The following is a 127,414-nucleotide window of genomic DNA, read 5'->3' as shown; positions in this document are numbered from 1 at the left end:
GCAACCTTACGATCATGGGACGACCGCCCTACCGCTGCACCACGGCCGCCACATGCACACCTAGGGGCAATTTCAAGTCACCTATCAACCCCAGAAGGATGTTTTTGGACTGTGATAGCTAGCCGGAGTACAAAAAACTCCCGCATGCCCAGAAGTTTCCAGTTGGGGTTTTGACCAGTGCCTTTTGGTGAGAAGAGAGGTGATAAGGCTAACCGCTTCACCACTGTGCAACCCTTAAGTAATTTCAAAAGAAGAAAATGTGAAATTCAAATCAAATTCACACATTTTTCAGAGGATATAAATGTTTTCTTTGTTCTAATTGTTGTTTTGGGTTAGATAACTTATTTAAAAAGATTTAAAGAACAAAATGAAGTCAGCAAAACATGAGCAACCACTTTCTGTGGGAAAACCACTTTCTAAACCTGCTGTTGTCTCGTTGGGGCAGCTGGAATCTACCCTGCCACTGAGGGGTTACATATACCCTGGACACACTGAAACTGACAACCCCACACAAACACATTCACAGCTGAGGGGCAATTTCAAGTCACCAATCAGCCTTTGAAAAGCGTGTTTTCAGACTGCACGAGGAAGCCAGAGTGTCTGGAGAAAACCCCTCATGCAGGAGGAGGACATGCAAAGAAAGCTCCCACCTGGGATTCGAACCAGGATTTCTAAGGGTGCTAACACTACACCACTGTGCAATCCTCTCCAATATAAACTTTATTAAAAATCAAGAGGACATTTTTGCCTCTTTGTTGTATAATTTATTCCTTTTTTAGTCTTATTTCTGTATTTTTCCTAATTTAGAAAACTTCACACAAGGTTTTTTGTTTTCTCAGACCTTCAGGTGTTGGTTTGTGGACACAAGATCAGAAGTTTTCCTCTAAATAGGTTAAAGAGGAACTAAATATAAATCAGCAAACCTTTTATTAATAAGGAGAACAGAAAAAAATGAAGTCAAACAAAAGGGAAACACAGAGTGCTAGATATAAACAACAACAAGCAATGAAATAAGGTGAGAATCTGGCATAAAACAACAGAATCTGTGGTGAAATGTACAGATTGAAGGTATAAATCTCTTGAATTCAGGTTTAGATGATTACCAAATAAAACCAGGGGAACTCTTGACAGAGTTAGCCCCTCTATTCCTGAAATTATCTCCAATTTTTTTCTGTTAAGAGTGATGCTATTCCTGATTTAATTGGTACATTGTGAATTAGCAACTTTTATTTGTTACTGTCAACTGGTGCAGTTTCCATCTCTTGCATTTTAATATTCTCATAACTTTTGCACCCTGTATCTGACTGTTTTACATCTATTGCATTTCCTAACACGAAGCGACTTTGTCGTACTTTTATTTTAAATCTTAACAATTCCAATCTGATTGTTTTATTTGATATTGTTATCATGTTTTGTGACGTCAGCTGCTGACCCTCTGAAGGAGATTTTGATCTCAATGTTTTTTTTTACCTGGTTAAAAAAGCCGGTTAATAAAACCAAACCATAAAAACACATCTGAACATAAAGAACTTCTCAAACAGTTAAGAAATAAACTAAAAAAGCCGTGACATTGTTTAAGACATTAAAAACAGATTTAAATGCAACAGTCCACATCGAAAAGACAGTATGGTAAAACAGCTAGACGTCTGGATTCATAGGGTCTGATAATAAGGTGCAGTTTGTCTGTTTCTTATCTCCAGAACAGAGAAAGGAGACTTTGAATCCATAAAAAGGGTAAAAGATGAAACTAAAATCAAACTGAGTAAAAGTTTTAGATATCAGACAACAGATGTATTCCTAAAAAAACATGAGAGAAAAAAACCCAGGTTATCAACCCCTTAATTTAGTTTCAACAGCATCTTTTTGTCAAGATAATTGTCAAATTTGACCTAAAAAAATTACTAATTTATTAAACCTTAACTTAAAGTAGGAAGTGCAGCAATTTGGTATTTGAAAACAAAAGTAATACAGTTTCTTCCCTCTCTCGTGCCAAAAACATCTTCTGTTTTTATGCAAATTCTTGTGAAGATGAGTTGTTGTGGAACATTTGAAATTTCTCAGGTTTTAAACTCACTTCTGTGCTTTTTACATGTCTTTCCAAACTGTGGGCCTTTTGTGTTTCTCATCTTTCACCTTTAGAGATTATTATGTTTATTGCACATATTCTGGTTTTTTTTTTATTATCTTCGTCTCTTCTGTCAGAAAAACATCTAGATCAACCTTTAAATGAAGTTGAAGATGACTTGGATGACTGCAAATTTTCATTCATGTTTCCAGTTCGTGCAGATCTGAACACCTCCCATCTTTTTAATGCTCTGTTCCTATAAATTGCCCCACAGATGAACCAGTTTCTGGCTCTGGATTTGAAACGCAGTGGGATGTTATACTTGGAGATGATCCTTTCAAATTTCTCAGAAACTTCTGCCATGAATGAAAAGACAATATTTTTGCTCCTGCTCTTCTCTTCCCATGTGTTTGATGTCTTGAATTTTTTTCAAACCAACTTTCTTAGCTGACTTGCTGAAGGTCCAGTTGGGATTTTCAAAACTCTGAAGTGCTTTTTCACCGTTGTTTATTTTCTCGTCTCCTTTTTTTTGTCTCAGTGGGAACATCCTCAGCCAGCCGGTGTAGAGTTTTGATGATGGACCTTTAGTGTTGCAGCGGGAGTTCCAAGTCCAACTGAGAGTCTTTTTCTTGAGCCTTAGTCTGTAATTTTCCTTGCTTTTGAGTTTGCAGTCTTCTTTGAGGCACTAAGTAAGGAATTAAAAAGTTTTAGTTTTTTTTCTTACCTGAAGAACGTTGGCATTTTGGGGTTAAATTTTGCTTTTTTCCATGAACAAATTTTTAATAGTGGGAGAATTTGGAAATCCCACCCCAGTCATCACTGCTTGTACACATTATTATGTATTTAAACATATAGTAATTAGTGTTTTTTTTTTTTTAAATGTTAACTTGGTCTTACTAAAGGTCAAAGCTGCAGTTGACCTAAAAAAAAGCCCTGAGGGATTATATTGTTTCATCCGAAAAATTGTGCAGGGGTGTTGAATGAATATAGAATCAGCCAGAAGTAGTGCCACACTCATTCTCAGTCCAGAACTAGACGTGTGTGTCTGCTTTGCTTCTAGGAAAACTGGTTAAAGCACTGCTGTCCTTAAATACCCGATCCAAAGATCTGGCCTGATCAAAAGAGCACCTGCTGATGTTTCCTAGGAAAACTTCTCTTCTTCTTTACCTCCCCTCTCTTAGTTTACTGCACATCTCTGACCAGTATAAAGAACATGCAATCAGTGCAGGATCTTGTTGCGATGTTTCAGTAAAGCTAATAACTTTAAACTCCTAATATTAGTGCTCCAATCATGAGAATTACCAAATTTTCCAAATCGTACAATAACGACCACAAAAATAAACATCTGAAACCACATCTTTGTTTGCTAAAAAGCACAAGAGCCCCCTTAAAATCACTAAAATTGCACCAAATGTAAAGTGTTAAAGGGCCTGTATCATGTCAAATTATTTTGAGCTTTTAAATGTATTAAAATGTTCATTCCTCACAAGAAAACTACCCCAAAGCAGTCCAAAAACCTGCGCTCTAAGCACCAACCCATCCCAATCCACAAACACAAGTGAGTTCTCACATTGCAACGTCACAAAGTGAGGAACAGCCCCTTCCAGGAAGAGTCTGGGCTGCCAGGTCCGCCTCCAGGCTAACACACATGCCCATGTTATGAACCTTATGTCTAGGGGTGTGGGACATAACATAAATAAGAAGGAAATTACCCCAAATGCCAAAAAGTAAGCCCTCAAAATCCCCAAATTTAATAAAGCTGTCAAAACCAATGTCTGTACATATAATAGAAGGGTTTATTGTCCCAAATGTAAATATGACAATAAAAGTAGAAAACTAACTTCAGGGTGAACCCAGGCAAAAATAATAAACAAAACAGAACTAACTCAAATGTCAAAATCTCTATCTGACCTTCAATAAAACAAAAGAAAAATGAATGACAGAGTCTGACCTGTCTCCCTGAACCTTAACCAAAACGGGAGAAAACAGTCACAAACAAAATGGTAGTTCACCCCTACTGCTTTACAACAACAACAAAAAATATCATGATGAAAGTTTTACAAAGTTTGAGAATTGTTCACACAAAAGCTCACCAAAAAGCTAACACAGCCAAAGGCCTCACAAAAGCGCTTAAGTATTGTCAATGGGGGGAAGGCGAGCCAGAAGCTACAGTCAAAACCTTATTCCCCCATGGGGCAGTGGAGATGCCAGGTTTTTAAAGTCCCATCCTCCAATCCAAGACAGCCACAAGGCCTTAGTCCAGCAATCCAGGTCACCTGAAAAAAAAAAATAACAGAACCTACACACATACAAAAGAACGTTCACGCCCCTACACAACACTCAATATACAAAACAACAAATAATATTAAAAAACATACACAAATATGACAAGGGTCGCAACAGCCCTCTTTCTCTGCGGAGCTAGCGGTGATCGGCAAAACACTTGCATTTTAAAAGCACAATATATACACCCATCTTTGCAAAAGTTCTGAGGTTGTTTGTTTTCACGGGCAAAACGCAGACACGCTGCTGAGGCCGGTTCTAGGTTGACGTCATGAAATGGACGGGACCCACAAGGAGAGAAAAGGCAATGATCGAGTCGTCTTACTTCTGGATAGAAAAAATATGTGTAAAAATAACTAATAATTCATAAAACAATAATTGTTTAGTGTGCCCAAGGGTAATATATTATCATATATATGGATATAGTTCACTCTGAAAGCCCTCAGAAAAGCATGATATAGGCCCTTAAAATGGGGTTTCAAACTGAAATGGGCAACTTTAAAACGTCGGAGATGATGAAAACCAATGCACAAAAAACTGTGCTTAAAATATGGTTTCCAGATTTGTTAAGTACAAAAAAATGGAGGAAGTGTTTTTTCTGAGAAACCCAAAGGTCGACTGGCTGCAAAGACAATGCATTATTCATCCACAATTACAATCGTAGAAAAACAATGTTCATCAGTAGGCCTGATCATTCCCAGTCCAGTGCCAAGAGTCCCTGACTCTTTATGTCCGTTGCTCTACTCAGAAAGTATTTCATCACATTTGCATCTGGGAATGTGTCAGGTAATTTTTAAAGACAGAAATTCCCTTGCTCTTCTTGTTTTTTTTTTCCAGGTAGTAATATGGTAAGCATCCTCATCACATGAGAAGGAAACTGAGCTGCAATGAGGTTTTTTTCCACAACAGAGCCAATTAGTAGATGTAAAAACTGAACTGAAAGAAATTTCAACATAGCTAGAGCTACATTTGCTTTTACTTTGAAAGAAGAACATAAGGAAATGTAGATATAGTTAATAAAAAAAAAGGACCGGTAAGTAGGACTTTTTAAACAATAAAGAAGAGTTTTTTTCTATCAGTTTCTTTCTTAATGATGCTTCTAATCAGATTTGTGGTTCAGGTTTCTAGTTTTGACTGTAGAGAAAACAGTGCAGCCTTTCCAGCAACAGTTTTTGATTTACTAACTTTCTGCCCTCTTTAACATCTTGTTTTTTGGTTAATGTTCCTCTGCACCTGAAGTGCTCAATTCGTTTAGGTTGATCTAACTACAGTTTTTTCTCCAGTCAATAAACTATTGTGACAATCCCCTTCATAGGAAAATCTAATCTAAGTCTTCAATTAAAGGTTTCCGAAAGGTTTCAATGATGGATCCTCTGATGTTTTCTTGATTTATGCTACGGTTGGTAGGTTTATGGAAAACCTGGATTATACTGGTCACCTCTTACTCTTATTCTGGCCAAATAAAAGTAAAAAACACGAAAAACAAAACAACAACAAAAAATCTGGGTTCATCAGTGGTTGGCGCTTGACGGCCCTGGTTCAATTTCCAGCTGGGACCTTCCAGTGTGGAGTTTGCATGTTCTCCTCGTGCTTGTGTGAGTTTTTATCTGAGCGCTCTGGCTTCTTTCCACAGTCCAAAAACGTGCTTCATAGGTTAATTAGTGTCTTTAAATTGTCTCCCTAGGTGTTCGTGTGTGGCCCCACAACAGGCTGGTAACGTATTCAGGGTGTACCTTACCTTTGCTCAACAGTAGCTGGGTTGGCTCCAGCGGTCCCATGACCCTGAAAGTGGTTCAGAAGATGAATGAACGGATGAAAATAAAAACAAAGCTGGAGTATGACAAATTAAATTATCTTTACTCTCTGGTGTTATAATGCTGCAAAGTTCCTAAAAGCGTTACTTTTCAGAATAATCCAAACTGTTCTCTTATTGGCTTCTTCCTCTGACGCTGCTGGTGGTTTTGTTGTGGTTACTGTCTGGTCTTAACGCACATTAACTGCCAAAGGATTCTTGATTTTTGATTTGTTGTTTTAAATTATTCCTCCGTGGCCCCTGCTCTGAGAAGTTGTCAGACTAGTTCCCCCATCAGAAATCCTCCTTATCTTCCCAAACTAATAGACAGTTGTCCCCCACAGGTAAGATACTATTTTTAATACCCTCATTATTATTTATTTATTGGACTTTTCTTTAAAAAAAAAGTGCTGTTTATTTTTTGTTGTTGTTGTGATTAAAGAAAATGAATAAATGTTTGCTTTAGACCTTCCCCTCATCTCTGATTGGAACTAAATGTGGAATAAAAAGGAATTTTTTTGCGCGGTAATGAAGATTTGTGATCTGCAAACAGTAACATTGCTCAATCTCAGTGCAAGTTGAAACAAACTCATTTGCTCTTCTTCAATCAGACGAACAAATCCGGGCGAGGATGATAGCCGGCGGGGGGGGGGGGGGGGGGGGGGGGGGTCATACTGAAAGTTTACATAACCGTGCAAAATAACTGTGAAAAGGCTCGTATAGCAGGTGAAGGTCTGTGTGGACTTCAGCTACCGGCCACATCACAGGTGTCTGTCATCTTTGAGGTATTTATATGCGTGCAACAAAAAGAAGGAGCACACACGCATATCGGATGCAGCCACACACACGCAAATGTGACTTCCTTCACAAAACCCAGGCATGCCACTGAACACCTGACAGGTGCAGGCGTGGTCTGCTGCAAGACACGCTATCTTGACACGCTAACTCATTCTTAAATCTGAGCTACGTGCCTAAGGCAGAGTACTAAAACACCCAAGTTTACTTTCTGAAGCCTGTACCACCTCCAGGCCCTCTGGGCACACCCTCTTCCGATTGTCGGTCGACTTCTGTCACTCAGCTGGAATAGAGCTGATAAAGGCCTGAGAATTCGATTTTGTCTGATGGGTAGACTAGACTTTGTAGCAGAGTCAAACCCAAATCTTTGATCAGTTTCACCACCTGTAGATGTCTGACCAATGTCCATGTGCAATCAACTCTTCCACAAGCAATGATTCTTTAATCCATTACACAGAAGCGTTCTCAGCCTCTGAATTATTTGAAAGTTGTGATTCGTTTCCCTGCAAACTAATATTCTGGTCATGGGAAAGCATGTTAAAATAAAACCTGAAGAAACAGATTTATGGAAGACGGGATAACTGAATTATTTTAAATATTGTTAAAAAAAGGATGATTTGTTTATTTTTTACAAGGTGGTTTTGAATTTACACAACACTGCATCTGTCAAAAATGTTTCACAAGAAGATTGTTGTTTGCTCAATGGGAAAGCTGCACTTGACTGGAGTCGCTGTGACAGAAAGGAATTGGGGAAGAAGAAAAAATCTGAGTGGCGGATTAATGGCAACAGGTTGTGTAAACTCTCTTACCCTCGGGCCTTTGGTCTTAATACACCTTGGCTTCCTCTCCCATTTACAAGCTCTTTGCATGCACACAACGCAAAGTGAGAAATACCGGATGAGCAAGTTCACAGCCCTCCCGTGGGTGTGTGTGTGTGTTCTCTGGTGACTTTCTGCAGTTGGGTTGCAGAACTGCCTTGCGTGAGGACAACAGATTCATCTTCTTAAAGACCTTGTGATCTGCTTTGAGGCACCTCTACAGCATGCTTTTTTCATTTCACATTCTCCAAGGCGTGCACCTTCTTCTTTGAGGCAGTAAACGTGTTACAGTGTGCAGCTTCTTAGAATGGCCACTACTCGTAACATCATCAGACACAACTTGTCAGTGCCTGCTTTAGGGTTGGGTTTTTTTGATATTGTTGTTGTTTGGAAAGACTATACCCTGTTTGATAAAAGGAAAATAAAAGCTTATTACAAGGAACAAATTAGTCCAATACCTATTCCATTGAGTCATGAAGAAAGCTGTTCAGCTACAATGATTCTTTTTCACTACTTGGGCAATGAAGAAGAAATGCGTGTGAATAATTGTCTTTTTGAATTCAGAGGAACTTTTTCTCTAAGTGTCATTTTGATTTAAGTGTTTACGGCAGTTAAACTTTAAAAAGATGTAGTAAAACACAGAAAACAAGCTTAAATATTTGATTTTTAATCCAAATTTATTATCTACTCTGATGAAAATTGTATTTTATTTTATTTTTTTTTAACATATTCTTGTGGCATTTTTTTGAGCACATAAATAAAGCTTAATGTTGCCTTTCTGAGTATTTCTTTATTCAAAGCATTGTGAATCAGGAGTAGACAGAAAAATGCAGTTTATAAAAAAAAAATACCCGCTCCGCTCATTTCTGCTGCATTCAGTTGCAGACAAACACATCCATGTAAGTCTTCGTTTTCCTTGTCTGAGCTGGCATCTGCCTCAAAACTGAAAGGTAGTTTCCTCCAATATTGCTCGCCATTTTTGTTAGACCGGTAATACTTGGTGTGAGGGGCTGTAAGCCGGCAGGAGGGCATATCAGTGGATGGGTGACGGGAAGTGGAACAACTCAGAGGCAAATTTATAATGATTACAGCCGCTCTGCAGAAACTTTGTCCTAGAAAATGACAGTTTTTAAATTTTTTGTATAGGATAAAAACAGCATAATCATATTTAAAATACCAATGGGAATGCTTTTACAATAGAGAAAAAAAGATGATTGGAGTGGGACTTTAAAATAACAATAGTTGCCTGCTAAATGATGTGAAATAAACACAAGCACACAGCAGCAGTTGCTTTTCTTTTGTTTATTTTGTCATGTTCCCACTACTTAAAGCTGTTCCTAACATCCTTTGCCTCTATGTAATTGTCTGCAACAGACTGGCAACCCTGCCTTCACCCAACAGTAGCTGGGATAGGCTCCAGCAACCTTGTGACTCAAAAAGGGATTAAAATGAGTGCATGGATGTATGAGTGGATGTGGTTGTGAGGAGTTGAAATGCAAAAAGTTTCAATTACTCCGTGGCAGCAACATGAATTTCGGTAGTTACATGTGATGATAAAATCTGAGAAGGGCGGAAAGCAATTGACTGTGAAGAAAAACATTGTGTAATTTTTGCCACCAAAATAAGCAGCAGTGAACACATCCATTGATGTTCATGGACATATTTCAATGCTGTTCCTAAATTCATTATGGCTTATTGTATTTTATCCCATCGTACACCATATTTTATAACCTGAACAGACCTAAGAACTATGCTAACAACTTCCATTGACTTTCAGATGAAGGCAGAAGTATTCTTGTGGCATCACAATTTCATTAATTATGTTTGCTTTATCTAACTCTTAATTTAATTTTCATCCATTCATCTTCAGAACCCCCCCGTGTCCCATCTGGGGTCGTAGGGCTGCTGGGGCCAACCAAGCTACTGTTGGGCAACGGCAGGGTATACCCAGAATAGGTTGCCAATCTGTTGCAGGGGAACATATTCACACCTTGGGACAATTTAGAGGCACAAATTAAGCTATGAAGCATGTTTTTTGACAGTGGGAGGAAGCCAGAGTGCCCGGAGAAAAACCACGCATGCACAAGGAGAACACACAGAAAGGACCCAGCTGGGATTTGAACCAGGACCTACTTGCTGAGTGGCACCACCGTGCCCCCCCTTACTTTATTTTGAGTAAGTGAAACTTCTATGATAAGTAGTATGCAAAAACCTTTATCTCAGCTTTAGTACATCAATACGTGTTGTTCACCTTTAGGCACATCCCGTCAGGGGTCACTACAGCGAATTAGCTCTCACTCATTTGCACAGCTGGATTGGCGATTGGAGATTTTTATGCCATGATGCCCTTTCTGACACAACCCTGTATTTTTATCCAGGCTGGGGACCGGCCCAGGAAGACCCAGACTTGGGCCCCCTTGTGGCTACATAGTTAGGTGGTAGCGTGAAGGTATTACATTAATGCTGATCACTGCATAGGCCAAAGCATTAGTTATTTTGGTTTCTATTGAAAATAATGTGTCTGTCACTTATTAAGAAACTGCAAAACCTTCCTCAGGAGTTTCTCTTCAAAGGTTTTGTTATTCCTAAAAGATTTTACCACAAAAATCGCAGCTACAACTACAGCTCAGCTTTTCTGCTTTAAACTGTTTCTTGGCTATTGGAGTTTTTTAGTGCTTTACTCTGCTGGAAACTAAATTTCACACCAATCCAGTACTGAGTATTTGGGGTTTATTAAACAACAAATGCAAAAATCCAGTTTACTTTTCATCAGCTATGGTGGTTTGTGACTCTGAGCCATTTTAGTAGATTTAATCCCTATCCTGCTTCACTCATCATCCAATTTATCCAATCATCTCATACAAAGAGATTAAGGTGCTGCCTTTTAATTGGAAACATACATAAACAGATGCTACATTAAAAACTATGGTGCATGAACAACCTGTGTTGCCAGAACAAAGTGGTTTCAGCAGGGTCTCACAGGTGCCTCTTATCCGATTTCACAATCGTGTTTGGGTGCGTGTCATCTGCACTGGCTAATGTTTGGAAAAAAAGGTTGTTCTCATAGTCGCCACTCTGCGCAAATTCCCATCCTTGACAGCAACACAAAAGCTGCATTTACTTGAGCTCATTTTGTTCTTTAAGAAAATATTAATGTTGCTTTGATGACGTGTGGCTCTACTTTCTTATCCTTCAAGGGAACACATGCATGTTGCAGCGTGTCCTTTTAAGTGTTGCTCTAGTTTTTGCAGAGGCAGTTAATCTCCTGCATCTCCCTCACAATTGGCTTTTGTGTAAAGCTGGAAACGGTGGATATTTTTAGAACAAACCGCAGCTGGATAACTGTGATAGAACACTGATAAGTGTGGGGGCATGTGCTCCTTCTCAGCACACGTCTCTCTCTCTGTCAAAGCTGGTGCATGCAGAGACACTTCCACTGCTGTCGCTATCACGGACTCATGCACGCGAAGCTCAAAACCCCTTTGTATTGTTTTGTCATTCCAGATTGTGGCTTAACCATCTATGACTTTTGAAGTGGGCAGAAAAGAGCTTGAGAACTCGGTCTGACTTTGTCGCATGCAACTGTGCCACAACATGAGTTGATAGATTTAAAAAAAAAAAAAAGGACACCTGCTGCAGAAAGAGACCCTGCACAAACGTGACATGTTAAAACCATTGTTTTTTTTGCAAGTGCATACTTTCCTTTTTTTCTTTTTGTCATTCTCACACCATGAGTATCATGTGTGTGTTTAATATGGCAGGGAGTGGGGGAGAGTGGTTTCATTGCACAAAATCAACAAGCTGAAATTTGAAATCAACTAAATCACTGATCTCCTTCATTAATCCCACAGAATTGCATTTTGTCCCCTATAGTGCACTAACAAGGCAATAAAAAAAAAGGTTTGTTCAAATGAAAAGTCAAAAAAGAGCTGAAACATCAGCAATCTTAAAGACCCTCTGGGTAATATTTAAAAAATAAACAATTGCGTAATTGTGAACGTGTCCTTGTTCAAACGTATCTAAAGCCCAACCTGCCAAGTTCCCACATTGGATCCAATTACTTGTCTGATATTGCTGCACTGTAAACATAGACTTTTTTTTCAAACATCAAAGTATGGGAGTTTTTTTTTTGCGTCTGTTTTTGTTATTTCACAAACTGTCAAAGCAAATTTCATGCAATTAGGAGAAAGGATTCCAGAAGAGATGTTTGGATTAAGGTGTAGCTTTGACAAAGATTGTTGATGCTTTGATCTTTACTTATTAGATGCTGTTTAGAGACTTTTAATTTGAAATCCTTAATTTGATTGAGGATTTGCATCAGTGACACCTTTTTTTTATTGTTTTCATACTAAAAAACTAACTTCTCATCCTTATGGAGAGGTGCTGAGTTGCCCTTTTGGTAAAAACGTGACAAAGCTCACAAGACAGCCTACCTTTACTAAATGTTTCATGTGCAGGCAAAGGAGTTTTTTTTTTATTTACAGCTCACGGTGGAATCCAGGCGGCATCAACAGGCTATGTGTGTTTTATCCTTCTCCTTTGATAGGCTCATCCTGAAAGTGCAGTGGCACTTCCTCATCAGGAGCCATAAAACTTTCACTCACTGAACTGTAGCAGAGACAGGAAAAGAAAACCGAGGCTGCCATTGTAACACATCTTAATGATTTTGCCACCTTCTTTCTTTAGCACTTCCAGAACATATTAGTCATGAATATTAGGAGAAACTGCACGTAGTAATGTCCTCTCTGGTTTCCGTTGTAACCTATACATACTGGGTTTGTGTTTTTAGATGCATTTGTGAAAGGCTGAAGCTCTGTCATAAACACTGCAAACCTCTCATCTTTTTAACTTGCAGAACTGGTGAATATAATAAAATACTTTCCTTGCTTCAGCATGGAAAAGCATATTAGGATGCATTGAAACTGAATGCACTGCAACATGCTTTACTGCAAAGCACAGATCTCCAGCTTCAGCTAAGCTTTGTGGTATGAGGCAAAGTAACTGCTAATATAGATTATAAGATTTGCTTCAAAGTGGGGTTACCTCTTATATCACACAGGTCCTGGTTAAGAAATTGATTGGTGTCTTTCCGTGGGCAGTTCTGTTGGTCAATGAAGTTCCCACAACTCCTAATGTCTTTAACCAGTGGGTGTGTTTGTATAAAAAGTTCACAGGTTTTCTGGTAATGCCTTATTCACAACTGCCCCCACAGGTGGACACGGGCTGTTTGTGGGCAAAAAATGGTCAAGCCGTTACCGGGCACAGAGGTGGCCCACAGAAAAAGATCGTTGACCACTTAAACCTTGCTCCCGCAGAGCAGTTTGATCCGGCAAGCTTTTCTACCTTAGAGTTAAAAAAGGTTCTCACAGAAATCACATTCCCGTTTGTTACTTCAGCTTCAACAAAGGCAGCTAAACTCAAAGAGCTTTCCACAGTGAGCAATCTCTGTCCTTTCATATTAACTACAGCCACCTCTGTTTGCAGTCAAACATCCAGGTAACAACTATAATTTACAAAGTTCTAAAATCCTCTATTCATGTCATGCTCTGTTGCTGCTAAAGGTACCATCACACACAATTGATTGTATAAGAGAACTGGACTGAGTGAGGGCGATGTCACCCAGAGAAAATGCTATCTCCAGCAAAATGAAGTCAACATTTTCCAAGTCGGTCTCAGTCAAGGTTTCTATAGCTACTGTTGTCAATCAGGAGGAGTACGCTTGTTCGGAGTCCACAACCCTTCCACTGAAAGCAGATTCGGGAAAATCTGTCAATCGAGCATTTCGAATGTTTGAGGTAACACCACGTGCTTTCACTGAGTCATCTGCTTGATCAGTGTACAGTAAACCCTTGTTTTTCGCGGGGGTTACGTTCTAAAAAGAACCCGTGATAGGCAAAATCCGTGAAGTAGAAACCACTATTTTTTTAACAAGTATCATACATTAAAAACTCTATTATACATTGAAAAGAAAGAACAAACCATTTTACAGGCTCAAGCATTTGTTTCACAAATAAAAGTAGTTTAGAAAAGTTATTTTCAACAAATAAATTCTGTACTGTACTGTCAAATAATAATTTTAATCATCAATGTGAACAGAATGCTTCAAATCGCGGAGATAAGCCCCTCCACCGTGACCCGAGAAGAATTGAATTAAACGGGAGAAAATTTAAAATGATAATAAAAAAAATACAAAGTACAGTCGGACAAATAGTGACTCAGGTGTATATCACAGCTCTTGAGAGTGAGCCGCTGCATCCTGACTCCGCTCTGCAGTGTTTTCTTCTTCTAAAGCCTGCGGTGCAGGTGTGTTTGTTCGGGAGAAGAACATAATGATAGGCAGTTGTTGTCGCTCTTTTTTCTAAGGGTTTTAGAGAAACTCGAAATTGCAAGATGATGATATTAAATTGCAACGTTATTGACGCGCAGGTAGAGAAGAAGCAGAGTGACTTTTTAGCCAATCAGACGACGCAAATCCGTGAAGTAGCGAAACTGTGAAAAGTAAACCGTGTTATAGCGAGGGATCACTGTATTACGTGAATGAATGGCAATAGCTGTTTATTTCTCAATACAAGTCGATGGGATTTTGGCCTATTGCAGCCAGCAGGTCCTTCCTGTTTGGAAGGACGGGGGGAGGGATTGATTTGTCCAGGTCTCTCATACAGTAAATGGGTAACACACACAACTCATGGCTCCTCCACTCATGTGACTGATGGAAGAGTTCAACATGCTGTGGGCAGGGTGGTGTTTCATCACAAAACACTGGAGTAACTCCATGTATAACCAAAAATATCTAGAAATGACAATAAATGACAAATGTACTTTTATTTTTGTCATTTACTAAGTAGTAATCAATACTTTTATAGAGCAGTCAATGTCAAAATAGGTGATGTATGTGTATATCGATCACTACTTCAACTTACTAAGGGACAACAAACAAAGAACAACAACAATAAGTGCAGAGACTACATCTGATGATGACCTTCACATATGATTAAAATAAATTCAACTGTCCAGAGGAAGATGTGACTTTTTATGCAGCATTGTTACCAGCAGGAACCTGTTCGTCATTGTTCTTCTTTCAACACGTGTTAAAGCCAACTGGGGCAAACATCTCCCAAGCAGAACTGCTCTAAGAAAACATGCCTTCCAAATGACAGACACAGCTGGGTAGTGTCTTTGAGGCCGCTGCTGTCATTCACAAAAAGTTTTCATTCATCTACGGCTAGCAAGTGTTCAGAACCAAATATGAGCTCATTGTTGGGCATGCTGGCGCCCACTTGAACGAGGAGGCCTGGAGCACAAGTTTAAGTCAGTCCATCAATCATCTGATGAATATTGTGAGTTCTATGCTTTTGAGTGTTGTATTTCAGACACCGCAATGACAGGAGTGATTCTAAGTTCACTAAACTGGTCTCAGCAACCAGAGCAAACAGACCCTAAATAAATTATTACCAAGCAGTGTAATTGATGCTAATATTACAAAATTTTTGCCTGTGTGAATCACAGTTGCTTGAAAGTAAACCCATGAGTCATGCAGTGAGAACTGGAATGCAATGTGGCATAGCTGTAGATTTGCAAACCTGCAGAAATGGAGGTGTACTTTTAAGCAAAGACTCAGCAGAAACATCCTTTTTCTTGTGTAATGCCCTCTCCTTGCATGCTCCATGTGCACTGTTGGCAATTAGGGGGAACATTTCAAGAAATAACACATCTACTGTAAATCTATCAAGATGTCTCTTTATAGCTTTTTAACTAACAAGCTATTGTGCTGCACCAAACATAAACAGAGACAATGTTTCCAAAATGCAAAAACATTTTGAAATAAGTGCGAGGCAAAGCACAACTCATTGTAAAGTCATGCATCATGGCATGAAACTCATTGTCTGTACGATGCTGCACACTGTGGCTTAATGTCCTGATTGATAATTGGTTGATCCGACACACAATGCTTTGTGTCGCTGCGTCACGACAAAGGCCTGCAGTCATATTTAAATGCTGAATCATGTCCAAATGACAGTCACGCATGCTATCTTTCCAGTGGAGTCATCGAGACAGAAGATTTGACACGGAGATCAGAGATTTCAGGGAACGTAAAATGTTTGAGAAAACGTTTGGGAGAATTCTCCGTTCCATTTTTTAAATGCCGGTTGGAACAAGATGGAGAGTTACAAACTGGTTTGCTGTGATAATTTTGATTATCTAGGAGATTTTTGTCAGTTTTTGCCAGAGCAGACGATAGGATGAATATTATGTCTTTTTTTTTGTCTGCACTGTTGAGTCTGCTGATGATTTTCATCTATTACCTGATAATGTCATTTGAGTATTTCCTGTTACATAAGGGTTAGTGAAAACCAGCTGACACAAAAACCAGCCCACAAATGATGATTGAAATGAAAGTAAAAAGCTTTGTACAAGTACCAAAAACACATAAAAATGGAGATTTGTGGAAAAATAGTGTAAGCCAACATTACCTGAATCTTCCTCTTACAATCACTCATTAGGACTGGTTTTCGTTTTGTTGCTGTTGTTTTTCCTTTTCTAGTTTTTTTGGCGTATAGACAGTCTTAATTGCTCATAAATCACATTTAGTGGCTCAGAACTGGCATGAGATCACATCAAAATAACTTTGCACCTGACAGATAAGGCAATAGATGTCGGCAGATTTATTCAAACGCTTATTGATGTGGTTCTGCGGGGCGCATTGAGCGTCTTGTCGCCACATGAACATGACATCAGTAGCAAATCCTTGTAAGAAGAGATTTTTCTGCTGCAGCCAGGCTATATTATCAAAGAAGGATGCTGTTCAATCAACAAGACTTGCAGACTCAACAGACAAGAACGTTTCTGGACACATTGACAAGGGAAGGAGACTTTTTTCTACACGGGGAACTTAGAGCGAAGTGGATGACAACCTCCGCTGCCCTGCAGGGATCAAAATTTATTTAAGCCCAGTTACACCCACAGGCAACAAACATCTAGACTTTTCTTTCTGTCATTCTCACACAATCACGTCTAACCCTGACACGCATCTGCAATTTCACAGATACCTGCAGAAGCAACAATGCTCTCATACTTGCAGGTAGTGTCATTTATACATAATACAGGTGTGGCGGCAGTTTCTGTCGTGTCTCTTTAACAGTGCCGTATCATGATCGCCTGCTTTAATCTCCTGCTGTGCTGGTGTTGCGAGCTAACAAGTTGTTGGATTACTGCCCTCATTTATCACACATGCCACAACGGCGTGCAGCAACCAGAGCTGTTAACACGTATTTGGTTTTTTTCATCTGCCTCTTCCAGAATTGCACAACAGATATGTGTTTTCTGCTCAGGTTTTATTGCTGTGACAATAAAACTTAAATGTCATCACAGCACAATCCAAAACTTGCATGCAAACTCCCCTTGACCAGATGTTCCAGGCTTCCCTGTTGTATTTACCTGCTTGTCACTCATGCTGTTGCTTAAAAGAGCATGCCGAAACACAGAAGGGATCAGATGGTGTGCTTCACAATGCGCTGTGCCAAATGTACGAAAGAGCCAGTGGAGGTGTAGTTTACACTGATGTCCAGTGGCTAAGTCAGCACTATTAGCAGTGGTGTCATCATCCTGCCTCTGTTCTCCCACTGCGTGTAATGAATCCAGTGTGTCTGAGCAGCTGACATGCACAAATGATTAACTGGTGGCAGAGAGAACTGATTAAGGAGATAAAGCTTGGCACACCACGGTGTCAGCGCTCTAGACGTGTACCTGTATAACCAGAGCTTCCTCACGCGAGGAAGTCATTCATCTCTGACAATCACGCACGTTTCTTTGAACGCGAGTCTATAAATCTGCAGTAACTGCAAGTTCTTCTGTTTGACTCAGGAGGGGATCTAAAGAAGCAGAAAGGTTCAAGTGCAGGGAGCTAACCTGAAGTGCCACAAGCAACAGGTTCAGATCACTGTGTCAGTACTAGAACTTCAATGTGGGGGTTAAATTGAAAAAAATAATCGCTTCCTGAATAAACCAGAACATCCTACTGTTAACTGAACAAAGTACAATGTTCAAAGGTTACAGCTGCACGCTTCTGACAGATTTGTGACATAAGTTACAGAGCGTGACAGCATGCCACATAAAAAAAAAGATGAGGTGTGGAGGAGCACATCTTTGCACATTATGAGAAAACACGCAGATCTTTTGCAAAACGTAACATCTCCTAAAACCTGTGATCTGCGCTGCATGGAAAGCATCGGTGTCATAAAAGGACACTTTTTCCAAAATTATTGATCCTGTATCACCAAACATGGATGTCTAAATCTTATGTAGAACACAACTTAGCTTCTACCCTACTGCCATTAGACTCTTATACTTTTGAAAATTACTTATTCATCCACCTCTGTTTTTCTTTCTCTGTGCCATTTTGCACAAAATCTCTTTGCTCAGTTGTATTTATTGTGTTAATTGTTTTTATTTAAACTGCATCTACCTTACCAACCAGTTTTTGACCTGCCTATGGCAATGTCCGAATTCCCTCCCTACTTCCTTACAACTGAAAAAACTAGATATAGTGAGACTATCTAGTGCCGAAGCAATTTGGACACCACTTTTTTAATTTAACCTGCAAAAATAACGTCACACATTCCACAAAGCGCAAAACCTAATCAATGCAAGCATTTTACAACGACGAATTATGAATCCACTGTGATCTGATGTTGATGTTGGTTCTTCGCAGAGACTTTTCTAGTGCACTTGATTTTGGAATTGTAGATTCAGACAGCACTACAAAATGGTGAATGCACTGGTGAATGTCTCCATCCATTGTCTTGACTCCATCCATTAGCCGGTGTTGGGCAAAGGCGGGGAACACCCTGGACAAATCGCCAGCCTGTCGCAGGGCCACGCAATAACACACCCAGACACACTCTTATTCTTAAAATCATCAATCAACCTACGCAGCATGTCTTGTAGGAGGAAGCCGGACTGCCCAGAGAAAACCCACACATGCACTAGGAGAACATGCAAACCTCTCACAGAAAGCACCCAGCTGGAATTTGAACCGAGGCCTTCTCGCTGTTGGGTTAAAATGCTAATCACTGCTGCACACTTGCCTATGCTCCTTCAATGATTATCACGTCTGTTTTGTTGTAGCTGGAGCATCGTAATTTTGTTCGGAGACGCAAAGCCGAATGAAACTACAAGCTGAATCTGAAGAATCTTAAAGAAAACATAATAAAATGAATACAGTTTTTAAAAAATGTATATCATTGTTTGTTTGTTTTTGTTTTTTGGTCGGTTGCATTAAGCTGTCATATTTTTTAGACAGAAATGTATATAGACATTTGAAAATGCATGTGAGGACCAGATGTGTTGACAAGAGCAAGTTGTTGTCCAGCAGAAGTTTTGTGATTTCACTAAGCATCAAGATCCAGACATCAGTCTTTGAACGTGCATTTAAAAAAAAATCATGTGAAAGTTCTCCAGCTGGAATAGTAAAGATCCAAAAAAAAACAAAAAAAAGTTTGAACTAAAGTTTGCGTGCTGACTGGAAAAGAAACGACAGCTGATTGTTTTGATAGAAAAGAGTGACCGATACCTCCCTAACCTCTTTCTGTATACAACCTCCCGACCCTTGGCTCGGTCCGAGCAAACACAGTCTGCACGCAATGCACAATGATTAACTCACAGATCGTTTATGGAGACAGATGGGTGCCTCGTGAAGGTTAAAACTCGTCCGGATTTCTGCACACTGATTACACATCACGCATCTGCCGTCTTTACTTTTATTTCGTTTTTATTCCGTTAATAATCAATGTGCTTTTTTGACATTATAACATGGGCATATGATGCTGGTGGCTTTGCTAAAGATTTAAGAAATAAAAAATGTGTGAAAACAAATATGTTGGCTACATTATTTCAGGAAGTGTGTTGCCTTGAACACCAATTTTGATAAATTAATAAACACGTTAAATCCTAAATATGAATCTAGCTTCATAAGACAACAGATATCTCCACATCCTAATATTATTTATTTATGTGTGTTAACTTTTGTTATTAAAATGTATTGATGATGCATTATATTCACAGTGAATATTAATATATATCGTTTAACTTGGACTTGAGAATTTAAAAAATGACTGACTATAAATCGTGTTTATTGTTCACCAAAAAAAGTGTCAGAGTGAGATGTCTTTCGTCACATCGAGCTCTTTGGCTTTTCCCGTTGATATGCTGGTTTTGTGCGCTGCTCAAAGAATGAAGGTTGCCGTGGGGTGATGTATGTGCGTGCGTGAGTGTGTGTGCAGGGGGCATGAAAGGTTAATTCGTGTCATGCATGACTTGTTTTGCGTGCCAAGCTTATCCATATACAATTTTCATATAGGACTTAACACAAAGATCGCCTATTTATCCTACATAACGAAATTCTTCAGAAGAAGCCACCTAAATTGGCCTCATGAGATTATGCTAAGAAAGTTCCAGAACTTGTTTAAAAAAATAAAAGATATATTTTGGGGGTTTTGCAGACAAATAAATGATAAAGTTAAGTGCTACATCCACCTTATGGGAATTTTTTTTGTAATAAAATGGGGTAAATGGATAAATTGTTTAACAATGTAATGCAATCATTCGCTTTTTATTTTTCTTTATTTTGATTGAATTTGATTTGGATTATTTTATATTTTTAAAATAAGTACCTTGCGTTAAAATTAGTATTCTGATGCATGCAGCCTACTGATAAAAGTTATACCATATTAAAGTTATTTGTAAAACAGAGACTTCTTACCATACAATGATCAATTTTTATATATATATTTATAAATAGAGAGAGAGAGAGATAAATGATAAACGATTTGATGTGACTTTTTTGGGTGTATTAAAAATCTAAAGAAGAGATTGAAAACCTTTTTTTGTGTTTTCAAAAACCTTTTTTTTAGTAAATACCTGTAAATTTAGCAAAATCTGTTTCTGCCTTTTTTTCCCCGTCACTGCTTGACCTTGCCTTCTTGCTTTCGGTCGTGGCACTTTCGTGCTCCCCCTGCGAGGTGAGGTGACAGAAAGATAGACGGCCGAGATATTTCTGCACGCAACTATTGTTGCCGTCGCAGAGCCGAATGTACCAGCTTGCATAAGGACAGGGGAGGGAGGTGGATGTTAGGGAGGGGAAACCATTAGCTCACTTACTAATCTGGTGTTCACACTTGCTGAAGAAAGGAAGTTGATCCAGCAATTCACTCGTACACACGCACCCTCCTGCACACACGCAAGATCTTTGTGTGTATGCCATGTGCACTGACACTTGTGCACATGTAGGTTAAAGGAAACGTCACTTTAGCCCCCCTGCAGGATCTGTTTGAGTTGCGTGCGAAGGACCTATCATTACAGGCCCTTCAGCTGATACTCTGCGAGTGTTGTGACCCACTCTGACTGGTTATCTACTGATACTCTCCTCTTGTTTTGACCTTAAACATTAGCTTTGCTGCTTCTTTTACACTAATTGTTGGCTGCTCCAAACTCTCACTTTTGATGTACTCTGGTATCAATGAAAAGGTGTGAGAATACGCAGAACCACACATTTTTATGAACTTTATTTTAGTGTTATTTAATTATTACGTGTATTTTTAAGTTTTAGATATCAAACTTTGATTATAAAATTCATCCTGTTCATTTTGTTCAGAAGCCCATCATCATCTACTCCATTTTCAACAGCAAATGCCTTTTTCATTTTTCTACTTAATGGGAGGAAAATCTGTTCTTAACATAAGATTTTACTTCAAAAGCCTTCAAAGTGCCTCCAATAATTATTATATTTGATGTTTTGACTGACATAAAAAACATGATTTGGAGTGTAGCTTCGTAATACTGTTTTCTGAAATTCATACGTTCACTTTTCTTTTATGAGGTGGAAATTTGTCATCTTTATCTGTTCAATTGTTTGCTTCAGATTGCACCACTATTGTGTTGTGTTTTCTTTCACATTTTTTAAGTTGGGAAAATTCCCATGGATACTAACTTGAAAAAAACAAAGCACCAGTTCACCTAGGTGCACAGAAAATAAAAATTAACGTATTTAAAATAACATGTTCTGATTTAGACACAAGGAAATCAGAATGCTGTGCTTCACCACAGATTAACGAGGGGAAAAACAGTCCTGTAATCAGCTAGAAGTTGTAAATCATGGGCTTAATCACAATTACCTGCAAACAATAAAATACACCTTCATAAATTTGTTAGGTGAAGCTTCGGGGAGCAGGAGATTAAAGTAGAGGACATGGTTGGAAAGCAAGGCATTCCTTATCTGTTCTTCTGCACAATGAACATGCATAAGGTCACAGGCAACATTCATGTGAGGTGTCATGACCGGCTCCCAAATAATCCTATTACATTTGCTCAATAGGGCACACGCAAGGCCAAGCCACTGTTCAGCAACACTGGCCGAGTTGGAGCAATCACTCTCATAAGCAAACCTGTTGTTGCAGATGCATCACTGAAAGTTTTAGTTATGGTTGGCGTAATGCAATGTTTTCATATGGACTTCTTTTTGTCCATAACTCTGTTTGAAGCATTCTCATATATGGAGCAAGCTGTTCTCCAAGGTGAATAATCAGAAATCAGTGCATTTGCTTTTCACTTTATCACTTTTAAATGTTAACTTTTTAAAAGGGCCATGCTATTCTTAAGCCTTTTCATAGTAAATAATATCCAGGAATATGATGATATTACTTATTTTCCTGAGATCTTTTCCAACCCGGTTTAGGTACCATAACCGTTCGGCTTGCAACCACCGTTCGGGGTCCTCCGACTAGTGCTGACGTCACATTATGTGATTGGCTGTCCGTTGGTCCGATGACGTGTCAGATAGTGATTGGTCTGGAGAACTTACAATACCACCATAGAAGAAGATATTATGAAGTCCGTTGTAAACAAATTATCTTCTAAACGTGCTATTAATATTATTAGGATTATTATTAAGTGCATCCCTGCCGAACAGACTGCGGTCCGAACCGTTCTCCAGACCACACACTATAAGAAAGCACCTTGCCTACCTGCAAACACGAAGCTACGAGACTCCAGACTCCTAGCGGCTGGGTAGCTCAGTTGGTACGCTGAGAGGCTACCATGCAGGAATCCAGGGTTTGATTCCTGGGGCAATTACCATTACCATAATGGTGAGCAATTAACATCACCCAGTGAGAGCCCTTAGGCAAGACCCTTAACGCTACATAGCGCAGTTTGGCTGTTCACCGCTCCCCCAGGGGATGGGTTAAATGCGGAGAAGAATTTCCCCATTGTGGGATAAATTAATAAAGTGGATGAAAAGATTAGAGCCCGAGCAGATCTCGACACTAGGTAGTTTGTACAAGTGGGGTTACTGTAGTGTGACGTTATCCTCAGTCGAAAGGACCCTGAACGGTTACTGCAGGCCGAATGGTTGTGGTACCTACACCGGAAGTAAGACGACTCGATCTCTGAGGCTCCACCTATCGCTCCGTGTGGGGGGCCGCCCATTTCATGATGTCAACCTACGGTCGGCCTCGGCAGCGTGTCAGCGTCTTGCACACGAAAACAAGCAACATTCTAACTTTTGCAAAGATCGATGTGAATATTGTCTATATAAAAGGACGGCGTTTTAGCCGATCACAGCCAGCTGTGACACATTAAACACCTTTCGACCACAGAGAAATAAAAGAACCCCTTTAATTTGTTAAAGCGAAGGTGGTTAGACACTCAACACTTCAAAAGCACTTTTGAAGAAAGTGTGAAAAACATTTTCACGTGGCACTTTTTACTGTTTGATTTTCACATTTCAAAAGAAGGCTCCAAACATGAAACAGGGATTTTTCTTTTTTGGATAAACATCTTATAACTTTATGACTTCCAGGGAGGTGCCATTCATTCTGAGGCTAAATCATAAAAAACCTCCACAAAGGAAAAAAACTTTCTGACAGCACTGGTATGCAAGGCGAGACACTCACACAGGCAGGCAGAGGTACACACCTGCTCTTAAGGTGTGTGTGTGTACGGCAGCCGTTGCGTGAGAAGAGCCTAACAACCTTTACAGTCATTACACCTGCTTTTATGTCCAAGAATTCTTTAAGAGGTGCACGGCCGTGGGCAAAACCTTTCCCACATGTTTTTTGTTTTGCTGTGTGAAATGGACACAGGCAGACTCACACCTCAGGGCGAGTGTCCAGCTGCTGATAAGACCTGCTCCGGCTTTCCGTGTGCTAAAGCCTGCTTTGGATCTGCACAGTAGTACAACCGATCACTTTCTGTAAAGTCCCAATCCTTCTAATCTTTTAAAGAATTCAAAAACTACTTCAACAGAAAATGTCATGCCCCGAACCTCCAACTTCCAACTAGGTAGTTGTTAATATCCCAGTTCAGCCTCATTAGTTCTTTACATGTTCGTCTTTTTCACCGAAAACCAGCTGTTAGTCGGGTTTCATAATGTCAGAACTCAGGCTAGAAAATACAAACATATATGAACAAATGGAAACAACAAAGTGGAAGATTTGCGTCTTTTGTGTGTTATTTTCTTGGATGGTGCTCATCTTCTCTGCAGAGCCTGAGAGCTCAAAGCGAGGTTCCACTATGAGCAGAAAGTGACCTTAAAGAACCACTCCAATGAAAATCATGTTTTGGGTGTTTTTAACATGTTCTTGAGGCATTTTGTGTGATGATGGAAGACATATATAAAGAAAATTAAGCTTTAAATTGTGTTGTGTCTGAGTATTTGTTTATTCAAATCATTTGGAATTAGGAGCAGACAGGAACTGCAGTTGGAAAAAGCTTGTAGCTGTGATGTAGGTGCCACAGTCAGCGAGCCACAAGCTTAAATTCCGCTCCATTCCGATGCATCCACTTGCAGACAAATTGATCCGTGTGCATCCTTGTTTTCCTTGTCTGATCTGGCATCTGGCTCAAAACTTTACAGCTGGATAGCTCCAATATTACTCGCCATTTTCGTTGCACCGGTAATGTCAGGTTGGTGTGTGAGGGGCTGTAAGCTAGTGGGAGAGTGTGCAAACAAATGGATGTTGGGAAGCAAAGCAGGGCTAACTTTATGCCAACAGTCCTTCCCACAACTCAGAGGCAAAGTTCTTATGAACTCCTGCTGCTCTGCAGAAACTTTGTCCTAGAAAATGACACAGGTTTTTTTTTTTTTTACCTTTAATTTTTGGCTTAAAACGGCATAATTATATTAAAAAAAGACCACTCCAAACGGGTTTGAAATAGATCTAAAAATGATTGGAGTGGGACTTTACAGGCTTTTATACTGTAAAGTCATATACTAACACTTTAAGAAGGGTACTGTTTCAGAGTTATTGTAACATAACAATTGCTGTCATTTTGCAACAAAAAAATCACATAACATTGTGATTTGTGTGATTTAAACTGAAGTTTCAAGTAATTGTGTTATCCGAAACTGTCATTTTTTATTTAGAATAAAATGTCATCTCTAAAGAGGTGACACAGAAAAGTTCATAAGTGTTTTGACCTCTTGAACTTTTGTCCCATCAACCCCTTGTTGCCATCCTTGCCCAGTGACACAAAGATTGACACTTTTCCAGTTTCCGTGACTTATTGTATCCCGGTCCGGGCTCTCGTCTGTGTGGTCATTAAATCCGGCCTTCGAGAGTTGTATGACTACAATGAGTGGAGCCTGAGTGGCAGATTGCATGACTCCAAAGCCCCAAGATCCTCACATTCAAAGAATCTATAGCGCGCAAATATGTGCACCTCCGTGCAGGCTGTGGGTGGGGGGGTTGCCTCGCGTCTGACGCTCTTTGTTCTGCAGGTTTAAAGCCCTTGTGTCTTTTCCAGAGGCTGTTGCCTTCGCGTGACTTGACCAAGCAGATTTAGGATTGTCCAGAAGACCGAGACCCTCCCCTCAGACCGGCGGCTCCGCTTCTCACGCAACCTGCAGGCAACAGAGGTGCAGCGCCACGGCGCGCAGATCAGGAGTCCCTGAGGAGCCGACTCCATCCCAGAGGAGCGCCAGGGGCTGCACGAGACACCAACGCACACAGAAAAAAGGAAAAATTTAGAATAAAAAAGCTAGACATTATAATTGAATTGTCTTTTATTATAACCCAAATGGACATTAGCTTGATATTATTATATCATTCTTGTTATTATTACTTGTTACGTTTTTAACTTTGTTGAAAAACACATTTTTGATTTAAATCTTTCGAAATTACATACATTTTTGGATAAAGTTTTATACAAAGCATTTTCTTCAGATTGAATTAAAAGTAAAACTAAAGTGCCTGATGGAGTATGTGCGCCTCTCGTGGCGCCTGTTTCATTTTAATTCCAAATTGAGTTTTTTATTCTTTGAAAGCTGTTTCTTTTTGAGTCCTTCTGAATAATCGGATTATAAAAGTCAGATTTTATCCAGATTCACTCAGTTTCCGGCCTTTATCTGAATCAAATCACAATTCCTCACAAGTGACACAAGTGTTAATTTATTCTCAATCAAAACAGTTTATTATATTTTGAATCTTAAATGAAAAATCCAAATAATCAAAATCTGATTTAAAAAAAAGTTTCCAAACACATATATCTATAATTGTCAGACCCGCAGCTCGAACGCAAGCTTCACCTCAAGGAATCAAACCACAGACTGATGTTTTATAGCCATGGAACCACAGTGGCTGCTTTCCTGTGAAACTTGCCTGAGCGCGAGCTACTGAAGACGTTCAGAACAAGAGTAACGTAGTAAGATTTGATTTGAGTAACTCTTTGAGGCAAAATGCTCTCTTCAGATTATTCACTAAATTTCATACTTTTAACTTTATTTTTAAATAAATTTGTTTTGAAAGCCCAGAAACTCTAAAAACAGACTCAGTTGCAGCTTAAATTTGTATTGAAACAAAATGATTTAAAGCCAGGTTAAAAACTCAACGTTCAGTTTATTAATACTAAAGTATTTAGCCTATTCCACACGTTACTTTATTTACTTTTAGAGTAATTGTTATTTTTTTATTACTACTTGTTAAATGTTTTTGTAAAGTAACTTATGTTGTGTCCGTCTCTGTGTCCAAATGTGCATTTTGGTTAAGAAATAAACAGTAAAAGTAAACGTTTTGTTGTTCTAATCCCCGTAGGTTGTCAATAATCTCAATCTGTTAGGTGTATACTGAGATTAGCTCTGTTTAGAGGGTGGATGAAAGGAGGACAATGACAGCAGGATCTGCGCCGCTGCGCCGCTGCGCCTCACGTCCCTCTCCTCCTCCCCACGCAGCATCCTCCTCCTCAAAGGGGAGGTGAAACTTTGATCACCGCGCTCTCACGCAACTTGTCAATCTTTAACTCCACTGGAGCACGCACAGGTTAAAATAAAGTCACGCAGTGTGATCTAATTTTTTTTTCAGTAGCCCACAACTGGGGCGCACGTGCAGCTGTTGGCAAATTTCAGCCTGACCCCAGAACATTTTTAAATGCTAATGAATATGTATGTTATATCTCCGTGTCTGACACTGAAATAATGCTTCATTTGAATCTCATTTAACCTTGGATTTTTATGTGACAAAACTTTGCGCCGTTATCAATGAACAGATCAGACTGGGTTGATTGAGTCAGCAAATACTCTCTCGTGCGCGCATGCGTGCAAAAAAAAAGATGGATATGGAATAGACGTGATATTGATTCCACTAACATGCAAACTGCACACAAGTGGATATAACTTTCACATAATCGATCATTTTGGTCATACATTTTACTTTAAGCAACATAAAGGACGGCGTTGAAGAACAGAAGATCCGAGACTGTGATTGCGTAATGTTCTATTAGATAGTGTACACCGGTGCACGCACTTCTCCGCTCCACACTTCATTCACAACCACACGGAGGGGGGGAGGGAAAGGGAGGGGCGGTGATATCACCAGCCGCAGCCTATCAAGCTGCAGAGCGCACTATAAAGTAAGAGTCCACGCTCAGTTTTAAAGACATCAAGAGTGGTAATTCTAACTATCACTCAAGTCAGCAGGCTTACCCTTTTTGTTTAATTTTGGCAAGCTCCTCTGAGGTTTTCTTCTTTCCTTTCTCAACTAAGGTAAGCTTTACAGAAGCAAAAGCTAACAATTTCTCTGAGTTTAGATCAAATAATTATTTCTGCAAGGTTGAATTTGTAGAGGGATGTGGACAATGCAGATGTTGCTAAGTCAGAACTACGCTAGAGCCCCAATACACTGTTATCACTTTCTGTTCAAAGTGTTTTCAGTGATCTAATTTACCCGTGTTTTTTTTATTTTTTAGGTCAATTAGTCGAGCAAAAAAGGCTGTCATCATGGCATTAATGGTACTGCCATTCATCGGTCCTCTGTCAGTACTTGAGGGTTTGATTGCTCTGACTACAGTGTGTGTGGTCTATCTACTCCTCAAGCATTTTAACAAAGAGATCCCTGGAGGCCTTCGTCAGCTGCCGGGCCCCACACCACTCCCCATCATTGGGAATCTACTGGAGCTGGGTAGCAAACCCTACCTGAGCCTCACCGAAATGAGCAAGCGATTTGGAGATGTGTTTCAAATCCAGATCGGCATGCGTCCTGTCGTCGTTTTGAGTGGTAATGAAACGGTGAGACAGGCTCTCATCAAACAAGGAGATGACTTTTCTGGCAGGCCCGACTTGTATAGCTTCCAGTTTATCAATGACGGCAAGAGTTTGGCTTTCAGCACAGACCAAGCAGGGGTTTGGCGGGCTCGCAGAAAGTTGGCCTACAGTGCATTGCGCTCTTTCTCAAGCCTAGAGGGCAGCAATGCAGAATACTCATGCATGCTGGAGGAACACATCTGCAAAGAGACAGAGCACCTGGTCAAAGAGATAGAAAAAGTAATGAAGACAGAAGGCAAATTTGACCCCTATCGATACATTGTTGTGTCTGTGGCCAATGTTATCTGTGGCATGTGCTTTGGACGACGCTATGACCACCATGACCAGGAGCTGGTAGGCCTGGTAAACCTCAGTGAAGATTTTGTCCAAGTGACGGGCAGCGGCAACCCTGCAGACTTCATCCCTGCCCTGCGGTATCTACCCAGCAAAGCAATGAAAAAGTTTGTTGAAATCAACAACCGCTTCCAGTGTTTTGTTCAAAAGATCGTCAATGAGCATTATGCCACGTATGATAAGGTAAGAATAAATTCTGCTATTTATGAAAAATGATTCAATTCCTCTTGGCATCGTCAGATCTGTGCACGCTCACAAATATTAAGATTTCCTAATGATTTGCTTCCAGGACAACATCCGTGACATTACAGACTCCCTTATTGATCACTGTGAAGACAGGAAGCTAGATGAAAATTCCAACATCCAGATGTCGGATGAAAAAGTAGTCGGCATCGTCAATGATCTCTTTGGAGCAGGTATGTTGAATTTCTATTGAGTCATGGTTCATAAGTGAAGATATTTTTTGGGAACGGTCCGCTCACAGTTTTTTATTGTCTTATAGGTTTTGACACAATCTCTACTGCTCTGTCCTGGGCAGTGGGGTATTTGGTGGCCTACCCAGACATAGAAAAGAGACTTTTTGAAGAAATAAGTAAGTGCTCCTTTTTATCATATAAAACTTAAAGCAAAAACATACAAAACAGCAGTATAAAATTGATCAAGTTTGTGCAAAGATAGGTTATTTTTGGTTATTAAATGTGGGAATGCTAAATCCCAAATTACTAGGCAATCATCCGGATTCAATGGTTAATTTCTCGTCTCATTTGTAGAGGAAAACATCGGCCTGAATCGAAATCCTACCATATCTGACAGAAGCAACTTGCCTTTAACGGAGGCCTTTATCTTGGAGATCTTTCGCCATTCTTCATTTCTCCCTTTCACAATTCCACACTGGTGAGTTTGATCTATTTGACATGCAGCAAAGTGTAAAATACATATCTATTTTTTTAATTATTTAAATTATTGTCTCTTGACTCTTTTGTAAACTTTAGCACAACAAGGGACACATCTCTGAATGGTTACTATATTCCCAAAGACACGTGTGTCTTTATCAACCAGTGGCAAATAAACCATGACCCGTAAGTGATATTTTGAAGATTTTTTTTTTTTTACAGTGATTGATTTATTGGTTGAATGATTGACTTGAACTGGGGAAAAGGAATCGATTAAAAATACACTTTATTGTTTTATTTATTTAAATTCTTTTATCTACATTTCTCAGGAAACTGTGGCAGGATCCATCATCCTTTAACCCAGATCGTTTCCTGAGTGAAGATGGAAGTGAGGTTAATCGGCTAGACGGAGAGAAAGTGATGGTTTTTGGTCTGGGAAAGCGGCGTTGCATTGGGGAGGTCATAGCACGAAATGAAGTTTTCCTCTTTTTGGCGATCATGATTCAGAAATTGTGCTTTGAGGAGATGCCAGGAGAGCCTTTGGACTTGACCCCAGAGTACGGGCTCACAATGAAGCACAAGCGCTGCAACGTAAGAGCATCACTGAGGCTAAAGGATGGACACTGAAGCTGCTCATAATCCAGCATTTATGACTTTGAAGTCAGCACATGTTGACTGTGACACTTTAGGAAAAAGCCACCATAATCTGTGTCAGATTCGATGGCATTACAGGCATTGATGCAAAAAAAGTTGTAAAACATTGCTCAATGAAACTGGTAAGAAGTGTCTAGAAATGTGTCAATTCGTGTGGTTTGGGTCAATCAACAGTCTTGGGTCAATCAACTGATGCTTTGAAGGCACCCAAAAGGAGAAAAAAGAAACAGAACAACTCAAAGCAAAGCTTGTTCAGTTTGGGGACAAAACATACAAATTGCTATTAACAGCACTGCAGCCTATTGGCTATTTGTCTGTAAAGACTCTGAAGTAAACAGATATTACGAGTAAGCTAGTTTTTATCTTTTATTATGTTGTAGATATCAACACTGAAGCTACATTTTTATCCCAAAATGTGATTTTTGTTTTTTGTCTGTCAAGATCACTATTTTAAATGACTGGTTTGTGTATGATGTACTTGCTGTATTTTGCTTTTGAATACTTTTCTATACCAAAACATGATTTACCAGGGCATTTTAAATGGCAGTTGTATGTTTTAAAGGGCTATAAAATAAACTTGTCTAACGTGTCACTTATAGAGCTTTTATTATGTTTTTTTAACAACTGAAATAAAAGAAAATGCTGTAATGAAAATTAAATTGTGTGAGTGAGTTGAGCAAAAAAAAAAAAAAGTTGAGCAAAACACAAAACTTTTTTCTCTCCAACAAACTTTATTGCACATTATGCCATTTTGCAAAAAAATCACATTCAGGTATGCAATAAGAGCACAACAGCAATGAAACGCCGCCCCGTTGAGAACCAAACAAAACAGAACACGAGGGAAATAGAGGAAGTGACGTAGCGCATGGAACCAAGCACAAACAACAGCTTCAGGCCTAGCTTCTTTTGACTCTTGGTGGACAATTCTGTCGAAGGTAAATCGTTTTAATATTGGTTGGATGCAATCTGACTTAATTTTAGCTATTACAGATGCTAATATAAGATGTTTTTGATTATCATTTCAAATAAAGACACGTTTCTGCGCCATGTAAAAGCCTATCTAGCTTTAAGGTTGCTAACTGCTAGCCCTGAAGCTAACATTTTAGCCCAGTGATTTATCTTGAAAACAAATGTTGAATAGACGTTGCTATGTCAGTTATCTATACCTAAACGCCCCCCCCCCCATTTTTAAGAATACTTGTCCAGAAGAAATTTTTCTTCTTTTTTATTAGTCATATTATTATCTTAGATCTTTGGGCAAGACGTATTGTCTATTCAAAACATATAATATGCTGAAAAAAGTTGGTCAGCCTGTCAACGTTCATTTTCATTTTGCTCCATCCATCCATCCATCCATCCATCCATCCATCCATCCATCCATCCATCCATCCATCCATCCATCCATTCATTCATTCATTCATTCATTCATCCATCCATTCATTCATTCATTCATCCATTCATTCATTCATTCATTCTTTCATTCATTCTAATTAGCACGTTTCACATTATAAAAGCCACTATAAAAGGTTCTCTTCTTTGTCTTGATGAACCACAGGCTTATCACAAGCAGAATGGCCACGGACTGGTTGGGCAGCGTTGTGTCGATAAACTGTGGGGTGATGCTGGGAATATATCAAGGAGAAGTGTCATCTGTTGACCATGCCAGTCAGACCATTTCACTGAAACAGCCCTACCGTAATGGAGTGAGGTGTCCTGTTCCTGAGGTCACATTCAGGCAAGAAACAACAGGGATGCTGCTACACCTTCATTAATGTCTGCTTGTGAATGGTTTTCACTGTTTTTATTTTGGAAATGTCTGAGATGTTACAACAGGGTAAAATCACATTTGATTATTTTAGATGTGAGGATCAAAGTAAATCCACGTTTTATTGAATAAACGAACATTAATCTAGAACAACACTTACTAATAAATGATGTACTTTTTGTAATGAAATATAAACTATTCATTTGTATTAATTTTAAATTAATTTTAAGAAATGAAGGATCTGTCACACACTAAGATCACTTCTTCACCTTCATTAAATAATAATTGGAAGTGGTTTATTAGAATTGGTTTATTTCAAGCAATAAAAAAAGGAGCTAAAAACATATATACATATTTAATCTGATTAAGCTATTTAGTCATAAATTGACGTAAAAATAAATATCCAAATCAGTTCATAATGTCTTGAGCTTTGGCTGGAGAAGAATCTTACGCATAGAATACAAGACGTTAGGAAATTCTGGTTTATTTTTGTAAAAATTGTGGCCTAGCTGAACAAACGCAACCTCTTCTTTATTTTCTGCCTAAGTCTCATCTTTCAGCCTCCACAAAAACCTGATAAAAAAATAGAACCTAAATGCCTTGAGTAGATGTGCTGCATGTCCAGATTCTGCAGAGCAACATGCTGGACAGATTTAGTATTGTATCAAAGGAAAAGTTAGTAGGAGTAATGCCTTATGTTTTACTGTAAAACATTTAGAGTAAAATGTTAGTATTTATTGTTAGACTTTTAAAAATGGTTTTGAGTATTTCACTTCTTAGAAGTGCTCTGCTGCAAAAACAAAATAAAATTCAGAAAGTAATCTTAGATTGGAGATTTTGAGGTATGTCAAGTGGCTACTTGAAAGTAATAATCCAAGTTGGAAATGGCAACTGTTTAGGTACGAGGTCAACTCATTGATTGCATAAAATATAAATTCAAATCAATCTTTTCCATAAAAAAACAAGGTTTTTGAAAATGCAAAACATTTTTATCTGTAACTATTTGGTTCTTGAAATTATCCTATTAAATATTCACATATGTAAACTCTTGGTTTCAATTGAGTTTACTTGGTTTTGCTAAACAAATCTAGTGATCATCATCTAACTTGAATATATACTCATGAAGCCTTTAAACTAACGTGAGAGACCTTTGTGAAGTGGTGTAACTCAATTAATGACTATTCTTGGTAAATGTAGTTTTCGGTTCTTTTTGTAGTGCCATGGATATAAAGGAATTGAAGTTCTTAGACATCCAGAACACGGTCAACAAGACCAGCACCGAGCAGGGATGCACTCCAGAAACCAGCGTCATTTCATCCGGCCACCCCATGCCAAGTAACAAAGCAACTAATGCAACCAATGAGAGTTCTCGATCCAGCACAACTCAAATCACTATCCTACGCAGAGGTGAGTTAAACGGGATCTGGTGTTTACGTCTCACACAAATGATTTTTGTGATTAAAACCAAAGTAAGCATTGATGTCATAAGTTTAGCATTTGTGGTTAGCAGAAATATGGACTCAAATTGGTGTGTTTAGGTTAACCCTTGTGAGGCACTTTAGCATTGGGAGTTGGGTCATCTAGACCAGTGTTTTTCAACCAGTGTGCCGCGGCACACTAGTGTGCCGTGGGAGATGGTCAAGTGTGCCGTGGAGAAATTGCCCTCATTAATCATTCACTGATCTAAAAACATTTCCCATCTCCAGGATATCAGCTCTTTGTTCATCCAAACAGGCCCTGATAAAACACTGAGTAGTTAGGAATATGAAAGATCTTAAAATTACTTTTTTTTTGTGTTTATTTAATTCTATTAAAGACATTTTGATAAGGATTACGTTACCGCGATTTACCTGCAGCTATGACAGTTTGCGGAAAAGTCCCGTCCCTTTAACTGTCTCCACCAATCATTCTTGAAGGCTTAATCACATGTCATCAGTCTGACCAATCAGAAGTGCTTAAAGTCTTCACTTCCTTGTTCTTAATTCTGCTGATAAAGTCGCTCAGTTCTAACAAAAATACCGGCTAAAGCTCTTCTTTAGCGGTGTAGCTTTCCACAGAGTCCAGTGTCAGACCGTGAAACAAGTGGACAATACAATAAATCTCAGAGACGCCAGTCTTTCTGCAAGTTTTCGGCACTTTTCACACTACATCTCCCATGATGCATTGGCTTAAAGAGCCAGTGTCCCAGCGCACAATGAGTTGTCCTTGCGAAACGCCTTGAAACCCCAACAAACAAACAGTTTCTAAATTTTTCTAATTTAACTTTCATTTCATCTCTTAGAAAAAACAGCCGCAACTTCCTGCTTTTCCGGCCACAATTATCACAAAAATACACGTGAGATTGCGGGCGGGCGGGCGGGGGGGGGGGGGGGGGGGGGGGCTGTTGATCAATACAGACCATGAATTTCTGTTTTTTTTTTTTTTTTTTGGATGCTGGTGTGCCGCGGGATTTTTGTCAAGGTTAAAGTGTGCCGTGGCTCAAAAAAGGTTGAAAAACACTGATCTAGACCCACTAGACAGTGCGCTAAACCTTTTTTCTTCAATGATTTGTGATCTTCACTGGTGTCCATGGATTACATGAAATTTTTCCACCTTTGTCCACCTTTGTCATGGTAGGAATAACACGTCAATGTAAAGGTGGGGTCATCTAAGATAGCACAAGGGTTAAACTAGAAACTTTGTCTCTTTATTGGAACCGCCAGATAAAAGCTTGATGCACGTCTGTCAAGCATAAAACAAATGCAAATGCCTTTGATAAGAACGTTTATAAATTAGTTTGATCACTTCATAAACTTGGAAAATCCTCTTTAGTGGTTTTAATTTCCTGTGTGTTTGGTGTTTGCGGAGAGAGCCTTAGTTTTTGCTTTAAATCTTTACAAGCAATAAAAAGGGATAAAAGGCATACAAGAAAATGCAGAAAATTGTGGTCATAAAAATCTGTTTTATTAGTATTTGTAGCAATAAAGCTCAAGATGCAATAAAGGTGGGAAATTATTCTGTGACCATCATTTTTTGGGGGAGATTATTAGGTACGTAAGGCAGGTTTCTGTTCTTCAGGGGAACAGGGCTTTAAAAGGTGGAACTAGAGGATGTTTTGCTGCTCATTCAAGTAACTTTTTCAGTTCTTAAAGACCCACTCTGATTTTCTTTTTTTAATCGGGTTTTTGGTGTTTTTAACATGTTTGTGTGGCATTTTTCTGATGATGGAGGACATACATTCGGAAATTAGGCTCAAAATTGCACTTCTCAATATTTTTTATTTTAAATTGTGAATCAGGAGCAAAAAAAAAATGCAATTTTAAAAAAGGGCTTATTTGAAATGTGAAAAATAGGTCAGGCAGGCCACAAGCTCCATGGTCTGCTTCATTTCGACGCATCCTTTTGCAAATGATTTGATCCATGCATGTCTTTGTTTTCCTGAGCTCAAAACTGAACGACTGGGTAGTTCCTATTTTGCTAGCCTTATTTGTTGCACTAATAATGTTTGGTTGGGGTTGTGAGGGACCTTAAGCTAGTGGGAAGTTCTGTAAATAGAGAAGGGGTTGCTCCACGGCAACGACCCCCCCCACAACTCATAGGGGGAATTTCTGACGAACTACTGCTGCTCTGCTGAAATGATTTCCTAGAAACAAGTTTTTTTATTTTGGCTAAAATCACAATTACCCATCTACCTTCTTCTGCTCCTCCGGGTCGTGGGGGCTGCAGTCTAAGCATATATGCCCAGACTTCCCTCTCCCCTGCCACTTCTTCCAGCTCCTCTGGATAATACATGTATAGACCCAAGGCGTTTCCAGGCCAGTCGAGAGACATAGTCTCTCCAGCGTGTCCCGGGACTTCCCCGGGGCCACCGCCCAGTGGGACATGCAGAAGGCATCCGCACCAGCAGCGGCTCTACTCTGAGCTCTCTGGGTGACTGAGTTTCTCGCCCTATCTGAAACGTATTATAAATAGATATAATAATGAAATAATCCTAACTAAAAGACCTCTGGGAATGCTTTTAAAATGCCTCCAAAGATCATCAGAGTGGGTCTACAAATATTGATCTAGAAGACTTTTCGACGTAGAGGGTATTCAGCAAAGCGTCTTCTCAATCATCCTTCTAAAGTCCAGTTGTTCTAAGGAACTTATTCCTGCAGTCATGTGACCTGGATGACCAAGTCTTAACACACTGCTGCACCAAAAAATGTTCCCTTAATTTTTTTTTTTGTGTTTAGCATATTTTCGTTTAATAGTATTGGGTTGTTTCAACATTTTTTTGGGGAATATTTTAATTTTACAAAAGGACATAAAATTGCTCCCAGACTGACACTGGAAATGATGTTTGTGACCACTACCAACTTTTAGCTCCGTTCTAATCTATACAAACTCGTAAAGAAAAAAATCAAATGAAAGTGGGAAGTTTATACGCTCTCTTATCAGTAAGTTAAAATGATAAAACTTTAACTTCTTTGGAAAACGGTAATAATTAATAGAAAATCTAGATATCATACCTTGTCTGAGGAGAAATATTCTCATATGAACAAAAAATAACCAGTTTTTGAGCGACAAACTTTGTTCTTGCCAAAGGTTTTGACTTGTACCGGGGTCGTTTCTTTTTTATTTCTTCTAGTTAGGACAATGAAAGAATTTGCCTAATGTGTTTCTATATATTCTCACAGTTCCTCCACTAGTCCAAATAAATGAATGACAAATAACCGGAATGCAGTCCAACAGAGTGGCCTAGTCAAAACATACATCCATTGTGAAACTTCTTGTGTTATTGTTTATATTGCTGCTGCTTAGACAGTACAGTTTGAGGAACTTTGTGCTACTGCTCATCAAGAACGAGCAATTTAATTGTTCACATATTGGCATTCACGCATCTTGTCTAGAATTGTGCAGTAATGAAGTCATAGTTTGTGGCCAGTTTTTCATTTGCAGTTAGTAATTTTGAGTTTTGGTGTTTTTGGAGCAAACCTGGGAAAAAGTTTTTTTTTTTTGTGTCAATAACTATTTAACAAATTATAAATTACCACTTTATAATCATATTACCGTATTTTCCGGACTATAAGTCGCACCGGAGTATAAGTCGCACCAGCCCAAAAATGCATTATATAGTAGAAAAAAACACAGATAAGTCGCACTGGACTATAAGTCGTATTTTAACTTTCACAACCTTATATGACACAATCATAGCAGACTGTTTATCTAATAATTTCACAGTAATTTTTTCTCAAACTTATTTATTTATTCTTTTCATGAAGCATCATTGGCCAACTAATACTCTGTTTTCATCCTGTATTTGTAGAAACAGTTTTCATTTTTATTGCATTTCTGAATCTATGAAATCATTGGAAAATAGAATATTATGTTGTTAGCCTTCAAGATCTTACTGTAAAAAAAGTTTGCTGATTCTCTGAGTCACTTAACATACTCTTAACACTTGACATACCTCATACATCAAATTGACCCAGGAACATCATCTCTGTTCCTCACAAATGAACATAACAGGAGGGTTAACAATGTATTTATTTCAATTTAGTTCTAATATAAGTCGCTGCGGAGTATAAGTCGCACCCCTTGCCAAACTATGAAAAAAAGTGCGACTTATAGTCCGGAAAATACGGTATACCTGATTCTGAAATGATGCATTTTAAACATAATTCTAATGATTCTAAATATGCTAAAGTTCATGTTTCTATTCCGACTTGTGCACGTGGCTGCAAATATTCCAATTTTGTGGTTCAGGCTTCCTGATGAGATGAGTTTAAAAAAAGCATTTCCTGTCGTCTGTATCCAGTCAGCAGGAAACTCGCATGGACAGCTTTGTGGTCTCTGAGGGAATAAGGTAAAGTCATTTCAGTTTCACATTCAGGCTAGCAGAACAATAGAAATGGCAGAGGTCACAAAATTGCTAATGTTCCACAGGGTTGTTATCAAATGTACCCTCTGTTTATGGTGTTTTGGTATGATGAATATGTTTTAACTTTTTATGTTCAGTTTGGTTTTTCTTTTTAACTAATTTTATGAACTTTGGTATTGTGCTCTTTTAGGTCATCAATTTCCTTTATGGTGAGACACAAAAAAAAAAAAAAACTGACCAAACAGTCTTTTCCACTATGCAAAATTCCCATAGCGTGCTAAGCGCCTGTACCAAAGTTCCTCTTTACAAAATGTGTGTGACTAAGATCAATAAACATTCCCCTCCCTCTCTGGATCTGCTCCTAAAGAGAAGGCTAGCCAAGCCTGCTTTTCATGCCTTCATGCCCCCCTGTCCTCTCCCTCCGCCGTCTTGCCTTCACTCGTTCCTGGCCGGCACAGGAAACTGACCCCCCCCCGACAGGAAGCCATGTTGTCCCAGCGTGCTCAGAAGGCCAAAGTGATATCAATTGTGGAGGCAATGTTTACCTTTTGAGTTAGTATTTTAATCTTTAGCTCTCAGGCCAGTGGCCAGGGATCTAATGCCCAAATTGCACGGGACCATAGTGCTGAGCGACTTGGGCTGGGCCGGTCCTTTCACACGCAACGCCATGCTCCCAAGAAGCCCCCGGCCACAAAGAAGGGAAAGTGGGGTGAGCTGTTGCTTATACAAGATCACGGATTCCAGGAATGGTTTCAGAATATCAGCCATTGATCTTTATGGGAGAGCAGAATGGGAGTTTAGCTACCAACCGCTTTAGTGGATCATGCATGGGTCCACCGAAGCACAGGCAAATTCCATCTGACGGGCATAAACTGGCATTTTGGATGAGTAGCTGCAGACGGTGCACTCATATAAAGCGTTCCCACAACCAGCCTGTAACTTTGCTGCATGATCAAGTTGTATTATATCCAGACTAGACCTTTAAATACTTTTTTTTTTTTAAATCCTTATGTCAGAAAATATGAGCCCTTTAGCTGCAAATATGTTGAGCTTACTTTTAAGACGACTCCACAAACTTCTCAGCTTCTCAGCTCTCGCCACTTTTTTTGCTATGTTGTACATTTACATCAGCTTTGGTTCTAAATCAATTCATGTGTTCACAAAACAAAAAACATTCAATATTTTTCTCTGTTGTTAGCGTTGTTTCAGCCAGCTTACAGCAATTGCCACCTCCACCATCCGATGCTTTTCACAGCTTCTGCTTCTAACTCTTCAGCTGTTGTGGTTTTATATAAAGCTAATTTCACTATTTGTCTTTATTCTCCAGTCCTTACCATCACAGACATTTGTGATTTGTGGTGACAAGGTCTGTTTGAAGTTAAATCAGTGAAGCTCACAGTGTGTCTACAGTGCCTTTTATTCATTAGCCTGTTTGACTTGGAGCTCTGCCCAGTTCATTCAGATTTTTGATTCATAGCATGACACAACTTCCTTGTAAATAAAGACAGCTTTGACAAACCTATATCCTTGTTCACACAGTTGAATATGCCATCCTGTCACTTTTTCTCCGACATGTTGGACCAGTCTCACCGAGGCCATGCTTGCTGCACGTAACTGAATGCGTTTAGGATCATACCCGTAAGAGTCTGTTTTTCCATGATTTAAAGCAAAAGGGATGAGTTCACTGGAGGGCATTTGTAGAAATCCTCAGCGGGAGGCTGCTGGTTGTAAATAGGTGTTTGTTTTGTTTACGTTTCGAACTGGGACAGGTGAGTCTCAGTATCTTGCGTGACAGAGGCCTAAGTACATTAGCTGTCACAGTGACAGTAGCGTGCGACTGGGCCTCGAAACTTCTGTTTAGCGTGAGAGCTGTGGATGATTGGAGTTGAAGGCCAGGTTTTTCCAGTTTTTCTCTTTTTGTTCTTGGTTCATTTTGTTTTTGTGTTTTCCCCATGTATGTAAACTTTATCGACTGCTGCCCATTTGGCCATTGCTAGTTTTATTGTGTTTCCTCCACTGTTAAAAAACTGCAAAACCATCTTAAAAATGTCTTAAATTATTTTGTGCAGATATGAACTGTGATCCTCATTAATGTTTTGCATTAACCTCAGTTTGAGGAGCGCCGGAGGTGAACATTAGTTCCACAGCACACAGCTAACTTGCTTATTAAGAATGCAGCTACACATGCATGGTGGCTCACGCAAAACACATCTTTGCTTTCTCTGTAAATGTCCGATCAGTCTCAGATAAAAATGACGCAGACTGATCATAGCTATCCAGAACATGTGAACAGCAATAACACACATTTCTTACATACATTTTCATTATTTTAATTCCTCAAATGGCTTTGTTTGGTTATGCAAAGTAGTTTTCAAATAACTGTGATTTAAAGTGAACAAATTGGATCACTATTTAATAAAATTTAGTAATTTAAAATGATTTTTTTTTTGCCTGTAAAACGTCAAAAAATGTAAAACAAAATCAATCCATAGATCTAATTTAATTTAACTAATTTAAATAATAATTAAATTCAGCCCCAGTTCGATTGTTAACTCTGACTAGTTTCTTTTTCATAGGTTTATGATTAAATTTGTTAGATTTCATTTGCAAGGCTGTTTCCATTTAAAATTCTTTTAATGGTTTATAAATGTTTTTATGGTTTTGGGCCTTCCTGAGGTCCTCTGGCACTGGCCTCTTAGTTGTCCCTAAGGTGAGGACCAAGACCCACGGTGAGGCTTCGATCTGCCATTACGGTCCTCGCCTGTGGAACAGTCTGCCGGAGAACCTCAGGGCCGCAGAGACTGTAGAGGTTTTTAAGAAGAGGCTTAAGACCCACCTTTTTAGTCTGGCTTTTACATGACTTTGATTATTGCTTATGTCTTTTATTATTTATTTATTTATTAATTGATCTGTTTTCCTTTTTTTCTTTTTTCTTTAAGGACTATTATTATCTCTGTGTTTTTAATATGCTATTCTTTTTGTTGTTATTTTACTAATGATACTTTGGTTATGTTTTAATCAGCTTACCTATTTTATTTTTTAATTACTAACATTGTTATATCCTATTTTATTTTTTATCTTTTTCTATTTTTATTGTTGTTATTTTATGATAATTTCTAATCAGATGTTTTTTACTTCAGTGTTTCCTCTTGGGGATCCATTGTTCTGGGGCACCACCAGCTTGACCTGTAGGGGGTGCTGTGCTGCGGTGCCCGTTCTCGTTGGGCGGGCTGGGGTCCCGCTCTGTGGTCTAATAGCCATGGAGTGGACCCTAGGCTGGTCTGTGTTGGGCGGGCACGGTAGTAGTGACCCCTGTGGTCCGGCTGGGCCTTGGAATAAATGGATCCGCATGATATTGTTTCCTCACAGCAGAACCAAGCCAGACCTTCTTTAAGCTGCAGTTCTTTGTTTCTGTTCAGAGTTCTACTGGGGTAACTGGGTGGGTGGGGGGAGGAACCTGGTGAGGGAGGGGTCCCATCTTTGTGCGATTGTCCTGTGTTTTCTGTTTTTAATAATTTTCATTTTTTATGACTATTTTATCTGCTTTTACGTTGAGCGCTTTGTGTTTTTAACTGAAATGAAAGGCGCTATATAAATAAATAAAGTTTGAGTTTGGACTTTTTCGAACATGTACTGTATATTGACTTAATGAGGAGCAAGTAAACGCTCTGAACTCTGAGCCCCTTTTTATGGCCCATTTTGAGAAAAGTAAAGAAATGCAAATGAAAAGGACGGATATCAAGCGCTGCATGGCAAAGACGGCTGTTGATTATGTTTACTTACCGCAGAAACATACACTGATGGTTTGAGACTTTAATCGATATTTTATCACCAAATTGTTAATAATTGTAATTTAAAGAAGTTTTGGTGACATTGGATCTTAGAGTGGGTAATGTGAGCATTAAAATGAAAATATTGTTTGTTTTTTAATGTAAATTTCTGGTAAATAGGAGTCTGAAAATATCCACTTTAAGTCTAAATACTTGTGTTAGCTCTTATCAAACTGTCTTTCTCCAGCACAGACAGGTTCATCCAACAGCAGAGGGGCAACTCATAGCACGCAAAGGAGAAGCGGGGTTCGTAATGGATTTGCTGGAGGCTCCGTGAGGTCAAAGGATGACGAATGCTTTGGTGAAGGGACCGATGAAGGGCTGGACACCGACTTTGACTTTGAGGCAAACCTGGCTTTGTTTGACAAAGCAGCCGTTTTCTCCAAGATCGACGGGATCAGAGGCCACAAGGCACAGCATCACAGCACGCAGACTGAACAGAAGCCCCAGTCCTACCGGCATGATGAGAATATTCTGGAGAGGAAGCCTGTAATATACAGACAGATCACAGTGCCTCAGCACGGGGGAAAGGAGTACTGTACAGGTAAGATAAGGCTAGTTTTAAGAGTAGAAACACTGTGAAATGGGTTTGAATTAGATTATTTTCCAACCACCCCCATTGAAGCATTATGTTACGTAGCCAAAACACCAGTAAAATTTAGATTTTTTTTATTTCCCTCTGTCTTTTAAACCAACAAATCTGCTTTCTAATACCTTGCATTCCTTCCAGTATTGTAAAGTACCTTTATGTTAAAAAAAGTTTAAGTCCATCTGTCCATAACATTATCAATGAACACGCTGACTTTGTAATCGCAAAGTTTGCTTTAGACAGAGAGGGTTCTTTCACTGTGTACTTCTGGCCGGAGCTGACAAAACGGGTTATGGAATATCACTGTTTTCACAAGCTCAAATGGCAAGTACAGTTCCAGCTCTTGTCTAATAGCAAAATATATAAAAATTCTTTGCAGCTTATTCCCTCTCTGCTGCAAGGAATGTGCTGCAGTGTTTATTTTGTTTTAAAAAGTACATATTATCTTACTAAAAGATAGAAAATGCTACTCCCCCTTGCGTTTTTTTAAGTCTAGGAATGACCTTTGGATCACTCACTGCTATTATCTTTTATTGGTTACTGTTTATCAAAAGTGTGCCTTTTGACTTCCAACACCCCCTCGGTTATGCTAATAGATATGGTGCCCCAATCCCTTTCTTAAATTAACAAACTTTGGAAGTGTTATGTAACTAGTAATGCAGACACAGGATTACTCAAGCAGGTTGAATCAATGGTCATAAAGGTTAAGGTGTGAGTAAGGTGGCATGGTGTTTGTACCAGCTCACTGATCTGTGGCTGTTACATATCACCATGAAAGTTGGTAGGACGGTTTCTAATGATGGTTGAGCGCGTCGACGTTCATCTAGAAAGATGACCATTAGGATATGAAAGTTATATGAAAGGTAGTATATGAAAGTTTCAACACATCTGGGTAAAATTATGGCTTTTGTGATTAGTTTACAGAAAAATCAGCCAATTTCAGTGGACATTAAAGACTCACTCTGATCATCTTTTGATCCATTGTAACCCTTGTGCTATCCTAGGCACTTTAACGTTGGGAGTTGGGTCATCTAGACCCACTAGTCAGCGCGCTGAACCTTTTTTCTTCAATGATTTGTGATCTTCACTGGTGTCCATGGATTACATGAAATCTTTCCACCTTTATCCACCTTTGTCATGGTAGGGAGAACACCTCAAAGTAAGGGTGGGGTCATCTAAGGTAGCACAAGGGTTAAAAGCACTCACTTTTAATTATGACTATGCTGTTTTTAGCCAAAATTTAAAAAAAACCTGTGTTGGTTTCTTGGACACAGAGCGGCAGTAGGAGCGGCAGTAGGTCATCAGAAATTCGCCTCTGAGACCGTTGGCGTGGACCAACACTGCTTCCCTTTTCCCCCTTTACCCCGAAACAATTAACAGTGCAATAAAAGTGGTAAGCAATATCGAAGCTATGCAGCCGTGCAGTTTTGAGCCAGATTTCAGCTCAGATGAGGAAAATGATGACGTACATGAATCTAATTGTCTACAAGTGGATGCATCAGAATGGAGCGACTCAGGGAGCTCTGTGTCACAAATAAGCTTCTTTCCCACCGGCTTTTTTGCATCTGCTCTGATTCACAACGGTTTGAATAAAGACACACGTAGAAATGCAATTTTGAGCTCAATATTTGTCCTCCATCATGAGAAAGATGCCCCAATATCATGTTAAAAACACCACAAACACAGTTTTCATCTGAGAGTATTTAAAAAGCAATGAAGTCAAAAACAGCTTTTATTGTTTTAGTCAATGGAATATTTTCAGTTGGATTGTAAAGTAGATTTGATTGTCTTAAGCCTAGAAGTTACCTGCAAGTTTAAAATGTTACCGCCTTGATTGTCATTAAACAATAAACGGCTAGTGGAGTGATAAAAATACTTCCCCAAAGCCTGGCATTATTTAGGTCTAGTGCAGAAAAAAATAGGCTAAAATTTCTTATAGGACATCTTAAAGATCACATACATTGTCTTTTTAAAAAAAACTTTTCAAAAGAATTTTCTCTTTTTTCATTTTATTGCGCTTCAGCTTTCACACTTTCTTCTTAAATTTTTTCTCAGTTCCTCTTTTGTTGATTGGCCTTGCCCAAACTTTTTAACGTTTTACAATTACGTCATTCTCTCAGCAAATCAGAGTCGTCGAGACTTTGAGAATTTGATGTTTCCTGACTTTTTGTGACACACATTATGTTGTCACCGCAATCAAACAGAGAGAATAGTACATTTGCAGACAGGAATTTAAAGAAACCGACATTTGCCGCGCACAGCCTCTTTTCTTACCATGCAGTCAGAACTGCTTCCCAGGGCTGTCATCGTAATCCCCATCCGCTGCATCCTGTAATTAGCATGCCGCCGTACAACCTTACATAAACAGCACCTCTGAAACAGGAACAAACCGCACTGCTCTTAACCTAGAATCTCTGCCAGTAAACTGATAAATCAACAGCTTGAGAAAACAGAAAGAAAAACATTGCCCAGCTGGAGGTATGGTTGACATAGTTCACTGTCATGGGGATTTACCTTTTTTTTTTCTATAGGCCATTGTTTATTGTAAAGTCTGAGCAAGTTTAGTTTTGCTATTATCTATTTTTTGGGGGGGCGAAACTGCTCCGCAACTAATCCAGACTTCAACACATTTTCAGGCAAGTAAAGAAGAAGTGGTTTGTGCGGAATAAAAATCTTGTAGCTTCTTAAGGCATGCATCCACTAAGTTTTACGCATATTGCAAAAGGAAAATTGGTTGTATGTGAATAATATACTTGAAGAAATGAGAAAAGTTTCACAGATTTATCACAAATGAACCACCTTAAAACCACAGACGTATGAATAAACCATGCAAAGAACATGTAAAAATCTGGTCCCAAATGTGTGCGTCAATTATGTCATTTTAATGAGGTATGTGTGCCGTATAGGTGATGTAAAAGTTATACATTGGTGATAAATGGTGAAAAGTCCGATAGACATACGTAGAACGGTCGTATAAAGCCACAAATTTGCATATGCATCCTCCAAAAAATCGATCACAATTCTGTAATATTTATGTAACAATTGCATATAAAACTACGTAAAATTTGCATAAACTGCGCAATTCTCCACCGAGCAAAGATTCTAAACGTCTCAAAACTAAATTCACGTAAAGACCCGTCAGCCCAAACCCTAGAAAGACATTTAGGCACATCGGTAAATAATGAATGCAAGAAACACTTATGAATTACGTGTATCATGCATGTATCACAAACAACCGAAATTTCATAAGTGAAAAATGCGCAAAATGGATGTAGTGGCTTTGTGACAGAGCCTTTACTTATGGAGTTCCTCATTAGTTTAAGGCATGTTCTTAAACAGGAGCGTTATGAGACTTTCCCCCATTTTGAATATTTAGATAAACTATTCAAAACTAAATACAGCTATATCAACTTTAAGAAAGAAATGGATTTTCATCCAGTTTACTGCTAAAGACAAAATTATCAGTAAATTATTCATTGGTTTTCAAACATGCAAGTCTTTTTTTCAACTCACATTTTGTTTTTTACGTAAACAAAAATAAAATAAGCTACTAAAGCTGAAGATATTTAGGAAAGCTTTAGCATATACAATGTTCAGCTTGAACAACTTTGGCTCACTACAATGCAGCTTCTGCTCCCTGTCGCCCGGGCGATGAAAGAAGCCACGGCCTAGATGTGAGCTGTGGGACCAGTTTTGTTTTCGACACTATCAGTAGCACGCTAGGCGGAGTGCTGTAAAGCAGCCGGTGCATGCAGGTGCAACTCTCATTTCCTCTGATCTTGGCACTTCAGGCGGTCTCTTGCGTGACAGTAATCAGTTTAAGATGGATATGTGTTCCACTTTACTATTTTTCATTCATTAGCAGTCTTTGCGTGACATCAGTGAGAATTGTGGTAGAGGTGCAACAATAAGCTAGAAATCTAGCTGGGTTTTGCTTTAGTTTCTGCTAACGTGTCATTATCTCGTTAGCATAGTGTGTGCTCTTTTGCAAGGCTGAGTGTGTGCCTGTGACCGCGTTGCGTGTGTTTGGATTAAGGGTGTACACAACGCATCATGCATGCATCAGTGCAGCTGGCTTTCTTGTCGAGAGAGGTGTGAATTTGAGGACACCCGTTGAGGCTGCCAAGTTCTCATTTAGCAGGTCGGATATCTGTATGAGGCCATTAGGGATTAAACTCGGTCCCGGCTTGGCTGTAAGTGATGGACTGGCAAAAGTTATTACACTCTTGAAAACTTGCCTTGTAAGTTTGAACAGTCACAAAATGTTATAAAATGAATCATAAAAACCCAAAATACTCTTGACTGTCAGTCTTGCTAAATAAAGGAAATATTTAATGTTTTCCTTTTAAAGTGGGAAGATCCATGGAAATGCATTCTTCTCCTAGCTGATCTGTACTAAACAAAACAACAGAATATCCAATTTGTTTAAGATTACTTCATATTTGTGACCAACTTCTAAATGATTAACATATCTTGCAACCATTAATCCATTTTGACATCAATACCCCAATATCTTTATTGGTTTCTGAAAGATTTCTTTTTCCATCCTGCTTTTATTAAATACCTTTAACAAGGTTACATAACACATTGTCTCACAAATTTTTCTTTTTGTTTTTTAAAGTGTTCATTCTTTTTACAGACTTGACTCTCAAACCAGGGTTCTCCAGCCCTATTCCTCGTGATCTAGTGCCCTGCTTCAGTAATTATTGGTCCCCTTGATCAGGTGTATGAAGCAGAAACTGGACTTACTCAATCAATCCTGCTAATCAGTAATCACTGCAGCAGGGTTAGCTGTAAAACAAGCGGGGCAGCAGCTCACGATCAACAGGGATGAAGACGCCTCTTTAAATGAACATACAAAGAATTAGTTAAATGTTATCAGCACAACAGTGCTCACAGTTTTAATAAAGTTAAAGTTATGCTAAATGTATAAGTATATGATAGCTTGTTGCTGTTGAACAGCCCTTGGTTTAAATTAAACATGGTGTTTATTCGCCCACTGACATAGACAAAATGATCCCTTTGGGTATCAGAACTTCGTAATGAATAAAAATTGATGTTTATATACTTCCCAGTATTGGGAAAACTTGGTTGCTGCTTAAGAAGTATTGCAATACTTTCAGGAAAGCAAAACGCAAGAAAAACACTATTTAATATAGTTAATATTGTAATGGTAGTATACATTCTAATATATAGAGACAAATGTAGCATGACGTCAGATGCATTCATTCACAAATCCATTTTTTTTATTTGAGAGTCATTCAATCACTTCCATGGTTTAAAAAATCACCAGACTAAATAGGGTTCTCTCAGAATGTCAGTGAATACCAGTGTGTATTCATGATAGATCACCTGTGCAACAAGCTCAGTCTTATAGTGTCCCCATAAAATATTACATAGTTATCTGTCTGTAGTGTTCAGAGTTTGAAATGTTTGTAACTGACAGAGTGGATCAATGGATGCTGAGGTGCAGAGGTGATGACTGCAGCTCTCCAAACTTTATAAGACCTTTAGAATAGCTTAGGAACAGTGTAGTGTGTGTATCATTAAATGGGTTTCTTTGACTGGACAGCTGCATCCAACCCCTCCGTCCCAAAGTGCAATGCAAACCAGACTCCAGAGCGGTGGAGAAGCCTTCTTCTAGAGTAGGGAATTAGGTTTTCGCATCTGGAAATCTGGTGGATGAGTTTGGGTTGATCAGCGGCAAGGAGAACAAGACCTGCCTAATTGTATTGTGCCAAGTATGAAGTGTGGTGGAGGGGATATTATGGTGTGGGTTTGTTATTTTTGGGCTGGGTTTTCCCTGTAGTTCCATTAACGGAATGAATATGCTCCAGATTCCACGCTCCCAACTTTGGAACTGTTTTGGGATTACTGCACACAGGTTCACAAAGGTAGTTTGTGTGTTATTTAACATAAACATTGTCTTTTGTTACAAGGTGACTTCTACTCTTTGGTAATAAACAATTCCTGACAGAATATCTACCGGTATATAAGAGAAGTCCAAAGATTTGTAGGATGGACAGAAGCTTTTAAAATGTATTTTAAGTGAAATTAATTATATGAAAATAAAATTCAACTACTAGTATCAGTGAGACAAACTGACTAAAAATGTTTTTCAACAAACTGCAATTTGTACCCATAAAGTTTTGTGTTTGCACATTAGTATATTTCAGTTCTCACATCCTTTGCATGTTTCCTTCGTCAACCTCTTCTCAACCTCTCACCACAAGCTCTTAGTAGACACGCACAGGTGTTTATACGTGGATGATGTTTATCCTGCGGTGTGTTTTGACTCAGACCGCAGTCAGGGGTGGCTGATACACAGCAAACAGTTGGGAATCGATGGGAGGGCATGTGCGTGTGAGCTCAGGTCCGCGGGGAGCCGGCGTTTCCCCTGTAGTCAGTGCCTTGTATTTTTAGGGTTTTCTAAAAGCTGCTGATCTCACCTTTGTGTCTCAGAAAGTAAGGATTCGTGCCACCTGATCTGACAAATTATTTTAAGTCCCCCCCCCCCCACCCCCCACCCCCCAAAATTTGAAATCTAACAGTTTTAAGAAATAATCCTAATTTTGCTGCTAAATTTAGATTATTTGTTTTTTAAGAATGTTGGGTTTAAAAAAAAGAAACATATTTTTCTGTTTTTGTTAAGGATTTTAACAATTAATTTACATACCTTTGACTTTTTAATCACTTTTAGGTTGAGATTTTGAAAATAATTTCTGGGTATTATGTTAACTCAAGGTTCAGTGTGACATTTGATATTTCTTTTTCCTGAGGTATAGTTTTTCAAGGTGCATCGATGAATAGCAAAATACTCTAAATGAACAAAAATTGCTTTTCAAATCAAAATAGACTTTTTTCACCTAATACATTTACATTTTTTGAATATTATTCATAATTCTCAGATTATTAATTGTTTGGACTATTTTGTTGTCTTTTGCCACATATGTTTTATGCCTTGTCTTTTTGGATTTTCTACAGATTTACTGAAAAGCATCAAGTAATAGTAATAAGCAAATCAGAGTTACCTTATTATATTGTGTGGGTTCAGATGACAAAGTTTCATTACACATGTATTCATTTCCTAATCAGGATTTTGAAACTTTCCTAATCAGGATTTTCCTTCACGTTGATATTGTGCATTATGTTTTGCCTTTTCAGACTCGGGCCTAGTCGTTCCCAGCATTCCCTATGAGCTCCACAAGCGTCTGCTTGGGGCCGCGGAGCGTTGGGGCCTGACTGTTGAGCGCAGACTGGAGACCATTGGCGTCTGTTCCAGTCAGATGGCTTTGTCGTTGCTTGGAGGACCAAACAGGTGAGAAATACCATACTTGATAGAGTATGGTATTAGAGTTGTATTAAATAAATAATGGTAAAAATTTTGATTATCTTGTTTACTTATTTAAAACATCTAAAAATGATAGTTTCTATCTCAGTGGAAGGATTCCTCACAACACATTAATTCGATCTGGGGAGTATTGGTATCTAGCCGGAAAGCATGAGATCTCAATTGGTTTCATTGTTGATAAGTTGATCTTTTTTGAGCTTTCCATTTGATATTGTCCTTAAATTGTCAATGGAAAGTGCTGTTTCTGTTCTAAAGCTGACATCTCTGAAATATAAAAACCGTTTAATGTTATTTATCTTTGACACGTTGCTCAAGAAAAGTTTGCCCTAGAAGTCTATAACCACTTGTTTTTTTAGGATATTGTAGAAATGATGACACGTTGGTATCTAAAGGTTTGGAATTGTTACCAACACAGACACACAATTCCAGAAATTGCTCCAGATTCCTTCAATAGTCTTAGACTGGGTAGCTCTGCAGACGTGGAAATATGCTAATCCCTCCTAATCTCCTCTCGAGGAACATGGTTTATATACGTCATTTATTTTCTCACATAATTGTTGGATTTCTTTTTAGCCACCTTTTTCTCTTCCACAGGAGATTTTTTTTTTTTGCTAATGCTGATGAGCTGCTACACATCTTGACTTTAATAAAAAATATTACATTTTGAGGGAGTCAAACCACAGTTTTTCTGTTTTTCTGCTTGTTTTATGGGATTAACTTTAACTGAATGTTTTTGTTGTGTATGCCACTCCACAGTTATACAGTTTAACATCACCACCTGTAGCAGACGAACGTATTTTAAAAAAAAACGGCCGGATATTATTAAAATATGGCAAAAAACTTGATTACCAATCGAGGTTTTATAGATCTTCATTTTGCGTTACTTGTCCACTGATGGCAAAAAGGAGAAAGAAAAGACCTAATCACTTAGTTTTTTTGAAAAAGAAAGGTTTCTACATCTGTGAAAAGGTGAAAGAAGCCACGCTAACTCTCGCTTTTTGTAACCATGCTGTCTTTAATGAACCCTTCCTCGTTTTTCTTTATTTAATCTTATTTATTCACATGTTTTTTTTTAACAGTTACGGTACTCAAACACTGATGTGTATTTTCGTTTTTTCAAAGCCTCCTTTCTATTGGGGAGTATCTATAATGGTTCACTATGTTTAATCATTTAACTAATTCTAACTTGATGTGAACATTTACATTTTTCCTACGTTTTACAAAGTTTGAGGTTAGTATCTTGGCACACTGGTAAATTCAATGAGACGGTGCTGCTTGCAATCAAAATAACCACAACAGTCATTTATAAAGTAGGTTACTTCCCCTATTTATTAAAATGTTAAAAGTAATTTCATTGAAAAATGCCTAAACAAAAACATTAGCTTAACTTATCTAACTAAATATGTTAAAAGAGGCATTTAAATAGCATTTTAGAGAAACATAATGCCAACAGGTCATTTTCTGCAAACAAATATCTGTTTCTTATTTAGGGCTTGTAAGAAAACTCATTCACCCATTTTTCATTCAACCCCCAGACTGACTCCGAAAAACGTCCATCAGAGGCCAACGGTTGTCCTTCTGTGTGGCCCCCACATTCAAGGAGCCCAGGGAGTCAGTTGCGGTAGACATCTAGCCAACCATGAAGTGGAGGTTATTTTGTTCCTGCCAAACTTTGTGAAAATGCAGGAGTCGATCTCCAGCGAGGTCAGCCTCTACAGCAGAACAAGCGGTCTGCAGGTGTCCAGCATCAAAGGTGACATCATCTGTGTTTCAGTTCCTTTCTGCTTCAGCTTCACTTATTCAGAATCAGAGGTTCTAACTGTCAACAATTCTGCATGACTGTCTCCTGATGGACATTACGTCATCGATCTCTGTTGGTAAACACAGATAAAGGTTGCCCTCTAGTGGAATCTCCCCTGAATGAAATTCTACCTTGAATGTTCGAAGACGTTGACTTATAATTTCAAAATTTTACAACTTCTTCTTTGGAAAGTGTTACCTGTAAAAATGTGCAAGCTTTAAAGCCCGTTTTGTGTCTTTTGTGTCCCAGAACTCCCCGCGAGTCCGGTCGATTTGGTCATCCACTGTCTGGACAGCCACGAGAACCCACTGATGAGGGAACAGTCCTGGTACCAGTCAGCCGCTGACTGGGCCAACAGGAACCGGGCTCCAGTCCTCAGCATTGATCCCACCACCAACGAAGGGCCCCAGGCTGTGGAGGCAAAGTGGGCCCTGTCCCTCGGACTTCCTCTGCCTTTGGCAGAGAGGGAAAGCCGGCTCTACCTGTGCGATGTCGGCATTCCCAAACTGGTCTTCCAAGAAGTTGGAATCAGTTACCACTCGCCGTTTGGATGTAAATTTGTCATCCCTCTTCACCCAGCATAGTGAAGCAACATACGTGTGCAGGAGACTCTACATTTGTAACTGTTTTTTTTTTTTTTGTGAAGATTTTTGACAAAATGTATAGAACTGAAGGGTGCACAAGTTCCACAGTAATCCTCAGCAGTCGCCACTTGTTACTCTTGTCTTTTGAGAAGAAAACATTTCTCCATGTGTTTTGACAGGGGCTCATTGCTGATGTGAATATGTTTACAAAAAGCCGACCACTTAGCCTGTTTTACTTCTGACTCGTATCGTTGGACCAAGCAACAGCAGAACAGTTCCTGTTTTAGATTCCGGCTGGAGCCAGGTCCTGACCCAGCCTGAAGATGGCTTCGAGACTCCACTCTCCTTCCTCTTCCAATGCTGACTGTTGCAAAAACAACTCTTTTGATTCACCTCAGAAAGGTGCTATCTGTCCATAGCGGTTGTAGTGTTTGTAAAAATCATACAGTATTTATATTTGTATTTATTTTTGGAATATCTCTCAGGAATGCAACGTGAAAAAAAAAAGTTTTATTTACATGTGTTTTGAGTTTAAAATGAAACCAAATTTAGAACCAGAAAGCTTTGATGTTACTGTTGTTCAAGAGACAAAGCATCACTTTGTAGCATCATAAAGTTTAAAGGATTATTGATGTTTACAAGTTTTTATTTTTATTTTAGACACTTCATAAGGCGGCTCCTTGTTTAAAAACCACACGATTTCTGTGCTTTTTTTTATGTTTGGTCTTTGATCCAGTAAAATATGAATGTACTAGTCACTCATTATTCTTGAAATACACACAAATGGATGTATTTGTGACCAGAACTAATCTGCAGGCCATACAGATAGTATTTCAGAAGGCTGATTCACAACTGCTGGAGATTAAACACTAACTTCTGTTTTACCTGTTATGCTTATTTAACCTTTGTGTTATCTTAGATGACCCCACCATTACATTGTCGTGTTCTCCATACCAAGGTGGAAAGATTTCATGTAATCCATGGACACCAGTGAAGATCACAAATCATTGAAGAAAAAAGGTTCAGAGCACTGTCTAGTGGGTCTAGATGACCCAACTCCCAATGTTAAAGTGCCTAGGATAGCACAAGGGTTACACATGTAAGATTTCAATTTAAAATCTTTGCCGTTCCTTGGATGTGCTTAGCTTGGAATGGTAAACTAAAATGGGGCAAAAACCTATAAACCTTAAAACAAATATTTTTTAAAGTAAAAAAAAACAAAAAACGTTATATGTAATGCCAAAATTCAACATTTTAGCAGAAGCAGCATTAGTTGTGTTTTCAAGAAGGTATTTTGAGGTGAAGTTTGTAAAAGGCTCACCATTAATACTGTTATTTCAAATCAGGGGTGTCCAAACGGTTTGCAGAGGTCCACACTTGATGCGGTGAAAATGTGAGGGCCAACCAAAGGGCCAGAATTCTCTGAAATTTTAAAATAATATCAAATGCAAATGAACTACAACTTTGAAATTAACAACTTTTTGGGCATTCGGATACTTTTCATTTATTCATAGAAAAGAAATACATCAACATTGCTGTGAATTTCGCATTTGTTGAATAGGAATAAAATGAAAATTAAAAAATAAAATGTGGGGGGAAAAAAGTTTGCCAACATTAAATCTGGGTTCACGTGAAATGTTGCATATTATTTACTATTAAATGCTCATTGTAAACATCCAAATTTAAATAATGTGAAAAAACATACGTTTTTATCTATGTACAAACCACTTTTGTATCTCACTTAAAACATACTCCAATTTCCGCTTGTCCTGATGGCTCTTTCTGTCAACTTTACTTTTTTTTCTCCTTTGGGTTTACAGTCAACATTTTAGAAATGAGTTATAGTGTTACAGAAGGGTCCAGCAACAAAACTGTCACAGGTTTACAGTGGCTTACAGCAGAATTCAGACAATCACAATCAAGAAATCGTACACACATTTTTTTAGAGAGTGCTGGGCTTCCAGATATTGATTTTATGACAGGAGCCTGAGGGCTGCTGGAAATTTAAATGCGGGCCGCATGTGGCCCGCAGGCCGGACTTTGGACATGCCCGTTTTAAATGATTGTGATGATTTTTTTGGTTTTACTTTTGACTTCTGAGGAAAAATGTTTTGGGGAAAAAATTGTGGTTTAGTAAAAATGTTCTTAAATTTACCAATTTAGAACAATGTTTACACATTGACCTGAAATGAAAAAAAAGATGATAAAATAAGATTTGGATAGATTTTTGGTATATTAGTTCAGTTTTTACTCTACATCCATGATTAACTTGTCAGAACAAGTTTATTGCAAAATAAATTATTAATTATAGCAGATGTAGTTACTTTTTAACTCAAGTATTTCTTGTATGAATGCCTCTTATTGTTTACTTGAATAGAGATTGATTTGAGGTAGTGCTTCTTTTATAAAATCTAATGATACTTTATCCATCTTTGAAGTAGTATAATTTTGTATTTTTACTTAGATTTACTTATGTTTTTAATTGTCAGTAAAAGTTAGGCCTTATTATTATTATATTAGATATTATTGTTTTACTGGAACAAAAAAATCTTATCTGCATAATGCCACACTGTACTATATTAGTAATGACAATTAATTGGGATATAATTAATTATAGCTGTTCGTTTTATAAACTTTTTATTACAGCTTATTTTTTGGGACAAGAAAATTAGGTTTCCGCATATAATATATGATATCCCACATCAAACAGATAATTTGAGAAAATTCGATTTTTTTTTTTTTTATTAGATTCAGCGTTTAAAATGTAATAAATCAAAAAATAAGAAAATTTAAAGCTGAAACCTCTCAGGCCGCAGAACACCTGTGGACAGTCTCACCTGTTGGCCACGCGGCTGTGCTCGTACTCCGCTCAACCCGAGGGCTCGCGCGAGTCCTCCGCGCATGCGCATTGGGCTGACAAATCGGAGACCATTTCCTTCCAACAGAAGGCCTCGCAGACGAGCGCCACACACGCAAACATCCACACATATGCAGTCAGAGTGGAGACAACCGTCAACGCAGAGCCACGTTTGGGATCGTTCGGTATCGACGCTGCAAACCCCGGACGCCCCCCCGCTTCAGAACGCCTCAATATGGGTTTTTACCGCTAATTTGCAGCGAAACCTGGTCGACACCCGCGGCGGTATCTCTTTCTTTGGTGAGTTGTTGTGGCCGGAGCGTCTCCGGCTGTTGCTGTTAACATTTTAGCGGCCAGATGTCCGACAGAGCGCACTCTGGAATAACGGTTCGGGGCTTTACGTTCACGTCAGTTTGCCTTTTCACTGAAACCATGACAGGTCTTGTTCTATTCGATTGCTTCGGGACAGAGCGAACGTTAAATCTTATTGAGCTTTACCGTTAGCTGCTAGTAGTTAACACCACTGTGTCCATTATCGGACAATGTCTTGCATTTAGCTTAGGTTTGCCGGGTCGAAACCCCTTCCCCGCCTCTTTCACTACAGAGTTTGGGCTTATCAGTGAAATATATCTGACTTTGACATCTGCAAACAATACCAATGAGTTTGTGCCTGTTTTACATGGCGCAACGCCAGCAGCGAATTCCCGGCTGTGCACCAAATCACCAAGTCACCCCTTTAAAAAAAAGCCCTGATTCCATCGTCGGACACATCAATGCTGTGTTGCATTGTCTCGACCGTTTCCTTCCACCCCCCACCCCCCTCCCCGCGTGTTCTGTCCGCGCGGACCCACATCACAGGAACTATCCCCGTTCGAGTCAGAGCTGTGCTGCATTGTGTTGGGAGCAGACGGACGGTTCTGGAGGAAGGGGGTTGGGTCGGACGGTGGAGGTTTTTGGCGAATGTGACATTGGAACGGTAAACGGAGGCGCACGTCATGTGGGTTTGCATGAGCTGCGCGTTAACGGTTAACGGTTCCGGAAAGCGGGAAGAAGGATCCTGTCCGATAATGGATCTGTCACTTTAGGCTCTGCAGAGGAACGGGGATCAACCCCTACATTTGCATTGTTCTGCGTCTCTTTAGACTAATTGTGTCTTGAATTGAATCTATTATAATTACAAATGTGAGCTCTTATATGTTTGGTTTTTGGGGGCATACACGTGCAGAATGTTGATGATGACAGATGGTCACTTTATGTCATTTATGCAGGTTTATTCATAAAAATGAATAATATATCTGATATTTGCTATCACGACTGCTACATACAGACTGCAGAGATCACCAGGAAAGCAGTTTGACTCAAACATTGTTTTACATAAATGTGCCTTGAATTGGCTCTGTGTATGAAAGGTGGATACCTTTGCTTTGCATTTGGAATTCATTGTCAGTAGGTGATTCAAAAGTTGCACACAGTTCCTCATGAAAACACCAAAAAGGCATTTGCAGCTTTTGTGTTCAATGCTTCCAGGCAACAATCTGAAGTGCTGAAACGTACATACTTTGCAAGCCATGACAGGACAGACACGGCGCCATGTCAGTTTCCACATTATTGCCATGCAGTTGAGGGGACAGGGGTCCAAAAAGCTCAGCTTCTAAACCTGCTTTATCATCTGCAATCTTATCCTGGGGCTTTTTTTTTCAGTGGAAAACTATTAGTGAATAATGTCTGAACCTGTGTACGTTCATGGACTTGTTGGCTCCGACACCAAGAGTATTTTGTTACTTTTTTTTTAAACTCTTGATTGTCTGAGCAGGCTTAAAGTCCCACTCCGATCATCTTTTAAGCTCTTGTAAAAGCGTTCCCAGTTGTATTTTAGACTGATTATGCCGTTTTTAGCCAAAATAAAAAAAATCTTGTATTGTTTTCTAGGCCATAGTTTCTGCAGAGCAGCCGTTGTTCCTTATAAACTCACCTCTGAGCTGTTTGCGCAGAGTTAGCCTCCCATCATCCATCTGTTTACGTGCCCTCCTGCTAGCTTACGGTCCCTCATAATCCCACCCTAAAATTATCGGTGCAACAAAAATGGCGAGCAGTAATGAAGCTCTCCAGCCGTACCGTTTTGAGGCAGATGCCAGCTCAAAGCTGTGCACAGATCTATTTGTCTGCAGGTAGATGCGACAGACTGGAGCTTGTGGCTTGTCGTCGTAGCTTCTGCGTCCCACTTAAAATCTTTTTTCAAACTGCGTTTTTGTGTCTGCTCCTGATTCACGGTTTGAATAAAGAAATACTGAAAAAATGTCATTTTAAGCTTAATTTTCTTCATGAGAAAAATGCCACAAGAACATGTTTACAACCTCGTTTTCATTGGAGTGGGTCTTTAATTTCTGGGCACGTTTTTTGCCGTTCCTCTGCATTGGGTGGCAGTATTCCTTCTGGAGGTGCAGCTTTGAAGACAACTTGAGCCCATCTTACAAGAATAGCTGCCTCTTAGCTGTCCTCTAATTAGCGTCAAGTTTATTGGTAGAGTTGGGAGAACAGCGGTCTGGTTGATCCGTAAAGGCCTGTTCACACCGGGACGAATTTCGCCGGCGATTTTCGCCGACGTTTAACGCCTCGTGACTAAACAAAGGGCCCCAATGAGAGTGTGCACACCGACGCGAAAAAACGCCAGGCGTTAAAGCGTCAAAAAAAAAAAAACGCCTCGGGTTCGTTTTTTTTTTTTGACGCGTCGCGTCGAAATCTACTCGACCAATAAGAACGGCGCTTTTGCTCACGTGTCTGGAGCTTCTGAAGTTACAGTAAAACACAACTTGGGGGCGCTCAAACACAAAACTGCCTTGCTGAGCACACATACCAGCGAAGAAGATAGACGCCAAGTAGCGTCTACACAGCCGCGAAGCAATAATGACGGACATTCTAAAACATCCCCGAACCAAGCACCAGTTGGAGCTACTGGTGCTTGAAATATTCATGTTTTCTTTGTTTGATTCTGACAAGCGTGTAAATACTTGCTCTCTTCTTCTGAGTGAAAAGCGACTTTAAGAAGCGTAAAGTTGCGCAGCGCCACCTTGTGTACAGGAGTATTTCTGTTTTACATTAAGCGCCATCTAATGTCAGGGAATGAAATTGCATGTTCACTCCACTCATCGTCAGCGAAAATCGCCTGGGTGTGAACACAAAAAACGTGGCGAATAACGCCTGGCGAATAACGCCTGGCGAATATTCGTCCCGGTGTGTACGGGCCTTAAAGCTGCGTGAAGATTGAGCTGTGTTACCGTCTCGTGTTGAGCTTAGAGCCAGGCTTAAGGCCTGTTCACACCGGGACGAATTTCGCCGGCGATTTTCGCCGACGTTTAACGCCTCGTGACTAAACAAAGGGCACCAATGAGAGTGTGCACACCGACGCGAAAAAACGCCAGGCGTTAAAGCGTCAAAAAAAAAAAACGCCTCGGGTTCGTTTTTTTTTTTCGACGCGTCGCGTCGAAATCTACTCGACCAATGAAAACGGCGCTTTTGCTCACGTGTCTGGAGCTTCTGAAGTTACAGTAAAACACAACTTGGGGGCGCTCAAACACAAAACTGCCTTGCTGAGCACACATACCAGCGAAGAAGATAGACGCCAAGTAGCGTCTACACTGCCGCGAAGCAATAATGACGGACATTCTAAAATATCCCCGAACCAAGCACCAGTTGGAGCAACTGGTGCTTGAAATATTCATGTTTTCTTTGTTTGATTCTGACAAGCGCGTAAATACTTGCTCTCTTCTTCTGAGTGAAAAGCGACTTTAAGAAGCGTAAAGTTGCGCAGCGCCACCTTGTGTACAGGAGTATTTCTGTTTTACATTAAGCGCCATCTAATGTCAGGGAATGAAATTGCATGTTCACTCCACTCATCGTCAGCGAAAATCGCCTGGGTGTGAACACAAAAAACGTGACGAAAAACGCTGGCGAATAACGCCTGGCGAATATTCGTCCCGGTGTGTACGGGCCTTTATGCGCTCAGCAGGAAGTGATGGCTTCTCTGTCTGTACACTGACCATCTCATTGCACATTTGAAGCCTGTCCAGAGCCCTGCTGACCTCGACACAATGGCCATGTTTAGCTCACCCCCCCCACCCCCCGCCCCCCAAGCCCGCCGCCCTTCACATCTCGCCTGTCTGTCTTTTTTTAATCAGCGAGTGCAATAACAGTGGAAGGATTTGTGTATCTGTTGCACAGCTTAAAAGCGTACTAACACCCATGAGCATCAGGACCTCACAGCTGCCGTGAGATGCATCCTGCAAGGTAGGCCGTAAAGCACAGCATCGGCGTCTTCAGCTTTATTTATATTTGAGGATGTCTGCTCCTCGGCGGCCTGACACGGTGTCACTAGCTGTAGAATAAATATCTCATCAGAGCTGGGAGACTTTTACCCCGAGCATGCACAATGCAGGAAATCTGCAACAGCTGCAGGCGCACGCTGAGAACAGCATTGTTATTGTAGGCATAGCATGATGCAAATTCAGAAAACTGCCACGGTCCAGCAGCATCTGAAGAGAATTGGAAAATGAAACTAAGCTGCACCTGCACCCCACTTTTTTTTAGTACAAGGCTGTTTCGTAACGACTACTGTGCTACTGTTTGTACTGTCCAACTGCTGAGCAGACAGGAGCTGAAACCCTCTTGTGTTGGACCTATTTTACTGTTACAACAGGGGGTTCTAGATCTTCTAACACACTAGATGTGTATTTGAACAAGTCTTCTTTTGAAACTTAAGCTACATTTAATTTATTTTAATATTAATTGCATTCATATCCTTTTTTTCCTTGGACCGGATGGAAAAGAAGAAGAGGAAAGAAGGGAGGTGTGTTGGAGACGGGGGGTAAGGGCGACAAGATGCTTAAGGATTATCATCAATGTTGGTGTAAATGGCAGTCAAAAGGGGCGGGGCCTGTCCACACACACATACTCGAGTGTTACAAACATACCTGTTGGCTCCAAAAATCTTCACATAGTCATGTCAGCATGTACTTAAAAGCAACTACAGTTCACACGCACATATGCATACAAACCAACACACGTGACTTATTTCAATCTGTGCAAAGGTGAGCTGACACCTGTGCTCAGGTGGGTGTTTATGTTCTGCTGAGGTGGTGGAGGATGGAATGCAAAAAGAGGGAGAGTGCCCGGCCCTCCCCACACCAAGACCCCCGCCGAGCCGCAGCGGTAGATGCTTGTTTTCCTAGTGTCATAGTTTTTTGTTTCAGCTGTGAAGAAGTCATGTGACTTCTATTGTAGGCATCACACGTTTACTTTTAAGGGTGTCGGTATATTTTGTGCTCGACTGTCCTCTTATCTGATCGTAATAGTTGTTTTAGGCCAAGTACAGCCTTTTTCAAATATGCAAGTTTCTACAACATATCTAGTCTCATGGAAGTTTGCTTTTTGTTTTGGAAAAAAAAATATTGCACACAAAATATTAGATCTATCAAAACTGTGGTCCTCTTTTCAGCAACATCTTCCAGCTTAAGTGTCAAACTGTGGTCCACATCACGTCATAAAAACACCACAGTGGTGTTTTCCAGTCTGCATATTTTTTTTAAATGGAGTTGGTGAATTTTCTAAAAGTCCTGCTGAAAGACAGTTTAAAGTTCTGAAAGCTACTCAGCTGCATGTAATGCAGAGACGGATTGGCTTATTATTATTATTATTATTTTTATTATTTTTATCCTACTCTCCTACATCTATATCCTTTCTTCTCTTTGCCATCTGCTAAGATTTGAAACGGATTGATCCTTTTCTGCTCAGCAGAATGGGGGGGGGTTGTGGCATAAACCTTAAAAGTGAATTCAGCTCCAGCTGAGCAGTGGTTGGATACTTTCTCTGGGCTGAGGAGGCTATTCACGGCTGACGGCGGCCATGAAAGATGCAGGTCTAAAATGTATTTGTGATTCTCACCAGAATGATATTAATGCTGTTTTTTTTACTCGTCTATTAAAGATTTAACTTGGCATAATGACATCGTTTTTGTTCCATTTTAGCATTTTTGTCAAGGCCATATCACTCTTACTTGATTCCATTGCAATGTTCCATGAATTGATTCAACGTCGCTTCATTTTTCACGTTTTGTTTGGTTATAAACAAATGTCGATGGATAAACTTTACTATCAATTCAATGAATAGAAATTCATCTTTCAATATGGCTCAACAGTCAAATTAAAATAAATGCAACTATTTTAACTTTGCATTAATAAATGTACTGTTGACTATTATAAACCAACAGCAAAACAGTTTTCTGCTGCCGAAACATTAAAAATGGATGGAAGCAAAATTGGTTTCTGGATTTAATGGATGGATGTCGCATTCGTGAAAATATACATTTGAATCAATTCTACAGCTCTTTTTGAAATAGGTCTCTAAAATGGCAGACTATATATGCAATAAGACTCTTGTTATCCAGGAAAATATTTAATACAATTTTTAACACAGACAATTTTTATCCCCACAAGCCTAGAACCAGAACCATAGCGGACTTTTTCTTCTAGCTCAGTTTAGCTCATATTTTAATCTCCACAGCAAACCTACTCAAATCAGTAGCTGCCTGCTTAAATGTGTCAGCTCCATGACATCAGTCTGTCTTTTTGAATGATTGAGGCAAAGAAGTGTTTGGGAAGGGAAACAGTCGGACACTTCCTCTCTGGGGCATTCGTGCAGCAGCAGCTGTTCTTGTGGGCACAAATCTACGTTTGTGACTTGTGAGCGTCATTTTTGTTGATTTTAGGGAAATTTCTAAATTTTTCAGATTATGTGGTTATTGATTTTAATTTTTTTCCTACTCAATAAACCCATTACGAGTCTTGTCAGCACTGTTCTTCTACGAATTATCATATTTAAAACTTCTTTGAAAAGTCAAAGCATGCATCTGATCAGCTTGTTGGGGAAAAAGAACTGTTTTATGGATGAGAACTGCTTTCAAATATGGGGTGGAAAGCATCCTATTTTAAGGTTGGGAGGGGTTTTTTCTGCCATACCTTTGTAATTATTGCTCAAATATGTGCTTTTAAAAAAAACTTTTGTTCTTAGTTTGACACAAACTATATGTAAAACTGTATTTTCATAGTGGGCTATATGATCTAATGGATGTGCTGCTCTTAAATGTCCATACATGAAATCTCAGATTTTCTTTACATTTCTAAATACATATTGTAATCTAATCAGATTAATGGTTTAACTTTTCTTTTAGCTGGTAGGTGATGAGAAAAATGTATTTCTGATTTTGCCTAGGGAAAATATTGACTTCCAATGTGGCATCTTTTTACATTCAAACATTTATTTTCATGTTATTCTGACTGACCAAATAGAATTTGTGTTTGCTGAAGACGTTTCTTACACTAAATTATAAATGATTACAGTTTTCAGTTTTTTTTTTGTTGTTGCTACTATTAATAGAAATAACAGGCCAACAAATAACATTTATTATAGACCAAACATTTACTCCTCCAAAGAGGAAACTAAGAAAAAGTTTTCTTTGGTCCTTTTTTTTTTGGTCTTGAATTCTAACAAAAACTTGACAAAAGAATTCCTGGGTACTTCATTTGTGACATTGTTAGGCGTTTAAATACATTTTTCATAATGCCTTTACTTTTGCTAGGATTTTGTCCCGAATCAGGACCTTCGCCCCACCAAATCTGTGCATATAAAATGCCACAGTTTCACAGAATCATGCACTGAAAAAAAACAAACAAACAAACAAACACATGTTTGTTCTGGGCTTTTTGGAAATAAAAAAGTATTGCGTGAAGGTTTTTTTTGTGGTAAATCTTTCTAAATTTACCACTATCTCAATGGTAAGAACTGTCCCTACTTCCTGTTTGTCATCGTAAACACGCGTAAATTGACATTTTTAGACCGTTTGCAATGACTTGTAATCTAAAATCCACCAAAAAGATGCTGCCCCAGGTCCGGAGCCAACAGATGTTTGGTAAGCCGAGTGCCTTAAGGAACTAAAATAATGGGGTCAACTGAAGTTCTGAATTTGTCAATAAGGCCACGGATCAGTGAGGGGTTTGTTTCCACCCTTCAGTGGAGTATTATTTTCCAGCTTCTCCTCTTTCTGAAACTGTTGAAGCTGCTTGTGGGTCTAGAACACATGTTACTCCGGAAAGCAGGAAACGCGCTGTGATTAACTTGTGCTTCACGATTGTCGGTTCACCTGGAATCGCGCGTGTCACACGCTCACGGCGGGGAAGAGTCAAAGAAGGCATGCTGTCAGCATGAAGTTAAGCCATTTCCCTTCATTTATTAGAACTTTGATGTTTAGAAGCAAGTCCCACATTTTAACGATGACAACGTTTCATGCTGGAGTCTGAAACACAGCCTCATTTGTTATGCATTTTATTTAAAATATCCTTTCAAAACACCCAAGGACACTGTCCATATTCAAAAGGAAAACACAATAAAATCAGTTGAGAAAAATGTTGAAAACAATAAATAAATGGACATCCTAATAAAATCAGATAACAGATTAAGAAAACTATGATTTTGAATTGGCAAGTTTAAACGGACAGGTTTTTTTTAGTCTGGATTTGTCATTTTTCAGTGTCTTCAATGTAGTGCTGGCAGTTGAGTCATTCAAAAGACTTTAAGGATGCAAGAAATGTCCCTGTTTTCATTATGTGGCCTTCAGCTGCAAACCATTATGTACAACTAATTGTCTTGCAATTGTTGCCTGTATAAAAGCAGCATCTTTCATTTTTGTCTGTATATTTGCATCACGACTGTGTGGAGGGGACAGAGTATCACCGTTTTGAATAAACATGACGCGTTGTTTGCTCAGGCGTTTGTTGCTGTTGGAACCTCTCTTTGAATGCACACTTTACAGTGCATTTTATTATATATTTGCTTTTTATTGCAACATATTTCTAAATGAAATCGACTCCAATTAGTGTTTTTTTTTCTTTTTTTAAAGAAATCAGCCCCAAAAAGGTCATTTGTTTGTTTAGTATTTGGTTGCTCTGTTAATAAATGTCACATGTAAACTGTGAGGCTTTTGGACATGAAGAACTGTCATTGTTTCCTGCAGACAGAATTTGGACCTGATGCTTTTTTTTTTTACTTTTTTTTTTCAGCAAACATTAGTTCTCCATTATTCAATAAAGTCTTCTGTGTTGCCTTTTGTTTGCACCACAACTTTCAGTATTTTCCCATTGAATAGAGGAAAATCGATTAGTTGTCTGTATCATACATGTGCTATTCACACAGGAGAACACACACACTCAGACTATCAGCACAGCTGTTGCCTGTAATTAGGACCACTTGTGCATGAATAGCAGTTGCATTTGTGGTATGGTGGTTGAAAGTCTGGTTTTATCTGGAGTTAGACGAGTGCACTTGGTCCTTTTTCTGAATGTAAGTAACTGCCTCAAAGCAGCATTCTGCTGATTTACGTCTGACAAATTCTCCTTTGAACTAATTAGGTCACGTTTTTTTCTTCTCGCCTATGAAAAGAAACTAATGACCTAGTTAGTACTGTCTCCCGGGTTGTTCTATTGTGTCTGACTGGGATTATAATTCTGACGGAAGTTTTTAGAGAGTTGTTAATCCCCTTCACTGGATTGATGCGATTCTACCATCCACATGTTTGCTGGAGTGTGTGGCTTGAGTGATTCTGTGATCGACGTGAGCCTGAAAGCATGACAGAGCAGTAACGCATGGAAAAGGCCACTTCCCAAATAAACGGTTTGTTGTTTCCATTGTAAAATTCAGCTGCAGTCCCGCTGGGATTAAAAATCTTTGTCTTTGTGAGCGTGTGCAGACAAACACGTCTGCATGTGAAGACGTATGTCACACGTCTAAGGAGGTAACCCCCCCACCACCACCACTTTTCAATGGGGGCTTATCTAATGCAAGTCTGTGGTTGAGGATTAATAATTCAGAATGCTGCCATAGATGGGAAGAGCTTCTATTATTCATGGTTGATTTTGGAACTGACAGATGACTAGCAGAACCAGACTATCTTCAGTGCCTTTATGGCCCTGATTCCTTTTTCTGTTTCACACCCATCAGCATCTGAATCCTCTCCGCCGTTAACCTCCTCACCCGATCTTTGTCTTTTCCACTTTTGAGGATATTTTCTTTCTCTCACATCTCCAAATATGTGTCAGACAGCAAAGGAAATTTCCTTTTATCCGTTTCATTCTCTTTTTCTCATTGCAATTTCAGCTTGTTACCCCCTTTTTGCTTTTTAACTAAAATGCTATTTTTCCACCCTAGAAGAACAGATCACTCAATAAGTTGAGTTTTGGGAAAATGGTTAGAATTTCTGATGAGTGGTCGGCCGTGGTGCAGCGGTAGGGCGGTCGACCCATGATCATAAGATTGCAGGTTCGATTCCCGCCTTGCACGCCCATGAGTCGAAGTGTCCTTGGGCAAGACACTGAACCCCACCTTGCCTCTGGTGGTAGGCGGGCGCCTGTGTTTGGCAGCAGAGCCGCCACCAGTGTGTGAATGTGTGAGTGACTGGGTGAATGGGTCTGTGACTGTAAAGCGCTTTGTCCTTGTAGGAAGAAAGGCGCTATATAAGTATGCGCCATTTACCATATGTTTATTTTAATCTGCTCAAAGGATTTTTTCTTTCCATTGAAAATTGTATTTTTAACGCATTCTTGTGACACTGTTCTCATATTGATTCTATTGCATTTCTAAGTATTTATTTATTCAAATCGTGAATGAAGACACAAAAATGCAGTTTGAAAAACAGCTTACTTGTGACGTAGAAAATACACTGGGCGGCCACAAGCTCCCTGCGTCCACTTGTAGACGACAACATCCATGTACAGCTTCGTTTCCCTCACCCGAGCTGTACGTTATGGCTGGAAAGCCAACTTTTTACCACCGTTCATGTTAGTTGGAGGTGTGAGGGGCTGGAAGCTATTGCGGGAGAGAGTATGGCCGAATCTGAATTCTTCCCCTACGGCTTCTTCCTACCCCTAAATCTAGCTCTCCAAACGAAGAGTTATGGGAAAAATAGTGTCAACGAATTCGGACGTTACTCCCACTCCACTGTTAGCGTGGAGCTGCTAGCGCTCAGAAAATACATAACATCGGTTTTATAACTTTAAAAATGTTTTGCTATAACAAAAAGTCAGTACCTGCATTTAAATGTAAACTTCTGTGCTTCAGAGCACACCCACGTAAAGTAAAGCGTGGAACACGCCCTCAAAAAAGCTATTTTGGACAAACCAACTGCTCCAAATGCCCCTACAGTTGGAGGGGTTGGGAGTAGCCGTAGGGGAAGAATTTGGATTCGGCCGATAAACACAGAGCCCTCAATGACAGGGTGGGAAGAGGGGGCGGGGTTGCTCTTTGCCAGCGGTCTCGCTCACAACTCAGAGATGAATTTTTTTAATGAACTTTTGTCGCTCTACAATAACTGTCCCAGCAAACGACACTTTAAAAATAACATTTTAGCTAAAAACAGCATAACCATAATTAAAAGATTACTGGGAACGCTTTTAAAATGGATCAAAAGATGATCAGAGTGGGTCTTTAAACATGATTTACCATAACATATGTGTATCCGCTGTTTCTTTCCTGTCTACAAGGTTTGCCTTTATCTTGGTAACCAAAAGTTCTAAAAGTTTTTTTTTTTTTTTCATCTGGATTTCTCACCAACCAACTTTATAATTTGTGCTTTGAGGCATAATGGTCTTAACAACATTTACAATTTGTTCCTTGCCTGTAGCTTCTCTTTCTGAGTTTCTCCTCTTTCAGTCCCTTCCTTTTTTTGCTCACAGATTCAGATTTTTCTGCAAGCTGTCAGTGCTGCTGCTACTGAATGTAGCTGTTATTGAAGCGGTTTGGAGCTCCAGTTGCTGTTCATGTTGTCGTATTGTACCCAGCTCCCTGCTGGGAGTGTCTCTAATGAGATTTTTTGTGTTACCGCCTTTCAGCTTCGCCACCTTGTCGTCTTCTCGGTCCTGAATGGTGGAGTTGTTGTTAACCGCCATCAAAGGGAGGGGAAAAAGTAGCAACAGCAGGCGGTGTCCTGGCTTTTTCCTCAGGGTTTCTCTCGCCTCCTGGGATGGTTAAGCCATGAGTGTTTGGGTGTTAAGATTTTGCATTCATTTGTCTGTTGTTGAAAAATGCAACTGCAAGCAAGCAGCAGTATATTTTAACATAGTTTGTACTTTTTCTTTTAAAAGTAACATTTTTCTGTGGTTCAGTTCACCGTAAACATGACGACATTTTTGCATAATGATGTAAGAGATTGAAAGTCAAAAAGGTTCCAAGATTTTACTATCAAAAAATGAATAATAAGAAACAAAAGGAAGAGCCGTCTGGAAAATTTACTGCAATGTTGCAACCTGATTGGCTGACAGGGAAAGATGGTGATTGGATAATCAGTTCAATAGACTTGTTTCAGTTTTTAGATCCTCGGCCATATTTTTCAAATCTTGTTACACTTTGTATTTGGCCACAGCCTTAATTATATTTATTTTATTACTCAGTAATTATGAAAAAAGGGTGTAGCCACATCTCCTACATCACCCTCCCAATCGATTTGGGAGGTCCTTTTCAAGAACGAGGATTTCAGTTTTGTTCGTTTTAGCCTCCCCTCACCCTCACATCTGCCAAAAATAATTCTGCTGCAGTCTTAGATTACATTTAGCTCCTAAAACGGACGAGAAAAAATATTAGTATGTAAAGAAATGTATGTTTTCCTTTTAAACTTTATTGTATTTTTCTTCAATCTTTTTAAACATAATTGGCTATTGCTGATAGTAATTATGTATTATAAGAGTAAACATAAACAAACCTTAGTTAGCGTTTTCTTAAAGCTCTGCAGTGATCTGGGTTTGTTTGTAGGAATGCAGGAAATTCTTTGTTTTCCTTTAAAGGCTGTAGACACGCTTGGTAGACTTTGCATTATGGAATGTGGCCGCCATGTTGAAGCCAACTGAGACATAAACACCCAACATGGAGAAAAAAAACAGAGAAGACGTGGAAAAAAATGTATCTGTATATAAAAACACAGTGCATTGATAAGAGACCAAATATCATTTGAATCATTTTAAGTTTAGACCAGGACACTTCAGAGACTAAACCACTGATCCACTCCAGATCAACAACTTGCTGCCACTTTTGTTGTGTTTATGTTTTCCTCTAATTTAATAATCAATTATTTCTCTATTTTTTTATTCGCTCATTCTAATAAGTGGTTTAAATTCGTGTTTATGTTGTTGATCAGCATTTACAGTTGGCTAACTCATTCAAAGCTTAAAAAATGAATACCAGGTAGTTGCATATACTATGATAAATCTGAAACAATAATAATAAATGACCTGTATGTGTGTGTTGGTACGAAAGGCATGGAAGTTGTAATCTGCAGGCTCAAGTTCAGAGGAAACAAATGCACTTTTGACTAAATTGAAAACAAATCTAGAATTTTTCTAGACACTAAACATTTAGTCTCTTTGGTCTGCATTTAAACATTTAGCCTTTTAAAAATAATAGTTTTCACTCAGAGAAATTAAAACTGGAACTATAGTTCAAAGGAAAAACTGTAAAGGTGTGCACATTGAACCCCATTGACGATGAAATTGCACAAATTGGATTTGTGATAAGTTCGCCCAATGAAAACGCAACTAACTCGCATTTATGGAAAAAAAAGTTTTTTGCGCTTGGAGGAGGTGGTTTTTGAGGCGTATCCAAAGTGACATATTTTGCATAACTGCAATGGAAACCCTTTTTTTTTTTTTTTAAATAAACGAGTCACGTGACCGCAGATATCCAGTTTGTAGATGGAGATGGCAATGCGCTTCTTGGTAGGAACTGGCTGCCTTGGGCATTGCTGCTGCGGCCACTACAAAGCATCACACAGCTCTTCAAAAGTTGAGTGTCATGCCAAATTGTCGGATCCACAGCTCTTCTGTAAAATCACTTACCTTGATTTTCCAAAATTGCTTCATCCGTTGCCGTTCCCACGCGTAAGGAGCTCGGCCGCTTCACGGTCTGAATAAGACGCAGATGTCTCCTTTGATAGATGATGATGAGCGCTAGTGCCATGGCAAAAATTTTACAGTGTCTGCTGTAAATCAATGTATTGTTTACATCTGTCGCCATTTTTTCCAATGATTTATTTTGTGAGTTGGTCTGTGTTTATTTGCATTTATCATTTAATGGAAACAGTGTAATTTTAAAATGTGTTTTTTTTGGGACATTTCTATAATTTCAATAAAATTTTCTCCATTTGTAATGAAAACGCAGCTATTGATCCACTTTAAACTCAGACTGGGGAATTTATTTTAGTCCATAGTATGTTTAAAAAAGAATTTAACATGTGTTTGTTTCACAGTTGTGGTGTTAAACTGTACAATATTGTATACATGTGAATATCAGTACTTGGCAGTCTGTCAGATGGTAAAGTAAGTGCTTGATTTCATGGTGTGAAATGTGGCATATGCAGCTTTTTATGCATATCTACTAACATTCATTAATAAGGCCTCAAAACTGTTACCACTGTTTTGGAAAACTACTCTACTTAACAGCTCTTTAAAATAAACCTTTTTTCTTTGCTGCAGTCTTGAAAAAATGGAAATGAAGAGGAAGCTCCGGCCACAAACTGTTCCATATGCCACCTCGTTGGTTCTCTCAACTATGAAGAGTATTTTGCGTATCATAAAGGCATGAATGACTGTTGACTGACAGCTACACTGTTGCCTCCATCCTTGTTTATGCAGGACATTCAGAAGACGTGTAAAATATGCACACACACTCTCAATGTGTCCTGGAATAATGTCAAAGATATTTCTAAATGACTTTTTTGTTGTTTAAAAAGCTATAGCAGAGATTAGCAGAGACTTTCAGCATAAACCCCCACAACTTATCAGTTATTGTTGTCCAGTCTTGAGTGACACTTATGTTAGTGATAGTGTTTGATTTATTTGCAATTCAATCCAAACGGTGCACAAAGTGTACAAAGGTGCAACCAGTTCTAAATGCAACCAAAAGCAGTCATACTTGTTACCATGGATCTCTTTGTTTTATTCCGTAGCATATTAGAATCCCTTAATACAAATACTTACATTGCTTTACCCATCATCAAAAACCTCTGCACCTCCAAAGCAATACTTTTGTGATTTGTGAAGCTGAGCTCATTGACTTTTATGCCAATTTACTTTTACAGAATCATTTCGATAAAAATTAAAAAAAGCCAATTTTTTAGCGTTGCTTCTTTCATTAAGAATAAAGGACTATAATGCTTCAGAAGTTCTATTTATTTTTCAAACTTGGAAGCCAACCTGCAAAAATGTGTTCAACATTTGGGGCCAGCTCCATGCATTTTGATTTAAGAGCAATTTTTGCTTTTGAGGCTTTTCAGGAGTTCAGTGTAATAAAATTCTTTTTAGCTATTTGGCAACTGTCTAAAGCGGCTAATAAATGTGAGTCATATTTATTTTTCTTTATTTGAGCTTCAAAAAGTAATGCAGTTGTGGATATGACACCAAGTTTTTCTGACTTTAAATGGAAAAATCATTCAAAAAAACCCCCACAAATGTTCTCCAGATACATACAATTGGAAATACAATGATGAAAAGACTCCAGCCTCCCTCCGCCTGCATAACGAAGAGACATAAATAGCCAGGCCAGAATGGACCACAGCACACAGAGCTCAAACAATACGCAGTCATCATTATCCTTCCTCCCCCCTGCTTTCTCCAAACCAGCAGAGCTCAAAGGGGGTGGAGGGGGGGCAGGGTGGGTGGTTATTCTTTTACTCACTGCTTTAGTAGTTCGTCATCAGTGGCGAGCCATGGCCTGTCACTTGTTACGTCAGGAGGGTTGTCTCCTCTCTGCCCACATCTCTGTTCGTCTGCCTGCAGTGGGGGAGATTTCTCTCTTACACTCTTGTATTTTATGTTCGGCTGGATCAAGTCCAGCTTTGGATTACTAATGCACCACTATAATTATCTGTTTTAAGGAAAAGGAGACAATTAGTTTATCTTTTTGTCTGTTATACATTAAAATTATATTTTTGAATGTACTTTAAATAAGGGTTAATGGCCCACGAAGTGTGCATTATTACTTTTTAACGCACGCCGTGGCGCGTCGGACGGTTGCTTCCGCGAAGTGTTTTAAAAAGTAATAATGCACACTTCGAAGGCCATGAACCCTCTTATACCATGGTCACTTACAAAAGCAATAAATATTAACCCGTTTTTAGTCCCTCATTCTTGTTTTTTTTTCCCCGATTTGGGGGAATTGGGGGATTTTATTTTTTTTTTTACAAAAATTGGACTATTTGTTACGTCGCGCTGCGCCACGTAACAAGTATATGTGTATATGTATATGTATCTTTCCGATGGGTTGAATAAAGCATCAGTTCGGAGAGAAAGTTCACCTCTTACCGCTTGTTTTTGTCCACATGATGAAGCAAAAGGTTGTTTTAAAGAAGCTGGCGCAGTGATACAAACATTTAAGCTAGTTGACCGGAACTTCTATTTTCACTTTGCGGTTATCACTGTGGTTTATCACTTTTTAATGTACACCCAGCAGTCAATCAGAATCGAGTATTCATCCTGACCATGGTATAATTAGTTAGTAGTTGCTCAGATCAAAACAGGAAACTCAGAGGCTTGAAAAATACCCTTAGTCTATTTTGAGTTAACCTTACATATAGAGACTGTTGAATTTTATTTGCTGATCAATGAAACTTTCCCATTACCTGCGATGGTACATTTGAATTAAATTCTTTTTTTTTTCTTCATATGGATTAATTCAGTCAGGAAATCAGCTATTTTGATTGTGTTTTTTTTTTTTTTTTCACAAGAGTCAACCAACTGCCCTGTTGGTTGAATCTTTGTCATAATCATGTCAGTGAAAACTCTCATTAATCCAATGAGTTCCAAAGAAGGAAGGTTTAAAATAATTGAGAATGCCTCTAAGAGGAAGTTTTTTTTGATAAAAAAAATGGTACACAAAACGTTATTTTTAAACCCCCACCCACCACCACCACCACACACACTACTTCTCATAAAGTTATTGCCCATAAATATCTGGACCAATTATTAGAAAATGACTATCTCTCTCCACATGGAGCTCCAAATATGACTCCTACATACATTATTTTTCAGACCCAATTGAAAACTCATAGTCATATTTCCATTTCCCCCCTTTTTTTTTGACTTTTCTGCTGGACTGATGGTGTTTTTCCTTTAATTTTTAGGAACTCTTGGTTAAAAAAAAAAGTAAATTGATTACCGGTACATTGATTTATTCAACAATTCTAATTGTGCCTGATGCACATACGTAAAGAATTGAGCAATCTTTTGGAAAAAGTGTCTATACGTGCAGTTTTGTTAATCACATGTGACTATAAAGAAACATTTAGATTCCTTAATGTGAAAGCAGCTTTTTCACTGTAAAGCAGCCGGTGTTCTGCAGACTGAAAAAACAATTTTGCTTTGGCCTTTTTCACATTTGGTGATCACACAACAGTATTCCTATTAAAATATTTGTTTGCATCTTTCAGGTTTGAGCTGTGCTCCCTTATAAGAAAAGAGAGCCAGAGTATTTAATTTGAACCCCTTCACGCCATGCCGCTCATTTTCAACATGCCATTAGGACTCCACTTAGTTTAGCATCACTGTGAACAGAAAAAATAGTAACAAATGATTTTTTTTTTTTTTTATCTGGAAATGAAATCAAGCATGAAAGGGTTAAAGATCCTGCAGGCAGGAATGATTTCAAATCTTTAGATCTCCTTTAAATCTTATTTACATGAAAGTGTAATGTATCAGATGTAATTAAGTATGATACTACTCAAATAAAAAGCAAGAGGAAGACGAGTCGGCAGCCTATATTACCACCATGTGCTTTTGCATTGATTATTTATTTTTATTTTTTAAATCTTTTAACTATAGAGCATCGTCTGAATCTTACTATTGTAGCTTTTAATTAATGCATTTCATATATATTATTGAGATTTAGCATTTTAAACTGAAGTTTCTATGAACAACCATAGATGACAGACTGCATAACAGCTAACTGCTGAACAAATCACTTTTTTAAAAAGCATGGCGTTCCTTTACCAACTCATCTGGGAATTCAGGAGGAATGTTGTTTACAGCTGAATTTACATAATGTGTTTCTTTGTTGACCGTGGTGCCAGCTGAAGGTAAAATGAATCAATAAAATGAATATCCAGCAGACAATTCATGACACAAACACCCCATTTCAACCGACCCAAATCTGGGACAAGCTTAATTGTCTGACCAAATAAAAGTCGTCTTCCATCCTCAGACTGATACTCTGCTGTTACGCTGTAATCTGTGGATTGCCTTTGGATTTAGCAGAATCACATAATTGGAGTCTTTCTCACAGTAGTTTTCAGAAACCGCTAACAACAGTTCCTGTTCAATTCCAGCTGTCTCTGGTGATTCTATTTAAGCTTAGATTTATCCAGGAAAAGTAGACTGTGCTAAGCTAAACTTTCTCACAGTTGCTTGTGTTTAGTGTAAACGGCTTTAACTCTTAGATTTTGTGTGAACCAAAAACTAAGAATTGAACAAAACCTCTAATTTTCTGCTGTGGCTTTTTTAATATCTAAAACAAGTGAATTCAAAGTCCTTTGTTTTTTCATACATATAAACAGTGGGGATTAAGGCTTTTTTTAACCCTTTATTTATTTGATTTAAGAACCAGTATACTTTTAGTTTTTAGAGAAACTCTCATAGAGATTAGAATATCCTTTTATATGTTGTTATCCTGTTTTACACAAGATAACAACCAATGCTAATTCAACTGCCTTGAATGCTTTTACTTGTGAACAGAATGATGGACATTAGATTATTGGTAAATTTCTTCATGGCTCGGACCAGATAAATGGGCATGCTCTTTAATTTAATTGAAATAAAGTCTTTTTTTTTCTCTGTATGGACACCGCCATGTTGGAGCAAGACGTCGTCAATGAGCAGTAATTGGTCCGAGTCGGTCTGAGTCAATGTTTCTATGGCAACCACTCTCGCCTACCACTTCTAAGCGGGCTTCATGAACTCTATCGAACGTTGGACGGGGGGGCCAGAAGGCCCCATAAGTTTTTATTGAGGCATCTGATTGGACAGTTTATAGCTATAGGATTTTGGCTTCTTGGAACCAGGGCGTACTCAGTCCAGTTCTCATATACAGTCAATAGTTATACTCTAGTGCAGGGGTCCCCAAATCCAGGCCTCGAGGGCCAGTGTCCTACATGTTTTCTAACCAACCTGCCATTGAAGCTCCTTATTGGCTAAACACACCTGATCCAGTTAATCAGCAGCAAATAAGGCAGGGTTTCTGGAAAACTAGCAGGACACCGGCCCTTGAGGCCTGGATTTGGGGACCCCTGCTCTAGTGTTTCCCAACCGTATTCCTCAGTGCTCGCTGTCTGCATGTTTTTAACGTCACTTTGCTCAAACATGGCTGATTCAGCTCGCTCTCAACTTTTGAGGACCAGGGTTGGGGAAATGCTGCATTCTTCCTAAGGCAGCTATAAAAATATGGAAATTGTAAATCTTCCACGAGAGTCACTTTAAAACTTCAGTCCTTGGTGCTGATTGAGTTTTGAACCTGCGTGTCAGTTATGGCGCTTCCTTTGACTAACTGACTGAAACCATTACTCTCGTTTTCTCCATACCCTCTTGAGAAATTAAGATTGGTGACAAAAAAAGAACCATGTGCCCCCTGGGTTCACCAGAGCAGCCGGGCCTCGGATATATTTGGCTGTCAGTTTGCATATACATCTGCAATGGCCTGCAATTAGGCAGTTTCCTGTTACAGCTCAGGCTGTGGTAGAGCTGTGAAGCCCAGCCATGGATTCTGGCAGGGAGGGCAGCAGTTATTGTTGGATCCTTTGGAAGGAGATGCTTTATTTGCATGAATGCCAGATTACATTGTCTGAGTAACAACCGGTGAAGGTAATTCACTCCAACAATATTATATTGATCTTCAGAAAACGACACCAAACTAGGTTTTATTAAATCCTTCCAACAATATGTTAGAAAATCTGTTGACTTTTTTACTGTTTGAATTGGTTTCATAAAGTAATAATCAGATGGAAGTGACCAGAGAACCCGTGCTCACGTCGCTTTCTGAGTGCAACCCCCTCCTCCTTATAAAGCTCTGGAAAATATGTGTTGGCCACTTCCTCCTCTGCCTCCCTCTCCACCCTTCTTGTTTGAACTTCCTGTTCTGTGTTTGGGCTCTGAGGGAGACGCTGTGAATGGGGTTTACTGTCGGGGATCTTGCTCATTTACTGTCGCAATGCCTTGGTCTCTTTTTATTCTTTCAAAGAAAATTCTTTAGTGGTGAAACATGGGCAGAACGTTAGAAAACGTTACTTTTTCCAATCAGACAGATTCAAACATTAAAGTTTTTAAGCGAAATAAATGTCTGTAATTCTATTGAAAAATGTCAACATGTTAGTCAGACGGGAAGGAGCTCATTGCCGTTGTAAGACTGTTAACTTGTTTTTTCTTTTTCTGCCTTTTTTTTCTCCTATCCAGGTTTCCTTTTAAAGAGCCGTTAAATAAGTCTTTAAAGGTTGAAAAGAGCCAGATGACATCAAATAAATCAGCTTTGTCATTTACAGCCCTAGACATATTGCCATAATAAAACATGTTTTCAAAGTCTGTAACCCTACTAAAAAGCAGTGGCTGTAGGCTCATAAATCGGGTTCCTCAAACGATGTTCGTTTATTCATGTAGGTAAAGACGGATCATGTTTCGTCTGCGTACCTCAAATGGAGCCTTGCTGTTGTTTGCATTCCTCATGTCGATTATCCTTTTTTTGTGTGTTTCAGCTCTGATGGTACTAGCTGAACAGTGACCACTGCCTGCCCAAGGACTTCTGCTGCCAAATTCCCTCCATCATGTCTGGGATCCATGTAGGTGTTTCTTTTAATGGAACCATCCACAAATGTGCTGTTATTGGAGTCAATAAACCCATCTTTAATTAAACTAAAACATAATATTTAAACAAATCAAGATTAAAGGAAACCTTTTCATTATAATAGGAAAAATGTGCCCATACATTCAGAAAATAAAATTGGCTTGCAGGACTAGCAAAGCAGAATTTAGATACGTAGCTGTTTTAGGCTGTGATTTCAGAGGACAAGACAGAATTAAAAAAAAAGTATTTTGGTAAATCTTAAGATGAAGTAGATACTACTCTGATTTGCGGAAGTGTTCCCATTTTTCTTCCCTACTCCAGCAAACATGGATGTTATAATGCATCATGTCTCTTTGGCAGCAAAATGCAGTGTTTGCTGACAAATAAACATGTTGAAAAAGCAACTTATTACTATTATTTTATGTTCTAAAAATCTCAAAGATTAAATTTTTGTGACATTATTTCAGATTTGTCACTGATAATAAGTAGAATAATAATTAAATAGGCATATGTTGAAAGACAGTACAGAAAAGGATGGATTCCTTGAATTGAAATTGTCGGAAAACTGTAAGAATCTGTCTGTGACGTCAACGATTTCGCAATACTTTTCACTGAAAGATAAAAATACAAGTTGCTGTGGTTTGTTCTCCAAACTCTACATTTAAAGCAATTCTGACCGTGTAGAAATAAAAAAAAAACGGAAGAAATGTTTTATTTCCTGAGGTTCTTTCAAGCAGCAATCAGCCCTGTTCCCAAACCCCTAATCACTGTAACAGAGGCTACGTCAGATCCACTCCACTGCTGTGAATACACCAGCTGACTCACACACCTGCTGCTTTGTACTCTGACCCTGCCGTTTCACTTGATTGGTGTTATTTAAGCAAAATCTGGATTTTGATCACAATACGAAGCTGATTTAGACACGTTAGGTGTGTACACTCTGCTGACTGTCACATTACAAATGCCAGGAAAGATGCAATGAGGTCTGCATGTTAGTTTCTTCTCAAATTAAAATTTTCTTGACAAATTGTATTCATAATTTATAATTATGTTGGTCAAAGAAACCCCCCTTTTTTCTTCTCTTTATAATTTAGATATTTCTTTAGATTATATTTATACATTTTGGCTTTTTATTCAATTTTCCATTTGTATTTTTTGTATAATTTGTCAACATGTTTCAGGCCCCATGGACATCCGGCACAGAGTGTGTAGCCAAGTACAACTTCCAGACTGCCAACGAACAGGACCTGCCTTTCTGTAAAGGGGATGTTCTGACCATCATTGGAGTCACCAGGGTGAGGAAGAATGTTTTCTTTCTCGGAAATACTTTTCCTAGTTGTTGATAGTAATTTCACATAGTTAGAACTGCAACAAACAGTCGATGTTAGACTGACAAAAAGTATCATTGATTATGAATATATAATCTACTCTAATAAGTAATTTGTAAATATTTTTTTCCATATTAAGTAGATTCACCACCAAAGGTTTGCTACTGGAAGGTCCAGACAGCAGTACAGAAGATTGTTGCATAATAGAAGATCAAGTAACAGGAAATAATGCAGACACACAAAATTTGAGATGAACGGTTTTCTTTAAAAAACTGGTCTTCCCCCGGTTGTGCCCATCCGCCTGCTCTTCCCCACTCCCACCCTAACAAATGTTGCACATAGGGCTCCGGGAACTGGATGGGTGGGACACACTGGGGGCATTTCTCTCTGGGGTCGCATGGGCGCCCGCTCTCCAATCCCACTTTTACTCGCATATTAGACGCCCTGATTCATCTAAGGCCTTGTGGGGATGGTCTGGTGGAGGGGGGGTAACGGTGAAACATCCATGCTCATCTTTCACTGGTCCGCCCCACAATTTTAACTTCCACTTTAGACACTCCTCCTAACACAGTGTATCGATGGACAGAGATCTTCCGCTCATTTTCGTGTCAGAATTTCACCTTTGATGGAATATTTGTCGTCTCAGCAGATCTGGTATAATTGTTACATCTTAAAATGATAACTTATTCAAATCAGCGCTTGTATCCCCCACTTTCTCCACCTCTCTTCCTTTTATTCCCCCCCCCCCCCCCCCACACACACACACACATTCTTCCCATTTCCCTCCCCACACACACTAAATGTAACAAATAAATGAAAAATAATTTAAAAAAACAAAAAGGGGTTTATACAAATTTAGACTCTAGTTTTCTGAAGATGTATAACCTCTTTTTGTGATGGTAAAACCTGTCCAACACAAAAGGCCTTCAGCTCTAATCTTTTAATCAGTTGTTGGACAGAACAAGTTAAAAAAAATAATAAAAAAAAAGACAAAATTTCACAGAAAGCAAAGTTAGTAATGAGTAGACAGTCATTGATTTTTGCTGCAAAACATTCAATGTTGAAGTTTCAGTCCAGCACAAAGTGGGACATCTAGTGGCCAATTGAAGCCATAGCAACCTGATAGATTTTTCTATAAATAAATGCAAACTCATATTTAAAGTTCTGATTAGGAGTCTTCTTTGAGCCATTTTAGTTTTTAGTTTGCAAGTTTTTCACTGCATTAATGTTGCATTCATTTTATTATTAACATTTTATGCCTTTTATGTCTTAAACAATTTTACCCAAATAAAACGGTCCCTACCTTTCTGTCTTAAAATAAAAAAGAAATAAAAACTAAACTTAAGAGTTTTACAATTACCCTAATAAACAGCTAAAAATCTGCGATTAATTTACAGTTAGAGGGCCGATACCGTGCTATTCTTAAGCCTTTTATAGTAAACAATATCCATGTATATAATTATATATTACCTTTGGCACACAAAAGAAAATATTTTTATATTTAACATTAGTTCTTTTCCAACCTCAAAGTAAGATGACTCGATCTCTGAGGCACCGCCCATCTCTCTTTGTGGTGGCCGACCATTTCATGACGTTAACCTAAAGCCGACCTCCGCAGTGTGTCTGCGTTTCGCACACAAAAACAAACAACATCTCAACTTATGCCACAGTAACACATCTACCGTAATCTGTTAACGAACTTAAAACGGCATCGCCCGACTGTAACAATCGGGTCTACAAGAAAAAAAATTTGCAAGTTAAAATGTTTTTTTTCAGGCCAGCATTAAGTATCCAGAGTTTTTGGTTCCTGGCAGCTAATAGTTTTCTTATTTTATGAAGCAGATCAGAGAGAGAGATTCATATTCAAAACACACACAATAAAATAATAGTTCATAAAATAGCAGTTCATATCAGGCAGATTTGTTAAACAGCAGTACCGAACCGAAATGTACCGAACTATGAAATTATGAATAGAACCGAATTGAGATTTTAGCGTATTGTTAAAGCCCTATTAAATATTATGTATTTTATGCCTAAGTAAATTAAATTAGTTTACACTATTAATGGATCATGTTGTTTACTGAAAACAGGTCATTTTGACTTCTCTCTGTAATAAATAAATGCATGCAGACGCATAACAATGCTTCTTTAAATGGCTTTTTATTCGACTGAATGCGATGCTGTTGAATTTTTCAGTGAAAGTTGGTGAAGTTTACTACCAACAGCTAGATGTGAAAATATGAAAAAGTGCCTTTTCAGAATCTCTGTTATCAATCCCAGAAAAAGAGCTGAGCTGTCCTACGGTCTTTTCCTGACTCTTCACACATTCGACAGCCCTTAAAACAACGCAAACTTTTAGTTTTCTCCACCATGTGTGCGTCATTCGAAAGTCCTGACCGTGCTGCTTTTTCCGGCTACCCTAAAGTATGTTGGTGTGTTTGTGTTTTTCAAGTTTTTGTTGGGTTTCTTACTTTAAGGTTCGGTTTCACGGCACCATAACTTTTGTCCCGTTTCATTTCTTCCAGGATCCAAACTGGTACCGAGCGAGGAACACAACGGGCAGAGAGGGCACCATTCCAGCCAACTATGTCCAGAAAAGGGAAGGAGTCAAGTCGGGAGGAAAACTCAGTTTGATGCCGTGAGTACCAGAGTGCAAGCAAAGCAGAAACTGGGCGCTAAATGTTTGCATAATTATGTTACGGGGGAATTCAGTACAAAAGGAACAATCTCAAGCAGCAAACAAAATACAGCAAAATAACCATCGCAACTGTGGTCACGCATTTTTGCACACTGTGTGTGTGTAAAAACTATAAATGCAGCTTTTAAGCTGCTTGGAGTGGATGATGTGCATCAGTCTAAGTTGAACAACATGTCTATACAGGTATGCATGGCATCTCTGTTAGATTTGTCTCTGACAGTCATTTGCAATTCTATGTTTTACAATTTTTACAGCATATTGTTGTCAGGAAGAATTAAAACAGATTTTAGAAGCTACTGAATACTTTCACTCCTTATTTTCTCTTCTTGCAGTTTCTCCATAATAAAACTTCCTTCACCATCAGATTTTAAGAAAAGGGAAAACATGTAGCTGGGACCAACTGTCCGGTCTGGGCCCTGGGGTTGGACTCAGACACACTCTGCCAAAAAAAAGCTTTAATTGAACTCATTAACATTGTATTTTTGGGGTAATGGTCACTAGTGTGTCTCCTTTTTTCTGTGGTGGCCTTTTGATTGGTAGTTTTCGTTTGCCTTGCTTTTACTACTAACTAAGTTGAAACTCGAACCCTGCTGAAGGATGTTTTTGTAAATATGGTTATTCTTTTCATGTCTACTCTACTCTGCCGCGTTTTTAAAATGTTCAATATTTGCATTAGCCCGATAAAGCACAGTTGGGTTCAAGAAGCATGAAACGATCGAGTTCAGGTGTTGTTCCTCTAAATGTAGTTTTTCTTATTGATGGGTTTCTCATGACTTTGACATTTGGTGACGTTCTGCAGAGTTTCATGGCTTTCTTTCAGTCTGCTCCTTTTGAAATGACTGCATTTTGACAAGCCGCCCGTCTGAAATGCGGACTGGAGCCCACAGGGACATTTTGACTGCATGATGCGTCTCCTGATGCCTCAGAGAGAGCCTCTCCCTCCTCTCCAGGTTTGCATAAGGGGTTCAGCTGTGGTCTTGTGTCCTCATGTTTACATTGACTGGGCGACACTCTTTAGTCAGTCCCGTCTGCTGCCCCCATGTGGCAGATTTGCAGCCTGCAGAAAACCTCACCCTACAAAAAAAGATAGGGCATTCCTCCCTGCTGTCCCACTTCCTTCTTCCATGCTGTGCCGAAAATGTTGTTTTCCACATTTTTATCAGTCTTCTGTTAGAATGATGTCACTTCAGAAGACTGCACTTCATTGCTGAGGACAAAGCAGCGAGTATGCGTTCACTGAGCGTCTATGTGGCCACACTACTTGGCGCCTGCTCTCAGATTAGTGGGAGTTAAAGAGCTGCTGTCCATCGGAGAAGCTGCCTGTGCTGATCTAATCAACTCGACCCATATTAAGCCGCTTAGCCACAAGGGTCTGTGCTGTCTCAGGAGGCGAGGAGGAGGAGGAGGAGGATGTGACAGGGGTAGCCACAGGAAAAAATTGCGTAAATCAATTACAGCAGTTAATTATTGTCCATTGACCAGCCAGTGCCTATTGGAAGAAGCATGCATGAATGCTGTTTGGGGCTAATTTGACTCTTTGCATGAGGAGGGGCATCAGTCAATAGATGCCACACACTTTCCACTAGTGAGGTTACAAGGAGGAGGTTTTATGGGATTTAAGACAGAGAAAACAATGTCTTCTATGCTGCTTCCAGGGTTTTATTGGCTGATTTTGAGTCATATTTACGGATAGCAGGTATTGCTGTTAATTTGTAGCTCTGCTAAAACAAAAGTGTCCATTGGCTCAGAGCAGGAATTGTGGGTTAAAGTTTCAAAGTTTCTTCAGGATCGATTCATAGTGCAAAAACTAAATATTTCTCACTGGAGGCATAAGGGCAGTCCACCTCTGCCCCTCGTGACCTCAAGAATAGGTTGGCCGGGTCGTCCTTCTCCGGTCCAACTCTGAACAGTTTTGGGTTTTCCTGTTATTGCAGTGCCGGCGTGTCAGTTTCCGACCCTTCCCCTGACTTCTTTATGTGCGCCACTTGTGAGCTCAGTGTTTCCTGTTGTTTGGCTCCAGGTACATTCTTGCTGAGCCCACCAGCTCTCCACTGTCCACCCTTTTGTAACATGGAAATAAAAATCCAGGTGACATAAGTAAGAAAACGAAAGCCTTTGTGATGATCTGATTATGGATTTTGTATGTTGGATTTATCTTTACTCTCCTTTAAGGTGTTTTTCTCATGAGGAGGTTCAATGTCAGATGCTGTATTTCTTTTAGTGAAAGACCAACTCTGATGAAAATGTTTTTGTTGATTTTAACATGTTCTTGTGGCATTTTGAGAGGGAGAGAGACATTATTTTTATTTATTTATCCATTTTATCTTTTTTTATCAACTTAAACTAGATATTTTACGCGTTATTTTAATTTACCTAATTTCAGGGTTTTATTGTTTATTACCTTTATCATATGTTTACTTTTTCATTTTTGTTTCCGGTGCTTCCTCAGTTGGGACCACTCCCTCTGGGTCGGCTGCTGTTCAGCCACTGCGGCTCTGGATGGGAACCTGCACCCCCTCTTAGCTGTGGTGGAGCGGTCCCCGCCTGTGATGCTGCATTTGGCTGTATATGCAGCTGTTCACAGAGAGGGAGGTTCCAATGATTCCAATTTCCAACATCTTGTTTTCGTGCTCAGCCTATTTGTCATGTCTCATTGTCTCTCCCCATCAGTTAGGGGGTGGGATGTGTGAAAGGAGTGGGGGGGGGGGGGGGGGGGGGGGCTGTGTGTAGGTATGGAGAGGGGAGGCCCATACATAAATAAATAAATAAATAAATTATATATTATGCTTGTTTTGTTGCTTTTATATGAAAAGTGGTTTATAAACAAAGTTCGATTGATATAAAGTATTAAGCTCAAAATGGCATTTCTGAGTATTTCTTTATTCAAATCATTGTGAACCAGGAAGCATCTTTAGGATATTGGTGAAAAAAATGTTAAGCGGGCCACAAACTCTCTGCTCTGCTCTATTCAGATGTGTAAACTTGCAGACAAATGGATCCATGTACGTCTGTGTTTCCCTCGTCTGGGCTTACATCTGGCTCCAAACTGTACGGCTGGATTGCTCCAATGTTGCTCGCCATTTTTGTTCCCCCAGTATTGTTAGGTTGGGGGTGTGGGGGGCTGCCGCTCTGCAGAAACTCTGACCTGGAAAACGACAGGTTCTCTGATTTTTGGCTAAAAACGTCATCATAATCATAATTAAAAGACCACTGGGAACTCTTTTCCAATGGATCTAAAGATGATCAAAGGGAGTGTTTAACGTTAAATTCTGGCTCCGTCTCATTTCTGCTCTCCTGTTTCCTTCCAGTTGGTTTCATGGGAAGATAACTCGTGAGCAGGCGGAGCGGCTTCTCTACCCCCCAGAAACCGGGCTGTTCCTGGTGAGGGAGAGCACCAACTATCCGGGGGACTACACCCTGTGTGTCAGCTGCGACGGGAAGGTGGAGCACTACCGCATCATCTACCACAACGGCAAACTCACCATCGATGAGGAGGAATACTTTGAGAATCTCATGCAGCTGGTGGAGGTGAGGGACCACGCTCCAGTTTAGCTTTCACGTTACACGTTTGGTGCATCATTCAACACATCCTCATGTTCTAGATCAGGAGTGCCCAAATCCAGGCCTTGAGGGCCGGCTTCCTGCTAGTTTTCCAGAAACTCTGGATCAGGTGTGTTTAGCCAATCAGAAGCTTCAATGGCAGACTGGTTGGAAAGCATGTAGGAGACCCGCCCTCGAGGCCTGGATTTGGGCATCTCTGCTCTAGATGTTCGTTTTTGAGCTCCACCTTCTCCCTTACTCCAGATGTCCCTTTTTTCTGTTTTTTTGTTTGTTCTTATGTTACTAAATGTCAGTGAGAGGAAGAGATGCTTTTAACAGAAGGGCCATTTTAATTTTTTTTGTGGCAAACTAGGTTTTTAGCCCAGATTTTTTTAACCTTCAAAATCTGCTTGCAAAGAATAAAGTTCTACGTTTTTTCGACTTGAGAAAGACTCCTGAAGAAAAGGGGGAGATGTCTTCAACGATAAAAGATGAATCAAGTCCAGTTGAGTTTAATTTTTATTTTTCTACTGCTTCTGTTGAATCAACACGGATAAATGACAATCTACACAGATGTGTTTAAGTTGCAATTAGAAGTTATGGTCAAATGTTAAATCAATTCTGAGTTTAAAATAAATGCTTCAGTTATTTTAAAGAATTTTCTTTTTATAAGCTACTTTATCCACCAAAGGTTTTCAACTGTAAAAAGCCCCCCCCCCCCCCCCCCCCCCCCCATATAAATTAAAAAAAAATGGATTAAATTTATCAGGCCATCAAAAAAGAAAAAAAATAATCACAGTGAAACAACACAAACTGTGTAAAATTGCAGTCGCAGTAGTTTTAGAAAACACAAACATCTTTATTTTTGTTTAACATTTTTTAGATTGTAAATGGTGAAAAAATGCAAATAAAACCTAATTTTATGAAATCCCAGATTCCACAGACCTCTGATTGCACAGAATAAATACTTACTTCAATGCACCTAAAAACATTTGCATGCATGTCTGCATGGGAAGTCTTGTGAAAGCCTTTTCTCTTTAAAGATATTGCTTACATATAAAGAATAACAAGGTTTTTTTTAATATATCAATTGTAGGTTTGTGCCAATGCCAGTCAGGCTATTCTATCTATTGTATTGTTAAAAACTTGAACAATAGAATTACAAATTTATGACAATAGAGAGTTAATAAATAAATGTTCTTTAGACAGAAAAGACTAAAAGTTCTGGTGGAAAAATTAACAGTTACTTAAACTTGAACTAAGACTGCTTTGAGAAAAAAATATGATTACAATTCCTTCACAACAATTGCAAAAACTGATGACTGAACCCTGAATTTAATGTTATCACGGGTAAAATGTGTTGAAAAGTCTAGTTTTATTTGGAAATAAGTGATAAAAGATACTTGGTGTGAAGTTGTATTTTTGAATACTTGGAAATATATAAATATATGGTCTTGTTAACTTGGTTTGTGAAACACTGAATTAAAGAGAGGGCGCACCCTATTTTCTTTAATGACTGAACCATTCTGGGTTTTGGTTTTGTTTTGTCTTTTTCTTGTTTTTTTTTAAGGTAGAAGTCATCTCTGGAAAAATGTAGGTTTGGGGAGGAGTTTACCCCCGTTATCTACGCCATCCTAAGTAAAACGGATGAAATGTAACATTATATAACTCCAAGATTTCAAAGAAATTAAGTATTCACTGGACGCATCCCTAAAAATTCCTTCAAGTACGTGTTGAGAAGGCTGTGCGATCCTCCCAGCCCTCACTGTTATCTGCTGGCCGGTTCAGAGGAAGGACAGGGACAGACAGGAGGCACGGTGGCACAGAGACAGAGACCTTTCATCCTTTTAGATAAAGAGAGGAGCTCGATTGGCACCTATCGCGCTCTTAATTGGGGCTCATCGTTTTATCCCGCCATGTGTTGGAAGTGGACAAAGGGATGGTGCCAGCTGGCATAGGGACCATCTGCATACTGAGTGCCTTCTTGTTATCAGCCACCCACTATCTCTGCCTTTCCAGCTTTCTCTAATTCACACCCTCCAGGCTCGGTTCTTCCTCCACTTCCTTTATCCACCGCCCTCCCTGTCTCGGCGGTCCCTGGTGGTTTCAGAGCTTATTGCATTTTCTCCTCCCTGTTGTCGTCCATCTCAGTTTTCTCCTCTGCTCCGTCAGATTCCCCTATGAACGGCCGGTCGTAGGATTCCTCACATTCTCACCGACTCCTCAGCTCTGCCTCTCTGGGCTGCTTAGACTGATGCACGCGTGATGCTTCCTAACCGCTACGTTCACAGGGAAGACATCCTGTCAGAAAAGCAAAGAGGGCTGCAAGTGCTCTTCACAAGGGAGCCATAATATAATGAAGAGTATAGTCTAAAGTGTGTATTTTTCGATGTGATTACAGCCTGCCATCTTAACTATGTAGTTAGAGATCCTGATTTAACAGCTGTGAACAAAAAAAAACATTTTTGTGTGTTTAGGAGCAAAGAATTCTTGAGGAAACGTTGAACGAGCTTGTTTTAGGCCTTTCTGACATTTTTATGCCAAGGATGATGAACAGTTACCTCAGAAGTGTCTTAAAAGCTTTGAAAAATGTTTGTCCTCAGTGCTATGAGGTATTCTTAAAACGACAAACCTCTTTCTGTACGATGCTGCCCCCTGGTGGTTCAGTCAGCCTGTTGTGTAACCAAACCTGTGAATATTCAGTTAATTCTTTGGCTGTTTATGCTTTAAAAAAGTCTGTTTTTCTGTTTTCAGAGGGTTTATGGGTAGCCAGATTTCATGATGAATACAGACTGGTTTGTTTGATCTGTAGTGAATCTCACTCTTGCAGCTTCCTACCAGTCCTAATGGAAATGGATTCATGTCAGATTTTTTTTCTTGATTTTTCTGTTTGCTCGGTTTTTTTTGAAAATAAAGTATATGTAAAAGTAAAAAATATATATATATATATATATATATATATATATATATATATATATATATATATATATATCATTTACCCTGTAAAAGCCAGATACGTCAAAGAGTTTAGAGACGATACACATTTTTTGGAAGTAAGGCAGGAGATATAGATGGTAGTAATTATGAGCCGTTAGACGATTAGGTCATTTTTTTTAACATTAGTTTAAGATGCAAAAATATTGTCATGAGTGTTCAGAGGGGGAAAAAAAGCACCTTATTTATCCACAGGGCTCGACATAGCCATTTGTCCGCTGGCCCGGTCCTGTTTTTCGAGGAGTACGGACCACAAGACTTTACTTTTCACTTGTCCGCTCGGGCCACTAAAATATCTAACAATTAATACATTTTTCACCTTTTACAATAAAGTATATTTTGCGAAAACGTGTAGATTTACCTCGTCTTTATAATTCACTTTTTCTGCTAGTGCTGTGTTCAGACTTCAAGGGTTTCTATGGGAAACCTTTGATCACTCTTCTCCTCCTCTCCCGCCTGCGCGCGCGGCTGTCACTGCCGAGCACCACGCGGCACGCGCTCACTCATTTTTTTTTTCAAACTTTATTGAATGTAACAATTCAATACTAAACAATGTTTAACAGCAACAACGAAGGAACAAGCCAGTGGGTTATTATTACATTTTAGGCAGATATATTTAAACTGACACACATATCAGCGCGCCCCCTGGTGGTTTTTCACCGCGATGATCATAAATCCAACACCGTCACTGCAGAGAGACTGAAGCATGTCAGAGATGTGGAAGACATGGCAGGAATAGATAGGAATATGTTAGTAGTTATTAATTAGTAGTATGGACAGCAAGATATTTAATGAATGCATTGAAGATGAAACTGTATGCACTAAGCTTTAAGCTGAATGTCAAAGAATCAAAGGCAACTCAAAATACCTGAATCTCAGACTCAAATGCAGTATAAGGTCAAACTACTTAATTTTGTTTTTCTTTACAACACTGTAAGCAGTAAGTATTTCTAGTTAGCTGAATGATCTCAGTAATTTAATTGTATTTAATTTTTCAATTATTTAATTTAATTAGGTAACTAAAGTAACTAAAAAGTAAATGTAACTTTGCAACAGTAACAAAAAGCAGAACCTTAAGGCAGTCAGGGCAAAAAAGTCAATAAAACTTCTTAACTATTGATTAGGAACAAATGTGAAATAGCAGTGATTAGAAGCAGCATGAAAACTTCTGAACTAGTGTTACCTACTACACTGCAGTGCTCTTCAAAACATCTGAAACAGACTAGAGCAGATTTAAGTTTGATATGCTCTATTTTTAGTCATTGAAAAGTGTAGAAATAAGTGATGTCACCAGAATGCACCAAATTGTACCATATTAAAACTTTCCGGGGGGGCATGCCCCCGGACCCCCCTAAAGTTGCAAGCACCTGCGGAGCGGCGGGTCTCGCTGTGCGCGGTGTCGGGCCAGTAACTTTCAAAAACTACTGGCCCTGTGGGCCAGTGCAAATTTCTGGGCTATGTCAACCCCTGATCCACCATCTGAAATTCGATCCACACATGTTTAACATGGTGTAACTATTATATACAAATCATCAACAAATGTTGCATTCTTTCTATATAGCAAGTAGTTAGTTACAAAAAATTAATACCAATATATGTGTTAGTCTAACTATATAGTCGAGAAAATTAGCAAAACTTTTCCTAAAAGGGTTTTTGAAATCTTTAAGAAAAGTTTCTATGGTGGCAATGAGATGGGAGTCCCAGAAATGCATTTATCAAATATAATACTTATGGTTATATAAAGTTATACATCTTTAAGGGCCTATACCACGCAACATCAATTTTTTTTCAGGTTTTTAGTGTGTTATAGTGTTCATTTCTCCTGAAAAGAAGGCAGACTCTAGGTTAACGTAATGAAATGGGCGGCACCCAGAAGGAGAGAAAGGCGGAGCCTCAGAGATCGAGGCGCCTTACTTCCGGGTTGGAAAAAAGCTCAGGAAAATATGATATTTATTTAAAAGATGTGTTCTTTTGTGTGCCAAAGGTAATATATTCTCATATACATGGATAGACTTTACTATTAGAGTGTTAAGAATTGCATGGTACAGGCCCTTTAAAGGTTACAGTACATCTTTGTTATCCAACTGCTGTAAATAGTTTATTTAGTCAAGTAAAACAGTTTTGTGTCGTTAGTTCTGTCTTTGCTTCATGAATTCAAACATTAATGATGTTATTCAGATTAAAGAACAGCTAATCCTGCCCCCCCCCCTTTGAGGAAAACGCAGTGTTTCCTTCCAGCGTGGCCCCGCCTTCTTTTTTCCCCTTTTATATTGAAATGAAGCAGGGATTCTGCTGCTCCGCCAGACGGTCTTCTTCCTCCCCCAGCACAGATGCACGCTGATAAGAGTTAAAGCCGTCATGCTGCATTTCTTGATGTGCGTAGTCTCCTGGTATCAGATCTTAGAGCAGCCTTCTTCTCATTGCTCCCTTCATGTTCCTGTGTGGTGTTGCTTGGAAAAAACAACAATCTTGTGTTTGTTTTGCACATCAAAGCGTGTAAACAGATTCTCCTGTCCTAAAAAAAAATAACATGCATCCAATCCTGATCACTTCACCGACCTTACAACGAGAGGATAGAGAATATTTAGTCGACCATAAAAGGTTTTGAATGTGGCTGGTTTTAAGCGGTTGTGGATTTTCTTGCAGCACTACACCAAAGACGCTGATGGCCTTTGCACCAGGCTGATTAAACCCAAGTTGATGGAGGGGACAGTGGCAGCGCAGGACGAGTTCTCCAGGAGTAAGATCACACTGAGCCCATAACACCACTCTACAGGGACTCTGACACCATAACACGCACATGCCTTTGTTTATCTCCTGCCACAATAACCTCACAAGAACACAAAGACCACAACCCCTTTGAGGTCACCCCGTCATCCCTGGTCTAATGCCATTAATCAGTAAAGGAGATTAATTTGGTGTTTGAAAACGACGGATTGGTCTCAAGGTCGGTCCAGATCAGACTCCTCCTCTTCCTCTCCTCGTGTTCCCATCTGACCTGACTTACAAACATCTTATGGAATCAAATATTTTAAAGAGACACTCGAATGGAAATTGTGTTTTTGCTGTTTTAACATGTTCTTGTGGCATTTTTCTCTTTTTAATTTACTTTATTTATCCCACAATGGGGAAATTCTCTCTCCGCATTTGACCCACCCCCTGGGGGGGAGCAGTGAGCTGCAGACTAGCCGCACTCGCGGGGCGACAGCGTGCTGGGGAGAAAGAGGATCGATCCGCCAACCCTTCAGTTGGTCGCCGACCTGCTCTACCGCCTGAGCTAAACTGCTGCCCAATGATGGAGTAAACATAGATAAAGAAGATTATATAGATAGTCTAGTTATTTTTTTATTATTTTTTATTCAAATTGATATGAATCAGGAGCAGATGAAAAAACAGGCAGTATTTGTGACGTAGAAAATACACTAGGTGAGCCACTAGCTCCCTGCTTCGAGATTGCAGCAACGAAAAGGGGAAGGGGGGCGGGGTTGCTCTTTCCCCACAACGTGGAGACCAAATTTTGTGATGAACTGCTGCCGCTCTGCAGAAACTGTCCCACAAAAAATGACCGTTTTTAAAATGTATTTATTTTGGCTAAAAAAGTTTAACCACAACTAAAAGACCACTGGGAATGCTTTTACAACTTTTTATGTTTTATGGTGTTTTATCACATCATTTTATCATTTTATTTGTTTAATCTGGAATTTTTACTCTTATATTTTATGATGTTTTATCACATACATATTTGTTTTTTGTGTATTTTATTGTGCGGGGCATATTTAATTATTTTATTGCATGAATAGGGATTGTTTTTTTCTGTATTCTTGTTTGTTTTTTATGCACAGCACCTTGAAATGTTTTTTACATGAAAGGTGCTATATAAATAAAATTAATTTGAATTTACAACAGATCAATAGATTCTTGGAGTGGGACTTTTAAGGACTGTGAAATTTTTTTTTAAAAGAAACTAAAATATGATTTTATTTCTGACTTTTTAGATTGAAATATTTTATAGCTTAGGAACATGTCGACACAACCACATGAAAAGCAGGAGGGTCACGTTTGAAAACATTGACGTGTGTTCCTCCTCTCGTGCCAGGCGGCTGGGCCTTGAACAGGAAGGAGCTGAAACTCCTCCAGACCATCGGCAAAGGGGAGTTTGGAGGTGAGAAACAGATATTGCAGCATGGCTGTTTTTTTTGTTTTCCTTTTAATTTGCACTGCACTAGAAAAGTAAAACAAGTAAAACATTTCAATCCCTCATAGATGTGATATTGGGAGACTACAGGGGGACCAGAGTGGCAGTCAAATGTATCAAAAATGATGCGACAGCGCAGGCTTTCATCGCCGAGGCTTCAGTCATGACGTAAGATCAGCTCCAGCGCCCAAATCCATCCCAAGCGTTCTCATCCGAGTCGTTTCCTCTTTTCCTCATGTCTGCAGGCAGCTGAGGCACAACAACCTGGTGCAGTTGCTGGGTGTGATCGTGGAGGAGAGGGGCAGCCTTTACATCGTCACAGAATACATGGCCAAGGTCAGACAGCTGCCCAATGCTTTCTGGGAAAAGCAGCTGTATTCATGCTTTTTTTTTTCTTTTCTACTTTTTTGAGGTTATTGTTAAAAAAACTGTTAAGCTGATATGAGGAAGTTGTTTAAATAGTTTGACTGTTTGTTAAAATGTGTCTGTCACATAAACATGACAGCTTTCACAAAACCAGAGCTCCCTGTCTCATGTGTGAAATTGACATTTACAGCTCCAGATTTGTTGATTGGTTATCAAATGTGTAAATTGTACTACTTTTTTGGTGTCTTTTTGTTTTGTGGCTGTATTTTAGGTTAGATACATACAATAGTAATTATTCATCTCAATTTACAAAATTCAATAGTTTCACTTCATTTTTATCTCTTTAAGTTTCTATAATTGTTAAAATCTAACTAAGTAAACATAGAAATACCTTTATAGTCCATTTTCTTGTAAACGTGTATGTTTTACATGATGCGGTGAACTGTCCCACAGGGCAGCCTGGTGGACTACCTTCGCTCCAGAGGAAGGTCTGTTCTTGGGGGAGACTGTTTACTCAAGTTCTCACTGTGAGTCCTCTTCACTTTCAGTGTAGAACAAACGTAAGACATTTCATCTAGAATTACTTCAAGAACCACTCCAATCATTGTTTAATCTATTTTAAAAGTGTTTTTGTTATGTTTTATTATGCCAAAATCACAACCCTGTGTTTTCTAGAACGTAGTCTCTGCAGAGCGGCAGGAGTTCATTAGAAATTCACCTCAGGGTCGTGAGCATGTCCGTTGACGCGGAGCAACCCCTCCCCGTTACTGAGAGCTCTCTGTTTACAAACTCTTTACTGCACGGGCGAGGAAAATGTAGACGTACATGAATCTAGTCGTCTACAGGTGGATGCATCAGAATGGAGCTGAGCAAGGAGCCTGTGGCCCAGCCAGTGTTTTGTCTACATCTAAAATACGATCTTTTTCTAGCAGCGTTTTTTCATCTGCTGCTGATTCACAATGATTTGATTAAAGAAATACGCAGAAATGCATTGTTAGACTTTATTTTCTTCATACGTGTCCTCCATCAAGAAGAAAAAATCAGAACATGTTACAAACTCCAAAAACACAATTTGCATCGGAGTGGGCTTTTAAGAGACGCTTATTTTCTTACAAATATAATTCAGTTTGAGTTCTTTGGAAATATGAATAGCTAGGTTGTAAGTCAAACATCCTAAAATATTCATTTGAATTCTAAAGCTCAGACTGTAATCCAGCACATTTACCACATGAGCCCAACAGAGATCAGCAGGCTTTAGCATATCAGTCCTGAGTGAGGGATTTTCTGTTTCAACATGAAGATCTCCTCTGAACTTATTAGTGAAGCGATTATTCTTTAGCTTCTGCTTTTAGAGTAGAGAAAAGTATTATTTGTGAACTTTTGTGAAACGTTTTGATTCCTTCTTTTGGCCCTAAAAACATTGCATTTCAATTCTTCTGTTGACTTTTGTCATGTCATGAAAACGAGACAACCTCAGGTGACATCTGTGGGTCATCTTGGTCTGAATGGTCTCTTCTCATTGTGCCCCCCTCCCCTCAGTGACGTGTGTGAAGCCATGGAGTACTTGGAAGCCAACAACTTTGTCCACAGAGACCTGGCAGCTCGAAACGTGCTGGTGTCTGACGACAACATCGCCAAAGTCAGCGACTTCGGCCTCACCAAGGAGGCCTCCTCCATTCAGGACACTGCCAAGCTGCCCGTCAAGTGGACCTCACCAGAAGCACTAAGAGAGAAGGTGAGAGGGAAGGGAGCTCTGTGTGCCCAGCAGCTTCCTCAGCTGCAGCTGCTGAATGAGTTTGTAGCTGAGATGATCTTTGACACAGCAGCGTTTGTTTCAAGTAAATCCAATTTATTTCACAGAGGTTTTCCACCAAGTCAGACGTCTGGAGTTATGGAATCCTACTTTGGGAGATTTACTCCTTTGGGCGTGTGCCTTACCCCAGAATTGTGAGTAGCTGCACCGACACTCACCAGCAGATGGCAGTGTGTCCCACTGCTGGAGCCCCTCTATACCGTTGTGTGGTATTAGAATAAAATCTGCCTCAGAGTTGATGTGAGAATAATTTGATGTGTATCACTAACTGTTGGAACGAGCCACAGAAATGAACCGTAACTAGCGAATAGTTACGGGCACGTAGGCACCCTACGTTAGGGTGGTTGTGGATGGGCGGGGGGTAACCTTTACCCGTGTGCGTCTGTCTGGCAGCCGCTGAAAGACGTGGTCCCCCGAGTGGAAAAGGGGTACAAGATGGACGCCCCGGACGGCTGCCCCCCAGTGGTGTACGACCTGATGAAGCAGTGCTGGACCCTGGACGCCGCGATGCGGCCCTCCTTCCGCATGCTGAGGGAGAAGCTGCAGCATATCAGAGCCAAGGAGCTGTACCTGTGAAGAGGAGGTGCAGAAGGGGGTCACGGGCGGGGGGGGGGCGGCGACATGCAGCACAAGGATTGTGGGAGGTGGGGGGAGGAGAGAAAAAAGGACCACAGCAACTTTTCTCCTGCTTGCCCCCCCCCCTTACCAACCTATGGGACTGCTACACTGTGCCCCCCCCCCATCCCCCTGCCTCTAAACACCCCCCCCCCAGCCGTCCTCTGCTTTCACACTAGGACTGTTTAACTGTTTGTGTTGTATAGCTTTTGCCAGAAAACTCCTCCTTCTCTCCACTGCTCTTTTGCCCCCAATCCCCCCCCTGACACACACACCTAAAAACACCACCTGTCCTCCTCTTCATCCCCTTCGTCCTCCTCCTCCTGAGACGTGGCATTACCTGGAGGGGGAGGCTGGCCTTTTCCTCCACGTTTGTCAGGTGCTCCTTCTTCTATACCTCTTCATAATCGCTGGATCCCGGCGTCACCTGCATGCCTTCAGCCCGGCTGTCACACCCCCCCCCCCCCCCCCCCCCCCCCCTCACATGGTCGGACGCGAGGCCTTCGCTCTGTGCCAAAGTGCCTCGTGCCTACAGAGCTCCAGACTTCCCTCCAGCACTTCTTTTATTTTACTTTTTTTTATCATTACAGAAAAAACTTCTTTTTTTTTTTACATTGATTTATTTTTCAGGGATGTTATAATAAACCAATTTTTTTTGTTTTGTTATGGCTCGTTCCCCGACCATCTCCACTTAAGACTGATGTTCCCTCCCCAAAAGTCCATGACGGAGGATGGGGCGGTGTGGATAGGAGGAGACGGCGAGGAGAGGCAGGTCACAAATACGGTCGCCTCATCATACGTGGGCTTGTTTTATATTAAAAAATACATATATTTAAAGGATTAAAACAAAAACCAGACGAAGGACTGAGGACGCCGGGGTCAGTGGGAGGGGGGTGTGTGCATGCTGTTAAAGAGGCCTTCGGTTCAACTGTCAGTGCTTTCAATGTTCATTGTTTTATTATGCTATCATGATTATGAATAAATCATTCCATCTGAGCAGTGTGAAAACACCAGCATCATTGGAACCAGCGTTTGTTGGGGTGTGTGTGTTTCCATGGACGCCCCCCTCCCCAACCCCCCCACGCGTGTTTTCGTGTCCAAAGGGTTTTCTAATGAGAATGCAGGACGAAGCTCCTCCAGCCCCCCAGGAAAAGTCCAAGAATCTTCCAGTCTCATTGCATCCGTCTCGTGCTTCCACGTATAAGCTCATTCGCATTTCCTCTGTTCTCCCAGCATCCTCGGCTGCTCGGAACCTAACTTAATGTGAATCTTACGAATTTTAATGGCGGGTAACAATAGGCCGGTTACATAAGCGACGCAGTTTACGCTCACGGCTAAAGCTGGGTCGCTGTCAGGACCCATCGCTCGGATCCGCAGCACGGGACCCCCCTGTTGCAGAGCGCCACACATGTGCCGTCACACACTCCTCCTTTGATCATTAGCAAAAGCTCCAGGTAATTTTGGATTCAAAAACGTGATGGGTTTTAATCCACCTCCAATCAACAGCAGGGCTTCTTAATCTGACGTTTTCAGAGCAAGGTCAGAGGTTACAAGCAGGGATTTCAGTTTCCTCTTGCTGCTTTTATCACCACCTACTTGTCTTCACCGTCCACCTCTGCCACACTGTGGTTTCAAAATGTCAGGAAATGTGATCAATTCTGATATCCAAAGCTCTTTATACCAATCTGACAGCAGCAAGTGAGAGTTGATGCACGGCTCCCACATCTGGATGCCTCCGTCTTTCCTTCACACGTTAGTAATCCTGACAACTGCACAGCTCCACGTTCTTAAGAAGCCCAAGCAGAAGGACTCGAGCGTTTAATCTGCTTTTGATAAGTTATGGATCTGTGCGACCGGCAGCAGCCGGGCTCGACTAAGAGAAACTAATTAGCACCAGAATTAATCGTATTACACCAACTCCCGGTTCGAGGAGGATGCCCGGGGGGGGGGGACAAGCATGTTGTTGTGCCCTCCCCCGCCTCCGACAGATGACTGACAGATTTACACGTGTGACAGAATGAGGATGAGCTGCAGAGAAGGTGAGGCTTCAGGTCCTAAAGCCATCAGCCTGTCGTTTTTGGATGAATCACTGGGCTTTAGAGACCCACTCAGAGGAAAGCCTTGTTTTTAACATGTTCTTGTGGCATCTGTCTTGGAATGGAGGCCTTGTATAAAAAGAATTAAAATAAAAAAAAAAGCTTATAATTGTATTTATAAACATTTTTTCATTCAAATTGTGAATCCGGAGTAATTCCATGTAACAAGCAGCCTGCTCCGCTCTATTCTGTGGCATCCACTTGCACACGACTAGATCCATGGATGTCTGTTTTCCTCAATTGCACCAGCATCTGGCTCAAAACTGTACAGCTGGATAGCTCTGATATTGCTCACAATTTTTGCTGCACTGGTAATATTAGACTTGGGATGTGAGGGGCTGTAAGCTAGCAGGACATCAGACAAGAGAGCTCTCAACAATGGGTAAGGAGGAGTAGGTTTGCTCCGCATCAGCGGTTGAGGCAAATTTCTAATGAACTTCTGCCGCTCTGCAGAAACTATGCTCCAAAAAGTGACATTTTTTTTGGCTAAAAACAAAGATCCCAATTAAAAGACCACCCTGAATGCTTTTCAAATGCATCAAACCATGACTGGAGTGGGACTTTAAGCATGTTTTAATCTGAACCAATGTAAATGTATTTATTTTTCTGCGATAAACAACATAAAACAACCCACTGAAGTCTGGGAAACGTGTTCCTCAGCGATCTCTGCAGATCTGCAGTAAAACTTCTCATCAAGCTTCATTTCTGGGACCTGAGATCCCGATCAGGAGATAACTTCACCCTTAAACCAGCTGCCTTGAACAGAACTTGAAGACTTTAATAGTATATTACAGATGTTTTGTAAATTTGTTGTTAATCTTTTCAAATTGGCAAACTTTCAGATTAAGAAGACTCGGAAACAAAAATGATTTAAATGTTTCTGACAAGATGAGCACATTTGTTTTTTGTTTCTGAGATCAAGGTCGATGCCTCCGTGATGCAGCAGATTGGAGGAGAGACAGTGTGGAGTTACAGGCGTGGTGGGATGTTTACATAGCCCGACGCGTGTCATTGAGAGGTGAATGTTCTTTGTTTTCAGCTTATTTCAGGGAGGGGATGCTGACATGACACTGTATCAGGTCACCTAGCTGCTTTAATGTCCTTGTGCCATTGGTGACAGAAGGATTTTCACAGAAACATATCCCCCAGATTTCGTCATGCACCTTTTTCCTGTCTGGAGTCCACAGATTTAGCTGATCAGAGTTAAAATGGGCTTCCTGCTGCTGTCAGAGCTCAGCAGCTCTGACCTTCTTTTTCCCCTCTCGTATGCCGTTCTCTGTCAGTGAAACCTCAGTGTTGATGCTTTTTGCAGCTTGAATCAGCCTCCTGTTGGCCATGTGCAACACATGATCTTTACACTAATGCACGCTCCATTTACTGCATCTTCATCAGACGAGCCTGCCACGTTAACGCCGGCCCCTTTCAGTCTTGAATTTCAGCCCAGTGCTGCTCTGAAGCTCATCTGGGTGAATTTGTCACGTTTGACTGCAAGAGGCTTGACCTCTTAACCAGAGCTGATGGTGAGTGTTGGCCGGGGACAGTTTGAAGGTGGCGAGACACAAAGAAGCATCATCCCAGATGTCGGAGAGCCTCATCAGGAGATGGTCTGATGGGAGAAGAGCTGCAGATTGAAACCACAAGTTGGGGCTTGTTCTGATTGGAAATACTTTTACATTTTTTGCAGCAGAGGAGAGCTACTCAAAGGGCGCTTCTTTGATTTATGAATTTTAACAAAAAACCTATTTGGCAAACTTTTACAGCATATTTTTGTTAAAAAACAACAAGCTTTCATTTCAGTGAGCAAGTGATGCTGAACACGATCCTAAAGGCCATTTCACACAGCCGCTAGGTACATTTTGTGCATATTGCACAGATTAAAATTAGTCCTTCATGAATATACATCAAAAAGGTGAAAAAAAGTGTGGTCTTCCTAAATGTATCAGAAACGAACCACCTTAAAACCATAGAAGTATAAATAGACCAGCCAAAAAACACGTAAATCAACGCAGAACCTGAACCGTGGGATTATTGCACTGTTTATATGCAAATCATTTTGGATTTTTGCGTCAAATACTTTAGTTTAATGTGATATGTGCGCCGTAAACCCAATATAAAAGCTATACATCATGGGACATGTGTGAATAGTCTGTTAGACATACGTGAAACGGTCATGGAAAGCCACACGTGCAGAAGCATCTCCCAAAAATCACGCACAAATGCGTAAGGGTTACGCAATAATTGCGTATAAACCACGTAAAATACGCTGCATAATACTCAACCGGCCGAAACCCTTGACAGATTTCTGCTGACATGGACGAACGACCCAAGAAACACATGAATTACTTAAATGACGCTTAAACCACAAAACAATTACATTTCATATGTGGAAAATGTACATAGTGACTGTGTGACACGACCTTAAGACTGAGGCATCATTATATGCAATGTGATTGTGTAAAAACTTTCTCTAAATTACTTCAAACGTACTTCCAGGAGTTTTAAAAATAGGTTTAAAAAGTGTTTAAATGTGGTTTTTACATTTTAAAGATAATTCAAAGAGACCAATGTTAGCTATTGGTCCAATGCAACAGCCAATCGCAGTCATCTTTTTTCCCCCTGCTTATATTTTTCACCATACTAACTCTTTATTTTGAATGTTTCTGATCTAGATGTGGAAAAAAGGACTCAACTTTAAAAAGCTTTAAGATGTTTACTCAAGCCTGCACTGCAGCATTTTTCCCCAAGCCAAATATGTATATTGTAGTTTTTATTATTGATGGCATCATAATTATGAATTAATGGTAGACTTACATTTTAACTTAGTTCAGTTGAAAAGTTTGTCTTTGTCATTACCTTGTCAGACAATATCTGTGAAATATTTGTCAGACAATATTATATATTTCTTTCTTTGATCTCTGCTTAAGAGACTTTTAAGCCTCTTCAAAGTCTTTCTCTCTATTCTCAATTTATTTAGAGGCAAAAAATGTATTTAGTTCTTGGATTTAGTTGAAATATTAGAAAAATAATCTTTTCGTTTTTTACAGTCGTTTTACAGGCTTCAAGTAAGATAAAGCTGCTGCTGGTGTAAACCACACAGTCTTTGCAATTATGGCATCGATTGTACATTTCCTTTATTAAAACTTGCATAACTGGGGATTATTGTAAAGTTAATGGAGGATTCGTGATCATTCAAAATATCTTCCCCTCATTTTTTTTATTTTTCCAACTTTTTCTGCATTTTTAAAAGTCTGTAATCACGGAAAACTGAAAGCCCTTAACAGCTAAAGCTAACACTCTGGAGGTTTGAAATTAAGACTAGAATAATAAGTTATTTAAATCCAATTTAATCAATCTATTCTTAGAAAATGCAAATGAAGAAATCCTTGAACTGATTTAAGTAATAATTTCTGAGAGTTTTTGATCATATAACCATCTTTCTGTTTGTTTTGATTGGAAGAATACAGAAACTAAGCAATAAAAGTTCCTCTTTGTTTAGTTTAAATCCCTATTTATGTGTAAACTGTTTTTCTCAACCAAAAAAGAAGGGTTTTAGAATGGACACTAAAAATAGATGATTTATTGAAATATGTTGAATTATAAATCCATTCAGATTATGAATTTTATAAGGAAAGCCCTATTTAAAACTGGCCTCTTGGTTTAGTGAAGATTGAAGTTGAAAAACCCGCAAAATCCTACAGTTACAAACATTTCTTTTAAAAACTGACATGAAAATTGGATAAATATCACACAGTGACGGTTATTGGTCATCTAGAACATTGGCTTCTCATCAGTAAATAGTTGTCACTCATGTCTTCCCTTTAATCGTGGCTTAGTCATATTTTTTCCAAATAAAAACAGTAAAAGTAAGCTTCTTTGTTATAGTGTGATCTGTTTTCAGCCCTCTGACTGGATTAATGAGGTTTGAGGTTCTCAGGTCGGTCCTGCAGCGCCGAGTTCGGTGCTGGGAGCTGATAAGACGCAGGAGCCAGATCCAGCAGTGGACCTGGTGAGGTGAGACCTGCAGTGACGTGGGAATCCGTGTGTGTGCGGCCTCACACGCCACATTGTGTCTCGCTGTGAGGGGCGGTGATGTCTCACAGACCAGAGGAGGAGGATAAGCGCCACAGCAGAGGCGCAGCCGTGTCTGCTGAGCTGCACGTAAACACTTTCCGCTCCCTGTGATGTAACAGCCGCCTGCTCGCTGCACCTTCTCCCTAAATAACCCAATAGTTGCCCTGTAGAGTTGGCTCACTCGTTCATGTGACTTTGTGAAATCTCAGCCTTCCCAGAGCTGCACAGACCAAGAGCTGTCAGCAGGAATCTGCATTTTGCTCTCATTATTTACCTGGCCCCTCCTCAGGCTCTTGGCCTGCTGGAGGTGGAGCTGTGCCAAAGCGCATCTCGATAAGGGGGACATGAAGGGGCCCCTGACTGGAGCTGCCAGTGTTATGTAACTGAATTTAAGGCGGTGGCAGCTTTGTCCTTTAGTTTGCAAAGTATGACATACATCAGTCATTTTCTCTAAATCTGCTGCTGAAAAACAAAAAAATAGTTTTTTGCATGCACACCAATTTAGAGATCTATGAAGCATGTTTTTCCAGGATGCTGGAGCCTATCCTGGTGGTCAAAGGTGAGGAACTCCCTGAATGGGTCATCGATCTGTTGCAGGGCAACACCACCAAACACTCACATGCACACCTATAGGGGCAAATGATGCATGTTCTTGGACTGTGGGAGGAAACTGGAGAAATTCCACACATGGGGAGAACATGCAAACTCCACCCAAAAATATATCAGCTGGGATTTGAACCAGGGCCTTCTTGCTGTGAGGTGAGAGTGCTAGAGTCCAGTTCTTATTCCTATAGTCCAGCTCGGTTTAGACCAATTACAGGAGGAATCAGGCAGATTAAAAAAGAACAAATATTCTGCCAAATTTGCTAGATTGAACATTTTATTAAAAATGTATAAAAAAATGTATATTCAAATCAAACAGAGAGCATCACCTGCTTACAGTCTTTTTGGTAACATTAAATGTTTTTCACGTGTTTGGAATTTCTGGTACAGGTCATGCAAGTAATGTAACTGAGTAAGAGTGCTCGATTTGTAACGTAAATTTTGAATAGTGCAGTAAAAGAGCTTTTATGGGTAAATTCTTTTACAGTTACTCATATAAATGTAACTTTTTACCACCAGATTTTACCGTCTAATTTTAGAAGGGAGTTAGTTTTCAGCTTCTGCCGTGGCTTTCAAGTTTTGCTTTGGACAAACGCTGCTAAAACTAAAAGTCTCAAAATAAAACCCAACAATAACAATAATTTCAAAAACATTGATAAAATTATTCTGAGAAAACCAACCTGACACAGTTTGTCTGACCATTCCCGTTTTTTTCCTGTCTTGAGGAGCTTTTGTGAATCTTTCCTACAACCCCAAAACCCACTTTTGTCAGTTTATCTCTCACAGAACATGAGATCTACTGGAGCAACAGGAAGTGAAAAGCAAAGTCGCCAAAACTGGACCCTCTTACATCCCAGCAGACATGCTGGGCAGGTAAATATGACTAAGCTCAATCAGAGGATCTGCAGGTTGGAAAGTTGGGACGGATTTCACAGGAGGCTGTCTGCCGTTTGGAGACGGTTGTACGCAAAGTTTGTTGGTTCAGCTTGAAGGACTCTTCCCTGCTGACAGCCTGGCGCCTGGCAGATGATGAGAGGCTTGATGAATCCCTGCAGCGTGAGTCAGAGTTCCAGTCTGACATTCGTTGTCTTTCAGAAGTGGGAGTTTGCTCTCACTTTTGCAGAGGAGCAGTGGGCTGGGTGGCAGGCTGCCTGACCATGTGACAGCTTTGTGTTTAGAGATAACAGTGGGAGACAAACTTCTTTAGAGAAATCTTTTTATCAGAGCTACTTGAAAACAACAGATCGGTGGCGATTTTGAAATCCTTCAAGAATCTACGTTGCCATAAAGGTTTGCATGGTGACACATGAGCTAAGGACTGAAAGAAAGATGCGTGAGCATCCCCGACCCAGACAGAAATGAATATTCCGACTTTGAGTTCTTCACAGACAGCCCACGCTTCAGTCCGTCGACTTGCTGAGCGTCCACACAGGACAGAGTTTAAACTGATGTGACACATGAGAAGCTGCAGCCAACCGCAACTAATGCTAAAGTTCACAACGCCTCCAAGACAAAGAAATGTCGTACAGCCAAATGCATGCAACAATTGAATGGCAACGCACCTCGCGGGGGTCGGAGCAGGTCACATGACACGCTTAAAGGTTCATTCTTACAAAAAGGAAAAGGTTACCTTTGAAAAGCTAAGAAAGCCAATGAAGACATTGCAGAGATTTGTTGTCATTATGAACACACTAATTTTTAGAAAAATATTATTAAAGAAACTACTAAAAGGTTATATGTTTTACAATCTAAAAAAAATAGGGCAGGTGTTGCTTTCAGTTTCAATTTTGGTGTTAAAAAAACAACAAAAGCGCCGGGAAAAAAAAGTGTTTGTCTCTGCTAAAGAAATACAAATGCAAAACACAACAGCAAGAAAAGCTGCAACTATTCTAAGTTTTGGACCTCTTTTGGGAATAAGGTTTTGTTTCACAAAAGCCATTCCTTTGTTTTTTTTAATGTTTGGACATAATTCTGCAAGTGCACCAATCCCCAGCTGAATGAGTCTGGAAGGATTGATTGTGGAAGTGAAATGTTTTGCACCGTTTGTGTTTTGTGCAATGCAACCAATTCAGTAGATTCATTCTGCGGTTCTCAGTGGTTACTTTTTAAAGTTAAAAGCAACTTAAAAACTATTCAGGTTTTTCAAAAGAAAATTTTACAAAGAAGGATTTACAAAGAAGATTAAAAATTCTAGAAGAACCAGATTTGTTTCAGAAAACATGGATCCGTGTGTGGTATTTGATAGCCAAAGCAAGGAACCTCTTAAGTAGTTCAAATGAAGCTTTGGCCATAACAGCAGATTTATCAGTTTGTGATATAAAAAAAAATAATTGGGGGAGGATCCCTCCTCCATGTGGGCACCCCTGAGGTTTCTTTGTTTTTTCCGGAATCAGTTTTTTTTAGGAGTTTTTCCCTTCCCGCGACGGGGGGTCTTAGTTTAGTCTGTTTAGATAAAGTTTTAGTATTATCCTATTGGATTCTATGCATTGATGATCCTTTTTTGATTGTATGTTTACCTTACAATTACCGGCACGAAACCCATTGAGCAACTGTTGTTGTGAATTTGGGCTAGATAAATAAAATTGTAGTGAAATCAATCAAATTAAGGGCTGTGGGAGGAGTGACGTGTATTCCACTGATTTAAAAAAAAGGCAAATGTGAAAGCAATGAGCTCAGTAACACAATCAAAACTATGAATACCCCCCCAAAAAACAAACAAACTGCAAAATGATTTTATTTTATAATATTTTGATGTTGCTTTTTGTGTCATATCAGGAATGAGCTGCATGGTCTGAAGACTCCAGTCATCTTTGTTCATCATTTTTGGTGTCCTGTATTGAGAAAACAATTTCAATGCAAAATAAATGTAACAAGTAATAGAAGATATGACCTAAAAAAGAATCAGTCTGCAAAAAAACATCAGATATTACTCTAAATATCATTTATCACTTTTCTTTTCTAACCACATACCTATGATGACCAGGATTTTGACATTATAGAGAAACTAATGAACATTTATTACACATTTGGTAATTTCTCCCTATCCAGCTGCATTATTATGAAAGGTAAGCAAAACATGCTTTAACTTTTTTTGGCCTAAAAGGAAATTTGATACATTTTAGCATCTAAAAGAAAGCCAACTTCAGCCTTTACTGTAGCACTCAGTGGTGAAATGTGATCTCAATTTCTGTTTTATTTAGCATTTGTTTTCAAGTGGTTATTTTATTTTAAGATGGGTTTGTGTGATTTCCTGTTTTGGTCCAGGTGCGATAGGTTCTTGGATATGGCTGTGTCTAAATAAACGGGCAATCACTCACAGCTGGTGAGCGGTTGAGAGTTAAGACAGAGTAAAATGAATTGTTTGTGATTATTTTGATTTGTGAGAGATTTATTGCGGTGAAGTTTGTTTGCCACAGGAGTCCAGGCATCATGCAGCAAAGTAGTGCAGCAACCAACCTGTCAACACTTGGGGATAAGTATTTATTTTCTTACAAATCATGAGAAAGAGACAGGAAGAGGGGGTACAACCAGGTTCAAAAGTTGAAAAGCATTATGGGATTACTGTGGTGTTTTCTCACACATGAATAGAGGCTTGTGTCTTAGAAAAATTATTGGTTTTTTTTCTCAGCAGTAGGTCTGGCCATAGATGTTATTGTGATTTTAAGAAAAGCTTTTGCAGTGACCTCAGTAAAACAGAGCTTTGACCAAGCATGAGAACTGATGATTCATTTAAAAAAAAAAAGATCATCACATTAGACGTCTGTTGAGGTTTGAGCTGCAACATAAGATTGATATCTGTTAGTACAGCTTATAATACAATAAAAATACAGAGAGCCACATGAAGATTTATTCTTTCCTGAATCTAAACTTGCGTGAAAACAATTTGGGTTAAATTCTTGTCCAGGGCGCCCTTGAAAAAGAGGTTTTAAATCTCAAAGGGATCCCCCTGGTTAAACAAAAGTTAAAGAAAAAGAATATTAGGAGTTACATTTTTATGTCAGGAAAATTATAATGAAGTCCTGTCTCAGAAAATGACATTAAAACATGTGCAAAATGACAGATGATCTTGTGTTCTGCATTTCTTGCACCTTTATGTCTCTTTAGTGTCGTCTCCATGGTCTTCACGGGCCCCCAACAAAGTGACCCCAACGCGCTGTGAGCTTCACTCCTGCAGACCGTCAAAGCAGCCAGGGAGGGGGCAGACGGACAAGAGGGCTGAAAGCCTGTTTAATGCCGTTTGCCAGCAGAGACGTCATGAACGCAGCCAGAAGTGGAGCGTGGCCATGCAGCCGCAGCCGCAGCCACACAGCCCAACGCCGCCGCACAGATACAAGTGTGAAGGAGAGAAGCAGACATTTGAAACTCTCTGGGAACAACAAACCATTTTGCAAGGAGAGCTTTATTCCACATGTGGCGGCAGCTCAGACTGGGAGTGGAGGCGTGCTCCTGTGTTCTCCTGCTCTGTATGTGAGTGATGTAACAGCCTCTGTACCGTGGGCAGGAATGACTCCGGGCCGCTTCGAGCACATTCACATTAATTAAGTTGACGCACCGTGGCAACTCACATGTGAACAGACATGTATAATCACATAGCCGCTGCACACCAAGCTGTTGGCCAGCACCAGTGTTCTCCATGACTGCCAATATGGAGGCACAGAGGAGCATTTCTTGACATGTTGGTTGAAGACGATTGTTCTCTGTCTGAGTGGAAAACAACTGACTTGTGGGGTCATGACCTGAGAAGCCGTTCCTGAAAAACGTTGCACAAAGGCATCACTGCAGAAGGAGGTAGCTTATAGGAAAATAACGCACAAAAAATGACTAGATCTGTCCATGCAACAATTATTTTTTACTTGACAAGAAATCTTTTACTAAGATATTTAATCTGGAAACGAGGAGTTCCGCACAAGCATTCAAAAAGGAAAAAAATAAGCTAAACAGCTAACTGTTGGATAGTTACTTCTACAGCCCAATAATACGTAGTTTTTTTTTGTTTGTTTTTTTGCTGGTTTGTGGTTTTTGAGTTTTCATGGACCTGTTCTGATTGCGTGATAAATGGAAATGACTCATTTTAGAACAAATTGTGAAAAATATGAGATCTTAGTAAAAGTTAACCGAGCTTAATAAATCCTCATAAAATCTAAAACTTGTACTTATTCTTGGAACATAGATCTAAATTTTTGTTTCCAAAGTAATGACAACGAATGCCTGTCTAACTTGACAACATTATTGAATAAAAAAGAAAAAAAATCAATTTAAATTACAGTACAGAGGTTTTTTTTTTTCATTTTTAAGAAGTCTTTCCTTTGTCAAGAGTTTGGAGTCAAAGGATTTGGACCCACTTTAAAAATAATTTCTTTATTTCTAGATCCTAGCGCTTCATGACAACAAAAAATTATCGACTGATTCTGAGAAAAGCCTGGAAAGGTTTAGAGCAAAGATAAAAGAACTGAAAATCTGGTAAAAGGTTTCAAATCTTTGCAGCTATCAAATGATTTGCAGTTCAATTGAATTTTATTTAAATAGCCCAATATTACAGCATTTGTCGTCTCAATGGGCTTCACACCAAGAACATGAAATCAGTCGTGAAATTGAATAAGTAATAGCTAAACTAAACCAAACAGACTCGGCTAAACAGGGTATCCCTGCCTTTAGACCCTCCTGTAGTGAATAAGTGTTGGCTTCATGCATCCGGCAGCTGCTGGCAGTTGACATCTGCAGCAACACCTAATTCAGTTACCTCCTGGTAACTCCGCTCACACAGTCTTTTTAACTTGTGAGGCAGAAAAGCTGATTAGTAGATTTCCGTTACACGATTCCGGTCCGGCTCTGTCACTTTAGGTCCAATATGAGTGACTTTAGGGAGACGCTTGACCTGTTTCATTTGTCCCTTTTGCAGTTGCTTTAATGGATCATTGGCTCAGTGGCTTACAGGACCTTTGATGTGCTCCCATGGTGGCTGCTGGGCCTCTGAGTCTGCATCCTGGGAGGCTTTGTGCAGAAACAGAGGATGTCATCATTTAAAAGCATCTATTTATAATTGTGTTGATGGTAATCGCAGCAAGCCCCCATCACCTCTGCCTTTTTCATCTGCAAGCATGTGTTTTTCTGCAGCTATGTGCGTGGTTCGTCAGACAGGATGTTGCATAATCACATGATTATCTGGCCTCACAGTTTTTGTGAACTGCACTGATTGTGATTAGCAGCTGCAATTATTTTTTCCAGCATTTTGAGAAAGTCCATATTGCATCCCAACTTTTTTTAAGCAAAGCGATTTATAGTTTGTATAGTTTTTACTATATTGGTTTGGTCGCAGCCAACCAAATCTGGGATGAAAACAGCGTTTGTGTCAAAAGTTGGAGTAAATGTCGATCTTTGGGACCAGGCAGCGGATAGTGGAGATCACATCCACCAGGCTCAGTTTGTAGCTTCAACACATTTCTGTATATATTTTTTCCAACGTAAAGATGTAAGACATTTGTTGGGTTCAAATTTAAAGAAAATACATAAAAAATGTAGTAAAAACAATGTATTGAATCTGTTTAAAACATACTTCCCCGTATTTTTGTTTTCCATCTACAATTTCACTTCAACTTTTAAGTAAAAATGTAATGGAAGATGGAAAAAATGTAACCCTGTAGTGTGCAAAAGTTGTAACAATCAAACATGGGGCTAAAGTGGCTTAAATAAATGTTTTTTGCAGCAAAAGGAAGCAGGAATGAGGCCACTTTTATTTAGGAGCTTTTTGCAGCCAAATCCAGCTGCTGGACTGACATGTTGTTGGAGTTTTTATCTTATTACCTACAACCACATTGTTCCCTGAATGACTGCAGCCGTGCTGCTGATTTTCAGTTTGCTGTGCATTTGTCTTGAAAGGCTTGCTTCCCAGTCGTTCCAGGCTAAAGTCAGTGACTCTTCAGTGCCTGTTCACACAGCCATTTTTCTTAAAGGTTTGAAAATTGTAAGTGCAGGATTTTGACATTTGGATCAGAAAGAGGTCCCGGGTGGCCTTTACACTCCAGTTTTGCTGGAAACTGAAGACGAATCCACATCTGAACACCATTTGTACGTGGAAATTTCAGTCCCACTTCGATCATCTTTTGTTGTGGTGTAAAAGCGTTCCCAGTGGTCTTTTCAGTATGATTATGCCGTTTTTAGCCCAAATAAAAATGTAAAAAAAACCAAAAAACTGTCATTGTCTAGGAGAGATTCTGCAGAGTGGTAGGAGTTCATCAGAAGTTCACCTCTGAGCTGTGGGCAGGCCTGTTGGCACAGAGCAGCCCCGCCCCTCTTCCCCTCCCCATTGTTGAGAGCTCTCTGTTTACAGTCTATCCCGCTAACTTTCACCCTCTCACAACCCAGACCTAACATTATTGGTGCAACAAAAATGGCGAGCAATATCAGTGTCATCCAGCCGTACAGTTTTGAGCCAGAGGCCATATAGAAAGAGGCAAACAAAGACGTACATGAATCAAGACTTACACAAGTGGATGCTTCAGAAGGTAGCAGAGGAGGGAGCTTGGGCAGCATATTTTATGTGCCACAATAACCATTTTTTTTTTCTAACAGCATTTTTATCATCTGCTCTGTTTGAAAAACAAAATACTGTAAAATGCAGTTTTAATTTCAATTTTCCTCCATAAGAAGAATTTTTAATTCTTATTAGAGTGGGTCTTCAAATTGTGTTGCACTACGAGACAGGAACAAACCCCTGTCGACTTCCAGAGCCGTTTCCAAGAGAAGCCAAATTCAGGTAAATTCTGTCACCAGCTTATTTACTGTCAAAAAGTCAGTCAATGTGAAGCTAATTTAACACTGAATGTTTTTTTTTCTGTGGCAGTGCAAAGAGTCTTGAAACAGAGAAACTTGGTAAACGTATTTCTTCAGGCCTGAGGATGAGTCGAGGGATGAAAATGTTATCGGCTGAGATGACATTTGACAAGCCGGGCTGTGAAAGCAACGCGGTCAATCATATTTCATTCTGAGCACGTGGGCCTTAAAGTTGTCCGCTCCATATTTCACGGGTCCATCAGAGCCATCGAGAAGCATGTCAAGTTTCTTCTGTAAGCTGACACCCATCCAGACAATTGAGTTCCAGCGGTCCGCTCGCTTCCACAGCTGGAGGAAATGCTCCAATTATGGGGCTGCAGACGGATTCTACGAACATTTATGAAAAAATGAGCTACAGACATCATCAATGAGAGTCGGAGAACAGCTCCCGACTGATTGTTTTGATTTCCTTGATTTGTGTGAGAAGCTGCTGCTGGAGCTCTGATTATTTTTTTTGACTGTGATTAATTGTGTTTTCTTTTTCTCTACAGGGTTCTTGATACTACTTCTTTCATTCATCAATGTGAAGTAAAAATACTGGATGTTTAATTTTTGGTGCATATGAAAAGTAGCAGTTAAGTTTGGGTTCTGAATTGGTTTTAGACACCACAAAGTGTGTTTTCTCCTAAACAATACATATTTTGCTAATATTTTATCAATTTAACGCAAAGCAAAGTCTTCATGGGGGCCTTTTAGGTTTGGACCTTTTTGTATTGACATTTCACAAACACAGGAAAGAAGTAACTATGTTTTGTGACAAAACCTAGTGAATTACAAAAAGAAATACAAGAGTTATCTTGATTTTGTGGTTAATTATCGCTTTAATGGGATTCAAATTTCAAAACTATTTACCAAATTACTTTATGAGGGTCAATGGTTCTGTTAAATATGGATTTCTTTTATGTTGCCTTTTTTTGTTCTTAGGGTATGTTTCTGTTTATGTTTATGTGTTTATGTTGTCCTCCAAATACATAGGTGTCTGGTTTTAGGTCTGTCATTATCAGGTGGTAACGCAGTGTTTTCGCATTATTTAATAAAAGTTTGTGTTTCTGCCATCAAACCCAGTATCCTGCATTTTAGCTCCTACAACACCAGTTCCTGACAAGGTATGATGAAGGTATGCTGCCTTTTTGTTTCTTTTTCAATACCATGCCTGTAAAATTGAGGCTAAAACACAGTTAATCCAGTATTTCTGTGTTTGTCTTTCCTGTTCCTCAAAACCCCTGTTAGTCACAGCAGACGGTCATTCTTCCTAAATCTGCTTCTGCTGGTGAGTTCTTTCTCTGAATTCTAAACTTTAAGTTTTTGTACCAAAAACGATATATTTGCTATGTGTCGTTGAAGGTTCTCATTCATCCAGTTGGCGTAGTCTTGAGGTTGAGTCGTAGTACCTGGACTTAATGTCTTCCTCTGAAATGTTTTGCCACTTATCCAAGTGACCTCAGTCTGAGTGGTGCAGGATTCAGTTCACATTTGTATCCTCCAGCTGAGACACACATTCCTGCAATGGAATGACTTATTACAGGGGTACAATTCTTGTAGTAGTCGGTTATTATTCTATAAAACAATTCAAACAAATTAACCTTGCTGGGAAAATCTTGATGGATTTGGATTATTAAACTTGCTTGATTTGTTTCTTTCTTTTTGTGGAGCCTTGAGACATTTTTGATTGTGAATGAGCAATTTATTGATCAACTCCACTGACCTAACGTGAGCAAAAGCTACAAGTTGTCCATGACTCCACAAATAAACTCCTTTTGTTTCTTGTCTTTACTGACTACTCAGAGTTTAAGTCAATTTTAGTCCCATTCAGATTTTAAAGAGCCTAAATTCACTTTGTTTCTCATTAATTTTAAAGAAAAACAACCCATTTCCTGTTCCAAGAATCCATGTTAAAATCCCATCCTTGAGAGTTCAACATCATCATGTGATTATTAACTTCGGCAAATGTCTTTACTGCATTACAAATGGGACTTGGTCAACCACTGATGCAGCAGCCAGGTGTTTGCTGGTGACAGGCTGTGTGGTTTTCGGGGACAGACTGTGACAGACACCCCCTCCTGGCTGAGAAAAGAAGTCTGCACAGCTGTCTAAGTTGCATGGCACGGAGGCCATGATCGCTTTGGCAAATTCCATGACAGTCAGCAATGCTAACATCTTCAGGCAGCCTGTCGAATGAATCCTACATCCCCATGTCCCGCCTCTGCAGGAACTGATGGCTCCAATGTTTGGCTCGGACTCCTCAGACGTCAACAGTCTACTTTAGGGAGCCAACCTTAGCCTCACTTTCAAGCTGCAACACGTGCAGAGATGCTCTGATTGAGCCAGAGATAATTGAATTTGGTGAGCAAAGGTCTGTTTCTGGAGAAAAAGGGGAGGAGAGGGAAAGATTCTCGCTCCAACGCTGATGAAGATGATGAGTTTGCCTTTGGGGGGTGAGGGCTTGATTCAGTAGAGCATATGAGCCATTTCCAATGGGTTTCATCAAAGCTGGCCTCATGCTCTTTGGGGGGAGCAGAAACATTTAACAGTGCACATGATCTTATGCAATCACCTTTTTTGGTGTTTTGAGTCAGGAATTCTGGAAGGAGCTTGGCTCAGAAAATAGATTTTAATTTGCTTCAACTTTGAACATGTTGCAGTCAGTTACATGTTTCAAAATAGTTCACCTGACTCGACTTTAAAAGATTGTCATTTTATGTTGAATTGAGTGTTTAAATGTTCTCATGTTATGCATGATAGGGCATTGACTGTATATGAGAACTGGACTGAGTGTCCCCCTCCCCCTGGTGTTGCAAACAGGAAGTTCCTGCTGGTTCCAAGAAGCCAAAACCCCTTAGACTCCTACTGAGAAATGAACAGCTGTTACTTAGTCATTGTAGTTGTCAGAATGACCGTTGTAGCTCTGCTACCTTTTAATAATCCTAATTTATTTAGATTTTTTTTTTCTGTAGCTCAAGTTATAAACTGACTAGTCAGATGCCTCAAAAATATGATGTCACATCCAACGTTTGAAACGTTTCTCCTGAGCCTGCTTTCAAGTAGTAGAGGTTTGGCCTTCCAATAAGGTCACTCCTGATTAGCAAGAGTGGCTGCAATAGAAATGAACTTAGACAAATCACTGCTTACTGACGCCATCTGGCTCCAACATGGCGCTCTTTATCATGAATAAATGGTGGCTGAATTGGAGCTGGAATTGACCAAAACAGTTTTGAGGAGGGGCTGCATGGCTCTCGCCTCACAGAAGGCCCTGGTTCAATTCCCAGCTGGGACCTTTCTCTATGGAGTTTGTGTTCTCCAAATGCATGAGTTTTGTTTTTTGTTTTCTGGAAACTTCAGCTTCCTCCCACAATCTAAAAACATGCTTAACAGATTATTTTGTGCCTTTAAATTGCTGAGTGTGTGGCTACCTGGCGACCTGTTCAGGGTGTATTCCGCCTTCGCCTAACAGTAGCCGGATTGGCTTCAGCAACCCCGTAACCACAAAAGGGAGACATTGGGTTCTGAAAATGGGTGGATGGTCGTTTTCAGAAGAATCTCTTTAAAAAAAAAAAAGGTGCACAAACTGCAGGCTGATTAAATGAGCATGCATGCAGAAGTTGACCTAAATTGTAGTGCAAACAGAATCATGTTCACGTCTACAGTTTCCTGATCAGTTTGCACTCACAGATGCTGTTACAATCAGACTCGGGGAAGATATGACCTACTTAAAAACTGATTTGTGTAGTCATGCAAATATGTGCAGCAGTTGTATATTTTGTTGTTGGCAGTGAAAACAACACATCAAACAAACGGCCTTAAATGAAAAACAATGTGCAAGTTTTAAGATTTTTAGACGTTAAACTTTATATTAAGATTTAAACTGTGCGTAATCTTGTAAAATGTTGAGTATATTACCATCCATCCCTTTATCTCCTGCTTATTCCAGTACATTCTCTGAACCGGCATCTTCTTGCTCTAAGGTGAAGATGCTTAAGCTCAGCAGTTTGATGACTTACACCTGAGAACTGAGCAGATCACATTCATGTTTGACCATACAGTATGTCTTGTACCTTTTCAAAACAGTTTTTTGTGAAAAGAATGTCTCATTTTTATAAGTTATGAACAGAAAAAAACTTCTACTCAGAACTAACATTTCATATGTCTGGAAATCAGATCAACGCTTAATTCTTAATTCTTGCGTCCAAGAAGGACAGAATTTGGGTCTTATTGATGTTATTATCAAACCGGTAATGCTCCCTTTTACAGTTTTAGTACTTGCAGGGTATTTAAACTGTACTTATTTGGTGCTTTTGTTGTTCCAACTGGGTACTTTCATGGTACTTGCTGTGTATTTATGTGGCACTATCTCCACAGTCTAATTTAGTTAAAAATAACTCAGGTTGGGCTGCTTTTAACTCAACCGTTTAGGTTAAAAAGGGACAAACCTTTTTTTTAAGGTTACTTTTATTAAAAAAAAAAAAATTGGGTTAAAAGGAAATCCCTATAACCCCAAACATACAAGGTTAAAGAAATAACTCAACAGTGTGAGCTAATGTGGCTCTTGTGGTATTTATACAAAAACACATTAACACAACACATACCCAGTAGGTACAATGTAAATACCAAGTAGGTTCCACGCAAATATGAAGCAAATGTAGGACCACATAAATACACAGTAGGTACCCAGTGGGTAAAACAAAAGTACCTGCATGTACTGTGGGACTGGAGCATCTTTTGCCTCATGAGCTCCTTCAGCAGCACCTTTGATGATTTACATATGAAATTTACATTTCTCAAGGTGTGGAGAGCAGACAGAGTGGGCGCTGATTAATACATTATTTATGGATGATTTAAGCAGAATGCAAGAAAAAAAACTTCTCAAATGTGTAATGATTTCCTCCAATTTCTAACATTTGAATAGGAGTGTTTTTGACATAATAACTTGGGAAAAAAATACAAGTTTGAACAAAAATCTGCAAAGTTGCAGGTTGAGATCTTAGTTTGGGTGCTATTCAAACCACTTTTCAATGTTTCTCTTTTTTTTTTCTTTAAATCATTTGGCCCTAAATATTTGGAACCATCAGCTTGTAAATTGTTAATCCCTTGACTTTTTAATTTATTTCAAGCTAGGAAAATAGAAAAACACTTATGTTTTGGATTTCGTAAAATTACTAAACAAGTCATTCTGGAGCCAAAGGGTTTTTTCGTCTTTTTTTGCATATTTTCATCAATAGACATCAGTGGGTTGAGATTGCATTAGAGAATTCTTCATTACTTCCATTAAGTTTATCCATTGAAATTTCCAAAAATAGGGAATTGTGAGGTTGCATTCTTAACCTCAAAATTCTCCAATTTGCTCTCAAAATCCATTTCACCTTCAGGTTATGACGCAAAAAAAATTGTCAGATTCAACCTCTTCAAAATGGTTTCTGCAGAGCCTAGTGGTAGTTGCATTTAATAAAAAGAAAAACAGATTTGACCAGTATGTTTTTTTTTTGTTTTTTTTTTCCCCTCAAGCGGTACCACTCAGAGGGATTGGTCCTTCTCAGCTGCTTTACAGTTTTGACACATTTGTAAAATAATTTATTTGAAAAAACAAAGACAGCTGATGGATTTGTCAGTAGATCTGAACCGTGTTTTTGTGAACACTCATTCCAGGTCCTGAGCAGACAGAAGAACACAGGAAGTGACAGGATGAGGACGATTAGCCCCACCTCCACATGCACACGGACACACTGACTCATGCTCCCATGTCTCTTCAGGCTCAGCGCAGCCTCTCGAAGCTCGCTCACATTTTCTGTTAACAAATGTGAAGCCTCTGAGGAGAGCTGGAACTCGGAAGCCGCCATGTGTGAGGCCCAAGGTCATCTGGGAAGGTGCAGCGGTTTTGTGAAAACTCATCTGTTTATGAGAGGTACAACAAGAGTGTGTATGTGGGGAGGTGCGGTTAGCTGCAACACATGTCCAGATGCTGACATTTGGCAGACTGCTGACAGAAAACGGTTCAGGGGTCAAAATTCAGCACAGAGACTGGGAAATGTAAATTTGTGTGAGTCACTACAAATGTCAGACATCTATTCATAGCACATCCAATCTAGAACACATCTCTGCACACAGTGGTATCTCCTGCACCCAATCTGGCCAAACCCAAAAAGGTTCAGTCATCCCTGGGTCCACTGAGGCGATTAAACATCACTGCCCGAGTGGATACATGATGAAGCTGTACGCTGATGCAGATGAGCACACAGGCCAACTCAATGAGTATTTTGGTGGTAGATGGGTCAGTATGGCAGACGGAGTGGTCTGGATGGGCAGCAGGCTCATGATCTTCATCATATTCTGAAAGGAAATTTAATAAATTCCAAAAACTGGGTTTGCTCCTGAGGCAGCCTTTTTTCTTTTTTCTTTTTTCTCCTGCCCGTGTTTTCTGCTTTTCACCTCACAGCTCTGCAGAGTGGGCTCTCCGAGGTCAAACCGAGGGAGTGGGTGTTCTCGGTGTAAACAGACTGGGTTTATTTTGAACGCAAAAAAACAAGCACAGATCTGTTGTGACTCAACCACACGTGACTACGCTGGGAGACGTCACGTTTTCAGTGACGGCACGGCCTCTGTCTGCGTAGATGGGGAAGCAGGACATAGGACGACGGCATAGACTCAGGGTCATAACTTCTGTCATAACTTTTTATTCTGTTGGGGGAGGAGGGGGGCTTGTGGCTTACATAACAAGGACAAAAGGATGCATGTCCCTGGCATGATGGTACTCGAGGGAGAGGAGTATAAAAACAGTGTTCCTGTTTGGCTTTAAGAAAGACATATAGATGCTCTGAGCCAAAACAGTTGGTGCTGCAAGCATGAGAGATGTAGTTAAGAGTCGCCAGTGTGCGTCTTTGCAGTCAGTGTGTCAGTGCATGTGGGTCAGAGGAGATATAAAGCTGTAGCTGTCAAAGCAGATGGGGTGCCAGGCTGCAGGGAGAACTCGGGGTCAAAAGAAGATAAGATGCACAGAGAAGCATCACACTGTGGCCTATAAATTCTAAGATGAAATTGCATCAAAATGGATCTCAGCAAAATAGTATATACCAGGACATCTTTGACCTGAAGCCACAATTTATGCAAACATGTTTGGGCACCTGAGTGTTCAAAATGAAACCTTTATTGTTTCTTTTGAATATAGTTACATGCAGCTTGAAATATGAAAATCATGTGTTCAGGCAGACACAGAGAAGAGTTATGATGCCAAACTTTCTATGGTGCATGCATTGCTCCACAGGCCAACTTCTGACAGTTTCCAGCTGCTGGTTGTGCAGAGCTGCAGCTGCCCGCCACATCTCAGCAAAACAGAAGCACAAACACAAAGAGTTGAAAATATCCTCTCCTCTGAGGTCCTTGATTTTGTTGCTTCGGAGTTTTCATTTATTCTAAATTCCCTGTGTGGAGTTTATGGAAAGAGTCTGCTATGTGGTTCTTTATATGTGTGTGTGATGTTGATTGGATCCTGTGTTGTTGGATAATCTTGTTTCAAGAGAGTGGTGACAGTAAAATCTTGGTTTACCATAAATAAACAGGCTTCTAGTTGAGTTGTATCGTTATCTGTCCCGTTTAGCAGCATCATTATTCATATTCGCTGGTCCAAGCTGACTGAAAGACTGAAACACTTATCAACATCTGGGATTTTCTGAATACTTGGACCAAGTTTTATCCCTCAGAAATGCATATCAACTATGACATGAGTGGTTACATAGGGTTAATGATACTGTCTTCAAATCTGTAAGTGGCGATGCCTGACGAGGTGTCCATTATGTAAGGGTTAATGGCCGACGAAGCATGCATTATTACTTTTTAACCCACGCCGTGGAAGCCTGAACCATCTGACGCGAAGTGGGTTAAAAAGTGAAAATGCACACTTCATAGGCTATCAACCCGCTTATACCATGGTCACTTACAAAAGAAATAAATATTCACCAATTTTCAGTCCTTAATTCTTGTTTTTTTTTTTCCCGATTTGCATCGCTTCTTTCACAAAAAGCAGACTATTTGTTACATGGTGCTTCGCCCTGTCATGGCGTCAGTTCAGAGAGAAAGTTCACCTCTTACCGCTTGTTTTTGTCCAGATGATGAAGCTAAAGGTTGTTTTAAAGAAGCTGGCGCAGTGAGACAGAAGATTTAAGATGTGTGACCCGAACTACTTTTTGGTGCGTGCGGTTATCACGGTGCATTATCACTTTTTAATGCACATCCAGCAGCCAATCAAAATCGAGTATTTACCCATGATATAATTTCTGATAATGGACACCTCGAGGGGTATCTTTCCGCTAATACCATGGTCACTTACAAAAGTGTTTACAAAAATATTAGTACTTTATTATTGTTATTTCACAAAAAAGGGACTATTTGATACGTGGTGCGGCTCGTTGTCATGTAATAGCTGAGCCACCACCAACCTCAACTGCAAAGGAGAGTGATTTATATGCTGATAGTCACGATGTGCTAAATAAAGCATCAGTTTAGAGAGAAAGTTCACCTCTTACCGCTTGTTTTTGTCCAGATGATGTAGCAAGGGTTTGTGTCAAAGATGCCAGCGCAGTGATATAGAACATTTAAGCTACGTGACCGGAACTTCTTTTTTAGGTGTACATTATCACTGTCCATTATCATTTTTAAATCCACACCAAGCAGGCAATCAGAATTGAGAATTCACCCTGACCATGGCATAAAAAAGCTTAAAAGTTATGAAATAGTCAGTCTTAAAAACAGTTTTGAAGCATTTTCTGTGGAATCACAAAATATTTCCACATATATTCTAATGGATTTTCTTGGATTGCAATATAAAATATAACAAGCAAAGGATCCACGCAAATGTACTTACCAACATTTTTTTTGAAAAACAAGTTTCAGCAATTACATGTATTTATTTAAAGGAGTAAAATGTAATTTTCCACCTTGAGAAAATTTCCCTGTTGCTTGATTAGTGGACTTTGTGTGGATATTTTTATCCCTGCATACATTATTAAAATGGTGACAGGGTGTAGGGGACATTAACAAAATGAAAATCCTTCAAAGCTTTAAATAAAGCTCCGGGCCGAGTGTTAATGAGTATTTGGAAACTGAGGGCCTCTCCTCTGAAAAAAAAAAAAAAAATTCCTGGATAAAATCACATGAGATTAAGTGCAGCATAGTATTGAGTCATTAATGTCAGTAAAAAAAAAGTTTGTTGTCCAAAGATGATTTTGTTCTTAAAACCATCATCAGTCTCCTCAGCGCCTCCTCTTCTTCCCCCCGCATTTTCTCATCCTTCACTTGCCTGGTCTCCCTAACTCCTCTGTTTGTTTGCATCTATTCATGAAAGAGAATTTTCTGGTTTTCTCCTTCCACTTAAGCTCACCCAGAACTAGCCTATTGTGTGCCGATGTTGCTCTCAGGCAAGAGGTCTAAATCAGGGAAGGGGGGGGGTGCAGGGATTTGAGGGAGGGTGGTTAGAATGGGGGGGGGGGGGGAGGTGGGAAGATGCAGGAGGGTAATGAAAAGCACCTGGGGGCTAAAGCAGCCAGCCATGTACACATAATGTGAACTGCTATTGGTCATGTGATCTCTTCTTTTCCAAAACAGCACTGAATAAATCAATGTTTTTCTTGTGTTACATGCACTTTTATATCTCCAATATAACGATAATTCACTTTCACTCTTTTTGTTGAAAAGCAGGTTCATTTTTAAGGTTCATAAAACTATATAAAGAGTAAATTCTCACATGAAGAATTAAAGTTGCTATTGCCCCTTTTTTTTTAAAAGACCCTCTCCAATGAAAATTGTGTTTTGGGGTTTTTTAATATGTTTTTGTGGAATTTTTCTCATGATTGAGAGCGTATACAAAATTTAAAACTGCATTTCTGATTATTTCTTTATTCAAATCATTGTGAATCCAGAGCAGACAGAAAAATGCTGTTTGAAAAAGCTTGTAACTGGGGATGTAGGACCTACAACTGCGGGCCACAAGCTACTTTCTCTGCTCCATTCTGATGCATCCCCTTGTAGACAAATAGATCCATAAATGTCTTTTTCCTTGTCCGAGGTGACTTCTGACTCATACCTGTACGGCTGGGTAGCTCCAATGTTGCTCGCCATTTTTGTTGCACCTGTAATGTTAGGTTGGCGTTGTGAGATGCTGTAAGCTAGTGGGAGAGCACGTAAACAGATGGATAATGGGAAGGGAGGCAGGCTTACTCTATGCCAGCAGTCCTGCCCACAACTCGGAGGTGAATTTTTAATAAATTCCTGCTGCTCTGCAGAAAATGTCCTAGAAAATGACACGTTTTTGATTTTTGTCTAAAAAAACGATATAACCATAATTAGAAGACCACAGGAAACCCGTTTAAAATGGATTAAAAGAGGATCAGAGTGGGACTTAAAACACTGATTTGCCTGATTAATTAGTTCATTGGGGTTTGCAGAAAAATATGATAAATTAATCTGCACCTTATTGTTGGTTTTCTCAACTTGTTAGAATTGCAGTGCTTCAATTAATACAGTGTTACATGCACATGCATCTTATTTTCTGGTAAAGTGCTGTTTAGATAAAGATTTCATTCTATGACAACCTCCCCTCTCTGCAAACTGGCTGCAAAGATATGCTGGCATTCAGGAGCACCGGTGATGGATGAGGTGAGGGTTTTTTGGTGAAGTGGAGGTCAGGGCTGTGTGTAGACATTTAATTAAAGAACTGTCATGACAGGACAGGAAACCGCCTTTCCTCACATGTGCTGTGTTGCAGAGACAGTGGAATAATGCAAACTAAAAATGCATATTTAAGGCTGTTAAAAGTCTTTTCTTGTCTTTTTTTTTATTTTATTTACAAACAAGGTTTCTACCACACCAGACAAGACCCAAACTGTGTGCTGTGTAAAGAGGCACCTGAGACAATCCAGCACATAACTGCAGGGTGGAAGACGCTGGCAGGGGAAGCATACAGGTTTAGTGGCTGGAATGGTATGGACACGTATGTGTGTGTGGAATATGGCCTGGAAAAATGGGAAACGCCTCCAAAAGTGGTAAAGAACGAGAGAGCAAAGTCTGTGGGACTTCCAGATCCAGACAGACAGGATGGTGATGGGGAAAATCTGCCAATTCAATTCAGTTCAATTTTATTTATCTAGCCCAAATTCACAACAACAGTCGTCTCCATGGGTTTCATACCGGTCATTGTAAGGTAAACATACTATCAAAAAGGATCATAAATGCATAGAATTCAATAGGAGAATACTAAACTTTAAATAAACAGACTAAACTAAACTGGCATCCATGCCCTTAGATCCCCCCTCGCGGTATGGAAATACTCCTAAAAAATGAAATAAAATAAAAAATAGGCTGATTCCAAAAAAAACGAAGAAGCCTCAGGGGTGTCCACATGAAGGAGGAATCCTCCCCCAGGATGGACAGGCGGTGTACCAGAACTCATAGAGAAGAATGTTCTTATCTAACTCTACAACATATTTAAAGTCCAGCAAATAATCTTCATCCAAAGGAAGTTGGGGGATGGCCGGGGCGTGAGACGAGCCGGAGACAGGATCAACAGCCAGGTGTAGGAGCAGTAGTAGAGGCAAGCCAGAGACAAGGTACACGGTCAGGAACAGGAGCACGGATGAGCCACCTGGAATCTGGAAGCACTCCCACTCCCCAGGAGGGGAGAGGGAAAAGAGGGACAGTACATGAATCGCACTGCACCAAACAGAGGCATGAAAAACTAAATAAGTAATGATCAAGAATAGAGGAGAGAAGGAGAGTAGAAGTGGGCGAGGATAAAGGGCAGAACCCCAGTGCACCATAGTTTCCCCAGCTTCAAACTTCTAGCAGCCTACCAACAACTTTTATTGTTGTGAAGTTTCATTTAAACAAATCAACAGTAAGGTAAATATTCTCTGAACACTAGCTAGTCTGACAATAAGCCTGTCCAAAGAGGAATGTTTTCAGTCTTACTTTGAAAGTAGAAACTGTGTCGGCCTCTCTTACATGAGCTGGGTGTTTATTTCATAAAACAGGGGCTTGGTGGCTAAACGCTCTACCTCCAACTGTACTTTTATTAATTCTAGGAACCACAAGCAGTCCTGTTTTGCAACCATTATCCTCATACTCCTCGGCCGAGGGGCTGCCGGGTCGGGTCCTCCAGATCCATCTCCGTGGTGGGGGTCCGGTGCGGGTAAGGGTGGTTGTTCCCAGGTCTTCGTCTGACAGGGGGGAGGGGCTCTTGGGTCCCTGGATCAACCGGGCAGGTGCGCTGTCTGCCACTGGCCTCTGGGGTGTGGGGGGCCGGGCCTCTTGCCTTTGCTGGAGCATTCATTGTGATCAAGGTACACTATAAGAAGCACACATTCGTTCCCACCTGCTTACTTACTTTTGCACAAAAAGACTGTTTTTACACCCCTCTGCAATAATATTGGTTATGTAAAGCTCCTGTGTACCTGTCTGTGTGCATAAATTAATTTATTTGAGTGTGCCCTGTGAGATTAGTCTTCTATCATTAATGTACAAATTGCAAAGAACTTTGTAATAAACACAAATCTAACACTAACAATGAGTTGATCATGGAAAATGGTAACATAGTTTTGAATGTATTGCAACACTCCTCATGAGATCAGCTGATTGCAAAGATGTATTTATAGGTGGTGATTCTTCCAGCAACACAAGGGAAAAATGGAAATCATCACTCTGGAGCTCACAAAACTGTACACAAAAAAAACAACAACATAAATCTACGAGAAAGGACTGAAAATAATCTAACAGGAATTCAATGTTTTGGAGAAGTTGTAACAAAGTGGAAAGCCTTTTCAGGCCTGCTGGGCTGTGCTGTCTCAGAGTGACAGCTTTTATCCTTGGCTTTCCTTTTCTAAGAGATATATGTTTGGTCTTGTTACCAGCGTCACTGACAACTTCAGCTCTGAGTATTTTAGCTTTAAATATCTCACACTTTCCTCTTGAGAGATGATTCATAACAGCATTCAGAACCACATTATCACATTCTGTGGCGCTTTATTTTCTTTTTGTCCGGATCTTATTGCATTTCAGAGGAGGCTGCAAATCGTTTTGAACGTTTTTTTTTTTTTTTTTACCTTTTCACACTCTGTTTCACAACCTATTTCAGCTTCAGTCCTCTGAACATTTGCGTTTCATCTTTCTCACGTTTGATCTGCATGTTTTTCTGCTGTGAATTCTGTCACTGAATGTGTCTCTTGGCGAGTTCTTTTCACACTTTCTGTGGCGCCAGTGCCAAGCTTTAGAGTAATCCCAGACTGGTCTCCTCCTCCCAGTTACCACTCTTTTCCCTTATACATGTATTTTCTCTCAGTTAAAAGACTTGCTCAGATGCTGAAAAGGCTGTGTAAAAGCATTGACTCTAAAACCAATCAAATGCAACTAAATACAGATGTAAATATTTACTTTTGTGATATAATAGTAATTGTGACTTAAATTTTAAGCTGCATTTACTCAAAGTAACACACTTTAAAGTCCCACTCCAATCATTATGATCTATTTTTAAAGTATTCCAAGTCGTCTTTTAACTACGATTACCATTATTAGGCAAAACTAAGAACCTGAATCCTTTTCTAGGACACAGTTTTTACAGACCAGCAGGAGTTCATTAGAATTTTGCCTCTGAGTTGTGGGTGGGACCGCCTGCCCCCAATTCCCATCATCCCTCTGTTTACACTCTCTCCCACTAGCTTACAGACCCTCACACCCCCAACCTCACATAATCGCTACAACACAGATGGCGAGCAGTGCTGGGGCTATCCGGTTGTACAGTTTTGAGCCAGATGCCAGTGAATGCATCAGAATGGAGCAGAGCAGCGAGCTAGAGGCTTGGTGTTATAGTTTCTACGCCACTCCTACAAGCTTTTTCCAACACCTTTTTTTTGTCTGCTCCTGATTCACAGACATTTGGGGAAAAAAAAGAAGTACTCAACTTAATTTTCTTTATATTAGTCCTCCATAAAAAAAACTTTTTAAAACTTGTTTTTATTATCAAAGTGGGTCTTTAAACGTACTATATTTTTTGCAAAAAAATGAATTTTTCAGATCTGAACATTGAAATAATTTTCAAAATTGCAATTAAAAAAAAAACTTTTTTTGAATCACTGTTTACTGAAGCGGAGAAGAGGTAACAACATCTCACTCAACGTTCATGGCTTCCATGGGTGAAATGAATAAATGCAGACTGTGTGTTGTTGCAGGTCTGCAGGAGCTTCCGAAGCAGAACAAAGGAAACCTCCACCTCTTTATAGAAGCTTAAAACACTGAGAGAAAATTGTGTTTCACAGTAACATCTCTTTCCAAAAAAAAAAAGGTGTCCCAGTTACCCGAGATAATCCACAGATTTTGCTGTCAAGTTTCCATTTGAACTACTTTCTACCGAGGAAACAGCCCCTCTGAAAGTGGCTGGCAGCGAGTTCTGTGGATTATCCAGTGAAGCCGAGGTGCGGCTTCTGGAATGAGATGTTTCATTACGTTTTTTTAATGCAATATTTTATGTATAAGCAGCACAGACGAAATTCCATCTGCTTCTCCTGTACTCGGGTACAAGCAGAGAAACTCAGAGGGGAGGGGGGGGGGCATGTTTCTCTCCCTCATAACCTGTGTGAATAAGATCCAGATTGTCCTCTGTTTGCTGCACCTTAAAATAGAAGGAATAAATCAATGCTGTTGTATTTATCCCACCTGATGTTAGCTGGGAGGACAGTTGCGGTGCTGCCATGTGGTTTGGGTCAACACCTTCCAGACAGCCTGCAGGGCATCAAGCGCTTCCACTGGGGACGCTTGCTTGCCACCGTATGGTGCCGAGCTGCTGTGGCCCCACCTGTCAGTCTCATCCCAGGTCAGGCTATGATGCAGCCAGAGAAAAGGCCGCTCATTTCTTGAAACAAAGGGAACGTTTTGTCAATGAAAGCTCTTTTCGCTCCCCATGTGATCCGTGTGACATTTTCCATCTCTCAAGGGGACGCCACACACCTGACAGGCCTCCCAGACTGTGCTTTGAAAATGGCATCAGGCCCCTTCTGCATTAGCACTCCCCAAATGTGAAAATTGTTTGCCGCGGGGAACGTTTGTTTGATTCTAAGCCACGTCTGCCGAAACAAAGGTGTAAAACTCTGCTTCTAAGGATCAGCAGGCATAAGGGATGCTGTACATAAGCCCCTCTCCCCCTCCATTCCCACACAGCCTCCTAATCCTGGAAGATCAAGTGTAACCGGGTTGGAAGTGAGACTGGGCAGAAGCCAGCAGGATGCTTTCGGTTATGTTGACTCACGCTGCCATCGCTCCTGGCTCACGACTACCACAGCATGTCACGCCTGTCCAGCCTTTTGTTTCTGCTCCCTTGGATTTAATCCATGTTTGTATTGAGCAGATTATATTTGCCATGAACGATGCACAGAATTACCATTCAGCCTTTTTAACCCTTTGTTGTCGTATCAAAAAGGAAATTTAGAAATGGGGTTAACACATTTTCTTTGTGCAGCTACATGCATGAATGCGTCATGCTGAATGCAAATGTGCTTCATGTATGCTTAACGGTAAGATGGACTGCACACTGTGACCGTGCAACGGTCAAAGCTGAGCAGAGGGTAACATGAACTGAGCACAGGCTGCAACAAGGAGCCTATTTTTAAATCATGCAATGTGAGTGTGTGTGTGTTTGTTTTTTCCTCTGCATTTGATGGTGAAGGTTTCCTGTCAATGTCATGTGCCCTGTATTAAATCACAGCAGCTTATTGCATCCTTCTCTCGCTTCCATTTTTTGCAGGGCTGTATTTTTGGTTGCTGTTTGGCAAAGTATGATGTGTCAAGAAAGACATGAAAGGTGCCAAATGATTAAAGCTGCATCACTTATTTCAGCATTTTTTTGAGATTCTTTCAAAGCGTTGCTCTCAGTTTACCCCTACATGCTGTATTTTACCAGTTCACACCATTAAATGTAGGACTCGACTTAATTTAGAATCCCCTTATATGAAAAAAGAAAATACGGAAGAATGTTTTTTTTTGGAATTGGAAACAAACGCAGGCATGAATTGTTTCTTTTTTATTTTACAAATTAGATGGGCATGTTTCGATTCATCCCTCCATTTTTGACACCTGCTTCACCCCTTTTGGTTGCCACAGAGTTGCTGGAGCCTATCCCAGCCACTGTAGTGGAAAGGTGGTATGCACCCTGAAGGGCTTGCCAGACTGTCACAGGGCTGGATAGGCATATCCTTAAACGTTAATTATTTTATTTGTTGTTTTCTAGGCTTTTACCTATAACTTGACTTTATCTATAACCTACGATGGCCCTGAAGTGCCAACAAACAAATCCTTCAATGCAAAAACATTCCAAATAACAATGACATTTAAGATAAATAAAAAGAAAAAGGCATTGCATTTTAGAAATGGAAATAACATTACAGAAAGTAAAACACAATTTTAGAAAATGACACAAAATTTCAGAAAATTAAAGTAATTTCCCGAAATCATCATGAAATGTTAAAAAAAAACTGAACACAGTAAGAAAACAAAAAAAGCTAGGCACTACGGGAATCGCTGATTTAGCTTTGACTGTTGAGGTTTTTTTTTTCAAATGTCTTTTCAATGTCCATATACTAATAACTTTTATTAAAAAACAATTTTAAGCTCCTCTTGACAAACTTAATATTTGTCTCATTTGTCATATTCTGTATATATACACAAGAGTGAATGTGTCTTTTTGGGATTTAGAGTAACAACTGAATTATTTACAAGTATGTGGATGTAATCATATGTATTTTCCAATCACGGTCACGACTGATTATAATAAGTCTTGATCTGTGTAGAGATGAATATTTCTGCTGTTTGTTTAATTTAGCTTTATTTTAGTTTTGATTGCTTGAAATAAACCATTTCCAAATCTAATTACTTAATACAAAGCATATCCAGTATTGCGTCGTGTCAAATAAGAAGGAGAAATTTAGAAGAAAAAAAAGTAATTTCTAGAAATCAAACAGAAATGTTAAAAAAAGAAGAAACCAGAGAGAGGAATTGCCCTTCCTGTTGCTGAGAGCTCGGAGCAGGGAGCTTGGGACCAACCCAAAGTGTTTTGTACGTCACAAATACGATCTTTTTCAAACTGAATTTTTTCCTCTGCTCCTGTTTAACAATAATTTGAATTTTAAGAAATGCTAAGAAAATTGCTTTTTTGAGCTGAATGTTCAAAATATGTGTCCACCAGCATCAGATTACTGCTAGCAGAGCATGTTAAAAACAGGATTTTCATCAGAGTGAGTCTTTCAAAAATCATTGCTCTTCACTGTCACCATGTGCATACTCAGGGGGGAATCATGCACAGTTTCTTAAATTTAAATACAACAATCTGTTCAATCTAACATAGCTGAACTGGATTATAATTGGATTTCACTTGGATTAAATTGGACAGAATTCATGTGTGCGCGTGTTTTTATCGCTAGCTTGTTTATTTTTTGCTGCTGTATTGTGCAGTATAGAGGGATGTGGTGTGTACTTATTAGAAGATTTGCATTAAGCTGCTTTAAATCATATTTATCTGATAGATTCAGGGTTTTCAGTCGGCAGGATTATTTGTTTTTTTCTAAATTTTCCAAAATTAAAATGGAAGTCTTTAGCTTTCCAGCTCCTCCATTGTGGAGTCAAATGTGACAACAAGACACTTTGTCTTTTCTTTCTAGGAACAGATTTTGTATAATGTTGTTTGCTGTGCTCTTTGATCATTGTGGTAGAAGCAGCTGGAGGTTTCTCCTTTTCAAAGAAAATAATTTCTCTCCTCTGTTTCTCAAATCCCCATTCAGAGAGCATTTTATGATAGAATATAACTGTAATTCATCTGAACTGGACTTAAATTAATCATAACAACCTTTCTCGAAGACTTTGATATATCTGCCTTCAGATTACATTTCTCTTCATTTATAAACTAAATTTCTTCTAAACTTAAGGGGATTTTAAAAATTACATGTACATAAAATAAATTAAAAAGCATACTGTTGTAGCTAACAAGTATGAAAATGCCCTAAAAAACAGCCATAAAAAATATGTTAACACTTGTTTTTGGTTGTAAATACAAGACATTTTATTTGAAAATGTTTTTTTTTTAAAAGCATTTGATATCTTTTCTTACTGTAGCTATAGTAGCATCACCTCTGAGCTGCAAGCAGCTTAAAGTCCCACTGTGATCATCTTTTGATCTATTTTGAAAGCGTCTTTTAATTATGGTAATACTATTTTTAGCCTAAATTAAAATCTTGTTGTTGTCTAAGACTTGGTTTCTCCGATAATGCAGTATTTTTTCAGAAATTCACCTCCGAGTTGTGGGACTGCACAACCCCACCTTACCATGATCCCCATCTGAGAGCTCTCTGTTAACACGCTCTCCCGCCAGCTTACAGCCCCTCACACCCCCAACCGAACATTACCGTTGCAACAAAAATGGCGAGCCGTACAGTTCTGAGCCAGATTCCAGCTCTGATGAGGAAAACGAAGACGCACATGCATCTTTTTGTCTGGAAGTGGATGCATCGGAATGGAGCGGAGCAGGGAGCTAATGACCTGCTCAGCGTATTTTCTATGGCACAAATAAGCTCTTTTTTTGAACTGCCATTTTGGTTTGCCACTAATTCATCACGACTACGCAAATACTCGGAAAGGCAATTTTGATCTTGATTCTCTTAATATATGTCCTCCATCCTATAAGTAAAAATGTCACAAGAATGCCACATGTCAAAAATGGCAAAAACACAATTTTCTGGCCATTAAGTCCTCCTGGTCAAATGATTCTATGTTCATCAATACCTTTCAAAACGTTTGACACACTCCTAGAGATGTCTCAAATCCATTGTAATCATGTCACCATCACCTGCCCTACATTTAAAAACAACAAAGAGGCAAGATTTTGGGGCGTTCATCCTGTCCTCTGCATGCGTTTTCTTCTAAACTGCAGTGACGATGGTGCATCCTAAAAACAGCTGTTGCTCTGAATTTTGAGCTTCCAAACTCTGCAGCAACAATTCTTCATATAGACTGCAGCCTGCTTTACTGTGGAGGAATTTCACCCTTAAGCTCATGTGTATTTAATATACATCCACTTGGATAAAAACCCTTCTGCTGTGGACCTGCTAAAGTACCTGTAGTCAGGGCTTAGTGATAATCCATAAAAAAGTGATTGGGGCCTACTTGCTTGGAACAGATCCCATGGGTGTGAACATGAAAAGCAAAAGGGTAAAAGTTAATGTTCAAACATGCTGGTCTGGCAAAAATTATCTCCTTTATTCAATTTCACAGAGATGGCTGGTTTGATCATATTCACTGTGTTATATATTGCAATCTATTCACCAGAGGCAGCTTTGAAGTTGGAAAGGAGATTTTATAGCGAAGCAGGTATGGCGACCAGGGCCTCGCTAAGCCGGTGACAAAAATGACACTGAGGCGTTCTCTGTCTCTTCTGATCCGCAGGGACTGGGAAAGTAGGCCAGGCTCGGTGTCAGACTGCAGGGAGGATCGGGATGCTCAAGTT

General features: G+C 39.6%; 3 protein-coding genes across 4 annotated transcripts; all 3 read left to right on the top strand.

Annotated features, from left to right (window-relative positions):
• The first annotated feature begins 27,674 nt into the window (after window positions 1–27,674).
• Window positions 27,675–30,819, top strand: cyp1a (cytochrome P450 1A). The gene is given in 7 exon segments (NM_001105087.1): window positions 27,675–27,785; window positions 27,989–28,859; window positions 28,966–29,092; window positions 29,179–29,268; window positions 29,447–29,570; window positions 29,669–29,755; window positions 29,899–30,819. Coding segments are annotated over 6 exon segments (1,566 nt in total). The 5' UTR covers window positions 27,675–27,785; window positions 27,989–28,019; the 3' UTR covers window positions 30,197–30,819.
• Window positions 30,820–31,034: 215 nt separating this feature from the next.
• LOC101167942 (enhancer of mRNA-decapping protein 3) lies at window positions 31,035–52,869 on the top strand. The gene is made up of 7 exons (XM_004067454.3): window positions 31,035–31,158; window positions 31,779–31,958; window positions 33,205–33,395; window positions 41,848–42,204; window positions 49,414–49,567; window positions 51,136–51,353; window positions 51,651–52,869. The coding sequence occupies exons 2-7, from the start codon at window positions 31,795–31,797 to the stop codon at window positions 51,983–51,985; spliced, it is 1,419 nt and encodes a 472-aa protein (XP_004067502.1). The 5' UTR covers window positions 31,035–31,158; window positions 31,779–31,794; the 3' UTR covers window positions 51,986–52,869.
• Window positions 52,870–54,906: 2,037 nt separating this feature from the next.
• On the top strand, window positions 54,907–94,306 carry csk (C-terminal Src kinase). 2 transcript variants are annotated; one of them, XM_011493818.3, is made up of 13 exons: window positions 54,907–55,142; window positions 75,661–75,744; window positions 76,931–77,044; window positions 79,603–79,715; window positions 83,084–83,303; window positions 88,956–89,049; window positions 90,406–90,471; window positions 90,573–90,672; window positions 90,750–90,840; window positions 91,324–91,397; window positions 92,410–92,605; window positions 92,731–92,817; window positions 93,077–94,306. In XM_011493818.3, exons 2-13 carry the CDS (start codon window positions 75,730–75,732, stop codon window positions 93,257–93,259), a joined length of 1,353 nt encoding a protein of 450 aa, XP_011492120.2. In that variant the 5' UTR covers window positions 54,907–55,142; window positions 75,661–75,729; the 3' UTR covers window positions 93,260–94,306. The 2 variants fall into 2 exon arrangements, with proteins under 2 accessions (XP_011492120.2, XP_023809422.1); XM_023953654.1 differs by lacking the exon at window positions 54,907–55,142 and adding an exon at window positions 55,776–55,818.
• Window positions 94,307–127,414: the final 33,108 nt, after the last annotated feature.

This window comes from Oryzias latipes, chromosome 3 (genome assembly GCF_002234675.1).
Source record: "Oryzias latipes chromosome 3, ASM223467v1".
In the NCBI taxonomy this organism is placed as follows: domain Eukaryota; kingdom Metazoa; phylum Chordata; class Actinopteri; order Beloniformes; family Adrianichthyidae; genus Oryzias; species Oryzias latipes.
Note: the sequence above shows the minus strand (reverse complement) of the source record. Positions and strands in the feature narration are given on the sequence as shown.

Coding starts and splice junctions, on each gene's coding strand:
- csk (XM_011493818.3), top strand. Junction 79,716..83,083: donor GGAAAACTCAGTTTGATGCC/GTGAGTACCAGA, acceptor GTTTCCTTCCAG/TTGGTTTCATGGGAAGATAA. Junction 90,841..91,323: donor TCACAGAATACATGGCCAAG/GTCAGACAGCTG, acceptor ACTGTCCCACAG/GGCAGCCTGGTGGACTACCT.
- LOC101167942 (XM_004067454.3), top strand. CDS start 31,795: ATGGCCACGGACTGGTTGGGCAGCGTTGTGTCGATAAACTGTGGGGTG. Junction 31,959..33,204: donor GTTCCTGAGGTCACATTCAG/GCAAGAAACAAC, acceptor TTCTTTTTGTAG/TGCCATGGATATAAAGGAAT. Junction 49,568..51,135: donor TTGCTTGGAGGACCAAACAG/GTGAGAAATACC, acceptor TTCAACCCCCAG/ACTGACTCCGAAAAACGTCC.